The following is a 141820-nucleotide window of genomic DNA, read 5'->3' as shown; positions in this document are numbered from 1 at the left end:
ATCTTTTGTGGCTTGGAAAACCACCTGGAAACCATTAATTAGATGGACGAACACCAAAATTTTATGTCAAGCATATGGGTTCGTATTCTTCGGGCTTTAGATTTTTCGGACTTTTTTCTTGTGCCCCTATATCATGGTCTCCTTTATGACAGAAAAAGAAGAAAAAATAAATAAAAATGCAATTTTTTAATTAAGGAAACCCAGAAAGCTAAAAGGCCAGTATGTGTGGCCGCAATGCCTATGGGCTTTTGAAAAATCGCTAAGTTTGAAGACAGCTCGATCTAGATATCAAATTCATTGGTAAAAGTTGTAATTGCTCAAAGTTATTTTGAAATCCAAAACAATTCGTGTTTAATGAGAGCCGAAGCAATAATTCATATCAGCGCTCGACCAAGTCCTACGTCATAAGAATGATTGTGTGAGTCGGTCAGTTGTGTATATATATATATATATATATATATGCTTCTTAATAACCAACATTTATAAGAAAGGGCAGCATTTTGTGAGATTTGGAAAGCTTATTAAACTGATACGTGCCTCATTATTTTCAGCACATTTGGACATACGACCTTATGATATATACAAGTGCATGATTGATGCAAGTCTCTGAAGTACATGACTCATGATGATCAGAGTTTGCATATAATCAAACCGAGCAAGCTAACTTAGACAAAATGACGCATAGTATTGGAATGTCCGTGTTGATGCAAAGGTGTTTGATAGATCATAAGAAAGAAATGATGGACGGAAGGCTTCAAGGAGGAGGGGAAGACAACAGACACCAACAAATTAAAGGAAAGAAAATCCATAATAAGGGTAAAAGGGAAATAAAACCAGCAAAAGAAGAAGCCCACGATTGATCCAATCCAACATCTTCTCAGATGGGAAAGAGAAAGAGAAGAGAGAAAAGTTGGTCATAATATTTAGTACAGATTTTGGTCTTTGAAAAGCCAACATCAAAAATACAGAACCACAGAAAGCTGAAACAGAAGAAAATATGGGAAAGAGTGAGCGAGTGAGTGAATGAGTTATAAATGACGACTGTCTGACTTTCCCTTGGGAAATGAGACTCTCTATATGAGTAAGATAGTGTGTGTTAGATTAGATCATCCATCAAGTTTATATTCATTTTTCTTTTTTTTGAATATATATTTCTCTAATTGTATATATTCATGGAAAAAGGAGTTTTCTTCCAGTGAAAGCCTTTTAGTTTATCTTTTGTCGTTTCCGCACCAATGCATTTGATCTCCCAATTCATGTTGAAAGTTTGTGCTTCAAATTAACCCCCGCGAAACTATCACTTGTCTTCCTTAATTGTTCTCTATTGAGAGATTTGCGCAGTCTTTTTTAGTCGAATGGTATTTCATGAATCAGGTAACAAGCCAATGTGACAATTTATTTATAAAAAGAAATTGAAAAAGATGGCAAAAGATTGGTAGAAATTAGTATGTGTTTCGTCATGCTATGTATAACCTTATGGCTCTACGATTAGCATTCATACAAGAAATATGATAATTAACTAAAGTGGTGTTTGATAAATTAAGTGCTTAAAAATTAAGCACTTAACTAATTAAGTGAAGAAATATATAGGAAGAATAGATGAATAAATAAGGATGAGAAAAATTTTGATAAAGAGCACCAATAAGTGAAGAATAACTTATTTCATTAAGTCAAAATTTTCTACTTATTTCATTAAGATTTTTTTGCTTAATGATTAAACAGTTTAAATCTTTATCTCTCATTTTCCCCTCTTTCTTATGTTCGTTTTTTCTTATAACTAACTTTTGCACACTTATTTAATTAAGTTGAAACAAACACACCCTAAGTTCTCGACCCAAAAAAGAGAATAACAGATCATATATATATATATATAGGTGAATAATTAACTTTCAACTATCTTGAGGATGAGATGTCATATGCCATGACTACTTATAATATCGGCACAAATGTTTACGCACAGGGTATGCATACCATAATTACCAAACCTCATAACCATATGACGTTTCATATAGTATTCTAAAACCGGGAAGTGTTGCAATGTTTCTCACAATTTTTAATTAAGTGAATTTTCTTTGAGATTCTTATATTAGCGTGACTTCTGAACCCATCCTTAACTATAATTGCATTATCTTTGCCGGTTTGGAATGTAATAAGATTAATCTTTCAGAACAAACGATTTGTTGACATCTCAAAATTATCTTATACGGAATTTCACTTCCATCACAATTTGCACTTTTCCCATGAGTAAATAGGTTTGTTGTCTGTACGCACTGTACACCTTATCTTCAATGATGAGAAAATCACAATTTGGATGATAAATTGAGCTTTCAATGGGAGAACTTTACTTGAAGTGTAGGAGCTAGAAATCTATTGAAAGTACATCATAATTTAGGTTAAACTAATGCTTAAACGAGATTAGTTTCAGTCAATAGACTCAGAATACTGTGTAGTTTCATAAAAAAAGGGAAAGAACCAAAAAAGTCAACTAAGGGGAGGGAAGAGGGGCAAAAGGAAGGGCAAATGGCGGGTTACTTAAGAATCACGGTAGAGTATAGTGTCTGAAGCGTAAATGATGGAATGTGTATAAATTTTCTGTCTTATTTGTTTCATTGTTTGAGGAAAATATGGTTCCTTCGGCCTCTCTCTCACAATATCATATCCATACCTTTCCAATCTATCATCAATCCCATCTTTCTCTCTCTTTCTCTCTCTGTCTGTAAGTTTGATATGATATTCATGTTTTCCCCTCTGATTTTTGGCTAAATGTTTCCCCTCTGACGATCACTACAATAAGAGTGTGTTATTAGCCCTGCTTTTTGTCTAGTGGTTCTCAAATCCTAGTCAGTATTGATTTACGTTACTCTCATGGCATGAATGCCAATATCACAGCATCAATCTCTCCTATCTCTCCATCTCTACAACTACGTTCGTCAGAATAATTTCGCACCAAATTATATATACATGATGCACACATACATCCCGTATATGCTTATATATGTATACATAAGTCTCAAATCTAGTCAAGGGAATCATATTAGATCAGTCAGAATTGTGTTAATATATTATGCTATAGCTTTGGAAGACTTCACATAAGCTTTTGGGCGAGAAGTGGCACCCTTTTTACTCTATTGTTAACTTATCTTTTTTTTAAAAAAAATCTAAAATTATGATAGACATTGCTCTCGTAATTTCGAAAGATCGAGAATTAATAGTTATTCTCCCTTCCAACAAATGCGTTTATCGAGATTCGAACTTGCGTCATTCTTCTTACGGGAGTTGGGGTTACTTACCACTCAATCAACACTTTGTTCATTATTAAAAAGAATTATTATTTTGTCTCATAATTATTAGCTTGTCCCATTCTCTTATATCTTAATTTATTTGTCCGTAAGTATCAGTGCCATTTCCCTTTTTTCTTTTTCTTTTAATGGAATACAGTGTTTTCAACTTGTGTTAAGAACAAATTGGCATATTCTTTGTACTTATTGATCTTGTCAATACTCATAAAATATAAAAATTGACCTTGTCAAATTCAAATTCGATTTTTATCAATGAGACTATAAGACCTTGATATTATCCATTCGCTATCTATAATTACATTTTGAGCCCATAATTCTCCTTTAACCGAATGAAAAGGAGGGAAAAAAAAAGACGTGTAAACAGGTATGTCTCTTGAATTTCTTCGGCTCTAAATAATTAAATCATCCATGAAACTAAAGCTATTTTGCTGGGATCAATAAATTTGTTTCCCCATATTTTATCACAAATTTATGAGTCCCTTTTTGCTCGAAAGTTGTGATTTGTATCACAAACTTATCAGTCGTCTTCACATATTGCCTGTAGATGACATACACACATGATTGACAACGACAAATCTCGCAAATTTGGGATTGGGATTAATTAAGAAAGAAAAGAAACATGTCTTGAAACCAAGAAAGAAAATATGGTGCCCGAAAATGTGTCTGGGGGTAATTGAGGTTTTGGGGTTTTGCCCGAAAGCAAACAAAATCTGATGATTGACTGGAGAGAGACATTTTCTTTTGTAGAAAATGACTGGATGACGTCACTCTCCGTTAATACACCAGTTTTTTTTTAATCTTCTTATATTACAGGATATATCATATATTGCCAAGACTAGTGGAGATATGTTGTATCACATATATTTATAGCTAGTCTTATTAGTTACATGTATAATAGGCAATAGATATATATTTCCTTTTTTTCTTTGTACACCAGCATTATATGTACATGATCAATAATGAAAGAATTCAAGCTTCCAGTTTGACAAATTATCGTGGTATCAGTGTGGTGTAGTTATGTGTTCAAGCTATACCTTGTCTAGAGTTATTGTTGTTGTCTCTTAATGTTGGCAGAGATGGAGAAAGGCAAAGAAACGTCTGGAAAGGGTAGCATTGAGGCTGTCGGAGTTAACCAGACTTCTGTTTTTGCTGTTAATTCGTCAGATTACACAGGAGTGAATTTAATCAAGTACAAATTGAATGGCTCGAATTACCTTACATGGTCGAGAGCCATGATGACAGCCTTGACAGCCAATAACAAGGTTGGAATGGCGAATGGATCGGTGCCAAGACCACCAGAGGGCGACCCCAACCTGGCACGGTGGGATATGTGCAATGCCGCGGTAATATCGTGGATATTCAATACGCTAGATCCTGAGCTTCAATCCAGTAGTTGTCTTTCTGTTTCAATTAATCTACTGTGATTTGTGGGGGCCTTATAAGACGGCATCTATTTCCGGGGCTCATTATTTTTTGACAATTATGGACGATTACATTCGTGCAATTTGGTTATATTTATTACGGGAGAAGTCAGAAACACAACGTCATCTTATTAATTTCTGCAAATTGGTGAAGAATCAGTTTGATCGCACTGTGAAAATAGTGCTAAGTGATAATGAGAAGGAATTTATTTCGCGGGATCTACAAAATTATTTTTCTATCAAAGGAATCGTTCACCAAACATCGTGCATAGACACGCCCTAACAAAATGGATGTGTGGAGAGTAAGCATAGGCACATATTGAATGTTGCACGATCACTGCTTTTTCAGGTAGGACTTCCGACTGAGTTCTGAGGAGAATGTGTTACCACGGCGGCACATTTGATTAATCGAACTCCCACATCAATTTTGGGAAGTAAGAGTCCATACAAAATTTTGTTTGGAAGGTCACCGAGTTATTCTAATTTGAGGGTATTTGGATGCTTATGCTATGCTCATGATAGACCGAGGGACAAGGATAAATTCAAACCTTGTTCCCGTCGGTGCATGTTTGTCGGTTATCCGTATGGTAATAAGGGTTGGAAAGTTTATGACCCTGAGAAAAAAAGAGATTTTTGTGACTTGAGATGTTCGATTTTGTGATAAGGAATTTCCTTTTCTGCAAATGAATAATATAAGCAAGGAAGATACAGGTCAGGTTCGTTTCCTTACAGACACTGAGAGATATATCTGTCATATAAGGAGTCAAGGGGAGTCGAGACTTGAAAACTCGACTGGAGGAGGAGAAAATGGGCTTTCGAATCCTTTAGGCCCAATCGGTAGTCAAAGGGAAGTGAGTGACGAACTAGATCGTAGAAGAGACGATGAACCATTGACAGAAGAAGTGGAAGGCTCATATTTTCCTGATAGATCATGCGTTGAAGTGGAGATCGCGAAGCAAACGTTACGACGTTCTGATCGGGTTTAGTCTGCACCCAAGTATTTGAAAGATTTTGAAGTTCGCATTCACTCCGCCTTACACACCCCCCTAGTTCACCGACTCCATCAAAATCCTCAAGTATGGTTCATTATATTCAGCATTATTTATCATATTCTAGTGTATCTAATCGATATCTTGCGTACGTGAGTGCATTGGATTCGAAGGTGGAACCTACGTCTTATCGAGATGCAGCGGCTAATCCACGATGGAAGCAAGCTATGGTGGAAGAAATCAAGGCACTAGAGTCTAATGGGACATGGACTATCGAGAGTTTACCTCTAGAGAAGCGACTAATCGATTGCAAATAGGTGCATAAGATTAAACGTTGAGCCGATGGGAGCATAGAGAGATACAAGGCACGACTTGTTGTAAAGGGATTCACTCAGTTGAAGGAGTGGATTTTAATGAGACTTTCGCGCCCGTGGCAAAGTTGGTCACCGTCAGATGCCTATTAACAGTGGCAGTGGCAAAGGGATGGGAAATATACCAGATGGATGTCAACAATGCATTTTTGCATGGAGATCTTGACGAAAAAGTTTATATGCGCTTGCCATGTGGATATTCTCCTCGAGGGCAGGGAGCTGTTTGTCGACTCCGAAAATCACTCTATGGGTTTAGGCAAGATTCACGCAACTGGTACGTTAAACTTGTAGAATGTACGTGACATTATATATTTCGGCAATCTGGAGCGGACCATTCGCTCTTCATATTTAATCGCGGTAATATTTTTTTTGCTGCCTTGGTATATGTTGATGATATTCCCGTAATGGGCAACAACCATGAGCAATGCACATGCTTAAACGATATCTTGATAGATGTTTTTGCATCAAAGATCTGGGATCAATACGGTATTTTCTTGGGATTGAAGTAAGCAGAATGGAATCTGGGCTCTTTCTTAATCAAAGGAAGTATGTGCTCGATATACTCACAGAATGCAGGATGCTTGGTGCACGACCATCTCCCTTCCCAATGGAGCAACATCATCAGTTGTCAGCAGGATCAAGGGCTTTTATCAGTGATCCTAGCCAGTATAGGTAGCTAGTTGGTTGTTTGATTTATCTGACAATTACAGGACCAGAGCTTAGTTATTTTGTGCATATATTGTCTCAGTTTATGTAGGATTCATGTCAGGAACACTAGGATGCCGTGATGAGGGTACTTCGTTATTTAAAGTAGTCTCCAGGACAAGGAATTTTTCTAGGGCCAAGGTCATTGGAACTTGAAGTCTATTGTCATTCGGACTAGGCTAGTTGTCCCATGACGCGACGCTCGATCACATGATATTTTGTTACATTAAGAGGGTGTCCCATTTCCTAGAAGACAAAGAAATAGTCCACGGTGTCTCGTTCTTCAGCTGAAACGGAATATCGAGCCATGGCACGAGCAGTTAGTGAAGTCCTATGGCTCCGGAGTTTGCTCCACTCTCTTGGAATCAATTGTAGTGAACCTACTAAGCTATTTTGTGATAATCAGACTGCTCTACATATTGCAGCTAACCCGGTGTTTCACGAGCGGACGAAACATATAGAGATAGACTGTCATTTTGTTCGTGAACACATTCGGTCTCGCATGATTAAGACTTCACATGTTCCGACAACGCTACAGCTTGCAGATATCTTTACGAAGGCCTTAGGGCGAGACCGATTCCGCTTTCTTTTGGGCAAGTTGGCATTCGAGATCCTCATGCTCCAACTTGAGGGGAAATATTATAGGATATATCATATATTGTCAAGATTAGCGGAGATATGTTTTATCATATATATTTATAGCTAGCCTTATTAGTTACACGTATATTAGACAATAGATACATCTTTCCTCTTTTTCTTTGTACACCAGATCAGTAATAAAAGAATTCAAGCTTCCCGTTTGACAAATTATCATCTTACACGATTATATTGCTCTCTAACACTTTCTGCAAACCTTAATTAATTTAATCCCAAACACTCTGTTTTGTTCTGCAAAAGTATTTATGCTAAGATTTTTTCATATTTGATCAAACCAATGCCGAAGCAGAGACTATTAGCAGCTAATTGATTGGTTTATGTCACCTCATAATTTCACCGAAAAAAATATAAGTGAATGTTTTATATAATATCATACAGTCCACAATCTTACCGGACTGAGTCATGAAGAAAATGAGAGCCCTTAATATGGTCGAAGGCTTCTCGAAAAATAGTGGGCCTGAATTACAATCCATACATATGTATATATATAACGTCTTGGTTTTGATACTCTATGAACATGTTATATTGAAAATATCCTTTTTTCTTTTCTTTTATTTTTTCTTTGGGTAGGTTAAACAAGTGCTGTTTAAAATTTCTTAGGACAAAATGGGACGCAATATGCCAAATATAACACAGGATTAATATTGCTTAATTACAAATATTCACGTAAAAAGTAAAAACAAAAAGGCAATTGCTCATAAATAATCACAAGCATTACCTGTCTTATAATAATTCACACAGGAAAAGAAAAAAAAAATCACTGTAAATCTTATAGGAGTCTTCTAATTAAATAGCTAATAGAAGAGATGAATAAGCTCTACATTGTAGCACTGTATTGCTCCTTCTCATCTCCTCCGCCAAAGGTGTATAATTTGATCATGTAATTTACATATATATCTGAAATTCTTTCTCTATAATAATAAAATTTTTATTTCGCCTCCAGATGGTTTTCAATATATTTGGATCATATAAAGGGGAGGAGGTGGAGGCATCAAGCGAGATGTGCGTCGAGTCTAATCTGATGTCAAGCCAATGCAAGCCGCAGATGTGTGTGCCAAGTTCTGTGTCCGGATGTTTGGTAAAGGCTCCACGTTGAACTGCGCCGGAAAGTCTTTCTGCATCTGTGCCCACCGTTGCGACTCCACAGCCAGGAGTTCCCATGTGATTGATCATCCTCAGAATTAAACTCCTGACCTTAGCTTATATCGATCAACGAAAAAAAAAGAGACTAAACAAGGATTATAATCATGATTCCTTAATGATGATTTTGTTTTGGAATGGTCCGAAGAATACCAACATTGGTGAAAAGGACTGATCTTACCTTTATTACCTAAACAATAATCGAAATAAAACTGCAATATTATTCGTATATATGCGCTCTCATTATCCCTATGAAGAGTCGGCTTTATTTCGCCCAAAAAAAGGAAGCAGGAGAAAAGAAACAAAACAAAAGGAAAACAAAAAGTCACCCTAGCTATGGACTTTGGCTAATTTCGATAACACAAATTAAATATTGAAATTTCGGCAATAGAATTACCGTTGAAATTAAATTTTCAGCATTTAATTTCCTTCGACTTATTCGATAAACACAAAAGAAACTATTGAACTTAATAATAAATTTAAGTAAAAAAAGCATTTAATTATTAAGTGAGTAGGGACCTTGATGGTTAAGCACTAAATGTGAAATTGCCCTGCCAGGAGCTGTTTTTCTCATATCCTGTCCATCTGCGCAGCAAGGCATGGATATCATGGAGCCATCCTCCGGTAAAAACTAAGAAAATTCTTTGTGAGAAGATGTGATCGCTAGATATGATTGAAGATTAATAATCGCAGACAATGAATCTAAATTTTATATATATTCATGTACTTGAAAATGTATCAGCCCTTGCACAAACTCAGCATGAACCGCAGCTATGGAGCATGTCCGAGTACATGTGCATAACTTATACCGAGGCCACCGTATGCATTGGCCTAGTAATGAGTTTGGTTGACTCACAAATTTGCATTGGCAAATGTCAATCTCTTTTCAGTTACAAAGGAGGTTCATGGGCATGGTAAATGTCAATCTTTATCAGCACACTTCTTTTTTTTTTTTTGCTTCGGGAAGTTCCATTTCTGGCAAAATTGTCCCAACAGACCGTTAGTATATTAGCAAAAAGTTGTCAGGATAGGCCTTTTTTTTTTTTTTGTAGTGCAGATTGGAGGGTGCTCAAGAATAATGAGCTTATATGATGCTATTACTATATGTTCCTATCGAACTACTGCAAATACTGCTGCTGGATAGACTGCATTAAACTTGGCTTTTGGAAAGGATGCAGAGAGATACTCTTTGAAGTAGAGATGCATACCCGTCGGATCAAGAGAGCTCATGACGAAATTTGGACTTGCTTGGGGAGGTCAGAGCAGTAGCTTCACTGAAATGGCCCAGAGGTAGCAACGGGTGACTCAATATCATAAAGGTTTCGAAGCCGATAATTTCGGGTCGAATATCTTGTTCTATGAGAAGCCAAAGACACGTCAAAAAATCAATGACCCGAAAAACTGATGCTAAGTATTTTGATGTTTGGTAGTAAAAGATATGCTTAATCACACAAGCCAGTCCTATAAATTGTCGCTCCAGTTGTTGTATAGGTCAGACCATAGTCGATTCATTTTCACTAGCATAAGATAATTTCTCATGAAACTAAGATGAAGAGTATGTCTATCTTGGCCATTGTTGTTCTCGTCCTCTTCATGATCAGTTGTAAGTTGAAAAAACCCAAGTTCAATCTGTGCATTCTACCGATATATAATTCCGATAAACATATAACAATTTATATGTATATATATCTACTTTCAATTTTTTTTCCTTCTCCATATTGTAAATTCTAAAACATTTCGTTGCGATAGCAAATGAAGTGGCAACAGTCGAAGCAAAAACGTGCACGAAGGCGGAGGGTTGCAGGCATACAAAGCAGGTGCGATGCCTATTGCAAGAAGGCGTATGGTCCGAATGCAGTCAGACATTATTGTGGAGACGATCTCAACTGTCTCTGTTACTATCCTTGTTGAGATTTAGAGCTTGCTATTTTATCCACTCTTTGATTATATTCATTGACTTGAACTTACGGGCAATCCGTCAATAAAGAAATGAGAGCAAAATTTGCAGTGTATCATCTCTGTTCGATCTTCTTTTAGGGGGCGTTTGGAGAAAATCCCAACTTTCCCACCTCTTTTACATCGTTTGGTGGGAAAGTGATTCCCAGGAAAAATTTTCGTGGGTTAACATTTTCCGGAAAACATTTTTTACGGTCGAAACACTTGGTATTCTCATATTACAACCAGAGGTCCTACATCTTATCTCTATAGAAATAAATCATATATTATATTATTACTCACATTTTCCGTAATCTAATATATTTACCAAACACAACGATCTTACTTTTCAATCTTTACCCTACATAAAATGATTCCCTAATTAAATTTTCTTTGTAATTTTTACATTCCCCATAATCTAACCACCGGCGAACCAAACGGCCCCTTACTACAACATTTGTGCTTCACATATCAGAAATTGAATTAGTCCTTTTGGTCATTCTCAGACTTCCTGTCCTCGGAATAAGTTGTAATGGCGAAATATGCCAAATCTCAAAACGATTCATTTCCAAAAGTTTCCAGCTTGAATCCAGGCAGCTTCAAAAGAAGAAAAGTCTGATTTTTGAATCCTGCTTGTGAGGCTATTTTTGGTCGTTCATGCCGGCGACTGGACAACAAAAAACTTTTGGAGTAGTATTTTACTCCATTCTATTCCACCCGAGCTTCAACTGATCTAGTTCGATTTTTCAAAAGTAGGATTTTTACGTTGTCTTGGCATTTTGTTAGGGAGTAGAACAGAACCAAAATGAAAAATAGATGCAGAGAGATAAATCTTTGATCATTGTATTTATCAAATTAATGAATCATTATTGACCAAAAAGAAAACGAAGTGACTATCGAATATCTTTTTTATTGGGTCAGAATCTCGAAACTGCGTCATGTTTTTCATAGGAAAGATGAAGGAATTCTACAAACACAAACAGTCCCCAACCGAGAAAAACGAATAACTCATCTATTTGTCACTCGATATCCATCCAAAAAGACCGAAAAGAAGAACTAGTTTGCCCGTGTCTATATCATGAAGTGCTCTGTGGATAAAGGTTGTAAAGCGCCAATCTTTATACTAAAGATTCGACTCTCAGATAACCCATCCCATGACTCAGAGGAAGACGCCCTACACTTGTCCGAGTTCCCGACATGGGCCCCGCATTTGCGACAGAGAAGCTTGGTTCTCCTCCTCAGCAGGCCCCACGAGCGCTTGGAGGTGAAGTAGGGCCGGTACTTGACCTCTTCCATCTGAGTGAACCGGCTCTCATCGATCGAAAAGAAGGAGACGATCCCTCTCCTCACGAGCTTCCCGTACTCGGACCCAATAACCGATAACGTGTGCCGGTTACTTGAGCTGAGATTCAAGTTGTACCCGCAAGCACCGCAGCTGCAACACGAACAGGCCGAGTTCGTCATTTTTCAGTAACGGAATGTCAGTCAGTTTTGAAACTACTAGTGATTGTCGGGTATTAAGTACAAGAACAGCTATTGCAGAAAGAAGGTACCTGTAATAGACGAAGCCGAGGGAGGAGGATGTTGACAGTTGAAGATCGTGTTCATGTCGAGTTTGGGGAGGTAGATTGCCTTCTTCAGTCATCTCTGCAACTCTCTCTGTCTCTGTCTCTGTGTCTGTGTTCAAAGATGACAAGAGGAGAAAGAGGAGCGGATCCTGAAGAAAAGCCACCAACATTCCAACGGTCACAAAGCCAATCGATGATGGGTGCGTCCGAGGTGGGACCGATCATAGTGGTGGGCTGCTGGGCTTGGGCTGGGTTTTACCTTATAATAAATGGTGCTAACAAATAGTTAGATAATGACTTGACCTTATTGAATGAACCTTACAAATATACATCACTAATGATTTAAAAATAAATAAATAAAAAGATTACAAATATCCATCGTCCATGACTATTATGGGATTTAGCATATGCTTCTAGGCGCGTGTTTCCGATCATCATGGACAGTCGCTGACTGATGGATAGAGATTATTGCAATCCATAAAAGGTGCTTATGGAGCTTGGTAATGATACAATGTCGTTTTTTTTTTTTTATGAATTACTGTGTCATCCTGAAATAAGAGCTGATAATGGTACTTTGTGAATCGCTTTGGTTCATTTTTCATTTGCTAATATAATTGTTAATGTTATAAAGAGTATATTCAAGATGAGCTTTATGCCCCATGTCGTGGGTGTTCTTTTTGAATGCGGAGGATTTTTGGATCACGCAAGCAACAAAACAGTGAAGTCGAAATAAGTCGATTATGGATAAATTAAGGTCGGGATCTCGTCAAGTGGAAAGGAAAGATGAGAAGTCTAGACGATACGGAGGCAATAAGTTTTGTTCATGAGAAGCCCAATCTAATGAGGCCTGATTCGAAGCATTGAAGACCCAAATAAGTTGCTGATATTGATGGGGAAGAGAAGTCAAGTTTAATTAATGAAGTAGGTGAAATAATTATTGGCTCTTTAATTATGATATTGGAAGACTAAATTCTGATTAAGTTGGGTTGTTGAGTATATTTAGTTGATTTTCATTCTCAATGATGTAAGTAATACTTTTAGCTGGCTTTGGGTGGTAGTTGGAGTTAAGTGTTAGTCTATAAATGAGTTGTAATCTTCGACCTATCATATCATAATTAAATTACTCTTGCTCTTGAGGCATTTTCCATCGTCTAAATGAATATTTAAGCGTGTATACGTGAACCCCGCTGCATCAGTTCGAATCAGAGCAGGAATTCGCCTAAACTGGCCAACAAGGCGAGTCACAACCATCCTCTTATCGAAGAACGAAGGATGTTCTACATTCATGGAGCAGAGAGTTGAGAGGCTTGATGCACTCATGAAAGGCAGCAACTGGAATGAAGAAGACTGAGGCTTGATACAATGAGTTATTCCTCGTAAGTCACCTTTCACTCAACGCGTTTCTTATGAGTTCCAAAGACGGCAAGTATAATTGGATCGGCAGTTCTTATAGAAGAAGAGGATATCTATACAAGTTAAATGATTATTCTCCAAAAAAAATTTCAATTTTCAGTGGAAGCACGAGGGTTGAGGAGTTATTGGAATTGATGTCTGATGTAGACGAGTTCCTTCGACTACTAAGACATTCTCGATGACGGAAGATGACTTGATCGAGCAGTTTATCGTTTAAGGGGTAGAGCTTCTATTTGGTGGGAAAGGTTGCAAAGAGATTGTCTTTAAGATAATAAGGATCCGATATTCACATGGGGGCTTATGAAGCATTTGCTAAAGGCTAGATTCCTTCCTTTGGAATATGAGGAGCACCTATTTGAATCTCCAAATGATTTTGTGGAGTTAAGCCATTCTATTCAAACTGAAAATTCATAAACGAGTGATATTATGACCTTCGATGCTGTAATAAAGGAGGAAAAAGTGCAGATTGAAGAAGAAGACTCCAAGAACGACAAAATAGATGAAGAAGTTTCCGTGAAGGATGACAAATCAAAAGAGGAAGAAGAACTAGAGTCCCAAAACAAATCAACCTTAGAGCATAAAGATATTCAAGTTTTAATCGTGAAGGATTCATCTTTTGAAGAGAAAGTCATAAAGGTACCAGATTTAAGTTCTTCATACATGGAACTTGAAGACATTGCAATTGAAGATTCATCATATGAGTCATGTCCAATACGAGCACCTCCAAATCATCCTGAATGAAACGTTATATTTATCACGTCAGCTCGAGGACGAGCTTCTCACGAGTGTGGGAGAATAATGCGGAGGATTTTTGGATCATGCAAGCCACAAAACGGTGAAGTCCAAATAAGCCGATTATGGATAAATCGAGGCCGGATTCTCGTCAAGTGGAGAGGGAAGATGAAGAGTTTACACGATACAGAGGCAATAAGTTTTGTTCGTGAGAAGCCCAATCTAAAGAGGCCCGATTCGAAGCATTAAAGGCCAAAATAAGTTGTCAATATTGATGGGAGAAAAAGTCAAGTTTAATTAATGAAGTAGGTGGAATAGTTGTTGACTCTTTAATTATGATACTGAAAGACTAAATTCAGATTAAGGTGGATTGTTGAGTATAAGTAGTTGATTTTCACTCTCTATGATGTACTTAATGCTTTTAGTTAGGTGGTGTTTGGTTTCATAAAAGGATTTTAGAATTGTGATTTTAATTTTGATTTTGAGTGGTATAAATGGGGTCCACCCTTTGACTTTGTAAGAGTTATGTTGTTTTGTTGTGGAAAAAAGTAATATAAATGGGACCCACTCTTTGATTTTGTATGAGTTATTTTGTTTTGTAGTGGGTAGAATTAAGTTAGAATTGTGATTCTAAAATATAACTCTGAAACCAAACAGAGCAAGCTAGTAGTTGAAGTTAAGCGGTAGCTTTTAGAGGGAATGGAGATCTCATTCAAAGAGAAAGATATCAAATATCTGAAGTTTCTTTTGGTATATTATATGGATATGGATGATCCGATCTTCTAGTCTATAAATGAGTTGTAATCTTCAGTGTGAAGGAGACCTATCATAATCAAATTACTCTTGCTCTTGTGGCATTTTAATTCCATCATCTCGAGCTTGGTCCGAGTTATTTTTCTATCACTTCATCGTCTAAACGAAGATTTAGGCGTATATATGTGATCCACGTGGCGTCATTAGAAGAAAGTGAAGACGGGAAATTTTGAACTTTTGAATAGAACAAATGAAAGATATTTTCTTTGGCACGTAGACTGACCCCAAACTTGGCTCAATGAGCGAGGCTCGATAAGGCTACGAACATAGCATTGTAAACATCATAATCAATTACCCCGACCGCGCTGAGGAACGCACAAGAAGCACGGGAATGTTTTGACAGACAAAATTACTGCATATAACAAATTTTCGCTTAACATAAGGGCATGAGATATATTAATTAAGTCGCATACTTTGGAATATTCCAAACCAATTACATTACATTTAAATTCATGGGAAGAAAGAAACAGACTGCTCAAACTAGCCATATCTCGTAATTAAGGAGTACCGCACTTTCCAATAACTGATAAAGATCACAAATATGATTGTCATCGAGGAACATCCCTGTGTCCATGTGTCACAGAAACTTTTTTTTTTTTAACATGAATTTAATTTGCGCCGACAACAGTTGTACGACATTCCAATGCATTATTTATCAGGATAGTTTATCCTATCACGACTCACCATATGCGTTGGGTTGTTCTATCCTGACACAATCTGATGAACAAAACCCAATTGCTCCTGGAACCAGAACTCTAGTCAGTAATCTCCCTCAAAGGGTTGTCTTGTTATTGTTTACCTGTAGAGCTCCTTGAATCTCCTGCATGCTTCCAATACGTTCTCTCGGTGCCCAAACGCACTAACTCGGATAAAACCCTCACCCCCAGGACCGAAACCGCTGCCAGGTGTCGTCACCACATGGGTCTTCTCGAGAATCTCGGCGAAGACATCCCACGAGCTTCGGCCAGGGAAGTGTACCCGCACGTAAGGAGCATTCTTCCCTCCATAGACTTTAAACCCGAGAGAGTTGAATGTCTCCATAATTATCCGAGTGTTTTGTTTGTAGAAACCAATCACTTCATGCATTGCCTGCAAAAGATACTCAAGTCCATTGAGTTCCGATGAGTTTCCATGGAAAGTCCCAGGGGCTGGAGAAATCTTCCAGGATTCCATACTTAACAAATAGAGAAAACCAACGGAAAATTTTGTAGAACTGCACTTCACTAGAAGTTTATGATTTATACTACATGAAGAGAAATGTGAAAAGACTCAAAACCTCATTGATCCATCAGTCCCGATGCTGCCGAGAAACTTGAACGACGAGAAAGTCATACCTATGCATATTTCCAGTGTGCGTGCTTAAGAAAACAAGTTTCAGCTTTCAAATTCAGTTTCGTTTGGGAACTTGGAACTTTTTTTGGAAAAAGCACTTCTTAGGAACTTCTCGTCAGATGTGATCGTACTGAGAATGCGTTACCAATAAAGATTTCTAATGACTGCTTTTGCCTGAGAAAAAGGGACGCCTAAGTTAGATTTCCTTCAACCAATTGAATTAAGAAATGTCACCTTAAGGCCTTCAGGAGAAAGGCAGGCGAGACCACCAGCCTGAGAGATATTAGATGCGCCATTAAAGCATGTGCAAACAATTCTATTGAAATCCTTGGCAATGGGAGATCCATCAGAAAAAAGAAGCTGTTTTGGGACCCACTGTCCAACCAAGACGAACCCCAGTGAACCCCGCATACTTGCTGAATGATGCTGTCTCGATTGCAACCTGCATAGTTCATGCCAACATTGACAATTCATTCAAGTTACACAATCTACCCCCTGTGACTCTCTACACTACTATTCAGGTGAATGAAAGATTTGGCTTACATATCAAAACCCATTACAGTAAGCATTTTGTACTACCCTGTGCTTTTGAAAACACATTGTACAGCTCGGGGAAAGAGCTACATCCCATTTTTTATCTTCTTAGTAAAAGAGCAAAAGAAATTGAGGGAAAATATGTCAGGTTGTAGTTTACAGGAAGTTTTTGTGATTCATCCGCTCCAAACGTGCAATCAAATGTGTTGCTCCCCTAATTTTTTTGTTTTCCAATAAGAGAAGAATGAAAAATGGAGGAAAATTTTCTATTCTCCAAAATTGGTTCTGTCTCAGAAGTAAAAACCAAATAATGGAAATTCCTGCATCTCTCATATAACAAGCATCAAGCATGGAAATATTGACATAGAAAGAAAACATGACTCCAGAAATACCTCATTGGCTCCAGGAATATCATATATGCTCCGTGGGTTGTCATCGGACATGAAAATAGCATATGAAAAATCATAGATTAAGATCGAACCATTGTCCTTGGCAAACTGGACAAGTTAGGCCAGTTGCTCCCTTGTGGCAGCAGCTCCAGTGGGATTATTCGGCGAGCAGAAGAATATGATATCAGTGCGAGCCACAGTTGGCAAATCTGGGAAGAATCCATTCTCGTGGGTGCACTTCATGTACTCAATATTGGCGTACTTCTCATTGTCCTCTTTGTACTGCCCCGTCTGCCCCATTATGACGCTTGAGTCCACATAGGCCTGCAAATACGAAATTTTGGCGACAGGAGGGAAAGCTCAGTGAAGATAGGATAATCATAATAACTTAATACTTATCCAAAAAAAAAGAATCATAATATCCCTTTCTTATCAAATTCTCTCTCTAGATCCTAAATTCTACTCCTCAGCTAGTTATCAAGATTCATTACCGGGTATGATGGATCTTGAACTGCCATTGTAACATCAGACCCAAAAACAATCTGCAAGAAAAGCAAAGAGAAGTAAATTTCTTTCTTGGCCAATAAATAAGTAAATATTGATGAGCACTGATTTCTTAATAATCTTCACGTCATAATTAGAAACCAACGAAAAGCATGTATTTGTCATCCCGAGAAATGAAAATCATACAAAGGGGATGAGTAGATCAAAAGCCGCAGTCACATACGGAGAAACATGTAACTAAATATATAAATGAAAAAAAATATGCACCTGAAGACGAGAAATATCAGATTTGGCACCGTCGGACACAAATATATCATCTTCTTCAATGCCAAGGTCTTTGTAGAAAGTTCAGGCAATTGCAACTCTTAGCGGCTGCAAAGATTTGCAGGAGTTATTCATTTAGATATCATTAGATCAAGATATGGAAAACGAAAGGAATTTAAAAATCAATTAATAGTGAAAACTAGACAAACAACCAAGATCTTTAATGAAAATGGTCCAGTTCTAATTAAACCAAGGATACATATCTGCTACTGGATCTAAACATTTCCAACTGTAAAGAAGACCATGAGAGATCCTGCTCCAATGCAGGACAATTTCAAAAGAAGAAGAAGAAAATAGTTTCAGCTTCATGCTATCAATTCAAGATCTGAGAATTACCCTTTCGCCCTGTTCAGCACCATATCCACTGTAGCCCTCAAGAGTTAACAGTCCATACGATCTCTGCTCCAATAAAAAACAAGTTGAAAATAGCTTAACATCATGGCCAGCAGGAACAAAAATCAGGTGCAATCTATTTAAAGAGGAACTAAAGTAGAAGTAACTAAAACCTGCGCCATTGCAGAGGTTATCGCTTCAGGAATTGGTTCAGTAGTATCACCAATTCCGAGGCTTATCACCTTTGCATTAGGGTACTTAGCCAAGTGCGCTGTCCTCCTTCTAGCTACCTAAATTCCACAAAAACATTGATTTCAATACATATAGTAGATAATTCGTCCAAAAGAAAATAATCACAGATACAGAGATTCCGTAATTTATCGTGTGATTAGCAGAAGATTAAACAGGTAACAGACCTCCGGGAAGAGGTAACCAGCTTGGAGCTTGGCTATGTTCGCATTGCGGGAGACCTTTGTCTTGTAAGCTTCACAAAATAAAACAGGAGAGTTCATCAGCAAAATTCTCCTCCTTTTTTTTTTTTTTTGGTGACAAAACTTCAACTTGCATGTAATGCCGAAAGAACCCAGTAAGCATTAAAGGGATACTAAACAAGACAAGTACTAAGAAGTACACCAAAGAAGCTCAATCCTTTCCAAAAGTATCTAGCAGCAACAATCAGAGTTTATCGGAGGCAGAACCAAGTGGTTCCAACCCCGACTAAGCAGAGTTTATCTAGAAGCAACAAGCAGAGTCTTAAACCGCAAACTCCAGTAATGAATAATCCTCGAGATTCCTCCTATTTCAATTCGATTAGAAATGCCTAAATATACGCTTTACAGCAAAACTCCCTGCCACCAAATTCTTATATGAGCTTTAGAGATCACCGACAATGCCTACAACTGGAAAAACATCAATAGAAGGTTTTCATTCAACAACGAAGTTTCGGCAGAATGGCATGTAATCTCAAATAAATATGTTGCCTTTCCTGCTACACTGGGACGAGAAAAGAACAGAGAGAGGAGAGAGAGAGAGAGAGAGAGAGAGAGAGAGAGAGAGAGAGAGAGAGGGAGAGCTCACTCGTCGTTTCCTCGGTAGGGGTCGCAACGCATCTACATATTCCCAATCTCTTAGCTGGGACCGGAACATTTGCAGCCCTGCAATGCAACATCGTCCCAGAAAGAACAATACATAAAAAACCGATCATTGAGAAGCTCCGAACCCACAAAAAGGAACCGGGAACAAAACGAAGAGAATACCTTGAAGGGTTAAAGTTGGACAGAGCTAAGAATGCGGATGAGGAAGAAGAGATTGAAGCCGTCAGCTGACTCTGCAGCGACATTCTCGGTCCGGGCAGTCGTCTCCCTCCCCTGAGCACTGAGCAGCTCGGCACTAGCAGGAGGCAGAGTGTTTTGACTTTTCGGCTGTATAATTTCGGAACAATATATTTAATAAAACCCCGCATTATGAAGGATTTTTTCTCAATTATCTATAACTCATTTGTTGCCATGAAAATAATTTCATCAAGCCTTAGCAACTACTAATTCATCGAATGATAAATATTATTAATCTAAGCAACTATCCAATTTCGTAGCAATAGTACGTGATTTGCTATTTTAAAGAATAAAGAATAAATTAATATGATTTAATTTCATATACAGATTCATAAGATTTTATTAATTTAAATCGCTCTCAAAATAATTTTAGTGCATCTTATTAAACATTTTGTAAGTATTTTCAAAACTTTCAATATTTTATTTAAATCAGCACTCGTCCATAAGAGCATGTCCAATGAAGGGGGATAAGTTCCAAATTTGATAGCTCACTTTGGTAACACGGATACCAGCCACGTCACCTCGGATAAATTGGGATATAAAAGAATTAGGACTCACTACTCCGATGGATGAATGGAATTTGAGTCCCACTTTTGAAATTTCATGATTGCCATGTAAGATCCACTGTTTTCTTTTTTAATATAAAAAGTCATTGGCTGTGAGAGCAAATATCTTTTTATCAATTTCAGCATTGCCAACCACAGGACGTAATTTATTAAAAAAGAAAAAGAAAAGAAAAGAAAAATCACAACGCATGATTTTCATTTTATTAGCACATGTTTTATTCACAACCTATTCAATGCAAATTGAAAAAAAGAATTGACTAGGATAATCACGGGAGGGTCCTAAAACTATAGTTCCCTCGAAAGGCTTATCGATATTGAAGAAAGGGAAGACAAAGAGGCGGCTCAAAGGCCAATGTTGCGTTTGGTTTCATAGTAGAATTTTAAAATCAGATTTTGATTTTGATTTTGAGTGGTATAAATGAGGCCCACCTTTGACTTTGTATGTGTTATGTTGTTTTGTTGTGGAAAAAAGTGGTATAAATGAGGTCCACTCTTTGACTTTGTATGAGTTATTTTGTTTTGTAGTGGATAGAATTAAGTTAGAATTGTGATTTTAAAATACCATCTTGAAACCAAACAGGCCCCAAAACTGCGGGAGCTTGTCAATGAATTACTAATGTTGCGTTTGATTTCATAGAAGAATTTTAAAATCAAATTTTGATTTTGAAAAAGAGTGAGGCCCACCCTTTGACTTTGTATGAGTTATGTTGTTTTGTTGTGAAAAAAGTGGTATAAATGGGGTCCACTCTTTGACTTTGTATAAGTTATTTTGTTTTGTAGTGAGTAGAGTTAAGTTAGAATTGTGATTTTAAAATAACACTATGAAACCAAACAAGACCATGCTCTTCAAAGTAACATTTTAAAATTAGATTTTGATTTTTAAAAAAAAATGGTATAAATGAAGCTCACTCTTTGACTTTGTATGAGTTATTTTATTTTGTTGTGAAAAAAAGTGATATAAATGGGGCTCACTCTTTGACTTTGTATGAGTTTTTTTATTTTATTGTGGATAAAATTAAATTAAAATTGTAATTTTAAATCACATTTACAAACCAGACAAACCATAAAAATGTACCAGTTCGGAGCACGGATTCTTTATTTGAGGGTGTCTCTTGAATGCTGTGGAAAGACCCCATACACGCCCTCGCTGATAAAATTTTTCATAGAGTCCGACACTTGTTGAGAGTTGATCCATATAGAAAAGTCAACAAGAAAATCTTAAATATATACAAGATGATGTGTTTGTTTTCGAAAAAATGTTCAACTCAACTCAACTCAACTCAACTTCACTTATTTTCAATTCAACATCACAATCATTACTTTTTTTATTTTTTAAATTTTTTTAACCATTCAATTCAATTTTTAATATTAAATTCTCTCAACTATTTATTACTTTTTCACAATTCAACAACACAATCATTACTTAATCATTATTTTTTCTCAATTATTTATTACTTTTTCACACTTTTTCTCATAATTCAACCATACAATCATTACAAATCAATTAAAATCAAAACTCAACTCAACTCAACTCTCAATCCAAACACACTTAGTACCCTATTCTATAGACTCAGAAAGTATAAATATATGGCGAAATATTAGAGATGTGCGAGTCCGAATATCTTCTCTTTTTTTTCACGATATCCGAATCTTACCTTATTTGGATATATTTCAAGATTTTGAAACCGGACCCTATTATGTTCAGTCATGGAATCGAAACATGTATTATACTACAGGTTCCGGATACCTTACCTGTAAAAAAAAATTTCGCTAAATAAAACAGAAAATGTTTCATCCTTAATCAGTAATCACACAAAACAGAATGTCGACGTAGATTTAGATTTTTTTAAAATTAGTGACTATATTTTAAATATAGGAATATCTGAATATATATATATATAATAGAGAAAATTATTATCCGGATCCGAGTATCGGTTCCGATTTCGATTCTAGATATTCAATATGCAAGAATCGAGATCGAATCGATTTTTACTGGTTTTGTATTTTAATACTCGGACCCCACCTTATTTTAAATACGAACTATCCAGACTATATCCTAACGTGTAGGTTCCGATAGACTCCAGATATACCCGATATCAATGCACACTCCTATGAAATATACTGTTGGACTGCACCTGATTTGATCTAATTGGGTTTCTTGCGATTAGGATTATATTGTTATCCCTTTTCACTATTTCTCTCGTTGTTTTGAGATGCGACGTCAACATCTCCTGTTAGAAATTTACCTAATAAGGTCTCGATATTAAAGGTAAGATCCATTTAACATGACAAGGAGTTATGGTCACGCATTTATAACTTTTAATTAAAATATCTATGCTCCGTTTGTTATCAAAGTCGTGATTTAAGATTTTAACTTTAACTTTAACTCAAAACACTACACAACAAAACACACATTTCAAAAGTCAAATTGGTGGGCCCCATATATTATTAAAATACAATCCCATTATAATTAATTATCTCTACCTTCCATTCATTTTATATTTCAAAAGTCAAACTGGTGGGCCCCATATATTTTTGTCTTCTTCTACAATCACAATCACAAATTCGTGACTTTAACTCCGAAAACAAACGCATTGCTAGTGTTTTTTGTACTCGTGATTAGTGAAAGTATTTTTTACTTCTACTTTCAATTCAAATGTTTTGTCTTTAATTTAAGTATTTTATATTTTGTATAATCTATCACAAATACGATGTATATATCATTTTCAATAATGCGGTGACCATCTCAAAATTTTATATGGTATCACTTTTCAGATCTATGCATGTGCCTTCCATTAATTATTAGTTCTTCATGACGGGCCTTCAAAATTATTCAAGTTCATATCTAAGGGGGGAACATTACTGAACAAATAGAATAATCCTGCCATATCTTAAAAGATTTAAACCTTTTAAAGCACATTGTTATCATCCTCAAAATTGTATAAATAGTAACTTGTGTTATATATTAATAGCAAACACATGCATGGCTGCATAAGAGGCCGATGGTTTTGAGCAAGAGGCAACATGTTTTGAGAAAAATTCTGCCTACACATTATAAAACTTAACATCTGCGGCTAATCAAATATATATATATATAGGGTAAATTATTCTAAAATCATGAAAATTCACATTTGTCTCAAATATATTAGAATTTTTTTTTTGGCTGTAAAACATCAACTTTTAATCTTGTTTCAAATCTATTACAACATCTATCTTTTATAATTTTTGTACCACATCATCAAAATAATTCAAAATATAAAAGGAGGAAATATTAAAGTTAAAAAACAATGGACATGCTAACTTCAAGGAAAAACTACTGCCACCCGCCAAAGTTGGAGGGCCCGCCCACGGCCCCTACCCCAAGGGATGAGGTCGTAAGTGGCCCCACCTCAAGGCCATCCCAAGCGATGAGGTCACAAGTAGCCCCCACCAAAGGGGATGAGGTCACTAGTGACATCAAAATTGCTCGGTCACCTCGTTCCTTGTGGTCAGGGCTGCCGGTGAAGCCTCCATTACTTGGATCTAATGGGGTGGTTGGTATGCACAAATCTATCCATAGTCTCAGGAATGGGAGTTTAAAATCTCATAACACACAAGGTTAACATGTTTGGTTGGGTCGTGGGAATCCACGTTTCCACCCAAGTGGTTTGTAGATTACCACCAAGGTAGTGGAAAGTGAATTCTCACCTTGGTAATTGGTGATGTATTGTAAAATTAAATATTAAACAAGGGGTTAGTTGCTTAGAAAAGTATGACTTTTGTACTTTTTTTCTAAATATAACATGACATTTAGAAAATAACACAAAAATACACGACGTTTTTCTTCTTTTTTTTTTTTTTTCTAAATGTAGCACGACCTTTAAAAAGTATTATTTTTATACTTTTTTCCTAAATATAGCACGATCTTAAAAAAAACACGAAAAGACACGTCCTTCAAGTTTAACTATGATTCTAGCAAGTTAAAAAAAAATATCGTCCTTGAATATTGTGCTTTTATGTGCTATTTTTTAAAGTCATGTTATAATTAGGAAAAAAATGAAAATGTCTTGCTTTTTTGTGCTACTCTCCACGAATCGTATTATATTTAGAAAAAAAATGCAAAGATCATGTTTTTCTGTATCATTTTTCAAAGATCACGTTATATTTAATAAAAAGTGCAAATGTCATTATTTTCTAAGTGATTAACTCATTTTTTACCAGCAATGTCATAAAAACACTATATATGAGAATGTAAATTACCAGTAATTTATTTTATGGGAATTTATCTTCAAGTAATATACATTACTAGTAATACGATTATTGAAAAAGTGTCAAACACCACCTAAGTCCGTGGCTAAATTGCAGGGGTAGAGGCCCATTGCAATTTAGCCCGAGATTTAGATCTAAATCCAGGCAAAATCACAGGAATGGAGGCCTCGTTAGCAACCCCCACCCCACAAGTCTAGTCTTCGGTACCTTTTGAGGTCATTGGCGGATCTTGTCCCCAGGGGTGGGGTCCACCTGGCAAAGCCCTAGTCAGTTGTTGTTTCCTTTTTCCAATTTTTTTTTTTACTTTTTACTTATATTCATTTAATATTTTGACGATGTGGGGATGCCACCGTAGTTAGAAAGACACAAAATATAGATGCCACATTAGCCAAGAATCATAGAAATATATGATATGATATGATATATCTGAGACAGATTTAAAAGCTCATGCTTTTCATGAAAAAATACAATGGGCGTTTGGTTTCATAGTAGAGTTATATAACTTCACTCCACTCCATCAAATTGAGATAAAATAGTTGAAAATTTGTATTATTAAAAAATTAGTTATAATAATTATTAAAAAAAGTATGCGAAAGAATTTATTATAAAATTGGAGAAAAAGATAAAAAAATAATGAATAGTTAAAAGAATTTAATATTAATAAATTAATTCATGAAAAAATATAATGGGTGTTTGGTTTTATAGTAGAGTTATATAACTCCACTCCACTCCATCAAATTGAGATAAAATAGTTGGAAATTTGTATTATTAAAAAATTAGTTATAATAATTATTAAAAAAAGTATGCGAAAGAATTTATTATAAAATTGGAGGAAAAGATAAAAAATAATGAATAGTTAAAAGAATTTAATATTAATAAATTAATTATAATAATGATTAAGAAAAAATACGTGAGAGAATTTATTATTAAATTAGATAAAAAGATAAAAAAAAAGTAATGATTGTGTGTTGAATTGAGGGAATAATAGAATAGAGTGCAGTTGAGGATAATTTTATTTTTAAACCAAACAAAGCGATGTTTTGTGATATATTCAAAGTGATGTTTTGTGATATATTTAAAGTGATTACAAAAATTCATCATTTTAATTTTTAGGTGTAATTTGTCCACATATATATGCATATTATTTTTCGGTTACATAGATCCATGGGACTAATATAATGAAATATAAATCCTAATAGCTAATACAATGGCACAGGTGGTCTTCAACGAATATTGAACTTGCAACATCTTAATTGTCAGACGAAAACATGTGTCACTGTGCTACCCTGTGATTTATATATATTATTTGAGGTTGTCGAACTATTGATAGAAAATGCCTCTCGTTTGAATCTTTACAAATGTGGTACGAATTGTAAGAATTGCCCGCGTATTTTTTTTTCGATGTGAACCATGATATCCGAAAACCTAATTGGGTTCTGACAGATACAGTCAAGCCAAATCGGCTCAGTAAGGGGTAAAACTCTTTCAGCATGAATTTTATGCATCCACAAGAACTCGAACCCTAGACATTATTTAAGCGGAACAAACGCCGAACCACTTGAATCAACCCACGTTGGTATTGCCCGCATAGTTTTCAAAAAAAAAAACACCGATGACAATATATAAATTGTTTTCATTCCAAATATAAAAACTCAAATTATTTGTGAAATCAATTCTAATTAATCACATTAATTACTCAGCAGAGAAAGGTTAAAATGTAATCACAATGAAATCACAATGAAATCACAATCATATGATATCTGGAAGTACACTAAAAACATGAAGCAGCCACCTGGTGGCCCGATTAGTATGTCCTTAATAGCAATATCATATAATAGGTAGAAAGTAATTAAATTAATCTTTGGTAGTAAATTAAAAGATTAGCTTGATTGCACTAGTATTAGTCCTATAAATTACTGCTACATTTGTGGTATTGGTCATAACATAGTCAATCCGTTTTGACGTGCAATCAAGAAGATAATTTTCTCATACAATCTATCTAGATGAAGAATCGGTCCGCCTTGGCCATCTTTGCCCTCATCCTCTTCGTGATCAGCTGTATGTCGAAAATAATCTAAATTCCCAGTTCTTTACTAATACTATTTCGATCATTTCTATTCTGTATGAACATATAACAATTTAATTTCTTTTATTCTCTATTCTGTAAATGCTAAAATGTCTTCGTTGTTACAGCGAACGAAGTGGCAACAGTCGAAGCAAAAACATGCATGAAGCCGGAAGGTGGTAGTCAGGACTGCATTAAAGCTAGGTGTGATGCCTATTGTAAGAGGACATACGGTCCGAGTGCGGCCGGACATTGTGGAGACGATCTCAACTGCCTCTGTTACTACCCTTGCTGAGTTTTAGTGCTTGCTATTTCATCTGTACTCTTTCATCAATAAAAAAAAATGAAATAAGAACAAAATTTGCAGTATCCTGACTGTTGATTTTCTTTTCGCTCTGCATACAATTATCTACCGCAGTTGTGTGACCATGATGTTTGTGCTTCAGAGATCATAAAATGAATTAGTCATTTTACTTATTCTCAGACTTCCTGTCTCTAGAATAAGTTCTAATGGTAAACTAGCTATTAACAGTGTTGAATTTCAAAATCAAAATGATTCGTTTTCATAAGTTTCCATGTTCGATTCTAAGCAGCTTCAAAGTGATATTGCCTCGAGAAGTCGGAAAGTGAAACAATGCTATACCTGGAGAAACCAACAGAAGAATCGTCTAGTTTTCCTATCCGGTCTACCTGATTTGTGGCCATTTTGAATGTTGCTTTTGGGATTGGACACCAGACAACTTCTATGTTTCAACTGATCTAGTTTGATTTTCATAAGGGCTGCACTTTTACATTGTCACGGCATTCTGTTGGGGACAAGAACAGAATCGAATTGATAAACAGAAGCTGAGAGATCAATCCTTGATCATTATCAAATGAAATGAATGTTCACTCCCTGAAGTGAAAGCAAAATGATTGTCAAATATCTTTTCTATCGGTCTGTATCTCGACTCAATCATGTTTTTCATAGCAAAAGATCAAGAAATCCTACAACTGCAGCCAATCCATAACAGAAAAACAACTAATTGATTTATTGACTCGTATCCATTCAGAAAGACTAGAAAGAAGAACAAGTTACCGCCGTCTGTACCACAAACTGCGGATTCTGAAGGGAAGCCCAATCCACTCCAACAGTCACAAAGCCTAAGGATGGGGGCGTCCAAGGTGGGTCCGCTTCTTCTTCTTCTTCTTCTTCTTTATTTTTTTTTTCTGATTATACGCGAGGTACATGGACCTAATATAAGATAAATAAATGGCCCGGTAATCTTACAGGAGAGAATGAAATGCGGGAACATTTTGGTTATCAGGCGAGAACACATGTCATATATCCCCTTCCTCTCGGGTCGTATTTTAACTTACATTATGACATCGTGGACCTTAATTTCTAAATGTTGATATTACACTAAAGTAATCATTCGATACAATGATTACATCATACATTTTCCGAATCGATACTAACTGGACTTAATTTTTTTTCGGTAATAAGGGAGGCACATAGACCTAGTATAATAAAAGGAAATAAAGGTAAATAAAATGGCACAAAAGTCTCACTGGTGAAGATCGAATTTAAGACATCTTAATTCCGAATAGCGTCTTGTGACATTGCACCAAGACTCCTTCTTCAACTGGGCTTAGTTTGATAATGACTGACTTTGCTGAATGAACGTGACAAATATACAACAACCATGAGTTTTATGTAATTTATCGTATTCCTCTAGGCACTTGTTTTCGATCATGTATGACTGGTGACAGAAGGATGGAGGTTGCACTCCATCGATGGTTATTAAAGAATAGTCTCCCATATGGTTATTATTATTAGGAATAATTGCGCCATATAGCCTAACGTTTGAAGGAATTCTTAGTTCTAGCCTAAACTTGATTTTTTACCCGAGATATCCCAACGTTGACGTGTTGGTTTCACATCTATCCCGACGCTAATTTCTCGTCCAAAATTGACGGAATTGCATACGTGGCACGTTAATTTTGTAACAAGTATCGGGATAAATGTGAAATTAACGTGCCACGTGTGCAATTTCGTCAATTTTGGACGGAAAATTAACATCGGGATAGATGTGAAACCAACACGTCAACGTTGGGATATCTCAGGTAAAAAATCAAGTTTGGACTAGAACTAAAAATTCCTTCAAACGTTAGGTCATATGGCGCAATTAACTAAGGGTTTTTACCCATATCGCATAGTTTCACCTTTATTTCAAATCTATTCTATGCTTTTAAAATCCAAAATATTCAATGGTTATATTTTTTTTCAAATCTATCCCGGCATTATATTTTTCGCTAATGAAACGTAAGTAGGCTCTAAATTTATTTCATGATTTTAATTTTTTCTCAAATTTATCACATGGTTTTAATTTTTTCTCAAATCTATCTCATAGTTTTATTTTCTTTCTCAAATCTATCTTGAGTAAAAGGGCCACAGGAGCAAGATCGTTAAATGTTAACGGAGATATAACGGCTGGATAGATCTGGAAAAATATATAAATCATGGGATATTTAGATCATTTTAAAAGTATATGATAGATTTGAAGGGAAGGTGAAACTATGAGATATATGGGGTAATTTGCTCTTATTATTACTACACCAATATACCCGCGTTACGTGCAGTGACGAACATAAAAGGACTGAAAATATAATATAAATGGTGACATGAATAATTGAATTTAAGTAATTAAATAACAAATTAAACTAGTAGGAAATATAACTTGAGAGGTAATTTGGGATACTAATGCTGCGTTTGGTTTCAAAGTAGGATTTTAAAATCAGATTTTGATTTTGAAAAAGAGTGGTATAAATGAGGCACATCATTTGACTTTGAATGAGTTATTTTGTTTTGTTGTGAAAAAAAAAAGTATAAATGAGATCCATTTTTTGACTTTGTATGAGTTATTTTATTTTGTTATGGGCATAATTAGGTTAAAATTGTGATTTTAAAATCATATTTGTAAATCAAACAAGCCATTATCTGACTAAGCGAATTTGAAATATTATTTAAAAGAAAAAATTCAGGGAAAGAAACGATGGATGTCCGAAAGAGGAGAAAGGTGGGGAGGGGAAGAGAGAGGTTGTGTGGGTGAGAGAAATGGGGGAAGTTGAGCAGTTATATTTTAGTAAAATTACAATTATAACTTTAATTTAATTTAGTAGTTGTTATTGATTAAATTTATTTCCTAAGGTTACATTTTGGAAATGAAAGTGAAACAAAAATTTTCTTCGACTTTCATAATCGTAGAGATATCGAAGTGACGGGAGGTAGTTAAATAAAATGCGAATTTACATATTTATATTTAACTACCTTATGATATTTTATAATATGTTATCTGTTATTTTACTTTATTTTATAGAGGATACATTTAGGGAAAGCACAGACTTGCTTTTTTCCATGTAAGTAGCTAGAGTATCATTTATCTTTTACTTGACATGGTTTTTACAATATAATTTTTATTTTATTGTTTCATGCCTATGAGCCTCATTGTAACCGAAAGTATATGTGTTATAGATATTTTGGAACTAAAAGTTGGACGAGAAGGAGCTCTCCTTTTATATACTCATATAGATTTTTTCTGGGAGGAATACCTTTTTGGTCTTATAAATTTGACATTCAGTCAATTTTGATTCAAGTTTTAACAGTGTTGAATCAGTCATATACTTTTGCTCTGTAAAAGATTTTTGGTCCATTCTATGTCTAGGTGGTAATCGGTACTGACATGGATACTAACATCGTTAAATAAATTTCACCTGTAATTAAATAACACAAAAATTCATAAAAAAATTAAAAAAATAGAAAATTAAAAAAATCCATAAAAGGGAAAACCACCTTGCCATTGTCGGGCTAGGTGGTTGCTAGGTGTAGCCCCTCCCTCGGATGCGGTCGCCAGCGTCGTCATCCGACAAGGGCTGGGTCTTTTTTTTTTAATTCTATTTTCAAAATAATATTTTATTAATTTTTCATTATTTAATTTTTAATTTTTCTTTTAATTTTTAAAAATTTCAATTAATAAGAAACTTCCATGTGATCTTATTTAACTGTGTTAGTATCCACGTCAGCATCCGTCATCGATCGGTCATGGAATGAATCAAAAGTGCCATAAGTGCCTTATGGCACAAACATATATGACTGATTCGACACTTTTAAAATTTATAGGATCAAAACTGATTGAATGCCAAATTTATAGGATAAAAATATATTTTTCTCCCATTTTTTCATTTGTAGATTGAGTGTAACCGTCACCATATCCCCTTTGACCATTGTTCACTGCTAATTGTTAAAGTCACCATATCCCCATGATGAGCTTTAGGCCCCTACATCGCGGGGTTCTTATTGAAACACCGTGTGAAGGATGGCAAATTTCGAACGTTCAAATAGAATAAAACGAAGGACAGGTCCTTTGGCACATAAATTGGCACCCATAATTAGGTCTTGAAATATATGGTATCTCTCTTGCAATAATGTCTCGGTTCTAATGAGGGCAGTTTTATGAAAGCATAGAGAGCATGGGAATGTTTCTATGGATAGAGTTAGGAGCAAGTCAATGGCTGAATATATCAATCTTTAACTCAACAAAAGTGTAGGAGATAAATCAATTATAAACCTGTATCTCTTAAGATATCACATTCAACTGAAGGGACAAAGGGGAACAAATCATAATCCTAATACTTGTACCTATAACATCCACGACATCGTAGCGAGAGAAGGATAAAGCCTACCAATTTCTCATGGGGTTTAATCCGGAGTTTAGCATGGTGTGCTCTAACATCCTGAGTCTCGATCCATTTCCTTCTCTCAACAAAATCTATTACATGGTGATTCATGAGTTGGGACCGGAGGCAGCGGTCTATTATGTCGAGGAGGGACCTGGGGCAAATCAACCTGACACAGGCTCGGGAGGTAGGCCCTACTGTTACCATTGTGATCGGATGGGCCATACTCGTAGCACATGCTGGAAGCTCCGTGGAAAGCCTGCTGATTGGGAGCCCAAGAACAAAGGAAAGAATGGGGCGAAGCAGCTGAAGAAGCGGGGGTCCGTTGGAGCGACTGTGCTGGGCATCTCACAGGTTTGATCCAATACAGTGCAGACCAGTTCTGGTCCGAAGCCCAGCAGAATTTCAGAGCTCTCCTCTGTTTAATTTGAGAAGCTCCTTGACATGGTCCGAAGAGATGATCACCTAGCTGAGCCTCTTGTTGGTAATAAGCTAATTTCCATTAATCTAGATGTTCAATGGATTATTGACACGGGTGCTTCACGTCACATGACGGGAAAGTTTGACTTATTTAATTCTAGTCAACAATTTCAGGGTTCATTTTTCTAATGGCAATTCCATTCTAGCCACTAAGGAAGGAAGTATACATATTGTTGGAGATCTCAATTTGTCAAATGTCGTCCTGGTTCCATCCTTCGAGTGCAATTTAATATTAGTTGCCCAATTATCTACTAATTCTAACTGTCAGGTGATATTTCATGGTCACATGTGCTTATTACAGGACCTCACCACGAGAAAGACGTTTGGAGTGGGTGAATATAGATCAAAGCAAACTCGTTCTCCATTTCCAAGTCTCAATAAAGCAAACTATTTATTCTAATGAGTTCTTAAAGATTTATGATGGCCATACAAAATTAAATCACTTTATGGGGCTTATTATTTCATGACGGTTGTTGATGATTATAGTCGAGCTATTTGGATATACTCGTTACGTGATAAGCTGAGGCTAAACATAACCTAATTGGATTCATCAACCTAGTACGGAACTAGTTTGAAATATTAGTGAAAATTCTTCGGACTAATAATGGGTCAGAATTCCTTTCCAAAGAAATACAAGCTTTCTTCTCTCAACGTTGCATCATATACCACACTTTTTGCCCTGATACTCCACAGGAAAATGGGTGAGTAGAGAGCAAATGTGCATGCGTGCGAAAATTGAACAATTCTGGTGGTAGCAATAATTTTTTTAAGGCGAATTGGTCACGGTTTATGTGTAATACCTCCCATATTTAAAACATATCATACATAACATAATATAATGAGAAAAAAACACATGGATATATAGTAATATAGATATAGATAGAGAGCTTTTCCATTGTTGGATTGAGCATAAACTTTGCCACTTCGCTTTGGATAACTGTTAATTGCTAGTTGTTAAAGTTATACGATAGTATTATCAAGACAAGCTTTAGCCCCTGCACGGCGGGCTTCTTATTGAAAAACTGTGTGCAGGATGGCAAATTTCGAAATGAAGGATAGGTCCTTCGGCACGTAAATGGGCACTCATAATCAAGTCTTGAAATATAATATCTCGCGTTCAAAAATTCTCGGCCCGAATCAACACTTTGTTTAAAGAGGCTTGATGAGGTAAAGAATATACCATGCCAAACGTAAAGAGTCAAATTATCCTTACCGCGACGAGGGTAGTTTTATGAACGCATAAGAAATATGGGAATCTTTTGATGGACAGCTTAGTAGTGACTGAATATATCAAATTTTCACTAAAGAAAAGTGCAGGACATAAATCAATCAAACTTTAACACTACATAAATTGCGTGTAAGTTCAAGAGCAGGTAGAAATAGACTGCTCCAATTAGCCATAAATTGTGGTTGAGGAGTATCTCGATTTCGAATAACCAATAAGATCACAAATCTGATTGTATTTTGAAAATTATATCTTCAAGTTAAATTGAACTAACTAGAATCCCTTTTGATATCTAAATAAATCCAAATTTTATGTGTAGATAAGATTTTATGAATCTAATCAATAAAGCCGATTAGGATTCTTTCAGGGATCTATAAATAGGAGCACCCTAACGTCAAACAATACACACATTGTCAAGCTAAGATCTTTGAGAATCCATCAGCCTTCCCTATGGCATCTCCCAGCGCAACCATCACGATTATCATCGCTTCCGTCCTCCACCTGCTCGTCGGCGCATGGGCCTCGCAGCATGGCGTGACCGCCATCTTTGCGTTTGGAGACTCTACTCTGGACCCAGGCAACAACAACCACATTGGCACTCTGTTCGTGAGCAACCATCTCCCGTACGGCCGGGATTTCCCTGGGCACATTCCCACTGGAAGGTTCACAAATGGGAGGCTGGTTACTGACATCCTAATCTCCCAGTTGGGACTTAAGCAGTTCCTCCCAGCATACCTCGACCCGGCCCTGAAGGACGAGGACCTCTTGACTGGCGCCAGCTTTGCATCTGCAGGATCTGGCATCGATGATGAGACTGCGGTGCTGGGGCACCTGTTGACCTTGGAATCGCAAGTGCATAACTTCAAGATTGCCCTGAGGAGGATTGAGCGACAAGTCGGGCCTCAGGAAGCCCATCGGATCATCAACAACGCCCTGTTTGTTATCAGCTCTGGGACCAACGACATGTTGAACAACTTCTACTGGCTACCGGTTTCGCACAGGAAGCTGCAGTTCTCGCTCCCGCAGTACCACGACTTCTTGCTCGAGAGACTCGAACTTATTATTCAGGTTAGCAATTGTGCGAAGTATGTTACTTTTTGAGCGACTATATATTTAGTTATTATCATCAATTCTCAACTCCATACTGATTTCTAAATTGATCGGTTTGGACTTGACAGGATCTATACAGCTTGGGAGCACGCAAGTTTTTAGTCGCAGGGATGCCTCCAACTGGATGCTTGCCGTTGCAGATGACAGCGGACAGCATATTCCCGTTATTTGGTCCTCACACACTCCAGCGCAGGTGTGTCGAGCAACAGAACAGGGACTCGCAGGCCTACAACAGGAAGCTTCAAATCCTGATCTCGAAGTTGAGTTCCCAAATGAAGGAAGCCAGATTCGCCTATGCTGACACCTACAAGCCCCTGATGGACATGATCCAAAACCCATACAGAGAAGGTAATTATGAAGAATCTGATTTTTTTTTTTAGGTATATAAGAAGATCGATATTGACTATGTATCTAATCTAATATATATTATTGCAGGTTTTGGTGTATCGGCCGAGGGATGCTGTGGGACCGGGCTGGTTGAGACTGGTCCGCTGTGCCTTGTGTTGACCCCGAAGTGCATTGACCCGTCTCGCTATGTGTTTTGGGATTCCATCCACCCAACTGAAGCTGCATACTCTCGAATCGCCGCAGAAATCATCAAGACCACGCTGCCAAAGCTCGTTTCCTAGAAGAACATTTGAATAGTCATAAGGACAGAATGAGATTGATTCAGCTGCATAATACATAGATATATATTAGCTATATGACTCTTCATTTGATGCTCACACCAAGCACTTTCAGATTTTCCTTTGTTTAAATTTATCGGTGGAGCTTTGGCTCTGCTGGTTTTTCTCTCATTATGGGTCTGGTACGTGAGAAAGTGAATGTAACTTCAGCCCAAGTCATCCTCTTTGGCTAGTTTTAAGTAAATATCTGCTTTGAATATTTCTTAAGTATATCCAGCGGAATTGGATGACAAGATCCTTATAATTTCAGCGAGAAGAAGCCGACTTACCTTCCTTATTGTATCAGTTTTCGTGAATATTTCTGATGTACAATAACTTCGTGGAATATCTATCCAGTTGGCTGGATATCGGAAGTGGATCACCTAACCGGAAATCCATTCGGGATTAATTTGGAACATAATCCCCTAGTCAGAACACGGTATTACAGTTCCAGCAGTTGCTCTGCCCAGGAGTTCAATGTATCGATCTTCTGTTACTGACTCTGCTTCCTCGATTTCTCACATGCTTGATTAATTTTTTGTTAGGTTTATTCAGTTCCTTCAATCTTATTGGCTCACTTATCATGCAATCGGTGAGTGATTGATGGAGTACAACGGTGCACAGTGACATCTTAGCTCGGAAAGTTCAAACTGCAAAGAACTTTAGATTACGACTATCCTATATCTCATGAAATTGAATCCTATGGAATGTGTCACGGTTTGAGGATAATTGTTGGGGTTCCATGGCGCTTTAGGAATTGAATTTCTATTTTCAGGTAGTTTTCCGCTTGCGTTTTTAAGAAACCTTTTAGGTCTGTGTAAAATGTGTGATCTTGATGCAAAGGTTCCTCCTCTCCAAAGAATTACGTCCAAGTTCCTCGGAAGGTTGGAATCTCATCACAACAGCATCGGATTGCATCTTCTGGAAGTCACTGGCCTGTCATGTCGGGTTCTATCTAGCACAGGCTCAACGCTCCGACAGGGTGTATATACACGATTTGGGATAGGCTCGCCGTTCTCTGCGTGATAACTTCATGATTCCGAGTATTAGGGCTCTATGTAAGTGCACTAAAATAGAAGATTATCGAATGGTAAAGATTGGTAGGTGGGCCCGCAAAACTAAAAACCATTGCCAATTAACATTTGCCTTGCACAGCCTCGTCAAACTGAACCAAGCTCGGGGCAGTGCCTTGTAACACAAGAAAAGATTATGCAGCGGCATTCTCGTCTGACTTATATATAAACGGCATGATATCTCTAACATTTTCGGTAATATAATGAAATAGAAATCTTAATAGCTAATAATGGAGTACGGTAGTCCCACAACGAGAATCTAACTTGGAATCTCTTAGTTATCAGGCGGGGACGTGATCGTCCTCTTTTTCCGATATTTCTAGTTTTAAATTGGACACTAGCACCTAATGTTCTAGAAATACAAGCTATGTAGTTTTTATTTGTTACTAGTTGTGGAGCCCATGCACTGCACGGGTAGGACATGATCAATTTTTCCTTTTCGCCAATTCTATTATATATCATAATTCATATGCATGATTTAAAATGTTATAAATTATAATTTATAACCAATCAAAATTTAATATATTAGATATATATGACTGTTGTTAATTAAAATTTTATTAATAAAATAAGTAAAAACTATATTAAGATCGCCAACACAGTCAGATACTATAGGAAGAAATATATATATTTTTGTTAATCTTAATATATTTATATCATATGTATTAAATATATATTTATTTTTATGTTAATATTGATATGATTATAGATTAATAATTTATCTTGGACAAAAATTCGAGATTATTAAATATGTTTTAGATAATAAAATCTTTTCAAAAAAGTTTCAAAAATATTTTGTTATAATGATATAGAAAGCAATCGTGCGATGCTGCAGGGAGGATATGGAAATTTTTATTGCAAATGTTATAATCTATTCTAGGCACATTAAATTTTATATATGTCATAAGTCTATGACGTAAAAAAATTTCATTAGATATCACAAAATATATAGTCTTTTCAATACATTACCATCGATGTATTTGATATATATACATATATATATATATGTACATTTCATTTGCGATACTATATTATAAACTATCATCATATCAAGAGTATGTAAAAAGGATACCGGGAAGAAATAAGAAATTTTTTAAAAAATATAAGTTATAAAAGTAGAAAAAGGGAAGTTTTAAATTGTAAAGATATTTAAAAAGTTAAAAGAATGAGGTGCCAGTGGAAAAAGCTTCTAAGCATCTTGTAATGACAATGAAGGTAATATCTAGTCAATAATTAACCTCAGTCAACATACTAGTGTAACCTTGAGTTTCACCAAAAAATAAAAACACTTTTAACATCACAAATAAAAAATACTATTTAAGCTGGTAAAATATAGGCCTTTTATCAACATGAGTTTATTTTAGATATCCAGCAGTTGTTCCTCTAAAGTAAGGTCATAAGTGCAAGTCTCGTGAAAATAAAAAGCTCAATAATTGTTTCCCCAACATTGCCGAAGTACAGATTTATCATAATCGTTAAAATTCCAAATATCAGGTGGCACACTGGGGCAACTTGGCCCGAACGTAGATTGATCGAACTCGTTGAATTTCGAAATACCAGGAAGTCGGACGGACAAAAAAACTCACATAATTAAATTATGAATTGAATAATATTAAATTTTTTAAAAATAAAATAAAAGAGCAGGGTGGGTTCCCCGCGAGTGGGAAACCCCCCCTACTCTCTTTATGGGCAAGATGGACCTGCTTTCATTTCTTGTGTTATCTATCTATATCTATATATATAATCTATAACATATATAAAAGTGTGAAACTCACAAAAGTGTTTCTCAAGTTTTTGAAATTCTACTTTTGCCCTTTCAATGTACATGGATATATTTTAAAATGTCTATTTTGTCCATTCAACGTATTTGGACAAATTTTAGTTTTTGTCGCACCTTGATCATTATAACCGAAATACCTCTTCAAATGGTATCTCTTGGTAACTATAATTTTTAGGCATCTTCCTAATTCAATAGTTTAGTACTTGGACAAATTTTAGCTTTTGTCACACTTTGATTATTATAACTGAAATATCTCTTCGAATGGTATCTCTTAGTAATTATAATTTTTAGCCCTTTTCCCAATTCAATAGTTTGATTCTATTATCATCATTATTTTTATGATGATGATGATATCATCTGTAATAATAAAAAGCTCAATAATTGTTTCCCCACATTTCTTAATTCTAATTTTGTGAAGCTCACAAAAGTGTTTCTCAATTTTTTTAAATTTCAGTTTTTCCCTTCAATGTACATGGACATATTTAAAATGTCTATTTTGTCCATTCAACATATTTGGATAAATTTTAGTTTTTGTCGCACCTTGATTATTATAACTGAAATACCTCTTCAAATGGTATCTCTTGGTAACTATAATTTTTAGGCCTCTTACTAATTCAATAGTTTAGTATTTTGACATATTTAGGTTTTTGTCGCACCGAGGTTATTATAATTGAAATACTTCTTCAAATGGTATCTTTTGGTAACTATAATTTTTAGTCCTCTTCCCAATTCAATAGTTTAATTTTGTGATTGTTATTCTTATCATCATCATCATCGTTATTATCATCTGTAAAAATAAAAAACTCAATAATTGTTTCCCCACATTTCTTAATTCTAATTTTCCCTTATGTATATATTTCTAGACACATTGTTCCTCCATTGTAACATTCCTTGTATGTAAACGTGACCATTGATTCTATTGGCATCCTTTTCTCCCCATTGTAACATTCATTGTATGTAGACGTGGCTATTGGTTCTAATAGTATTCTTTGATTAAGCATAAAAAATACATACCTCTCCACGATACCCTTTCTAAGCATATTAGCATGCATGCCTATATATCATATCATCTTCCATATTACTGCGCAATATACAAATATGAAGCGCGAATGCATTGAAATATTTATTTACAATTAAAAAATATAATTTTCTATTAATTAATTAATACTATACAAATTTTAAAAAATTAAGAATTATTAAATGTTAACTAGATAATAATTTATTAAAAAATAATTATAAAAATTAAGAAAGTTAAAAAATCGAGAAAAAATCATTGAGTGATCTAGGCATTTTGAGGCCTTGAAGTCGAGCATATCTCAACTCCGTTTTCATATATATACATATACACACATACATATTATCTGTATTTACTAAGTAATAACATTATAATTAATAAGTTAATAATTAATAATAATAAAATAATATTATTTGCATACAAGTGTCACCGTGTACCCCAAAAAAAAAAGGTGTCACCACAATTCGTAAACGTTCAGGCTTAAGGCACTAAATGTTTTGCCACAAATTAACTTTTTTTTCTTTGAAAAGACTTTAATTTCTCCAATTAAAAACGGTTAATAGTGGTAACTTTTTTTTTTTTTTGCTCGAAGGTTAATATGGTACCTTTTCGCTTGTATTCCTCCTCCATGTAATTTCAGATGTCAATGGTGCTCTCTCACTTCATATAATAATCCAAAATTAACGATGAAACCTAAAGGGTGTCTCTTTACTCGCCAAAGTTGCAAGCTTTTCCTCCCGTTTATCCAACAACCCTAAAACCAAAGTTACAATGGTCCTCTCTTCACTCTTTCTCTGCGCCTTCTTTCCTCCTTGTTATTGTCTTCTCCAAACTCTCGATAGTGCAACTGATGAATGCGCTCGGACATCGCTTCTGCTGCTTTCAAACCAGTCACATAAATGTTGGTGCTTGCTTCCACCATGCATATTCTTTAGACGTTCATTCTGGTAATTTTAACCCCTCTCCTTGTCCTTTTTATCATTAACCCCGATTTTTCTATGTCGTCATCATCATTCATATTTGTCAATTGCCAATGGGCAGCATTAGTTTATGCTAATATGCCTTTTCTCGATTGCAACTTCATATATTTGATGATATGTTGTTCTTTATTCCGCATGTCATTGTCCTTGCACTTGTATACATAGTTAAATAGAAATGGCATATTAAATGTGCATCAATTATCGCTTATTTTATTATTAAATAAAATAAAGTAAAAAATATAAATGTGTATAATATGCATATTTAGTTAAGTATTTTAAGTATCCGCACTCAAATATCATGAAAAATGAAAAATGAAATTTATGGCCCTAACAATATATTATTTATAAATTGATTAATTAAAAAAAGTTAATGTAGTCACTTATATGATTAACATTTGGAATATTCAAAGCATTTGATGAAAAATGCATGCAATATTTACAATGAGTTATATTTAAATAACTAAATCGATAAATTATAAAAGTTGCAATTTGTGGCCTCAAAATTATACTTTTGACAAATTAACTTATTTAAAAAGCAAAATATTGTTTCTAACTGATTTAAAATACAAATACTCAAGTACTTGACTCTAAAAATATTTAAAATATGCTAACTAATTTAATGAATTATATGGTTTATTATATGCATGTATATCAAATGTATTATAAAGCGGTGATCTAGGTAAAATATGTACGCGATACATAAATATATATCTATGTTACATTTATATCAGGTGAATCATATTAGAATAGTTTCTTTTTATATGTTGAAAAGATACTACTGAGGTAATTATCCAAAAAATTTATATTAATTAAGATCAATATTTTTCTCTATTTTATTTTATTTATATAGTTATAAATGAAGTCAAGTTAATCATACATTGGGATATTAAAAAAGCTATTAAAAAATCATGTCAAAAAATTAGAAGAAACTCAAGAGAATACCAATCTTATTAAAACCTTGTGCAAAACATTCACTTAAGTTTCAAAATAAGGAACGTTGCACTTATATTACATAATTAAGGTGTTACATTTGATTATGTTACATGCAATACCAATATACAAACATGATGTATTTTTAATTGAAAAATGTTCGTGTAATCGTGTGTCTCTTCCTTGCTAATATATAAAGAAAATGATGCTAAAAAAGGGCATAAATAGAATTATGAGACATATAATCAAGCATAGAAATTATATATGGATATTAAAAGTACAATTAGTTTTACTAATTTTGATTAATAACTAATTTAAAAATCTCGTGCAACGCACAGGTAGAACACTAGATGTTAATCAATTATGAAAATTTACATAGAAAATGCCCAATTTTTTCTTTTTTAATAGGAGAAAAGTATTAAAATAATATATGAAAAAAATTAAGAGAAATGATTTATTCAAGTGAAGCCCAATTATGAAAAACCAATATCTTCTCGACTTAAAAGAAAATTTTCAATTCAAAAAATAAATGACAATTAAGTTACTAACAAAAAAATATTTAATTAGATGTTAACCTAATTTCTATTATTATAAGAGTAAAGTTATTATATTAAATATTTAAAATAAGAATGTCATTAAAATTTATATTAAAAAAAGTAACCAATCTTATGTGAATATCTATTAAAATTTTATCTTTTATGCAATGATTACATAAATATATAATGCATTGAGACCACTATTTAAGAACTATTCATCGAACCATTCAAGATTAGTAGATATGATTAATTAATTAATGAATAAATGATATCTCTATTATAACGAACATATATACAGTAAAAATGATATAAACACTACAAAAAGAATAATTCATCCTATATAGACTTTCTAAAAAACATCACGACCTATAAAAGAAAAGATTTATAACATAACGCTATTAACTGCAAAAAATATAATTAAAACTTAAAATAAAGATGTTATAACAATGGTTTATGCGATAAACCTATATTAACAATGAATTTAAAATATTAATTGAAATAATTAGTTTAAAATTATTATTGTAATAATTAAATATTATTATTATTTGGGTTAATAGCCCAAAAAAGCACGACTTTTACACTTTTTTTTTATTCTAGCATGACCTTTCGAAAATTACCAAGAAAAACACGATATTTCATTTTAGTTTCAAATCTAGCATAACATTAAATTTTTTGTCAATTTTAACGGTAGTGCCATGTGTCATCACGTTATGGATGAGTGGGTTCCACTTATTTTTATTTAATAAAAAATTTCTGAAAATTAAATTAAAAAGGGAGGGGTCGTCTAAGGTCGAAGGAGGAGGGGGCCAACGATGGTATGATTGCAGCCACCATCGCCCCAATCGGAGTCGGCGACGACCATCATCGTTGCCGACCCCAATTAGGGTGGTGGTGGCCTCAATCAAGGCCACCACCGGCGGCCTCCTCCTCTTTTGGCCCTGAGCCCATCAGCCGACCCTTTGTTTTAAAAAAAAATTAGAAATTTTTTTATTAAATAAAAATAAGTGGGACTTACTCATCCAATAGCGTGATGACATGTGTCACTACCGTTTAAAATTGATGAAAATTTAAGCGTCATGCTTGATTTGAGACTAAAATGAAAGGTAGTGTTTTTCTGGGTAATTTTCGAAAGGTCGTGCTAGAATTAGAAAAAAATGTAAATGTCGTGTTTTTTTTTAGCTATTAACCCTTATTATTTTGTATAAGAAAATTGGTGTTTCAAAATGTAAATAATTATTATCAAAATAATATAGAAATATATGAATACGAATCCATGCAACGCACGAGCAAAAAAATTAGTATCATTAAAAGAGTACTCTTCTACTCTAAAAATTCAAAATTCTTGATTCAATAAATAGGGTGAATAACAAAAATACCCTAATTTTAAAAAAATTCCCATCTCTGTCCTCAATTTGTTTTGTAATAAAAAATATATGTTTTATAAATTGTCTCAAAAATTGACCACCCGTTATAAATTCTACAATTTACATACACGAACTGTTAACTTTGGCTCTGTGTTACAAACCCAGCCCCAAATTCTATCGTTTATTTTGATTGGCTGTGCAATCTTCCTCCAGAGTTCCTCGTCCTTCTCGTCATCGCAGTTCCAGAGTTCCTCATCCTTCTCATCATCATCGTCTCGATTCTCTCTTGGTCCATCAATTTTGAGACCGAGAATCCTCTTCTCAGTTGTGCCGGTCCCAAATTTGTCACGAAGGTTGAGTGGACATTTTTTAGAATACCATTGATTGATGTTGAAAATTTTATCAGTCGTGATGGTACATTCTTTCTTCTTCTGGCAACTTGGAAGTCATGGAGAGCTCTTCATTTGCCGATTGAGCACTTCTTCCGCTCTTACGATCAATTTGCTTGGGCAGTAGTGTGAGATGAAAAAAAAAAAAGAACCAAGAATTATAAGAGAAAGCTTGAGAGGATGAGTTTCGGTGAATTGGGATTCTGATTTTGGGTAGAAAATTTGGGTCGTTGAAATTTGATGAGGGTAGAGACACTGAGGGGGTGATGTGTAAATCTGGTGGATTCCATATCGTTCATGCGTAAATGGACGGAAATTATAAAGGAATTTGTAATGAGAGACCATTTCTGACGCATTTAAAAAACATTGATTTGTTATTACCAAAACCAAATCTAGGACACAATTATTAATTTCCTGAAAACTTGGGTTTTTTTTTTACCCTAATAAATGTCATGTGACTAATAGTTTCTTATCAAAAAATTCTAAAAATATTATATTTTATTTATCATAAAGTATCTCATAAAAAGTTAAAACATAATTTTTATATCATAATTATTATAAACTTAAGAAAATCCAAACCAAGAAAAATCAAATCTTATCAATAGATATCTTTCAAAAACTAAAAAAAAATCATTTTTAAAATTTATTATAAAAATAAAACTCAAAATTCCAAGAAAATTCTATCAACAATCCGGGCATTATAAATCTATCTAGTCGAGCTCACCAGTACTCCGCTTTATATTTTTACAAGTCGTGGAGCCCGTGGATTGCACGGGATAGAACGTGATATTAAATAGAATTCGAGAATTCAAAAATTTTACCTAGGTTTATGTTTGAAATATAAAAAGCAAAAGATTGGAGAACCCAAAAATTATGCAAAAGTTTATATGTGAGAAAAAGACGTAAAAGGTTGAAGATTCACCTTCAATCTAATTATAGGCGTTATAAAGTAAACTCGTGTGCATGCATGCGAAAATTGAAGAATTTTGGTAGTTGCAATATTTTTTCAAGGAGAATTAGTCACACTTTATGTTTAGTACCTCCCATATTTATAACATATCATACATAAGATAATATAAATAATACAACTATATCTATAAAAAAAATGATATGATTTGGTTTTGAAATAAAAATATATAACACATCATATCAATAAAAATATGATCTAATTTATTTCTTAAAAAGTAAATTACAAGATTTATTTTATCTGGACTAGATCTTCTCGTGAAATATTTATAATTTTAAAAACTCAAAAAATAAATAAAAAACAGCCTCTCCAATAAATCTATATTTATATGTTTTAAAAAATTTAAAAATTTGTTTTCTGAAATGAACTTAATAACCCAAGAAAATAACGATTGGTCCCACAATCCATATTTATATATTAAAAATTTAAAAATTAAACAATAAATTTTAAAGTAACGAGGAAAAAAAAAGACATGGATATATAGTAATATAGAGCATAAACTTTGCCACATCGCTTTGGATAATTGCTGATTGCTAGTTGTTAAAGTTATATGATAGTATTATCAAGACAAGCTTTATGCCCCTGCACGGTGTGTTTCTTATTGAAAAACTGTGTGAAATATGGCAAATTTCGAAATGAAGGATAGGTCCTTTGGCACGTAAATGGGCACTCATAATCAAGCCTTGAAATATAATATCTCGAGTTCAGAAATTCTCGGCCCAAATCAACACTTGCTTTAAAGAGGCTTGATGAGGTCATGAATATACCATAGTAAACGTAAAGAGTCAAATTATCTTCATCGCGATGAGGGTAGTTTTATGAACGCATAAGAAGTATGAGAATGTTTTGATGGACATACATAGTAGTGATTGAATATATTAAATTTTCACTTAAAAAAAGTGTAGGAGATAAATCAATCAAACTTTATCACTACATTAATCGCGTGTACTTTCAAGAGTAGGAAGAAATAGACTGCTCCAATTAGCCATAAATTGTGGTTGAGGAGTAGGTCGATTTCGAATAACCAATAAGATCACAAATACGATTGTATTTTGCAAATTATATCTTCAAGTTTAATTGAACTAACTAGAATCTCTTTCGATATCTAAATAAATCTAAATTTTATGTGTAGATAAGATTTTATGAATCTAATCAATAGAGCCGATTAGGATTCTTTCAGGGATCTATAAATAGGCGCACCCTAACGTCAAACGATACACACATTGTCAAGCTAAGATCTTTGAGAATCCATCAGCCTTCCCTATGGCATCTCCCAGCGCAACCATCACGATTATCATCGCTTCCGTCCTCCACCTGCTCATCGGCGCATGGGCCTCGCAGCATGGCGTGACCGCCATCTTTGCGTTTGGAGACTCTACTCTGGACCCAGGCAACAACAACCACATTGGCACTCTGTTCGTGAGCAACCATCTCCCGTACGGCCGGGATTTCCCTGGGCACATTCCCACTGGAAGGTTCACAAATGGGAGGCTGGTTACTGACATCCTAATCTCCCAGTTGGGACTGAAGCAGTTCCTCCCAGCATACCTCGACCCAACCCTGAAGGACGAGGACCTCTTGACTGGCGCCAGCTTTGCATCTGCAGGATCCGGCATCGATGATGAGACTGCGGTGCTGGGGCACCTGTTGACCTTGGAATCGCAAGTGCATAACTTCAAGATAGCCCTGAGGAGGATCGAGCGACAAGTCGGGCCCCGGGAAGCCCAGCGGATCGTCAACAACGCCCTGTTTGTTATCAGCTCTGGGACCAACGACATGTTGAACAACTTCTACTGGCTACCGGTTTCGCACAGGAAGCTGCATTTCTCGCTCCCGCAGTACCACGACTTCTTGCTCGAGAGACTCGCACTTATTATTCAGGTTAGCAATTGTGCGAAGTATGTTACTTTTTGAGCGACTATACATGTAGTTATTATCATCAATTCTCGACTCTATACTGATTTCTAAATCGATTGGTTTGATCTTGACAGGATCTATACAGCTTGGGAGCACGCAAGTTTTTAGTCGCAGGGATGCCTCCAACTGGATGCTTGCCGTTGCAGATGACGGCAGGCAGCATATTCCCGTTATTTGGTCCTCACACACTCCAGCGCAGGTGTGTCGAGCAACAGAACAGGGACTCGCAGGCCTACAACGGGAAGCTTCAAATCCTGATCTCGAAGTTGAGTTCCCAAATGGAGGAAGCCAGATTCGCCTATGCTGACATCTACAAGCCCCTGATGGACATTATCCAAAACCCATACGGAGAAGGTAATTGTGAAGAATTTGATTGTTTTTTCTAGGTTTATAAGATGATTGATATTGACTATGTACCTAATCTAACATATATTAATGCAGGTTTTGATGTATCGGCCGAGGGATGCTGTGGGACCGGGCTGGTCGAGACTGGTCCGCTGTGCCTTGTGTTGACCCCGAAGTGCATTGACCCGTCTCGCTATGTGTTTTGGGATTCCATCCACCCAACTGAAGCTGCATACTCTCGAATCGCCGCAGAAATCATCAAGACCACGCTGCCAAAGCTCGTTTCCTAGAAGAACATTTGAATAGTCATGAGGACAGAATGAGATTGATTCAGCTGCATAATACATAGATATACATTAGCTATATGAACATTTGATGCTCATACTAAGCACCTTCAGATTTTCCTTTGTTTAAATTTTTTGGTTGAGCTTTGGCTCTGCTGGTTTTTCTTTCCTTATGGGTCTGGTACGTGAGAAAGTGGATTCAGTGCAAGTCATCCCCTTTGGCTAGTTTTACGTAAATATCTGCTTTGAATATAGAGATGGTTTGCTTATGTAGATACAATGGAATTAAATGAAAGATCTTTATAATTTCAAGGGGAAGAAGTCGACCTACGTTCCTTACTGTACCAGTTTTGGTGAAAATTTCTGATGTATAACTGCATGGAATCAGCTTGGTATCCATAATGGATCACCTTATTGGAAATCCATTCAGGACTAATTTGGAACATAATCCCCTATGATATTAGACAAAATGCGGCATTACAGTCCCAGCAGTTTCTTTGCCTTGATCACAATTTACATGAGATCGATGTATCTTCTGCTACTGGCTGTGCTTCATTGGTTTCTCACACACTTGATTAAATTTTCCTGTGAACATTCTGCGACACTTCATGTCCATTACGTTTATTCAGTTCCTTCAATCTCACTTGCTCACTTCTCATCCAAATCCAAAGAAGATACAATGGATGGTAATTGATGGAAGACAAGGCTGCACATTAACATCTTAGCCTGGAAAGTTCAAACTGCAAGGTTCTTTAGATTAAGATTATCTTTTAACTAATCAAAACGAATCATATGGAATATCTCATGGTTTTAGGAAACTTAGCCATCTGTTCCAGATAACCATTGGGGTTGCTCGGCTCTTTTGGAATTGGATTTCTATTTTCAGGTATTTTTCTGTTTGCATTTTGTGTAACTTCTTAGGTGTGTATAGTATTAGCTACAATTGAAAGGTTGGAATCTCATCTCAACAGCGTTGGATTGCATCTTCTGGAAGTCACTGGCCTGTCATGCCAGGTATCGACTAGGACAAGCTCAACGCTCGTGCAGCATGTATGAGCGCGATTAGGAACAGCTCACTGTTGTGTGCAGATAACTTCATGAGTCTTAGGGCGCTATGTAATTAAATTAAAAGATTGAATGGTAAAGATTGGTTGGTGGGCCCACAAAGCTTAAGAACCATTGCCTACTACATTTGGCTTGGGCGGCCTCGTCAAATTGAATTGGGCTCAGAACAATGCCTTGGGACACAAGAAAAGATTATGCGTAACTTACATATAAACAGCATGACATCTCTAGTTTTAAATTGGATACTAGCACATAGTGTTCTAGACATACAAGCAATGATGAGGTTTCTATTCATTATTTACCATTGTTGGATTGAGCATAACCTATGCCATATCGCCTTGGATCATTGTTCATTGCTAATTGTTAAAGTTATGAGAGTATTTTGAAGACAAGCTTTATGCCCCTGCATCGGGGGTTTTATTGGAAAACTGTGTGAAAAATGGAAAATTCTGAACTTGGAAATGGAATATGCGAAGGATAGGTTCTTTGGCACGTAAATGTGCATCCAATTAGGATTGACCACCTTTTTGTGAAGCTGCTGTTCTCTTGTTTTGTTTGTTAAACCTTACGAGCTAATGATGTTTAAGAGAGTTGTTCCACTTGTAAGATCTCTAAAGATTCAAAGTTGAATTGCACATCAAGAAACAAATGCTGCAAACAGACAAGCTGAAAGTGCACATATATGTCTAAAGACATCCAAGGTACTTCAGTGAGAACATTTGAATAACCCATCTATTCAGTGCTTCAAGCTATGGCATTGGCCGTTTGTTGGGTAACTTTAGCTTGGGTCGCCGTCCTCCTTTAGGGAGCTTCACTCCACCTCGACGCCTCATCATCTGCCACCAAGGCAATTTCTTCTTTTTCTTCTTCTTGCTATTCCTCCTTAAGCCATTCGGATCAGGGGCTCGTAATTTCTTCTTCTTCTTGTGTCCAACGTGCCTCAGGAGTCCCTCTACAAGTGCATGAAAGTGCCCTCCTTGGCTTCTTTTGCCCAATGACTTCTTCGACTTTTGTACTATCTCTCTCCCTCTTGGACCGTGAAGAACGTTCTTCTTCATGTTCGTCCACTTGGACTTGTTGTGAACTCTATCTTCTTCGTTTTCATGGTGATGGTGATGGTGGTGATGGTGGTGATGATGGAATATAAGCCCCAACTTGTTTTTGATCTTTCTGAGCTTCCCAATCTCTTTCCTGGGATTCGGCGATTGGAATTTCCTCCTGGGGCTGACCTCCTTAAGCCGAGGTTGCATGTGCCCTTGTAAGCTTGGAACCGAATCCGAAGAAAATGAGCTGCTATCCTCTGATTCACTTTCACTTCCTTTAGAGGAATCTGTATACGATCGCAAGTAATCCTCACCAGTGTAACTGCTGCTCGGGCTGGTCCGCTGACTGCTTATCCAGCTAGTACTGTATGAAGAGGAATCCTGAGAACGTAAGCTGCTTTCCTCTGATTCAATCTGACATGGCCGATCTCTTTTTGTTGGCATAGGACGACTGATCTTGCGGCCACTATTCCCTTCTGAAGACCTCCTCTTATCAACCCTTTGTTCTATTAGAGCTGGTCCATGATTATTCACACGACCAATTAAGTTATTCCCTATCATCAATTTTCGGTTACTGGAACCAGCAGTAGTCGCATAGTATTGGTTACTAGAACCAGAAGTAGTTGCGGAGTGTATCACATCATGAGTTGGAGCAAACTGCCTCGGTTGCACTACCCCCTCGACTGACTCCTCGTTGTCTGTCTGATTAGGACTCATCTCCATCTCAGCCACGCCCTGTGGGACACGAAACCCATGCCCAAAGTCGCTAGTCTGGCTGGAAGTCCCAGTGGTTAGTTTCGGAACCTGACTCATGCTCCGAAGGGGAGTCTCAGTTCTTCGTGCCATCCTAGCGGTAGATTTGTTATTCTCCCTCTGAGGACTTGGGAAGTTTGCCGGCTTTCTTGTAACTTGCTTGCCTGTCTTAGAAGGATCTGCCATATGTCTTCCAGCAAGTCGCGAGAGATGCTGCAGAACCAAAATCTGGGCCTCAATCCGCTTGATTGCATAAGCTATATCTCTGCGTGGGGAGATCTCTTCTTTCGTGCTATGTGCTTTAACTGATGTAGAGTTTTTGGGCTGAATCTTCTGCTTTGGTGGCTTCTCATTACTCTTTGATGCAGTGCGAAAGAGATTTGAATCTTCAACGGGAACATTTGATTTGTAAAGATGATTGTCTTGTTGGGTCTCTTTCTCTGTCAAAGGTCTTGCATTTGCAACCTCTGGTGAGACCTGCTGCATCGTTCTGTGTTGGAGGCAGATACTGCAGCGTCTGTTCAAGATTCCAGGTTTGTTCGAAGAGACTCCAAGAAACTGAGACGCTTCTCTGGCGGTGGTTATATCATCCTTGTTTGAGATGGTTTTCTGGAAGCTCGACTCACTTTCTATATTTGGGGTAACAAGAGAATTTCTCGCTGCCTGAGTTGAATCGGCAGGCTGCTTTGAAGAGGAAGCAGAAGATGCCACTCGTGTACTTAATTGGTCAGTTAGAATCTGTGCAGCAACAGATCAAATGCTTCATGTCAGAAGAGAATAGTTGCCATAAAACATGACAATATATCACGACTCAAAGAAGAAGCCGTCTTCTCATCCGCAGAGTCCCCAGTCGTTAGAAGTTTCAAGCTACAGCAGTTAACAGGGAAACTAACACGTACAGAATCAAACCTGCGAATATGTTTTAAGAAGTCTTTCTGATGCCTGATCAAGTAGATCCTTTAGCAATGATCGTGCACTGTCATCTAACTGAAAACCGCCATAACAAGAATTAATAACTCGCAGATAAACTACGAACATTTGCTATATGTTAAGAATCAATAACTGCAAATTAGTGTACTGCCAAAAGTACGCTCACTGACATTCATTTCGAGAAAAACTAAAAGAAGATGGCAGATAACCCAAGGAACATGATGAAGAAGCATCCGAACTGAAATTCAGCAATGCAAATGCAGAGCAAAATAAAGAGGAACGGATGGTATCTTTACGCCACACATCACCAAAAGACAGAAAGAATCTCATATTAGGATTCTGAGTTTTTCTATTTCTTTTGTGCAAAAGTTATGATCAAGTCAGTTTTCCTTACAATCAATTAAGGGGGAAAGGAAAAGCATGATACTGTCCTTCTGTCAAAAAATGCATCTTTTAAAGGGAACAAAACAGGAAAATAGGACAACTTCCGATGAATAACCAGACACTCATGGCTAAAGGTTACGCAACATGAATACTAAACGTACATGTCCTGCAACAGAATCAAGTTCTCCATCTTCACTTGTTTGGAGAAGCTCATATAACCGTCTCAGTGCAAGAAGTTCAGAAGCGACCGCCTCAAGCTCCATCACACCAGCCCTATCACCATGAAAATCACCCGGCAAGCAACAATGAATCAGACACCATAAGGCAACTCATATAATCGAGAACGAAGAGCAGAGCAAGAGCACGGGTCCAAACTTAATGGCCCAGAATTCTCTAAAATCAGAATATGGAACCTGTGATTGACGTAACCGGCGGAGGGTGATGACAGTTGAAGATGATGTTCATGTCGAGATTTGTGAGGGAGATTGCCTCCTGTAGTCATCTCTGCTTCTCTCGTTGTCAAATGCTGAGTGACTGTGGCAGTCTTTTTAGAGAATAAGAGTACGCACTGGAGCCTTTTTTTTTTTTTTTTTGGGCCGGGAAGAAGTGTCAACCAACTGTCGCAACGGTGCGTCCCGGAACCGTCTTGTCCTTTTTTTTTTTTTTTTAATCGGCTAGGGACCGTCTCGTCCATTGCAGCCATGAAAGTTGCTTTTCTACTGCACGTAAAGATGGAAAGAGTGAAAAGTAGTCCCCACCTTTTAGTTGTTCTTTCACTTCCGTCTTAAATCCTTTTTCTTTTTCGATTTTGTCCTCACCGTGACTTGTTATGTTCATTTTCGTCCTACTGTTTACTTTTTTGTCAAAACTAATGAATTTCCAATTTTCCTTAAATAAAATTAATGTCTTAAAATAAAAATAATAAAGAAAAAAAAAGAGTGACCGACGAAGGAGAGGTCGTGGGTACCGGCAAACCCCCGAATCAACAAAGATCTTGAGGACTCCGAGATCCCGGCATCGTTGTCCTTTCTTTTCTTTAATTTTTACAAATTAGTTTTATTTACTGAAGATTTAAAACTCATTAATTGGCAGGATAGAAGTGAACAAAACGAGTAACATAGAGAACAAAATCGAACAAGGAAAAGGTTAAAGAAGAAAGTGAAAAAGCAACTAACTAAAGGTTGGAAACTAAAATGGCCTTTGCTCAAAATAAAAATGTCTTCAAATTAAACTCTACAAACTATATTTTATTTTATTTTTTTAATGACCGGAGAACCGGTGTTCAAGATTCGTCCTACCAATCCTCGGATGTCATGCACCCCCTGCGACACATAGACGAGTAAATTGCACGGTTAAACCTAGCAGGTGGCCTCAAGGAGAACATATTCTTTTGACCACTAGGTCAATCCCTTCAGGTTCTAAAATTTAATTTATTAATATAATATACTAGCTTACCATCATGTTGATTCTTCCCAAATCGTGCTGTTAAAATAGATAACACTATTATTATTTTTATTTATTTTCCGATTTGACCATTACTTGGAGATCATTGTTTCAGGTAGTATTGTACTCTGAGGGATTAAAGCTTACTTCCGCATTAAGCGTGACCAATATGTAAATCAAAATTATATTAAAATTCACCCAAAAATATATTAAAATCTTTTAAAAAAGGAAATTTATATTAAAATGAAACTATGACAAAAAATAAAAAAAAAGACGAAGAACATCGAAAGCAAAAGGAAGGTGAGTGTTTAAAGAAATGGAAGTGGGAAAGGAGAGGAAAAAGGGAATTGAGTCTTGCGGTGTAAGGAAATGAGAGGGAAGAAGGTCGTGTAGAATGACAGTTTTGACCCTATATTTGATATAATATTTTTTTCTTTACAATATAATATGAGTTATTTAGGACAATTTAGTAAAATCACTGTTATAATTACAATCAGGGATATTAAGGGTCTCTTTTATATAATAGTTTAGATAGTTGCTAAATTTTATGAGGAGGAATTTTTTTTTTCATTTTTTGGTTCTTAAGAAATTAGAAGCTGACCCGTGCTACGCATGGGAATCATCGATAATTTTACTTGGTGAAAGTGAAAATTGATGTAATAATATATATATAGTTGTTTTCATGAATAATAATATATATACTTAACATAATAAATTGTCATTTCTATAATAAACTTCCGTATCCCGTGATACGCCCCCCTATTATAATTTTTTTAATCTTTGAAAACTCCAAAGAAAATTATAATTATTTTTTTCCCTCCTTTTCGAATATATACAGATTTTTCACAGAGATAAAGATGGAAATTTATTAGCCAAAATTTTGATTAATAAAACTAATGATAGAAAGAAATTAATAGATGGGAGAGAGGAGAGAATGAAGGAAGAAGTAATGGCAAGGGAGAGAGTGAGAAAAGAATTCATTAAATTGAAAAGTGAGTAGTTAATAAAAAAAATTAAATTGCTATTCTATCTTTAATTTAATAGTTATTAACTAATTTTATTATTTTTTAAAGGGTATAATTGAGAGAAGAAAAGTTAGACAAACTAACTTCCTTCTCACATATAGTAATAATGGATGACGGGAATTTTAACAGTAAATAGATCTTTGTTTCATAATAATAAGTTAGAGCATAGAATTATTACAAAACAAACAAATAACAAAAACTAATTATATGTTCTTTCTAAGACTAAGCTAACAAATTGATCACAAATATATCGCACGAGAAATTAGCCCTGAAAGATTTGACTAGATTAATCGGTCTCGTCATCCAAAAGATTTACACAAGTTAGATCTCCCCATCTTATTTTTCATCTCGTTCCTGATTGAAAAAATCGGCAGCCAGCTCCCCCAATGCGGGAGATGGCTGGCCAAGGGACCCTAACTTTTATAAATACTCAAGAAACCAATTGCTTCTGCTGAAAATCTTTCATAAACTAATTATTCAAGCGTGATATCTTTTAGGACCAAATTTTCAATTTAGCCTTCTCTTTAATGATATTATTATAGGAGCAACTTATGATTTTTATTTTGTCCCATTTGGAACGCAGGAATGGAATAGATTGAAATAGAATGTTCATTTCTTCATTGCACTTCATTTTCTTATTAGTGTCTCTTACATCAGTTGAAAATGACATTCCATCATTATCATTTTCTTTATTTATTTATTTTGATGAAATGAACATTTCCTCAATTAAGAAAAAAAATGATCATTCTTTCATTTCATGCGATATATTGTGAACTATCATATATATATATATATATATATTTAAGAATATATATAACATGATATCTTGATAAATCAATCTAATATTATAATTATATTCCTTCATTTTGTGATAATCATTAAAAAAAATTACATTTTTTGATTCAATACTATTACATTTCCCTATATAAAATCTATTATTTTCATTCCATTTCGATCGGACGTACAGAACGGAACCCAAAGGAAATGCAACTGTCAATAAATAAAAAGTGCATATAGCAACTCGCATCGCAGCGATCAGGATTTTGCCTAAAAAAGAATATAAATATATAAACATTTAAGAAAAGGCCAAAATGCATTGATTCAACGAGGAAGAAGAAAAGCCACAAAAGCACTGCTCATGAGCAAAGAGCAGCTTCAGCCTTGTCAACAAAAATAAAGGGGGAGAGATGCATCCAACCCTCCATTCAAAAAGCCTGTCTCCAAGGGCCTTGTTGCCCTTTTCCCCGTTTTCTTCTTTACTATAATATAATACTTACACCTCTATCGGTTAAGTAATTCGTATCGAGGTGACTTATTTCAAACTTTGCCCTCGTCGTGACGTCAAAAAACCGTAACTCGGGATCGGGAACCCCAAAAAAAATTTACAACTTTGTGCGCTTCAAGTAGACCAGTACCCCGATGCCTGCCACCACGACTGCCCCTGCCAGAAGACCTGCCCCCAGGGTACTCCCAGATTTTTCGACTGCCATATCAGCTTGGGAATTCGAACTTGGTTGCTTGCTGCCATCCGAGAAGTCAAGATGCAACTTTAAGACCTACGACCACCGAAAACGACAGAATCCAAAGTTACCACTTATCTACGAAGAGTAATAGAAGCAAAGTAATGATGTGGGCACTTGAAATTGACAACTATACGAACCAGAAAAATAATGTGTACTATTTTACAATTTGAACAATATAACCAATCACCTGAAAGATCTTGCCGCATAAGGGGTAAAAATTAAAGTACACAGCTGGTGGCCAAGATCGTACCTTCATTCCCATTGATCTTGCATAGCTTACAGCAGCCACAAGGTCGCCATCGGTGGCCAACAAAACTTTGTCCCCTTCTTCATCTTCATACTACCAAAAAGAAATTCGAGGATTTAAAACGGATATTGACACACACAAATATCAGCCTTGAAGCCATAAGAACAAAGGAAACGAATGCCCAAAATCCAATCTCACCAGGAGATGTGGCCGCTGATCATCACCAGCCCCAACCCTTTGCACGACAGCGGACAAAAGTTCTTCCAAATGCTCCGTGCCTGATAAAGTAAGCAACCACAACCAAATCAATCTATTTTGTGTTGAACCACATAGTTCTCTAAGAGCTTCCCACAGTGCAAATCTTCATACCACTCAATAACAACCCACTTACCACTATTTACCCTGTGAACGCGACCTTTAAGGTCCTCAAACTTAAAAGCGAAGGAAGTCCCGAGACCGAGAGGAGGATAATTGGATTTCCCACTTTCTGGGAGGTCTGATGGCATAACTGCAGACATTTCACTGACAAAATCTTGCAGGATCAGCAGCAGAAATAACCTGCAGAGAAAAGGAGACAAGAACATAGACTAGGGTGGCACCTCTGAGTGTCATAATCATCTACTGGCTCCAAAGCAAGTGCTGAGTCCCAGAACTTTTGCATCATTGTGTTTGCCATATCATTAACAGCTCCAGAGCTGCTTTCAACCTTTATAAGGGGAGAAGAAAAGCAATTACATGTACAGATACAAAGGACATAGTATATCCTAGAATTTACTGGAATTACCATAGAATTGTTTGATAAAAACATATCGAAGATTCAATATGTGGGACCTATACAGTATTTTACTTGGAAGGCATCACTTATGTACCTTTGCAGTGTCTTGTACCTCATATATCACTCTAATATTAGTAGATCAATAGCATCAGTTCTACAAGAATGGATAAAAGTAAGAGAAATGTTCTCATATGCAGTCACAATTGAAACTGTTCTGGCTTTTTTACAAGCATTAAACTTCTATTGCTACTCTTATCATAATATTTGAGAGGATTAAGAGTATATTGGTTCTTCCACTTTGATGATACCAGTTACCAAGATTCAAATCCAACATAGATTGCACCTCAACAGACTTCCCACCTTAACCTTAACTAGGACCATGCCGTTTCTCTTATGAAAAGATCTTTACAGCCATATCAAAGTCAAAAAGATGCTCAAATTATAAGAGCAGGCATTTTGCTCTATTTAGGTTTCTCACCCATCTAACATGTTCCATAAGGCATAACATCCTAGAGTTCGGGACATTCTCTCCTGCTGGATAATTAAAAGCATATAAAGTTGCCAAATGGAAGTAAAGTTTACCATGGAGATTGCTGCATGAGTTATCTGCAAAACATCAACACAAGCAGCAATGCAGCCATCTGCAGAAAAGAAGCTATTCAATGGTATTTCCACTTAAGACGTGACTCTTTTGTCCCGTCAACATAATTAGACACTCACCTTTGTCAACTACTGGAAGGTGCAAGAACTTCCCATCATGCATTATATGCAATGCATCAAGGATAGTCGTGTCTAATGTAGCACATTCTGGGTTCGGCGTCATTACCTAGAGATTTCAAGATGACATCAAAGTTGAGAGAGCTTCAACAACAATAAGAAAACCAAGAATAGGCAGAGCTGAAACCAAATTTCTACTTAGCCATAGATCCAAAAAAGAATAACATAAATTATCTATTGCATCTTCCATTTGAAAACATCCTAACTTCAATGCCAACTCTCCATAAAGTAGGTGAAGTTGCAGTGCAAGAAAACCTTTTTTTGCTTAATTTAACAATTCAGAGGCTCTTATGGATGACAGTATAATAGCATATAAATTTCTACTATGCCTCCTCACAGCATCCACAGAATAGAAAATAATCACGCTCCACAAACCAATATATAGAGCAACCATGTCATGAATCAACTCAAAGTGAATTTTTGTTCAGGCTAAATATTAATTTCCATGAAAAAGAGATGGATATAAGATTTTGGATTCAGATGTTTACTGGGACCAACCTTTTCAACCAGAGTCAACTCAGGTGAAAGATTTTGTGCCACCACCCGCATAAGGATATCCTTCGAACTACAATTCAGCAAATTGCAAGCAAGGGTAAAAAATGTACTAAATGGGACGTCAAAAAGGGAAATCACAAAGCACAATAAAAGAGAGCCAAATCTCGAGTGACGTAATTTACGTTAATATTCCTTGAATCTTGCTCCCTGTCGAAACAATTACTGAATTCACCCGGAACTCCCGCATCTTCTTAGCAGCAACATAAACTGGATCGGAGAGAGAGACTATTGCAACCCTGACATCATATCAAGGATATAACACTTGATAATGGTGACACAACCTTAAAACCTCTAACTTAAAGTCACAATAAAACAATGCCATAAGTGAAAGTGAAAGATTATTACTTTGTATTCTCGGAGATGATACTTGACAAAGAAGGCTTGAACATCCGCTCCCTCAAACTTTCTATGAATGCATAAGGAGCTGAAATGAATTCAAACACAGAATATTTTGACTTAGTGCAAAGTGATATATGCTCAAAAAGTGGGGTAAGAATCAGACAGAAACTGGTAAGTAACCAAAAGATAACAATTTAGTCTACAATACATCTCTGCATTGCTCATCCATTGCCATCCAGGCGGGTGGTTCAAAAAGTATACAACACATATAGTCCAGCAGAGAATCACTGTGACTTGTCAATCAAGTTGGGAATCATAAAAATTGCTTATAAATAAAGGAGAGCCAAAGCAAAAGCAGAGACAAAACTTTATAAAATCGTTGTCTCTAAGCTCTTGTCATGCAAAAGTTCTAACATTCCTTGCATGCTCCAAGTTTTAAGTAGTTTCTAAGCTAAAGTACGGCCCTTTTTAACTTATCCTTTTCTTCCAATGAAGCAACTTGGATAGACGATAAAATATTCGCAGTAATATCATAATTTCAAGAAATGTTATTGACCAACCAGAAAAATTGTTTCCCCATTGGCGCTCAACTCCTTCAACAGCAGCAGCAATTGCACTTCCCTGTTCAGCGGCCTTCTCCATTCTTGAAATAGCATCATAGAGGCACTTTGTGATATCCAACAAGGCAATAACTTCACCATTCTCCACAACTGGAAGGTGCCTAAATTTACCTGCCACAGAAAATGGAAAAATCTTCTTATGAAAAAGAACCAGGAGGGAGTGAATATAACATTAAGCACATTAGTAATAGAGGTTCACTATTTCTATAGGGCCATCAGAAGCCTTTTTCATAAAAGATAACATGTACCCTGAACCATCTTCTGAAGAGCTTCAATGGCCAATGTATCAGAGGTAACAAATATAGGGTTCCTTGTCATGATCTTGGACACAATAGTCTGCTCCGGTCTCAACCCCTCAGCTATAACTCTAGTAGCAATATCCTGACAACATGATTCATATAACAGTAAAAAAAACATAAACAAGAAAATAAAATCCCAAAGAGATTTAAAAGCATCACATCAGCATCCAAACCTTATCAGTAACAATTCCCGAAAGCAAAGCACTGGAATCAGTCAACAGAACGGCATCAACCCTACGAGCAGCCATGCGCCTACATGCATCTGATACTGTTGTTCCCTCAGGAATCGTGAGTGCTTTCGACAACCTCAGCTTCTTGACTGTCCTCTCTCCACTAACAGAACTGCACCAATTTGATAGGCAAGTGGGCATAATTAACCACCAAGAACCTCCCAAAAAAGAATTTCAAGTTTTTATTTGAGATGCAACTTTCAGCTAAAAAGTAATTAGAGGCATCAGAAATGATAGTCGCCAAAAAATTCAAAATTTTATCTGAGCAGTAACTTCCAGCTAAAAAGTAATCTCAGAGAGGCATCAACAATGATCCTCGAACTCAGCGGCAGCACCTGTTTCACAGAACCGCAAAAACCGAAACATATTCTCAGCTCTATACTTGGTCTAGGATAGCTGACCTATGATCAAAAAATACCTTTCCCAAACTAAATGGTACCAGAACAAAAATGGGACACGAGTCTACCACCCAATCACTTCAAACAAACGTCTTCGATAGATTGAAATTAACTTTGGAAGCTGTCCGACTATCTCAATTAAGACCAAATCTTACCGAAATATGAGAGTCAAACATCCAAACGACAATGAAAACTGCATATGAACAGAATAAACGAAACCTTCCCACAAAAAAAAAACAATTAATTTCCTAAAGAAGATGCAGAGGATTAGAGGAGCACTCACGATGGAGCAGGCGGCGAGGAAGGCTTAGAGGTATTCCCATTCGTGGCAGTGCCGTTCACGTTCTCCGATTGGGACGATTTCTTGGGGGCGGCGGGCGCAGGCGCCTTCTTCTGCTGGAAGCTGGTCCTCCTGGGCCCCGGCGGAGCCCCCACCTGGCCGCTCATCTTCCAAGGACGAAATCGAAGCTAGGGTTTAAGAATTTGACGACGAGGGTACCAATCAAATGAAAGAAGCCCTAGGATAATCGAGCTCAGAGAGAGGACCCACGCGAGAGAGAGAGATAGAAAGAGAGGCGAGGGTTCTTCCGCCCTTCGGATGGATGGGTCTCAGAACCCCCGTCTTCTCCTTCTTCTGCTGATTGTTGCTTCTTCTTCTTCTTCTTCTGCTTCTTCTCTTCCTCGTCCCCTCTCTCTCTCTCTCTTCCCCTCCGGTCGGACTCGGAGGGCTCTTTTATTTTGTAAATCCCAGGTGGGAAATGAGTGTATTCAAATGACAGTTATATTAAAGACAAAAATGATATTTTTGTTCTTTTATTTTTTCCATTTCTATTATTTTTTTCTCATTTATTTTAGGGGATTTTTAGTTTTTCAAACAAAAAAAAAATCACAAATTTCCTGTGGTCTCAGGTCTGTCTGTGGATTCGGCTGGGGTTTGCCGGTTTATGTGTCGCCCAGGTTGTGGTGCTCTCACTCAAGGATTTTTCGACAAATAATAATATGCAATAGCAAATCCATTTTGAGCATCACAAAAAAAAAATAAAAATTGTCTTTTTCAGTGCTTACTACAGTACTCGGAATACTAATGAGCCCCTACTAATTCATTTTGAGCTTTGATTGATCGATTAAGAGATAAATCTCTCAATCTGGATTTTTACCACTCATAAGATTCGAATTCGAGATCAAAAAATTATTTTCGATAATACTTGTGTTCAACAATACGCTTCAAGGCAAGGACACGAGCACTTTTTTGCAACGGTGGTTTATCGGCTACAAGAAAAAGAGGAAACCGATTTATTTATTCTTCCCTTTTCATAAAAAGAGGACATAGTATAATCACCAAAAAAAAAAGTATATAGCGTAACGACGCACGCTCTCTCATCGTAATCAATAAGTTTTAAGTTTGATATTACGTGGACTATCATTACCCTTTAATTAGCTATTAAGTTTTTATGTCATTATATTAAGTCCATAATCCTCTTTGTAACAAAAAAGGGGAAAAAATCAGGATTGATCGATCTACGTATGTATTATATATACTTCTTAGGTGGTGTTCGGTTGGGGGAAAAAGTTCTGATTTCCCATGTTTGGTTGCTTCATATAGGTCGGATTTGTTATTCAAATTCCCCCTTTCATTCTGCCTTGACCTTGATTTGCAACTGCCTTTCCAAGGTCAAGTTCATCATTTCTGTACTCATTAGGAGCTGAGCCCAAGGTGTAAAATACCCAAAAAAAAAAGCCTCATCTCAGCTCCCTCCAAATATTATTGACGCTACCAGTGTATCTCCATTGTAGCACCTCCGACCTTCCCTCATTGGGCCAGTCTTGGCACGACAAGGCCAAAGCTGACCTCGCCGTGGATAGATCTCCCGGGTAAGATTTGGCAATTGTGAATTTTCGCAACAAAAAACCCTAGCTCACGATCCTCCACCGACTAAGCCTCCACTTCAACTGACGGGGCTCATCCTGAGCTTTATGAGCTAAAAGGCAATCTCCCACCGAGGTCAATGAGGCCAACAACAAGGCTTGCCGCCTCAGCAACCGCGCGGAGGCATGGGAAGAATAGCAAGCTAGGGTTTGTCACAAGCCTCCTAAAGGCCAAATCTCACAACACCAATGAGATCTGCCATTGCGAGGCCAAATTTTGCACTTGTCGTACCAAGATCGACCTGATGAGGTAGGCTGGAGGTCATGCAAAGGGAGGTTAACGGATGGCAGCGACAACGGGAGCAGCATTGTAGCATAGTCACCCGGGGGGGGGGGGGGGGGGGGGGGGGGGGGGGGGGGCGCGCGGTGGTGCGCTGGTGAGGAAGAGCTGAGATTATATTTTAAATTCTTATAATTTGATTATTATTTATATTTAGGTGCATTTTTGTCTTTTTGTATTCTTTATTATCCTATTCTTCATTAATTCCACGGTTCGACGAACAAAGAAATTAAATCAATATCTCAATTTTTGTCCTCCTTAATTCCCATTTTTTTGTCAATTTGAATTCCAATTTCTGTTCCGCAAATCAAACGCCACGTTAAGGGAAGTAAATTGTGGACTCATTTGCAAAGAAAATTATCAATTAATTTTTCACCAAAAAAAAAATCAATTAATTTAAGTAAGGAGCATTCCTAGTGACCCGATATAAGATTAAGAAAACTATCAAAATATATATAAGAATAAGAAAATTCAGCAAAAAAAGATATATGAATAAGAAAGGAAATTATTAGGAAATCATATTGAGCCCAAAGCCCACAGCTTTAAATAGAAAAGAATAGACACTGTTTTTTTTAATGACTAAGATAGGACACTTTTATTTTGTAATAAACTTTCCAACATAATATCTCTTTATCTTAACCTGCATGTATCACTCTGCCCGAAAATGAACGAAGACTTACAAGATGGAATGAGTCATTTATGATTTCTTTAAAAATTTTAAGTAAAAAAAGAAAACATACTCAAGGAAATGAAAAAGAAAAATGGAAGAGAACGGGAGGTGGGGTGGAAGAAACGAAAGAGGAAAGGAGAGGGAAAGGGAAAATGGAACGTAGCACAAGGACATGAGAGGAGAAAATTGTGGAGAGCTTTAACAATAATGATTTTTTCAGTTCTATCCATACATTTGACGTGATATTTGTCTTCATTTTAATATAATTGTAGTTGTTTAGGGCAGTTTGGCAAAATCACAGCTAAAATAATTATGAGGGACAAAAAAGGTTTCCATTATTATATAGTACTAGGTATAGTCCCGCGCGTTGCACATGTATATGATGAAATTAACAAAATCTAATTTATTCTAAGTTTATGGAGCTTTTGAGAGATTTTTTCTTTTTTAAGACTGTCCTTTCCATCGAATTCTCGAATTATATGCACGTACATACCTCATAGTCGAGGAATGTGGCGACGATGTTTGGGATGGGGACCGAGAGCTCGAGCTAAGCAAGTTGTAAAGGAGAAGTCGCTTTTCCAACCGTGTATCTTGCGATTGCTTCTACATTACATATGATCCTCTCTTTCTCGTTACCTTCTTTTGATTCTTGTTCTATTCCATTATTGATAATCTTCACTTCACCTCTTTTTTGTTTATCGCCCTGATTGCACGATCTTGTGATGATGATTTGTCCTCCAAATATCCAAATACGCTCCATTCACGCCATCTAAAGCATTGACGATATCTCTTCTCTAATTTGAATATATCTAGACTTAAATTTCCATTAAACCCTAATTCTCTTTCTAAAGCAAGAATTGTGGATTATGTGTTTGTATATATACATTATACATACATGCGCGGTACAAAGTTGTAGTTGTGAAAATTAATAAGCACAAGAAACGATGAGATATGCATGTATATATGCATGAAATTCATGAACTTCTAGATCGAGAATTAATTTGTTTGAGCAATTCAAAAGACGAATACATGAATCTCTTGTTATGAATTAAATTATTCTAGTAGTTCAACGGCCGATAAAAGCACGAGCTAAGGGTTTAAAAAAAAGTCCTGGGAAAATTTATTTAGAAAAGGACATATTAATTCAGACCAGTTGAATTGCATTTTCTGTGGACATGATCTTGAGTCTGGATCTCATCTCTTCTTGCACTGCTCACCGTATTGGAATATTTGGAGCTTTTTCTATCTTGGTGAGGCTGCTCAAGGGCTATTACAGATGATTTTCCCGCCCAATTTCTCCGATGGTCGTAGTGTGTTGTTGGCAAATTTCAGAGAAAGGTATGAATCGTGCTATCTTTTACCATCGTTTAATCCATCTAGCTTGCAAGAAATGAGGTTGTTTTCAATGCTAAGGATACCACACTCGACGATCTGATCCATATGGTATTTAATCGACTTGCTATGTTGGTAAAATCCATCCGGGATGATTTTCCTTATTTTGTTGCTGATATTTATCGCTTTTCGGAGGGTATTCATAGCTTTTCCAATAAGAGGAAGAGTTGTCCTCAAATCTCATGGTCAGCCCCACCTGTTGGCCTGTTTAAGTGGAACATCGACGGATCTTCTCTTGGCAAACCTGATCCCGCGGGTATCGAAGGTGTTCTCAGAGATTCAAATGGTATTATTATTCGTCTATTCTCATGTTCTTCTAGCATTATAGATTGAAATTTTGCTGAGTTGCTTGCAATTAGACGTGCCTTGCAGATCTCTGCTTCGAACTTCATTTTCCTTGGTTTCTCTCTCATCATCTAGTCAGATTCCAAGATTGTTTTATCTTGGATTACTAAGCTATCGACTCGCCATGGATGTGGACATTCAGTTGTCTGCTATGCACTTCACTTTGGTTCGGTACCAACATTCTCATAGAGATTCCAATGTTTAGCTGAATTGGGCGTTGATGTGCCCTCGAATTTTATTGCATGATTCTATGAGTTGTCTTGTATCTCTTTTGTAAGTATTTCCTTGGGCTTCTGGTTGTTTGTGGTTGTAAGAGTTACTTCTGATCCTTTTATAAACCTCTTGTGATTTTCGCCTTCTAAGATCACCTATATTAATGAAATTTAAATGAGTTATACAAAAAAAGTTTTAAAAAAGGTGGAGTTGTGGCACTTTCTCATAAATGCACCTCGTGTTTATATATTATATTGATTGTAGATAGTAGACAATATAGATATTGCCATTAAAAAAGAATAAAATAGTAATGCCAATAACGGTTTGATGATTTACTAGTCATGAAACCGATGCGTTGCACGGGATAGTTCTACTAATTTGAAAAAAAAATATGATTAAAAGTTAAAAAGAAAAATTGCTTGGAGAATCAAAAGTGCAATAAAAATAATAAAATAAATAAATAACATTCGCGTTTAGTGGTAAAAGAACTTACTTTCTGAGATCTTGTTTATAGGGATAACAATACCTTTGGAGAGATGAAACTCATATCACCAATCTTGAAATAGAATATGAAAAAAGCAAAAAATTAGAGAAAAATAAAAGAATGAAAAATTTCAATAAAATGAGTGGAAAAATCAAAGCATAATTTTAATCAACTCACATACTTCTAGTTGAGAGCTGAATAGATTCCTATTTATGTGTGTGATAATTCATATTTATAACTATCATACACAATATAGATAAACTATAATTTGATTTATTATATTTTTTTCGGTGAACAAATCTATTTTTTTTGGAAAGAAATATAATTGATATAAATCTACAAATATTATCTAATCTATTTTTAAAAATAGATATCTCTAAAACAATATAATTCATATATACTTTTTCTTATTATGTATACTAAAAGTTGTCCACATTATATTATATCTATATTATGTATGTATATATAATAATATATACTTATTTTGATGTTAATATTTATGTGATGAAATATTAATTTTTATATTAAAAAATTGAAGATTATTAAATAATGTATACATTATAAAATTAGAAAAAAAATCAGGAAATCGTTTTTTTTTTGCGATGAGATATCTTTTAAAAAATATTTATTAATAAAATAATTTCAAAAATTCAAAATTATAAGAAACCTAGAAGTTCTATTTAGAAAATTCATATTACATCCAACGGAGATTGCTGTATTATTCAAAAGATTTTATGATTTTTTAGTTTCATTAAATGAAATATTATTTCATAAGATTTTATTGCTAATTTTATAATTGAGTATAGTTAAAATTTTAAAAAATGTCAAAAAATAAAGAAAATTTCACTCAAAAACGAAGCATCTAAGGCCATCTTGGATGAAATATTAACTTTCATATTAAAAATTCAAGATTATTAAATAATAGATAAATTATAAAAATTAAATTAATCATATTTTATGATGAGATATCTTTTTTAAAAAATTTATTAAAAAATCAATTCGTAAATAAAAAAAATTTAAAACCTAGAAAGTCCATTTAGAAAGTTCATATTGCCTTCAATTGGAGATTATTGTAATATCCAAAAGATTTTACAGTATTTTTGATTTTTTAAATGGAATATTATTTCATAAGATTTTGTTGCTAATTTTATAATCAAAGATAATTTAACTTTTAAAAACTCAAAATACCGAGAAAATCCATTCATAAATGAAGCTTTCTGAGCCCATCTGGCTGAGTCCACCTCCTATCTTGCTTTTATATAATATATATATATATATATATATATATATTGAATTAGAACATAATTATCTTAAATTGTATGAAATTCTTGTGCATTTTTAGAGGTAGGATTTATATATCCTTTCAAAATATTAAATATTTAAAAAATTTAGTGCTTTCATGTACAAATTTTAAATAGTAAATAATTGAAATTTTAGTATTCTAAGAACAAATATATGGTATTCCCAAGATCTTGATTTGAATTTTAAAATTTTATTTCAATCTTAAAAAATAATTAATTTTGTATTACATTTAAAATCTTTTTGGTGGCCACATTTTATTTTATGTTTTAGTTAAGTTGTCTTCCAATGGATATAATTTCTTTGTTGGCGATTTCCAACAAATTTAAATGTAACTAAAATTTACTTGAGTATATAATAAATGAGATTGAGTACACAATACTTAGAATAAAATTTTTAAAATATGGAAAAAAGATAATAAAAAAGATAATAATTAAATATTTTTAGAAAATGCAATTAATGTATCGAAATCTCTAGCTCAATATATAATAGAAAATTAAATGAATATGGAAAAAAATTAAAAAAACAAAGATAATAATTAAAAGTATTAATAAATGCAATTTTTAGCACGAATATTTTTTTTCTATTTTTTGTATTGGATGTTCTACTTGAATTGTGAAGAATGAGGATTATTAAAATAACAAACAAATTGGGAGAAAGAACTAATAAGGGCTATGTAATACCTAAATTTATAAATGTAGTCTAGGTACGAAATTGACAAAAGATTAAAAAAAGGAATGGAGACTTGATAGATTAATTTGAGTTCTAACCATATTTACTTGTGTCATAAATATGGGATTGAGGGCAATATGGTACTACAAACAATAAAAGGGGTGTATTAGCCAAATTAGGGATGGAAATAGCCTTAGTCAAATTTAAAATGATAGGCGATTTGTATTCCAATATTCTAAAAATGCATCGAACATTGTAGTACGTTTATAGTTGTATAGTTAACCTATTACTTGGAAATTAATTTTATACAAATAAAATTTTATAAATTAAGAACAAAAATACCTATATAAATTAATTCCAGTAAAGTTTATGCAGATCCAAAGTACAAATAATTGCAGCTTTATGAACATAAAATAATTAATTTTTTATATATGATATAATTTTTATTTGCCATAATAAAATTTTGAATATAAATTTAAAACGATAGGAGATTTATTTTGTAATAATCTAATAATATATTGAACTTTGTACTTATAAGTTTTAGTTCATTTGTAGATTGTACAACTAATCTATCAATTAAAAATTAATTTTTTACAAATAATATTTTCTAGAATCAGGGCAAAAGTATCTAAATAAATTAATTCAAGTAAAATTTCATTTCTAATGTTATTATTTTAAATTAAATTTTACATAAATTAGATATAGAAGTAATTATAATTTATATACTGGCCTTTCTAACACTATTTTAATTACTATTTACCTTCTTAACCTATTTATTTAATAGATATTGACTTTTCTACCATTTACCTATAAACATTTACCTCTCTAATTATATTTATTGTACGTGATATTATAACGTTATATCACGTGCAATAAATATAATTAGATAGATGACTATTTAATTTCTTAACCGTAAATAATTGGCTTACTTTTTCTCTCCCTTTTCAATGCTCAATGACAATAATAGATATAAATTCTCGTACAATCAAGAATGAGGTTTTCATTCTCATAAGTTATATCATAACAATCATCCTATCTCCGGTAGAATTTCAATTGCTCTTTTTTTATATTTGGAATGGAATATGTACTATATTCCTCCGACAAACAGGGTTAGACCTTATTCTATGATATTTAATAATTTAGATTCCTCTTTTATATTCTTTAGCAAGCCTCCAACATATATATATATATATATATATATATAACTAAATGGAACTATTATTTATATCTCATCTGTCATTTCTTTTTAGTTATTGTTTCGAGAAATACATCAATCAATTCCTATTCTTTCTTTCTGTATATTTATGCGCTTCTTCAACATTTTCCTACAATGAAAGAGGGATATTGATTAACTGCACATAATTTTGACGAACATAGCTTTGAAGGCGTTGTTATCTTTCTAGGACCTATTCTAGGTGGCACTAACTTCTAATTGATGAACGCAGGTCATTCTTAGGGATCATGGACCCCGAAAAATTTTAAAGTTCGCCCTCCTCTTCCCGAATCCTGTATTCATCGATCCCCCATTATTCAAGCTGCTGGATGGAATATCAAAAGATTGATGGATCGATATTCGATTTAAAAGGAGTAATTTTTGTTATTACGTAACACATGTTACTTTGGGAGCAACTACTTTGAGATCTATTCTAGTAATTAAAACAAACTGTTAAGATTCGTTTTAACAAAAAAAACAGATGATTGTGTCCCTCAATAATGAACTTTGATTGGCACATGGTATCCCAACATTATTATGATAGTGTCCCATGTAATGGTCATTCTCTGCACGGCATAACCCTCTTGAAAAATGCGATCCAATCATGTGCCCTAAACTATCACCACACACAAGAGAATCCGCTTTTTGAAATGTCCCTTCCATATAAATTTAGAGATATATATTCTCAGTAGAATATGATATGATATGACTGATTCAGTAAATAAAGTCAATCGCGTTTAAAATTTGCATCCGTTGATATCTTTTGTCAGATTTATTAGTACATTGCATGCACCCACGAAACGGTGTGATAATTGAGTTGCTGGTATTCATTTAGTTAAGAACCGAAGACATACAATATAATAATCTCTAATGAGTTGTCTGATTTCCTTAATTTGAGCATTGATAAGAAATCTTTCAATGGTAGGGTGGGGCCCACCGTAGGGACATGTATATTATAGTAGATCGGGATTGGGTGGGGTTGGAACATACATGCAATGCACGTCATGATCATTGACGTTTGGGACACAATAATACTAATAAGATTAATAATTGTCACCCCTTCCCCCTCCTTTTGAGTTGTTTTATTTTGTTGCCATTCTATTTTCATGTCAAATAACAAAAATACCTTCATTTTATTTTTATTTTTTAAAAAAAGAGAATAAAATGATCTCAAGCAGACGTACTTTGTCGAAAAATCTCTATTTTTCCTTTGCTTAGCTAAGTCTGCTCCATCATCTTCTTCTTGCTATTACGTGCGTCTAAGACAAAAGCGATTGATATGATTCTTATTTAGTTAGCAATGTCTTAAACATGGCTCTGTTTTCATTTTCCTTTCGAGAATCAAAGAAGATTACGACTTGATTGCTTGTTTCCTCAGGCCATTTGTGGAATGGCTTTCTCTTTGCCTTTGCCAATCAATATTAGAGAAGGATAAGACTTGATCTCAAGCAAATCTAATGGTCATACCTCATTAGTACGTGAGAAGAACTAGCAAAGTTATTATAATTAACAATAGTTCTGACAATCACTCAAATGATTAATACCTATTTTTCGAGAAAATATTAGATGAGACTAACATATACACTATGATGTGCAACTCTCTACTCAGCATATGGCACACTATCATGTGAAGCCACAACATTTATTTTTTAATAATTTATTGACTTTAACCAATAGCCACCACATTGGTACGTTAGTATCATCCAATATTATCTCTCAATTTCTTATTTATTGCAATTTGATAGATATTTCCTTACATCATGTGACATGGTTGTATCACTAAAGAATTTTCCGTGGACCCCAGTGTCTGCACTTGAGATTCCTAAGATGTTCCTATGCTTTTGAAAGAGATGCGATGAGTTTTGCTAAATCTTCTAATATATATATATAAATATATATAATATGTGTGTGTATTTTGGTGAAAGCTAAATCTTTCTAATTATCCTCCCAAGTAATTAGAGTAGCATAAGATCTAATCTTGCCAAAATTCAGTGGCATTTTATTAAATATGATAATTAAAAAGATAATTAGGCATACTTTTTAAGGGGATTTAATATTTTTTTGTAATTATTCAATTGGTTTGATAAGTACTTCTAATCATACTTACCATATGTCACAGTCACATTAAAAACTTTCCGTTTGTCCTCTTTTTTCCATTAATATTTTTTTTCTTTTACGCTCATTATGGTATTATTTCCTTTTAAATTGTGGCGAAATTATGGTATTATTTGTGATTTTCTTGCCAAATGATTATTCCTTTATCAAACTTGTAAGATAAGAACACGTTTCAAAAGTAGAAATAGTGTAATTTGATTCACATTATCAGCACATTTCCATTTTTAAGAAAATTAGCAAAGATTTTATAGAATTATTTTTTTCGGTGTTAACCTCTCATACGAAAGCCCAATCGGGCTCTGACTAATCCAATCGAGCTGGGCCGGCCCAGTAAAGTTCTTCCAACGTGGATTTTTCTCATTCACAAGACTCGAAACTCGAGACCTCACTTAATGGGAACAAGCGCCGAACTATTTGAACCAATCCACGTTAGTTTTTGCAGAATTATTTACTACTATGAGACAGCTGATTAATGTCGAAAGAACAAAAAGAAAGCAAAAAAGAAAAAAGAAAAAAAAGCATGCAAACTCTTGCTCAATGTAAAAGCTGAAATAAGGATTGAGACTCTGGCCAAAATTTCGGTGCAGCTGTATATGTAGATTGACAATTCAGCTTTTTTCATGATTGTTGTCGACAACATCCGACTCGACTCATAGGCAACAATCATAAATTTTCTAAACTAGATTGTGACCGCAGTCCGGGGCCTCGTCTTAAAAAAAAAAAAAAAAGCAGCTTGTTTCAATACATCGAGAACACCTTGGAGACGTAAAAATTTTGCACTTTCTGAGCTTCATGTTCGAGGGCTGCAATGGTTTATTCGGCCCGACTTCCGAAACAAGAAGATCTTGGAGGAGGAGGAGAAGGACAGTGTGGTGACCAAGATTCGTGTCAGACAGACAGAGGCCAATGGGAAAGGGCGGGAATGACGCTGGTACTGGGTTCGAAGAAAAACACGAAAACGGGGACAAGACAGACCAATCCTTGTGACGACAATTAATCATTCAACCAATAAATTATATCTATAAAGAAAGAAAGCTCCACCCATTTCAAACCACTGCCTGCCTCTCCCATCATCACTACTTCACACTGTGGAACATCGTGATGTTTATTTATTGAATAGACACACAGAGATAGGAAGACACAGAGAGAGAGAGAGAGAGAGAGAGAGAGAGGATGGAGGAATAATCAATCAGCTCTGAAGCAAAATCGCCCACCAAGGCAGTGCAGAATTCCTCTCTGACATGCTCTGTTCTGTTCCTCTTGGGATCCACATGGAATGGAAATCATTTTTCAAAAAGGTGGGACTTCTGGGATCCATTAGTTTAATTTAATTTGCAATGAGGGAGGGGAGGGGAGGGGAGGGGGGGAAGACTCCATTGTTGGAGATCTTGTGGATCTTCTTTAAGCTTTTGGCCTTGATGGGTCTCTGGCTTTCGGGTTCTTGATGAAGGGGTCAATTCCAAAATAATTTTTGGAGGGGGCGATATTTGTTTCTTGATGATGGGGGGAAGTGGGTCTTCTTTCTTCTTCCTCCCGTCACTTTATGAAGCCTCTACAGATATTTTTCTGTAATGGGTTTCGGCTGTTTCCACTGCCCCCATATCGCATTCTTCTTGTGGTCCTCTTCCTTCTCTCTCTCTCTCCACCCTCTCTCTGTCTGTCTGTCTGTCACTCTCTGTCTGGGTCTGTCAAGGGTATGGCGTGAACTTGGGGGGACTGGTTAGGTGACAATTGTACATACAAAGTAGCTCAAGGTTTGTTCTCCAAGTAATTTCGCAGTTTCAATTGCTTTCTACTCTGCAAGGAGTAAGCTTCAATTTCTGCAATGGTATTCAATTGGGAAGGTGGATAGATTGGTCAAGAAGGGAAGTGCAGTCTAAGCAAGAAGTTGGAATTACCTCGAAAATCCCATCTTTTTTATGGTTGAAACAGCTTTGTCTGATGATTTTGCCCTTTTGTCTAGCTTACATTTGTCAATTTGATTTTTGGGTGTTTCCAGAGGAGATGCGGGTAGTAGTTGAGAAGAGGAAGGGGGAGACAGGTACTGGCAGAAGTGCTTGAAGTCGAACATGGACCGGAGAAGCTGGCTGTGGCGGCGGAAGTCCTCTGAGAAAAGTCTCGGAGAGACCGAGAGTTCCGGTTCCATTTCTTCTCACTCGGAAAGGTTCTCCGATGAACAGGTCAGAAGATTTATCTCAGTACGAGGAATGGACACTTTCACCTTGTTCTCTGAGCGAAAAACTTCAATATTAGTTTCGATTGCAACATATTTCTTTCGTGTTATTTTTTGCTCAATTGGATTCGATTTCTTCAGCATTGTCATTCGAAAAGAATTGCAGTTCGATATAGTGTCTGATGTTTCTTAGCTTGTTACTGAAGGCATTTGCAGCCCATAGCTCTCAATCCCTCGAAGTCACATCTAAAGTTGTTGTTGCCGAGGAAGATGTGAACGACCGGGTGGAGACTTTGTCGGAGAGATTATCTGCTGCTCTTCTCAACATCAATGCCAAGGAAGAATTAGTAAAGCAGCACGCAAAGGTTGCAGAAGAAGCAGTCACAGGTATTATCAGCAACCCGCTCTCTCATCACCAATGCTTTCTGGAATTTCTGCCCTTGATTCTCCTTCAAAAGCTGGACATTATTTTCCATTTGATTCCATTCCTAGTTCGTGATTAATCCCAGGATGGGAGAAGGCAGAGAACGAGGTCTCGGTCTTAAAGAAGCAGCTAGAGTCTGCAACAGAGAGGAACTCATCGCTTGAGAATCGGGTAACTCATCTTGATGGAGCACTCAAGGAATGCCTGAGGCAGCTCCGTCAATCAAGAGAAGAGCAAGAGGTGAGGATCAATGAAGTAATCGCGGAGAAGACTCGTGAGTGGGAATTGATCAACTCTGATCTCCGTCCGAAGCTTGATGCCGCTGAGAGACAGAACTCGGCCCTCAAATCTGAGCTCCTTTCCCGAGTTGCGGAGTTAGAGGTCAGAACCATCGAGCTGGACCTGAGCACTAAGGCTGCTGAAACGGCAAGCAAGCAAAACTTGGAGAGCATAAAGAAGGTGGCTAAGCTTGAAGCAGAGATCCGCAGGCTAAAAGCTGAGGCTCGCAAAGCAGCGTCTGCTTCATCATTCTGTATTGAGTCGTTCACAGATAGCCAATCGGATGCCGGGGAGCAGACTCTAGCAGTTGAAAATAGCGCTCGAAATGAATTTGATCCAGTCCTGACCCGTAGGGAGTCCCGCACATTTAACCTTGTCAAGGGACTCAATAATTGGAGGAACGGGAAGACTCTCGGAAAGAACCTCATGGTCCCTTCATTGGAGGCTGATCTGATGGATGATTTTCTTGAAATGGAAAGGCTCGCAGGTTTGCCGGATGCAGAAGCTGGAAGCTCCAGGATTGGGGCCAGAGCTATGTCTGATCAATTTAGAGAAAACCAGCTGAGATCGGAGCTTGATGCCATGATTAATAGAACTTCTGAATTGGAGGAAGAGATTGAGAAGAAGGATGCAGAGAAGGCAGAACTGGAGGCGGCTCTGACGCAGTTCCAAGAACAGCTTGGTAAGTCGGGAAGTTGCCTGAAGGTGACAGAGGTGAGACTAAAAGAGATAGAGTCTCGGACAACTGAACTGGAGGAACAGATTGAGAAGAAGGAAGCGGAGAAGGCAGAACTGCAGGTGTCAGCAAGGCAGTTCCATGAACAGCTCGATAAGTCGGAGAATTGCCTGAAGGAGGCAGAAAAGAGACTAACAGAGCTAGAAACTCGGCTATCAGTGGTGGAAAAATTAAAGGGAGGTGCCGAGGAGAAAATGAAAGCGACCGAGTCACAACTAAGAGATGCCGCAGCCAAGATGGAAAGCTTACGTGATAAAGTTAAATCATTAGAGGAAGAGCTCGGGTTGGAACGGGCTGATAAGCTGGAGAAGGAGGAGAAATGTAGAACTTTGGAGGAAGAGATTTCGAGAATGAGGAAAGAAGTCGAGCTACAACAAAATGCTGAACTTCTGCAGGTGGCTCCTTCCAGTGATGAACTAAAACTGAAGCAGGTTCATTTTCTGTCACCAAGTGCCTGCTTTGCTTATTCATATCATTTTCACCAGTGCGTTGAGTTTCGGTTGTATATTCTGTCTAAGATGGTGCTGATTGTTTGTCATCCACGGAACAGGTGCAGGAGCTAGCAGCTGCTGCCAGCAAATTTGCCGAGTGCCAAAAAACGATCACATCTCTTGGTCAGAAACTGAAGTCGCTTGCATCTTTGGAGGATTTCTTGGTTGAATCTGATGAGATTCCGGGACTTATGAATGAGGAAGATTCGGAGCATCCTCAAAACACAGATGGCCCAAATGAATCAGATCCCTCTGATTCGAATTTACTGAATAGAGAATCCGATTACACAGGAGGCAACTCCACTCCAGAAAAGGCAAGGGAAAGGGGAGGAACAAATCCTTCCCAGAACAGGAATGTCCCTTCCGAGAAGAGTCGACATGGGATCGGGAAGTTCCCTAGCCGAGGTAGAAAGATAGGAAGCTGAACAAAAAATGGTTGAGCAGTTATACCAGTTTCATTTTTGTCTCTGTAGATATATTCTGTTATCAGTAAAAGAAATCGGCGGGAGAGAGATAAAAAAACCCACCTGACCAGGGTCTAGCCATAAGAGCTAAGTGCCTCGCTTGGCAGCTTACCAGGCTGCTTTAACAGATGCATTAGTGAGTTTTGAGCCGTTTCGGACTGATATATTCCTATCGACCATGCTTTAGTCGTACTTGCGCCTGGAATAAGTGGATCTTGTTACAAGTCCCTAAACATCTCCAAACCAACTTTTCTCAAGAACAATACAGACTTTCACACAGTGAATTGTGGTTCGATATCGACCGTCTGCATACTGCATGGAGAAACCTTCACGGTTCGATGAACTATCCAGCTTTGCAAGTATTGCTGCTAATTGCCATTTTACTCCCGAAAACAACAATATGATGTTCTATATGGAACAAGAATTCATCATATTGACCAAAACAACGAACAATTGTCATTTCCATAGAATAGTATGATACTAAGTACTATGAAGAATGTGGTTGCAAGACAGTTTCACGAGCTTGAAAGAACTTTGGTTAGGGTACTCTGAAGTGATGCAACTGTATCTACAGCAGACTTAGCGAGCCAACTGACGCCAACCTTAAGCCGGTGCTCATCGGTCGGTAATCTGATTAGGTATGCGAGTTTCCTTGCTGCAAAAGGAACAATATCCCCCCAGTCAATATAATTCACAAAGACAAATATAACATAAATGAGAGTCAAAGAACAGCAATTTGTGAATGCAGAAGGTAAGAAAAGATGATTAACCTGCATGACCAACAGGGCCCTCTAAAGTTAGCCCCTCGATGAAACTCGGGGTGATTGCAGCGTCATTTCTTCCCAGTGTCATCATTTCACCTAAGTTTTGAAATCTGAAAACCCATTCAAGTAAATCAAAGGTGAGAATTTGGGGAGGGAATATACATCTCAGTTCTGTTTCAAAGAAATGCAAATTGGCGTTTCTTGTGTGAGTTGAACTTCAAGCAAATGTCAAACGTCAAATAGACGCATTGAACCTGAATGGAAGAAGAGGACGGTCATTGATTGCAGCCCAAATATTCCAACCAGCAAAGTCTGCTTGCTGAAAGGCAACCTGATTCAGGAAGAGAAAAATTTGAAGCATAGGAGATCAGTATTCCCATTACTCTTTTATATAAAGAGCATCAGTTCAAGTCCGGAAAGTGAAACATGTAAATGCGTTATCACTTCATTAATAAAACTTCCAGAGTAATTTGAAGAATCAGCTAAAGCAAGGAAGATCTTGATTGATTCATTCTGTACCTTTTACTCTACAAAAGGACTGAAACAAAAGCCTAACTAAACATACTTATAGTACCTGTGCAGTCGCTGGAAGAAGCCTTCCATCTGAATCCCTTAAAGCCGAAGAATCTCCTACTGCAAAAATCCGTGGATGCCCCTTCACACGGAGGTTTTCATCTGTTTCTGCTTGTCCACGAGAATTCAGTGGAAGCTCATAGGGCCTGTCATCAGGCTCCAATTCAGGAAGTGGAGGCTTTGAACCAACAGTCCATAAGACTATGTCTGCCTCAAGGATTTGATTCTGTAAACCCCTTTGAGAAGGTTGAAGTTCCAATATGAATGTCTCCAACTCATTTACCGGAGATACCAAGCTTTCTGACCTCCTTATGCAGCGGACAAAGTAACCTAGCAGAAGCTCCACTTTCCTGGAGGAAAGAACCTGGCATCATGGCAAAAAAAATCACATACCCATTCTTTCATCCCTTTCAAATGTTCTAGAAGAAAGAATGGAATTTGATGCAAGCAACAGAAAATTTCAATAGTTAAATATAGGAAAACCCCTAGTTTTCAAAAATACTTTCAATATTCTTTTTTCTTAAGGAGGGAGCAGAAGCAACCTGAGCCCACACACCCCAAAAGTCTAAGGAACAAGATAAGCCTACGTTTCTTAACGAAGTCATGCGGGTAGCTACAGCACATTCAATGAGGGTATGGACTCAAACCCAACTCACAGGGGTAGGATGAACACAACCATGCAATCTTGCGGTTCAACCCATTTGGTGCCTGACTTGTGCTCAGTAGTTACAAAGGTAGCCAGTGATTGATGGTAAGTAGACTTGATGAAATGAATAAATCTCCTTCATATTTGTTATCTTTCTCTCACCTTTCATTCCATAAGATTTCCCTTTTTCAGTCCCTTTGTATTCATCTGTTAGTTTTACACTAACCATTTCCATGGAAGGAAAGAAATGAGTAGCACAGACCATCAATTTGTTTTCTTCTCCTAAAGGACTTCTCTAAGAATCAAGATCCTGATCAATAAACTTGAAATTCTTACTTTCATAGCAGCCTCCCTGTTTCCAGGTGGGGCAGTAGGACAAATTGTTGTCTCCACATTGATTGCTTGGACTTTTCCTTTCTCTTGGAGTCTTTCCGATATTGTCGCAGCTAATTCAACACCCGAATAACCACACCCCACAACAGCCACACGAATTAGGTTATCCTTCCCAAAGTTCTGCCTCTCCAGATTCTTTAACTTATTCTCAACCTTCTGCATGAAAGGGAAGGTGCATGTGAGGAGAACCCAGAGAGATGCGACAAAATTGACAGAGTGAATTATTTGAAGATAATGTCCTCCAAGGCCAAGAACTCCTCTAAAAGAAGCTTACACATGCATCTTCAAACGTGGAGAAGGGCAATGCAAATTCTGCAGCGCCAGGGACTATATCCAGTTTGGCTTGAGCCCCCAAAGCAAGAACCAACCTAGCTGCCCAGGATAAAGCACATCAAATCAGCAGATCTATTTCCTACCAGAGAAGGAGACTGTCCATCATCTTTTGCAGCAGTAGAATTGTCTTGAGCAAAATTATTATACATGGGGAATGTCCAATCCTTTTGTAGCCTATATATGCTCATAAGTCGATCCTTCCATGATAACACAACTTGTGGAAGCAAATTATGCAAGCAAACCATCAAAAAAAAAATGTAAATTTCAAGCTCACGGAGAAGTACAGAAAAATTTCCTCTTATGCAAGCATCACAAAAGACAGAGAAGTCAACATTATGCTAAAGCAAAGATTGCCATTCGGTACTTTTAAGGGATAATTAATTAGCGCAGAGAGTACCAGCTTCGTTTTTTGGTGGATGTAGATATTTAGAATGTTGGTTAATTCCTAAAAAAATGTGCTGAAAACAACAATATTTTAAAAATGGAAATTTACCATGAAAAAAAATCATTGCCAATACTATTTCTATCAAGAGCTTCCCTACAAGTGGCTTAGGCACTCTTATCCTAACCCAAAAGAAATCAAGAAGCAAATTGACAGATAGCTATCGGTTTAACCAAGTCTTCGATCTAAACAAATACAGGTTCTCGGGAATGTAAATATGCATTGCATACCAGTCATATTCAATGATAAGGCCACTTTCAAGTTGCACAGTCCCTCCAGAACCAGATCCTGTGGGCCCAGTTACTCCCAAATGATCCAAAGGACTTAAGACCTTCACTCTATCTTGGAAAAACTGAATGCCAGTATTGGCAATGAGATCAGAAAAACGAGGAGCTATTTCCCATGCCTCTACTTCTGCATAAAAAAGTAAAAGTAGTCTCAGAATCCAATTCCATTTTATTTCTTGGTTCCTGCTTTCTGTGAAGCAGGTTGTCAGCAAAAAGAGAATCATGATCAAAATTCAGGAGCGCCCGAAATATTGATCAATATGTACCTCCAGATAGTAGCTCATATAGCATTGGCTTGAAAACAAAACGCTCGGATTGGTCCACAAGAAGCACCTGGTACGGTAATCGATCAAACTAAGCCCATCTCATTTGAACTAAGAAGGAATGTTTAAACATAAAATTTGAACTGCGGCAAGTCTCCCGGAGCACGTCGAACCGTTCAAACTAGCTATAGGTCAGCAAGTAATACAGGATTGTGTTGCAGCCGTCATCATCATCCAATTAGCATTGTGTGCGACGTACACAAGTGGAAAAGATCCCACGAAGAAAATCACAGTTCTGCATTAAGAGTGCATGCCACAATATTTGCAGCAGAAGGGAGTAATTTACCTGAGGCTTCTTGTCGTCGGGCCATACGAGCGACTCTAATCTCAGAGCTGTATACAAACCCCCGAACCCACCACCGAGTATACAGACCCTCGGCTTCTGCACATGACAGTTGAGAGCATTCCATCAATCAGACACATCCTGAAGCAACATTTCAGAAATTAACAGACCTCACAATCGACGGAAAAGCACGGACCTTTTTATCCAGCCACGCGTACATATTCGGTGCCTTATTACTCTCTGCTATCTCCGCAGTGCCGCCACCATTTCCCACAGCACCCGAAGCAACAAATCGTAATCCTTTCCTCTGGCAGCTCTGACTATGAACCGAGAAGAAACGGGTCCCGAATTTCCTCCAGGAAGAACCGGGAACTAGGCTGCTCCATTGCTTCCCGCCCCGTGAAATCCCAGCTGAATCAATACGAAGACATTGTCAAGAACCCCATTTTAAAGGACACAAGATACTGCCCATCCGACATCGCCATTGAGCCGTAGATTGAAGTTTGACAGATTGGTCAGTTGAATAGAACCGGACGTGAGGAAGGAGCTTACCCTTGAAAGGAAGAGCTGCGGCTGAAGCAGAAAGCGCGAACTGCGCCATGAAGAAGAAGTTGAGAGAGGAGCAGTCTCTCTCTGTGTGAAGTCCCTGCAGAGCCGATGCTGCAGCAATAGCGACGACGGAGGACGATGATCTTCTTACCCAATGGTCCCGGTTCTGAGGTGGCAAATACGCCCGGGTGCATCAGATCAAAGTGATAGATTTGTGGGACCCACGTCTCATTCTCCGGGGCTTATATACACCCTGGTGTTTGTATCAGCTGCACTTTAACCGGTACGTGGCGAGCACTCCATCAGATGTGACGAGCTCGTGATTGGGCCGAGTTTGAATTTGGGCTTTCCGTGGTTTGAGCCTGAATTCGGGCCCATTAAGGAATAGCTATTCCATTCCATTCCCGGACTTTAACGCGCAGAATTGCAGATTCCGGAGTTTGGTTTGGTATCTCTTGGAAGAGCTGTGAATAAGAAGCCATGGGAGACGGGAACGGCAGAGGCATGGCGAACCCCAACAGCAGCAAGCACGGGAACCGGCCGGAGTGGCTGCAGCAGTATGATCTGATCGGGAAGATCGGCGAGGGCACCTACGGCCTCGTCTTCCTCGCCCGTATCAAGGCCCCCTCCCCCAACCGCGGCAAGTTCATCGCCATCAAGAAATTCAAGCAGTCCAAGGACGGCGACGGCGTCTCCCCCACCGCCATTCGCGAAATTATGGTCATTTCCCTTCCCCCTCCGCCCTTCTTCCTTCCATTTCTCCCTCAATCACCCACTTCGTATCTCAGTCTCATCGATACCTTCGTCTGGTGTGGGAATTTGAGAAGGGAAGTGCTTTAGCGCTGCCATGGCAGCTCTTTTGCTTTAGCATTTCCGTCTGTGGAAGCAGAATCATTTTGAATTGCCTCCCTTTAGGCTGCGTTGGTTCTGGTGGTTTTACTTGAGTTTTGCATTGGTGTGACTGAGTCACTGAGTGCTCACAAAGGAATCCTCTGCTGTTTTGACTTGCAGCTGCTTCGGGAAATTTCGCACGAGAACGTAGTAAAGCTTGTGAATGTGCACATTAACCATGCCGACATGTCATTGTACCTCGCTTTCGATTATGCCGAGCACGATCTTTACGTAAGTCGCAGCTCCTCGTCACCGTCCATTTCAATCCTGCCAACTGATTGATTAAATATTACAGTACATTGAGTTATTTTAGTTGTGTTAGATAGACTGACGCCATAATCGATAACTTGTTTAGTGTAAACAATGTGAGAGCTTTCCTGTCGTTATTTTAGGAAATTATCAGACATCATCGAGACAAGGCTGGCGGGCAACCTATTAATCCCTATACGGTAAAATCATTGCTCTGGCAGCTGCTCAATGGGCTGAATTACCTGCACAGGTAGGTTTATCATGCACCGGCATATTTCTTGAGCGAAAATTATTCATCTTATCGGAAAATGAAGGATGAAACTTATTGATGAATTAACGATCTTGCACATGTGGGTCTTTGCTGCAGCAACTGGATCATACACCGAGATCTTAAGCCGTCAAACATCTTGGTATGCTTGTGAGGCAATTCTAATTGTCATCATGCAATAGCTTGTATTATCATTGTAATGTTGTCAAGTTGTCGATGTGTTATATTGTTCTCATAATGTTGTTTTGAGTTTTAGAAGACGCTTAAGCACTTTTGGTTTTTTCCATTTTCTGTTGTATCAACCAGGTCATGGGTGAGGGAGAGGAGCAAGGTGTGGTGAAAATTGCTGATTTTGGACTTGCCAGGATATATCAGGCTCCTTTGAAGCCATTGTATGAAAATGGGGTGAGGTGCATGATTCCACTTCTTAAATCTTATTTCTTCCTTTTAGGAGTATTTCTTTGCTAGAAGAGCTCGCACTTCCCTTTTCTTTTCTTTCTTTAGATATGTTTGATGGGATTATTGCTTTCAGGTTGTGGTAACTATTTGGTATCGTGCACCAGAGTTGCTCCTGGGAGCAAAGCACTACACAAGTGCTGTTGGTATCCTTTGAAACTGACTACTTGACTGCTTCATCTTCAAACAAGCATGGAGCGATAGACTTATTATCTTTATGTATATGCTTATTGAAAGACACCAATCAGAATTAGTCCTTAATGCATCATCAGACATGTGGGCAGTTGGATGCATATTTGCTGAACTTATAACATTGAAGCCACTGTTCCAGGGTCAAGAAGTCAAAGCTACCCAAAATCCTTTTCAAGTGTGTCACTTATTCGATGTACACTATAGGTCATTTATCTTTAGACATTACATCTCCATATCAAATTAATATGATTGGCCTCTCGTGCAGCTTGATCAGCTTGACAAGATCTTTAAGGTCTTAGGTAATTATGCATGTCCATATTTATTTTAGTATGGTTTCCTAAATTATTTAAGCCTCAAAGTGAGATTTTTTTTTTTTTTTTGCACTAGGCCATCCCACGCTGGATAAGTGGCCTACATTGGTGAACCTTCCACATTGGCAACAGGACGTACAGCACATTCAAAGACGGAAATAGTCTGTACTTTTTTTATTTCCTTTAAAGTTGATGTTCAGTTTGACGATTTTGAATTCTGTACTTCCAGATTGTTTACTGCCATATTTGTATATATGAGAGGCCTTACTACTTCAAACTCTTGACAGTGAAACCAATGGAATTGGCAGCGTTGTGCCTCTGCCACCCAAAAGTCCTGCCTTCGACCTCCTGTCCAGGATGCTTGAGTATGTGTTCCATTTTTTATCATATTAAAAATGATTCTTGATTAGTTTTCCTGAATTTCAAGATGATTGGATTGCTCCTCTCTTTTCCTTTTACAGATATGATCCTCGAAAACGTGTAACAGCAGCACAAGCCTTGGAGCATGAGTATGAATAATCCTTCCCTTTTCGTCTCTTTTGTTTATGAATGATCCCTCCCTTTCGTCTCTATGTTTTTTTCTTTTTCCTTTTTCCTCCCTTTGCTGTTTAGTATCTCTATTAGGTTGCATCTGGTGTTGGAACTCTTTGCTCAACTCCACTCATCTCACTCTCAAAATTTAAAAAAATTAAAAAACAAACCCTAGTTTTTTTAACTTTTCAAAAGTGCCCCAACTCCCTCTCTCTCTTCTGCTCTCTCTCTCTCTCTCTCTCCGCTTCTCCATCTCCCTCACTTCCCTCACCTCAGTCCCCGCATTCCTCAGCCTCCTCCACCGAATGATCTTATTCAGGCTGCCCGCAGCCCTCTCCTCCACCCAAGTTTTAGAATGATCTTATTCCTCTCGACCATCCTATCTCCTTCACCTTCTCTCTCCCTCTCTCTATTTGCAGAGATGAACATAATAAACTCTGGCGGGAACTTGATTTGAGCAATGATATATTAATTTGAGGGAAAAACAGGTGATTAACGAACCTGAGCATTAAGGTTTGGAGAGGAAACACAGTACAGTACAAAAACCTGAGCTTTAAGGCTGGGAGATTTGGTGGCTGATATAAAGTTCATATAATTTGTATCCAGAGCAGAGAGAGAGGGAGAGGGAGAGTGGAACAGCTTTCATGGAGGTGGCAGGTTGAAGATTTGGGGTATGAGTTGAGGGGAGAGGGGAGAGAGAGAGAGAGAGAGAGAGAGAGAGAGAGAGAGAGCAGAGGAGAGAGGAGGAGGTGGGGCACTTTTTAAAAGTGAAAAAAACTTGGGTCTGTTTTAAAATAAGAAAGAGATGAGTGGATTATAATAGAGTTCCACAACCAAATGCAACCTTAGTTGTCCCTTTTCCTTTGCATTCCTGGAACTCTGTTTTACCTTCTGTTTTTGGTGACCGACCTGCTGTGCGTTTAAGTAGGTGTTTGAATATTGTATCAATTTAGAAACTTCCATAATCCATGTTTTCTCTACCACAAACATGTGCCCCGCTATAATCTTAATCAGGAATAGATACTAGTGTTAATACTATAATTTTGAACTCCTCATGAAATCTGAAGATAACTTGAAGAGATATTATTTTGCCCTTACCATGCTCTTTTCTTCTTAAGATGAGACTAGTTTTTAAATCTTGTGCCGTTTGCTCTATGAAGTTTCTTGCACTGAAGTGAGTATGGCTTTTCATAGCATGTTCTGTCATTTAATTGCTCTTATTGAAGCAGATAGCAAAAATGGGAAGGGTGTGAATGGGATCTCCTTTAGGACAATTTGAATGGAGGGCAGGATTGTATATGCTAGATATTGAGATTGCTTAGAGAAGAGTTTTTTTTTTTTTTGAATGTATGCTTATGTAGCTATTATAGTCTTCATTGAGATTTTGAGAGTGCTTGGAGAGAAATTTTGGCTTGGGATAATGTGCTAGGAATTGAACTTTTGATAGTGTTGAACTTTAGGAGCAAGATAGTGCTTTCTAATAATTTTTGACATTGTCCTTGTCAGTATCTAATGTTCTATTCTTATTTTCTTGTTAGGTACTTCCGTAATGAACCTCTACCAGGGCGCAAGTATGAACTCCTTCCTATAAGATTCACTTTCTATTTCTTTCTTTGATGATGATGCGTGGAGCATGAGCAGTTCTAGATCTCTCTTTATTTGCTTTAATACCATTCGAGATGCATCCAGGTGTGTTCACCTCTGTTTCTATTGTGTTATGGCTCAGTGCACTTGTGCCCAACACGGGAGACAGAGTCAACTATCCCACACGTCCTGTGGACACAAGTACAGATATCGAAGGAACAACTAGTCTTCAACCTTCCCAACCGGTAGGTCTTATTTATTACTCTTACCACAGTATGTACACCACATTGCATTGCTCTATTGACCATTTCTTCAGCAAGCCTTTTTATTTCTCTGTGCAGCCATCAGGAAATGCTGTTGCAGGGAATATGCAAGGCGCTCATCATCCTATGGGGAACAGAGGCGTTCCTCGTATGCCTGTGGTAGGAATGCCTAGGATGCCAGGCCCTGGAATCGCTGCTTATGGCCTCGCATCACAGGCTGGGATGGGCGGTGGGATGAACCCTAGCGGCATCCCAATGCAGCGAGGCATGTCAGCCCAGGCACAGCAGCAGCAGGTTTGTTCACTCTACTAATAAAAAACCAGGCTAGACTGGACTATATAACCAAACAAGGAAATCTCTGGACCGGGACAGTTTCCAGTCCGGTGGTATTCTCGAAACCTTTCTGGATTTCGAGTCACTTTGGACTGATGTGGTCTGGTGTGCGGAGCAGTTAAAGCAAATTTGCTAAAAAATTGTTCTGGCCCGTTCTGACTTGACAAGGGTTGAACCAGTTACCTGTCTAACTGAATATATATATATTTGGTCTGGGCCGCTCTGTCTAACCGTATATATTTTTTCCTGTTCTTGTATTTCCCTCTTTTGGTAATTACCTGGTAACATCATTGGTTTGAGGAACAGTCGGTGTTGAAACATAGCTGGTACCAAGCTTTGCTGGTTCTAATTCTGACACTGCTGTCGAGATATATCTGAACGACACCCTTTTCTTTCTTGTCAACAGTCGAGAAGAAAAGACCCGGGACTACTGCCTGCATACCCTACACAACAGAAATCAAGGCGCTTCTAAGGTAATTGTGGATCGATCTTATAGACACATACAAGATTCTCCTTGCTTAAATATGAGGAGATTTTTTTGCGGCTAGAAACGCATGATTGTGATTGGTATGAGGATATTTTTGGACTTTCCAGGTGGCTCATATTTGCGCTGTCGATGTGTGAGAAGCGTGTGGATTTTGGCCCCTCAGAAGGATTACGGTACATTCACTAGAAACAGCTGAAGAGGGAAGAGCTGACATCAAGGAACATGGATCATTCGATCGACTCCATTGGTGCCGCCTGCTCAATTCTGAGTCGGCTTCCAATCCACATTAGAGAACCGCCCTGCTTCATTCCAGGAAATTACAATAGCCAGGGGGGCTGAATTCAGCCTGTTTTGGGTATTCATGCCGTGGAATTAGTATATTCCTTCGGTTTTAGTGATGTAATAGCAGAGAGTCCTTGTATGTGGTGTAAGATATGGATGTGCCTGTGAAATCTGTAATATGATCAAGGGCTTTAACGTGCCTTGTTATGATTATTATAACTTATCTCCTCAGGTCCGGTCATTGGTCTCGGGTAATAAAGCCGACTGCGGACTTTATGCATTTATTTTCGATCAAACACGGAAAGAAAGGCGAGGAGCGCCGCACCTTTGCGTAAGCCAAACCTATATGACAAAGGTGATCCATGTCTTTCTCCCATTTCATAAAATAATGGCAATAACGCCAACAAGATGAGTCAAGCGCTTCCTAAACAAGTTTGACACTAGCATTGAATACCCCCGATTAACGGTGCACGTACTTCCTAGAGATCGATGATGCGAAATATCTGTTACCGTGAGAACCTGAATCTTGACTCAAAAAAGAGAACGTTCCGTGGTACGTCTAGTCTTAAGCCCACGAGCTATGAACAAGACCGACCGACATCTTATGCCGAAATTATTGTTCAATCCCATCAAACCTCAACAAAACTAGGCAACAAAATTATGAATGGAGCGCAGGCCGCAATTTACTAGCAAAAGTAGAACTAACTAATTTGTAGCTAACTCTAGGAAAAACTCGAACCGTATCAGCAACGCTATTTATAATTTTTCTTAAACAAAGCAAAAATCGGTGCAGCTGCCTCCTTGAAAATTCGCGAGTTCCTCTCTTGCCGTATCCAAAGTCCATAAAAGATTAAGATAAATTTCCTCCAACTCGAAGAGCAATTCCCGGCGATCTTTAATGACCAAAAACATCTATTCTTGATCAGATAAGCGCGCATACGGCCCTGCATTCATCAACAAAAGCCATATGTGCTTAAGCATGCCCACCTATGCTCCAACTCTCTAAATCTCTAATTCCTAATCCCCCATCACAACTTAGGAAGACATATAGTACTCTCCATTTCACCTTTGCTCTTGCCTCTTAACTTCTCCTTTCCAGCCCCATAAGAAAGCCCTACGTCGTTGATTGCACCATTTTGATCACCTTCTTTGGCAATATAAACATAAGAACATCGATAGCAAACGACACATAGTTGATTAATTGCACCCTCCGCTTAGACAAAGTGCTTCGGAAGCTGCCCTTTTATTGAAACCAAATATGCCCAAAATAAAAGAGAGATCTGATCTGGCTTGAGGCCTCCTCCACTGAACTCGATCCTCTGGGGATTTAAGACTAAGCTAGATCTTTGGATTGAGGATCAAGCAAAGATGGAAATGACAATAGTTAACTTAATCTAAACTTTATAAAAAAAAAAAAAAGGATAAATAAATTAATATGGATTAATTTTAGTGGTTCGGCATCTGTTCTCTTTAATTAAGATTTTGAGTTTCAGTTTTACGAATAAAAAAAAATCATGTAAAGAGAGTTTTACATCTCGGTGAATTGACTTCGCTTGAACCGAAATTAATCGGATCGTACATATTCCGGATACAATTGAGGCAATTCAAAAAAAGAAGGAAAAATTACACCATACAGCATGATATTTCGACATTTTTCACCACATCGCATATATCGTGATTACAAGATATTTTGAAAAAAAAATTTAACCAGAGACGTAGCTTTTCCCACTTCTTCTCATTTCCCTCTCTGTGGTTCCCTCTCCTCTATTTCCATCCTCTCTCCATATTCCCTCTTGTCCCCAGCTCCACTGTATAACCCTAGATTAAAAATCGAACTGCATGACTCTGGAAAAGCTTCCGATCGTTGAAGGGAGTGAATTGTTGGAGCCAAAGGGAGCATTGGGAGTCCATAGTGCGGCAGTTTGGAGAATCGGGAAAAGCTTATCAGTCCAGAGGTGGTCCATATTTATTTTTTCCATGTTTTGTACTATGTTAGAGTTGAGAATCTGCATAAAAGAAATTGTTGCTTTGGGAGGCATGCAGGTGGGACAACCTCGGAGAAAGCTTGTAAAGGAGTGTTCCCCTGCTCGGGAAAGGGAGAAAGGCTGGTCCCTTGTTCGAGAAAGAATATAAGCTCGAGAGACATTGGATGATGTCGCACAAGCTTCCCCCATTTCAATCGACCCACTCGATGTCATTTCTCCAACACAAATCCAACTCTGCAAAAAAAAAAAAAAAAAAAATCTCTATGCCAAATGAACCTTCCACTTCAGCACAATTACACAGAAGAATGAATTGGGATAACTACGTACCAGTTGCAGAAGAAGAGGAGCAAAACACTTAACCCATTACCCTCTGTTTTTTCTTTGATGCAGGGGAAGAATGGAATGGGGGAGGATATAAACCCTGAAGCCGTTTATTAGTGGAGGGATGGAGGTGGGAGAGATGGGAATGGGTCCCACATTTGATCAGGTATGCACGAGAGGGCCAAAAATCGAGTCACGTCATGCTGTGTGGTTGAAAAGTTCGTAAAATTTCGTGCTATGCTGTACAATGATCGCGATATATAATATAAATGTCAAAATATGGAGCCGTAATGTGTAATTTTTCCGTAAAAATAAAATAAAATAAAGAAACTTCTGATAGAAGTTTTCCTGGCCGTGGTACGTTCTTTCTCATCCGAGAAAAGACAAAAACACAACCTCGGAAACAATCTAATCTATCTATTCCATTTATCATCCTGGCCAGAAAACAAAACAAATTTTTTATTAATAATTCTACATAAATAAACGAATAACGTGCGGCGGAGAGGGGAAGGTGCAATGCACGCAGGCCGACAAAGACGCAAGGATTCTGTCAGCTCAGCTGTACATAGGCAGGCGTCTGGTTTTCTTCTTTTCTGGATCGGAAGAGGAAAACCTTGTTCATGTTCATGTTCATGTTCGATCTTGCAGTATAAACGAATCTATCATACATACGTATACATATACGTATATATAATTGCCTGTTGGTGTACATACATTTTTCCAGCTAATACTTATGTCAAGCCCATGCAACATACAGGTAGCTTTCGTTTGAGAAATGGAATGTAATGCGCGACTTGTGCTCTCATTCAATGAATCGAAAGAATTTTTAATTCGCCTTTTATTAGCTCATGAGACTATTCTTTACTCTTTTATTTTTCATTTTCTTTTTTCATTTGCTAGACTTATGAGCTTTTTCCGTAATCGAAGGAAAAAAAATTATGCCAAGTGGCAGCATCGCAAAAAAATTATGCCAAGTGGCAGCATCGCGGGGCAGCCACAAGGGCATGTTGTTTTGGAGAATCGTCCATGTGAGACCCCTTTGGTTCCCTCTGCATGTATATGTATATTCAAGCATGCAGAGCCAAAGAAACTTCACATGTCAATTTGATCTTATTATTTTAGAAATTACATGCAAAACATGTCAAAAAAATTTGTCCATTTGTTCTGACATTTGGATTTACGTACTATGATGAGAAATCTTGGAAGAATCTTTACGATGGGTATGTATGGGTCAGTGTCAAGTGCGTCCATCCGAAATAATAAGGGATGATTTGTATAATAATTATTATGCATATAACGCTTGTAAAATATATAATTACCTAATTTATGCTATTGTTGCACTTTTTCATGATATATAAGTTTATTGTAATTATAATTCCAAGCGGTTTAGCTTAATGTTTAAAGAGGAACTCATGTATCCACCTAATCTCGGGTTCGAAATCCCTTAGAGCCACCGGAGTGTCTTTGATCACATATGCATGAGAAGGCCAAAAATCGAGCAACACTAGCTTTCCGTCCACCATTTGAAAGTTAACGTTGTGCTGTGTGGTGAAAAATTTTCAAAATATAGTGTTATATTGTGAAATGGCCACAATATATGCTATGCTGTGAAAAATATCAAAATATCGTATTGTACGATGCAAATTTGCCTAATTTAAATAGTTCAATGATAATTTGTTACAAATCGCTTTAATTAATATGCATCACGTTAAGTTAATTATTTATATACACTTATCTTTTATATATAATTTAGAAATTACAACATAATTTTTTTGTCCTTTTAAATAATATTTATAAAATCCTTATTTTAAGTATTTTTTTTATTCTATTTAAGACCATAAGTTTATAGCATCGACTGTTGTGTGTACGAAATTTTTATTTATTATTATAAGTCAATATGACGCATTTTTTTTAGGAATTAGCATGGTCAGTTTTGCTAAATACCAAAGGTAGATTTTTTTGTTCCAATTGTAGTTTGAAACTCGGTTCTCATTTAATGTTTTATGTCATTTTTTTTATTCTATGCTTTTAATTTTATTTTTTAATTTTTTAAATTTTATTTTAATTGTAGTTAGTAAGAGATTCAAGTACATTTTATTGCATTTATTATGCATCCAAACTAATTTATTATGTAGCCAAGTTAATTTTACTTATATATAGATAGATATATATACTAAAAAACTACATTTTTGCATTAAATAGGGTTATATTAAGTAAGGTTAAAATTGTCCATCCATATGTAAACATATATTAATAAACTAATTATGCATAAAATTAATTCCCCTAATAAATACTATTATTATTTTTAAAATAATGTATTTGTATATTATTATATTTACAAATAATTACTATTGGAGGATCATAAGATTAAAATTTTTACATTTTATGAACCTATGTAGTGTAAAATGTAAAAATGGAAATTTTAAAATGCGAATGTCTTAAAATTTTATATTTTAAAATGTAAAATCAAGGTTTGTCTGAATATTTATAAAACATCCATTTAATAGACATAATAATTGAGATTATTAGCTAAACTATTTATGCGTTTCAAAAATTTGAATGATTGCTATTAGAAATGATACATAAATGAATTAAAACAAACATATCCAGCTCAAAGGATAAAAACACCATAAAAAATAAATTAATAACATATAAAACTTCTAAAAAGAAAAATATTATAGGCAACTAATTATATCAACTTATGATTCCCTAAAAGAAAAAATTTGCAACACACCACTGTGAACTTATGATCATAATTCAATAAAAATAATATTTAAAAATAGGGTTAATTACATTGGTGATCCAAAAAATTTTAATAATGTATCAGGTTGGTCCGAAAAGTTTTTTTTGTTACTTGATGGTACAAAATGTTTCAAAGTTATAACATGATAGTACAAACCGTCATCTCGCCATTGACGCCGTCAAACCGTCATTTACAAGACTGTAAATTTTACACTATTATGTAACTTACGTAAAACATTTTATACTATTAAGTTACAACTTCAAAACATTTTGCATCATCATGTAACGTCCCACAAAAATCGATTTTGCACCATCAGCGTCGGCTTGACGGCATCAATGGCGAGATGACGGTTTGAATTATTATGCTACAACTTTGAAACATTTTGTACCATCAAGTAGCAAAAAAAAACTTTTTGGACCAATCTGATACATTATTAAAATTTTTTGGACCACCAGTGTAATTTTCCCTTAAAAATAAGTATGTCATGAGCAACTTTCCTTGTTAAGATTAAAACAAGTTTATATTGTAATTTAAATTAAATGAATGTGAAAATGTGTATCATAATTAAGATAAGATGCATATTAATTAAGACAATTATTTGCAAATTTTTATTTGACTATTTAACATCCTCTAATATTAATAAAAATATTGAAGATTATTATTTGAAATTAATAATTACAAAAATATTATTATTTTATAAAAAATTGGTATTTCAAAATATAAACAATTACATTTAGGAAATGATCAAGAGATATATAGAATGAATTCGTGCAACGCACGGGACAAAAAGCTAATAAGATTCTCAATCCTTGACTGAACATTGGTGTATGCTATTTTAATTAGTAATCTTTTCCATCATAATAATATTGAAAATATTTCTTAATATAAATGTATCTTCAAGTGATCTAGATAATATAAAGTTATCAAAATGACAATAAACTAGAGAAATAAGTTAAACTTATAATGCAAATGGATAGTTCGTTAAGATTGACCGCTTATATATGTAAGTGTAAAAATTTCCTAAGATAAAAGATATTTTGGAATAGTAAATAAATAGCACGTGAATCATTGAGCGAGCAATAGAGTCCTCGAGAAGAATATATATATAATAAAGTTAATATGACTAAACCAAGTTGATGTTATAGCATGAATGATCAACAATGAGAAGCAACCCACTCGTCGAAGATACAAATCCAATGAGATGCTATCATAAATAATAATATAATAACCACGTACCATATATGTCGTAAGTTAATTATGTATTTATCATTTACTATTTCCATCTATATGCACCTAAATAATAATATGATATTGGTTATCATCTTTTTATCATAAAACAAGAGGAAATATAAATATAATTCTTTTAATTTTTTTTATTTGACTATAAAGAAGCTGCTCTTTTCGATGTGCATCACCTGGTACGAAAGCCAATAAGACCCGACTAATCCATATTCGTGACAGATCAATCCACTAAAAGGGTATAGCCAATGAGACCTTAAAATTGTCCTTTTTTTTTGGTAAAATGCAAGATGACTTCAGTCGATTGTATAAACTAACGCAATCATATCATAAACATGAACAGTTGTAGTAAACATAAGTTTAATTTTTTTAAACTTAATAATATTTATATAAATTATAAGGAGAAATTTGAAAAATAATTGATAAGTAGAAGAAAAAGGTGTTGGACTTTCGGATACTATCTGATCCACACTAAAAAAAAAATAATGAAAGACCCAATGTGACAAAATTCAAAAGTTTTTTTTACAAAAGCAGTTAGAAACTTAAAGTGAGATAATTGAGAGAAAATAAATAGAGTTTGTACCATATAGATGCGGTACTCGAAATTATTATTTAATTTAATATTTATTTAATGACATTTTATAATTAATATATGTATTATTTACGACACAATTTTTTGAGCCGCACCGAGGCTTGACAACATTACCAAGTATAAATACAATAGATGTGCGTCGATTGCGGCTGGGCTTCAATGAAGTTGACGCCAGCAATTCAGTGCTGCTTTTGTTTTTATTCCCCAACCTCATTGTGTCTTTGCCTCAACTGTTATTAAATTTTATCTTCAATGCATTCACAATTATATATTTTCCTTTATTTTCTCGGGCACCGGACAACTTCGCAGCACATAATAATGAAGATTATCCGTTTGATTTTCACCACTTAATAAGTTAATACTTCTTTCTTTTTATCCTGTGTGGGTAACTAGAGATGATCATGGGACTAGTTTAGAATGATACAACTATTTTTATTGGATTGATCTATAAATCAATCAGCTGTTTCTAAATTTTGCCTCGTAAATGGCATCCGGAATATTCTGGAGAGATGACTCTGAGCAATAGAAAACAATCTATTTTTCCCATTGGTGCAAAGAGAGAAGCATACAATGGATGAATCATGAATCTCCTTTTCTTGTCGCCGCCTTCTTTACTTCTAGAAAGGGAAACCCAAACACTTGACTAATCTAAGCGAAAATATCTCTGCACGTAAGGAAATTTTACGTCATAATAACCAAAAGGGGTTATATAGTTACAACCGATAAAAGTGAAAAAATATCAACATGTTTTTATTTGATAATTAAGATATTTCAAATTTGATACTTGTTATAAAATTATCATTGTCTATTTATTAGATGTTAGGATTTATGTTTTATTATAATAAGCTCATGAGGATCTTATGTAAATTAAAAGGTAATGATATAATTACTAAAATATTTTATTAAGAATACGATAAGTTCACATAATTTATTATTATAAAAAAATTCGAAATCCGTGTAATCTGTTTCAAATTTAAATAATTTATCCTAATTAATTTCTTAACCATGTGTAATTTATTAAAAATATGTGTAGTTTACTACTTTATGTATTTTACTTAGATACAAAGTGCAATATCACTTTACCTTCAACTTTTCACACGCTCTTTAAATATGTCATGTATTTCTTATTTATAAACTGATGAGTAACACGCCTTAAATATTTTTTTCCTATCAAGCTACAAGAAATTGTTGTGCGATGTATGCAATCGCGCCGCAACGAGGCATAACAATGTTAATCTCTTCGTTCCAAAAAGGAAGAAAACTATTGATCAATGACACCACGTGACATATATTGCATGAAATGCTTCCTTTCTCTCTAAGCATACACATACACTGCATCTATATATGCCAATTCCAGCCCAACCCTTCTGAGAAAGCGTGCCCACTTGTCCACCGCACTTCCCCATAAAAATCCCCACCCACAAGTTCCCTCGACCCCCGACAAAAAAATCAAACACAAACCTGATAAAGATGGAATCCAAAATTTATTTGGTATCAAGTTGAGAGCGATATCACAATCATTTAATAAGTAGTAAACCTCCACCTTAGAAATGTATAAAATCTCGAGATATCATAACCATTTGCCAATAAGTAAGCATCCACTTGTCTTGGATATACAGTACTTTCAATAGATTTAAAATTCTTAAAATGAAGATAATGTATATCCACTTAATGCATACCCAATGTAGATTATGAGTAAATATTCGACGACTATTACTCAACTACTTGACTGTGTAACACCAATCAGAATGCCTAAAAGTGAAAAACGAACCCCACAACGGCCCTACAATTTCACTTATAAGCATTTTAATTTATTGTTACTCATTCAAAGTGGATGAATAATACTAAACTAATATTTTCCGTAGATTCTTTTATTTTGCATGCACCACCTAACACTCAAAAGCCTAATGGACCTAATTTAGGTTTGATCCGAGTCGATTCACTGAAGAATAAATCTCTCTCAATCGTAATTTTTGTTTTTATTCACAAACCAAGAACTTGAGACTCTTGCAATGCGTTTGTTTTCGGAGTTAAAGTCACGAATTTGTGATTGTGATTGTGATTGTAGAAGAAGACAAAAATATATGGGGCCCACCAGTTTGACTTTTGAAATATGAAATGAATGGAAGGTATAGATAATTAATTATAATGGGATTGTATTTTAATAATATATGGGGCCCACCAATTTGACTTTTGAAATGTGTGTTTTGTTGTGTAGTGTTTTGAGTTAAAGTTAAAGTTAAAATCTTAAATCACGACTTTGAAAACAAACGGAGCATTGGAATCCTCAAGATGACGTAGGTATTGTAGACAACTTTCGCTAAATCCTCATAACTATCCTTTTAATTACTTTTTTTTCTCGGTAGAGTATCTTTTTAATTACTTAGAGCAGCATCTACATATTATATAAAGTTGAGTACAATGTAATAAATAGTGGCATGATTGTAAATATGTATACGGTTAGGATTAAATTAATAAATGTATATAAATTAAGAGTGTATAAATAAATAATAATAATTTTTTGATATAACATAAATATATTTAGACGTGAAATGTCTTAACTTTAATATATCCTTAAAATTTATAATATTTTTTTGATATAACATAAACATATTTGGACGTGAAATTCTTAACTTTAATATATCCTTAAAATTTATAATAATTACAAAATCATCATCAAAATTTATGGCATACTATTTTTTATTGGAAAAATGATAATTTTGAAAAAGTTACACCGCTACTCTTTCTCCAATATAGTAGTAATATATGAATTAATCAAAATTTCTTAAGATATTTGGTATATTTATTAGATATAATATACAATAGAAAAAAGAAAAATTCTTTATGAAAATTTTGAAATTTAGTTAAAAATAATTAAAATTTGAATTAGGTAAATGCAATTATATTTTTAGTAAAAATTCAATGTAACGCACGGGCTAAAAGACCTAGTGAATTGTAATATTGATATGCAGGGGAAATTTAATGCATGTGATATTAGGATGACAATTAAGCATACCTTTTACGAGGATCTAGTATTTCTAATTTTAGACCATTAATTAATACAACACTAAGAAATTTGTCCCATCATCTAAGCTTGAGGGAGTGAGTAGGGTAGATTTTTCCACCGCGAGAATCCATTTTTAAAAATTATATATTTTTTAACATATTAATTTGCTATAATTCTTATTTAAGTATAAAAAAGCTATTTCAATTGGTCACCAATTTAAGATGTCTGTACAAATTCTTTTAGCTTAAGATTGTGTCAGCCTATTGATTGAGACTAGTTTTCACTTAAGCATTGATTTGGCCATAGTCGCTAGATGCTTTTAACGACTTTGAATCTTTCATTGCAAGTAAAGTTCGTCCACTTAAAATTAGCATAGCCACTTAGGTCTTATTTATTGGAAATTTAAATTAAGATTGGCAGAGAAAAAATACATGTGACATTTAAATTAGTATAATCCTTGTTTGGCTTTCAACTAAAAAATTTTACTTTACTCAACTTAATTATATTTTCTCCCAAATTTAACATTGCAATCATTACTGATTTGTTTTTTTCTTCATTTAATAACAATTTTCTATTGATATTTTTTCCTAACCATTTTTATAATCAATTTTTTAATAATAAAATTCTCATATACTTTTGCATCTATATATACATACATGTAGATATTCTCATCCATCCATGTATTTGTCAACACTTACAGTCATTATACAAAATCAAGTTAAGTTAGATCATGATCCAACTCAAAAACCAAATGCAAGCTTAAAATTTTAGATTATTTACTAACAATCAATAGTTTATAATTTTTGCACATAAGTAATTAATTTTGCCATTAGGTTCAATTATATCTATATCAATTATTTCAAATAGTAATTATACTCAACTCAATTCAACTCTATTATTCATCAAATTCAATAATATAATCATTATTGTTTTGTCTTTTGCTATCATTTAATAACAATTTCTCACTCAACCAACGTGGATTGATTCAAACAGTTTGATACTTGTTTCGCTTAAGCAAAGTCTGGGGTTCAAGTCCTTGTGAATACATAAAATTCATTATGGTAGAGCTTTACCGCTTAGTGAGCTGATCCGGCTCGACTGGATTAGTTGGGACACAATTGGACTTCCGGATATCACGATTCACACCGAAAAAAAAATTCTCGCTCATATTTTTTCCTATCATTTTTTATAATTAATTTTTTTGTAATAAATTTATCATCTACTTTTTATAATCAATTTAATAACTTGTCCATCTAGTTTCACATTTATATATACATACATATATATACTCTTTCACATCAATATATTTATCAACATTTATCATTGTACAAAATTAAATTGAGTTGGATCACTCATCCAAACCAAAACATTGTCGGAGAAAGTTTTTCCGCATGTGGGATGGCGCGGGTTGAGTCCTCCTGTTATCATAAATCCTCGTGTGATAGCCCATTCAATATCCAGGTGTTTGCCATCCCAGAATTGGAAGGAACTGGGTACAATGAATTTACAGCAAAACTACAAAGACGGCAACTACTTCTTCTTCTTTTTTTTTTCAATGCGAATCTTGGAATCCGTAAGCTTAATTAGACCTCAATTAATTTAATTGAGTTGGGTCAACCCACTAAGAGGTAAACCTCTTACAACGTGAATTTTTTACATTAACAGAAACTCGAATCTGAACAAGCGTCGAGCTGTTTGAATCAACTCATGTTGTTATATGGCAACTACTTATGTTTGTCCATCCAAACCTTGAAAAATCATAAAACCATTTCCATCCATAGTATTATTGTTATTTATCATTAATATGATTATTTTATTTCTCGGTGAACTGTTATTATTATTTTATTTAAACTAACGAAGAAAAAAAAAATCAATAGTAAATTAATTTATTTTGGGCTCAATCCTGAAACTTTATAAAAGGAAGTCATATACCTTCTAGCGCGGTTGTCTCCTGTGTGCAAACCAATGCACAGGCCATGTCCATGCCCCCCAGCAGCCATATACTAATGGCCTCCGCTATTCGGAATGGCTCTTCCGCCCGCGAGACCTTCCACAAATTCTTCGAGTGCTGGCTCATCGAGCAGAACCAGTACCTCCAGGAGCTTATCTCCGCCTCCTCCGCCGCCGCCGCTTCGACAAATGCCGATCATCCCAATCACGATGCCATCCTGCAGCCCCTCATTGACCGGGTAGTCCGGCACTACGACCACTACTACCGCGCCAAGTCCCAGTGCAGGGAGCAGGACGTGCTCTCCATGTTCTCCCCGTCGTGGAGGAGCTCCCTCGAGGATGCATTCCTCTGGGTTGGGGGGTGGCGCCCGAGCATGGCCTTCCACCTGCTCTATTCCAAGTCGGGCCTGCAGGTCGAGGCCCAGCTAGCAGATCTGATTCGGGGGCTGAGCACGCGCGACCTCGCTGACCTCTCCCCGAACCAGCTCTCCCAGGTGGACGAGCTGCACCGAAGGACCATATCCAAGGAGAAGGAGATCACGGAGAAGCTCGCCAAGCAACAGGAGACAGTCGCCGACTCGTCCATGGTGGAGCTATCCCATGTTGTGACTGAGATGCTGCAGAGCCGAGACATCCCAGGGACAACCGAGAATGACGACAGGGTCGACCAGCAGGTCAAGAGCGCGCTCGTGTCCAAGGAGGAAGGGCTAGAGGAGATCCTGAAGAGGGCCGACAACCTAAGGCTGAGGACGATCAAGGACATCCTAAACATCCTCAGCCCAACGCAGGGAGTTCATTTCCTGATAGCTGCCGCCGAGTTACACCTGAGATTTCATGACTGGGGCAAGAAGCACGACGCCGACGCCCAGGTCCATTCCAGAAGATGACAGACTTGCCGCGCTATAACTGGATCGATCCAGGTGGAGAGTATCATTGGATATTAATATTATTAGCTTATGGTAAGCATGAAATTGTCTAATTATATACTGTTGTGTGGGTTTCTTTTTTCTTGTTTTTTCAGTTACAAATGAGGTCAATGGGCCTAATATATTGAAATAAAAATCACAATTATCTAATAAAAGGACACGAATTGTCCCACTGAATATCGAACCTGGATCTCTTGATCACCGGGCGAGAGGTGTATCACTGCGCTAAACCCTCCCTTGATTCTTTTTTCCTTCTTTCGGTTGGAGGATTCTGAAATTGCCGAAGGTGCTGAAGACATATTTCCTCTTCAATTTGTCACACAAGAACAGAATTATATATGTGTGTCTTAGCTTGTTACTCGCGTGTGGGAGAGATCAGACTTGATAACGCATTGTATAAGTCGATATTGGTAATAGAGACTATGACCATATTTAAACTAGATCACGTCTGCGAATTTTTTCTATACATATATATTCGTGATTCTCATACGTACAGTAATTCCTCTACCAACCAGTCAGTGCAAAGGAAATATGTCGATAATGTTTCCGTTTATTAGCGTCTTTAGTGGATTTTGAATCCACGTACTGTAAGTAAAGTTTGCCCATTATATGCTCACCCGAAAATAAAATTAAAAAAAAAAGTTCGTCTATTATAAGCACGTTTATAAATTGCAACACATGCACGCTGTGATTACATGATTTATTATTTATTCATTAATACTCCCTTTACGCTAGGCCTATAGCAAACGGCTGTGACAATTCAAAATCATACATGGTATTTAACTGCAAGTTCGATACATTGTGCCGCATTCCCGTCATTTAATTAGTTTCACTCTGTCTTAAAAAGTAAAAACTATACCAGCCAATAGGTTGTTGAGTATAAATAAATCAGCCACGTGTATCTAATAATATAAAAAATACAAAGAGAATTTTGAGATTATAAGAAAATTATGTACCATCCGCTTAAGTTTTTTGGTTGTACACGAACTCATCTACTTTAGGTTTATTAGAAATTTAAGATGATATAAGAGAAAGGTAGTGTATCGTAATAGAGAAGAAGTTGCATGTTCGATTCTTATTGTAGGATTATTTCGTACTTTTTCATTAGTTATTAAGATTTATATTTTTTTATTATTAAGATTTATATTTTATTGCTCTAACTCATGAAACTCTTTTGTAGAGAAAACAAAAACGAAATTTAAGATGATATTAAGCTCATCATTTTTGACCTCACAAGCCCAATGAAGCATGCTGCTTCTGTGCCCAGTCTGCCAATCGTATCCATACCAGCCCAATCCAGCCTGCTGTTGGATTTAAGGATGACAACTTTGCCGACGCATACGGATACTATGAGAATCACATTGTCATCTAAAATCACACCATACCTGCTGATGCCACATCATTTTTCCCGGGCCACGTGTCTCTACGTGACGGGCTCTACTCGTCGCAATACCAAGGGTCCCAAGGATGTCCGCTTGTGGATCCCTTATTCTTTTCCACCCAATACATCGTCCATCAAATGTCGACCTCCAGTCCTGCTTGGGCTTTTGGATACTCAAATCTTCGACCTCAGGTCCTCCTTGGATCCTCAACCTCAAGTATTCCTTGGGTCCTCGACCTCAAGCCTCCCGTCAATCTCAGGTCCTCCGTTGACCTCCTTCCCATCGGTCCCCTTGACCTACAGCACCTCAGATAAGACACTCCGACGCTCAAGTTAGAGATAAAGAGAGAAGTTCTCAAAGTGAAAGAGGGGGAGAATGGACTTACCTTTTCCTTTAGTGCCTCCGATTTATAGAGAAATTAACTTGAGGCGTTAGAGTGCCTGAAGTGTATTTAATGACTTGTATCACTTATGATTGTACACAGTGGATATTAAGATAAATTGTAGAGGTGGGGTAAATATGTTTTTTAGACTTATCGGTGTTTGTTGTATCCCTCGCGATGCGATGATTTTAGAAAGCGATAATCATATCGTTGTGACAGTTAAAAAAAGGAATGCAGTCTTTCAAACCGAACTACGCCATAAAACTATGTATATTAAATGAATATTAGAAAAATATAACCAATTAATTACAAGAATCAAGTGGGCTGGCTTTGTCTAGTTTTGAAATAATAATTTGATTATATTCTACTTCATTCTATTCTTCTCTCAATTCAATGACATAATAATAATTTTTTCCATATATTTTTTTAACCATTATTATAACTAATTTTTTAATAGTAAATTATCTCAATTTTTTTTAATTTTTTCTTCAATTTTATAATAAATTCTCTCACATACATTTACTTAACAATTATTACAGCCAATTTTTCAATAATAAATTTCTCGAACTATTTTGCCTTCATCTCATGAAATAGAGTAGAGTAATAATTCTACTCTGAAACCAGTCACAAACTAAGCAATCAAACAATTTCTTTATTTCTTTTTAAATCTAATAGTGTCTCTCTAATTTATTTATTATTTGATGGGCTAAGAAATCAAGTGAGATTCTCATTGAGCTTGGGGCAATTACTTCGGAAATGAACCAAAAATAAGTATATAGATAGAAGATAGATAAATGGATAGATACATAGATACATAGATATATATCCCACCGAAAAATATAGAGATACATAAAGAATGCGGTATGATTTTCATTCGTGATTTTTTTTTATCAAATTTATATGTGCACTGCATCGTGACGGTTTTTAAAAATTTAAAGATTACATCCATATCATAACTATGATGCGATTATACCGTGTAAAATGTGGTGTGGTTGTCCATAGATATGATTTATTATATTCATCACTGCTATTCCTAATTGAACATATTTTATTTCGTGCTCACTCTGTGCGTCTTTCTACACGCCTTACTTCTCGCATCTATGTTAGTATGCTAACATAGAGTCTTCTTTGGTTTCGTGTCCCCACCATGTGAGAGAGAAGAGCTAGGAATCCTATATCGAAAAAATAAAAAGAGAAATATGGTAATATAATAATGTGATAAGATTGAACGTGGTCACACTCACTTTTAAGCTATTAGGATTAGATATGACCCGATCACTTGTACCTCAGTATATGCGAAAAAGAAAGTACATGCTACAACGATGGTTGCGTGACGTGTATTGCACGGGTATATAATGAGACAATATGACACTTAGCGTAGGACAAAATCAGAATCCTACTTCCTCGGAGTTGAAAATAATACGCTTACAAGGGAGGTTATGAACTTATCAAGGGAATTCATGAATGCGAATTAAAAACGTATGGAAGACTCACTAGAGAGAGGATCAAAGCCAAAACATATCAATTTCTGAGTCAGGGACTAGTAGTACTAAATCCTTTTCCTCGAAATTGGAAGAAACTAGGTACGCTGGATTTGTAGCAAAAGTACAAAGACAGCAAATTTAATGTTGTCCAAACCTAAAAACCATGAACCGCCTCATATGCTTCCCACAGAACCCATAGCTGCTTTGGGTTTAGCCCTGAAACCTTATAACAGAGATCTCCCGATTCTTCCAGTGTCACTTTTCTGCTTCTATGCAGACTAATATAGAGGCCATGGCCATGCCCCAAAACAGCCACAGCATACTAATGGCACCTATCATTAGCAACGGTGGCTCTCCAGCCCGCGAGAGCTTTCGCAGGTTCTTCGAGTGCTGGCTCGTCGAGCAGAACCAGCAACTCCAGGAGCTCATCTCCGCCTCCTCCTCAGTCGCTTTCGCCAACTCAAACCATCCCGATGCCGATGCCATCCTGCAGCCGCTCATCGACCGCGTAGTCCGGCACTATGAGCATTACTACCAAGCCAAGTCCCGGTGCGCCGAACAGGATGTTCTCTCTATGTTCTCCCCGTCGTGGAGGAGCTCCCTTGAGGACGCGTTCCTCTGGATCGGGGGTTGGCGCCCCAGCATGGCCTTCCACCTGCTCTACTCCAAGTCGGGCCACCAGCTTGAGGCCCAGCTCGCGGAGCTGATCCGGGGGCTGAGCACCGGCGACCTCGCCGACCTCTCCCCTGACCAGCTCTCCCGGGTGGACAAGCTGCACCAGAGGACCATAACCGAGGAGAAGAAAATCTCTGAAAAGCTCGGGAAGCACCAGGAGACAGTCGCGGACTCGTCCACGGTGGAGCTGTCCCACGTTATGTCTGATATGCTGCAGAACAGGGACGTCCCGGGGAACAGGAGCCTTGACAATATCGAGGAGCAGATCGAGAACACGCTCGTGTCCAAGGAGGAAGGGCTCCAGAAGATCCTGAAGAAGGCCGATGAGCTGAGGCTGCGTACGCTCAAGGATATCCTTAACATTCTCGGCCTGACGCAGGCAGTCCATTTCCTGATTGCTGCTGCCGAGCTGCACCTGAGATTTCACGACTGGGGCAAGAAGCGCGACGACGAGGTCCCTTTCCAGTAGGTGAGTCGCTCGACATGCTAGGACCGGATCCCCAGAATGAAGAGTAGCACTGAGTAATGATAATTATTAGCATATTAAGCTTGAAGTTGTCTTGCTAGCTGTTTTTGGATTCCTGATCTTGCTGAACGTGCCAACGACATATTTCCTTATCTGCCTCGCAATACCAAAAACCTATATGTGCAAGTTTTGCTAGCCGTGTGTGGGAATTGGGCTTGGTAATGCATTGTATAAGTCGATTTGGTTTTAGAGTTGAGATGAGTTGCGTTTTGATTTTAATTTGGTTGTAATGATTGTTTTGTTGAATTATGAGAAAAAATGTGAAAAAGTAATGAATATCTGAGAGAATTTAGTATTAAAAATTGAATTGAGTATAACGGAGGTGTATGTGGATTTATGTATGGGTCCCACCTTTTTTACTTTAAAGAGTTGATTTTTGTTGTGTAGTGAGTAGAGTTAAAGTTATAATTAAAATTTTAAAATTCGATTGCGAAACCAAACGGAGTATAAACTTTTAGATTGTCTGGCATAGACAGTCTGTCTCAAGATCAAGACTAGTGACTCGGATGTGCGAGTTCGGGTACCATATTTTTTCACAGTAACCGGATCCTACCTTGTAGTGAATACGTTTTAAGATTTTGGATTCGAACCCTACCATGTGAAACCTGGAACCAAAAGCTACCATGAACCTGAATTATACTATAGGTTATAGTTGGAATATGTAATTTTTTTTTCTCTTCAAGCACAATAAATGAAATAAATAACTAAAATCGAAAAGATTTTATTCACAATCACGCAAAATAAATAAATGTTGACATAGATTAATCGGATCGCATTCATGCATAAAACTAAAGGATTATATAATAGATAAAGCAAATATGCAATCAAAAGATTATATAGCTATTTAGTAAAAAAAAGATGACGTAACTCTTCTTAGTAGACAAAGCAAATAAGCTCTCATTAGGATTATGTACCTATTACATTGCACATAGAGAATTATGTCAATATAAAATAATTTTTCAAAAAAAATATAAGTCTCAGGTATTTGTTCAGTGAGTAGTCTATACGAAATCGAAACCTATTTTCACCGGTTTCTTAAATTATTACCCGCATCCTACCCGATTTTCAATTGAAGTTACACGGACCATATCCTCAATGGGTAGGTTCCAATCGGTTCCGGATATATCCGGTATTCATGCACACCCCAACTAGTGACGACTAATCTCGCTAAGCCCCATCTTTCTTTGTGAATGTTTTATGTTTGATTCACATGCAGCTACGACTTTTCATACGTATCCGGGATTCAGGAGGAGAAGATGCATATAGGCTGCAGCATTTGACGCTCATTTCCTGTACCAACTAATCAAAGCAAGAATAATGCCGATAATGTTTCCATTTATCAGGGCCTTCAACAGCCTCTGCTTCTTCGGCGTGTATGGAGGGTACCTCACGGATGAGTCTCCCTCGAAACTTCTGTACATAACTCCCTTCTTGTGGCTAAACGCATCGAATGAAAATTTACCATGGTATGCACCAATCCCGCTCTCACCGATCCCACCAAAAGGCAATCCTGGAACAGTAACCTGCATCATGAGCAACTCCAACTTCAGCATGTAATTTATTTGGATTTACTTCTTTTGCGCGAAATAACAGAGTGCAGAGGGAAGATTACATGTAGGATTGCATCATTAACAAGCATTCCTCCAGCAGATACATTCTGAACAAATTCCTTCTTCAGCTGTTCATTGTTGGTGAAGAGATACGCTGCTAGAGGCTTCGGTTTCGAGTTTACGACCTCAAAACCTTCCTCTAAATTTTCAACCTGTTAAAACCAAAATCTGATGTCATAAATGAAGAGAGAACTGAAGAAATGTAAGGGAAACAATGCTGAGCTGGTCCGAATGCCTCACCGTGAGAATGGGCAGCATTGGCCCGAATATTTCCTCCTGCATTATCTGCGAATCCTCGGGAACATCCAACAGGACAGTCGGAGCAATCTTTCTACAACAATGAAATTAGTCAGTACTGGACAGTTTGTATTGCACCTACAGGACAAATCAGAAAAAATAACACCAGCCTTACAGTAGCTTCTCCTCTCTTTGTCCCCCGAGGACAATCTTGTGATAGACCCGTTCCTCGTCCAAGAGGTTTACCAAACGTTTGAAGTGAAATGCGTTCACTATACGAGACATGTCCGGCGATTCAATCGGCTTCTCACCGAAGGATTCCTCGATCCCTTTTTTGAGAGCATCAATCTGGGTAAAATATATGTGCGTCAGCTTTGATTCTCAGAAACTCTTTTAACTGATCAATCCGTTTGGTTAAATGGGAATCTGCAAGAAGTTTCCATTATTTACAGTTTCCTTCTTCCTTGAAAGTAAGAAAAACCAGGAATATGAAAAAGTCTCTCAAGACCCTCTCCAGGAATACATGCAGTGGATTAAAGACACGCCTGATCGATCATATAACGGTTTCCAAACTAAGTCCTATCTGGTACATCTTCTTGTATATTCTTGATTTATGATGTAGAAAAATCTAACCGGGAAATGAAAAAAAAAGACAGACTGAGGACATATCTTTCGGGTGTGAAAACGACTTACCAATTTGGGAGCGAATTGTTTCGTCGTAATGATGTAGTCAATACTGATGCAAGCTTGCCCGCTATTAGCAGCCCATTTTCCTGCTATTATCCTCCTCACACAGACCTTCACCCCAAAGGTGTATGATTTTAATTAGGACAAAAATAATCGAATGCAAAGTTTGGTTTCGAGATTGTTATGGTCTGCATCTTACCTCTAACTTGACATTTGAATCAACGATGGCTGGGCATTTTCCTCCGAGTTCGAGAATTACCGGAGTGAGGTGCCTCGCAGCAGCAGCCATAACTATTCGACCCACTCTACCACTGCCTGAGTAAAAAATACACTTCTTTAGCTAAATTAGACTTCAGACCTCAGTCAGGATGCCTATGCCCTCCGTCATCCTCGATCATTCCCTGTAATAGATAACAGACCTGTGTACATTATCTTGTCCCACTTCTGGTCCAGTAGAGCGGTTGTCTCAGGAACTGCTCCTTCGACGACTCTGATAGCGCTCTTGTCCAAATACTCCTCCAGTAGTCTTGCCAGAAGCGACGAAGTGGCTGGAGCAATTTCCGATGGTTTTAATACGACAGCATTGCCCGCAGCTATAGCTCCTATAACTGGGTCTAGCGATAACACTGAACAACAGAAGGGTAGAAGATCGGTACTCCATCAAGCTAAAGGGAAACAGCAGTAGTAACTAATATGAAACCGAAGTAGGTGTATTCTATAACATCGATTTACATTCACTTACAGAAAGGATAGTTCCATGCCGAAATGACCAGAACAACCCCGAGTGGTTCCGACACTATTTCTGCTGAAGAAGGGTAAGTCGTCATCGAAGTTTTGACCTGAAAACTCGGGTCAGTTCCATATTAAAGCTTACGACTACTTGTTATAAGTATTAGAATGATAACAAAGGTCTCCAGAGATAGGACTGTTCACCTTCTCCGGCATCATCCATTTCTTTAACTCCTTGAGGGCCTTCTTACATGATGACTTCGATGTGGAAATCTGCAGAATATTTGAAAAGGTACCAAAAGCGGCAATTTTTCAATGACTTACATCCTTTATTTTCAATGCTCTATCTGAATCTGGAGAATGGTTGCAATGTTCGGTTTTCTTCGCCAGAAAACTGCTCAGGAATCTTTACTATCAATTTATCTTTTCCAAGAAAACCATAGCAAATTCATGTTTTTCCCAAGACACATACCCTAAACTCGCGTCTGGACATGCTGAAGAGCAAGCACAATGATAGATCATAAGACTTCAGGAGTCACTAAAAAAGGCGACGAACCTCGGAGAAGAATGATTCGAGCTCAGGCTTCGAGAGGTCCATGTAAAGAGCTTGGATAATGTCCTTCTCCCTCTCCTCGATCATCTTCTCGATGCCTCTGAGCTGGGAAACCCTCCAGTCGTAGCTCTTCGTCCTGCCTGACTTGAAGCTGTCCCTGAGCTCCCGAATCAACAGTGAGGCCTCGCTCGCGCCGAACACTCTGTTCTCCTCCTCAGCCATCACCGGAAACGTCCCAGATGCAGAGGCAGAGCGACTTACCAGAGGCAGGGCAAATATATACGTGTTACAACGACAGGTCGATGACTCCGTCGGCAAAGCCCAATATGTAGAGACAGACACAGAGAGGAGAAAAGGAAGGAGAAGGAGAGAGTCATTACCAAAGAAGGGAGATGGCGGGACAAGAGCTAAGGACAGGAAGAAGCGGCAGATCGGATTTAGCTGTAAAATGGTATCCAAATACGAGAGTCCGGCCGCATCCACCAGCTGCCCTGTTCCATCAGTAAAACAAAATCCTGAATGAAGAACCTCTCTCAGCCATTGTGCCGAAGAATCTCTTTAAACTATATAGATAAATCACAAGCATTATTGTGCAAATAAACGTCCAATAGCTTATCACAAAGTTTGAACATACGGTCCTAGACATGTCGCCTTGATTGACAGATGCTTTCGTCACCGAAAAAATATGCAGAATATCGAACGATTGCTTACTGTCTTCTATCTATCTATCGATATATTTCATATCGAGGCAGTTCACTATACACTGTGGAATGGAGACTGAACTACGAGGACCAAATAATATGGTGAGCCAACTCTCGAGCTGGAAATTTCCCATGAATGTAACTACAACTTCTAAAAGGGAGAGAGGCAGTTCACTATACATTGTGGAATTGAGACTGAACTACGAGGACCAAATATTACGGTGAGCCAACTCTCGAGCCGGAATTTTCCCATGAATGTAACTACAACTTCTAAAAGGGGAGGGGGGGGGGGGGGGGGGGGGGGGGGGGGGGGGTGGTGGTGGATTACGACTCAGCTAACAAGTTTGGCTACTAATGGTAAATTTATGGGAAAAGGAAAAATAAAAAAATTTCTTTATAAAACTCAACAGCCAAATTGACTATGTTCTGTTTCTGTCTAGACCAAATGGCTAAGCCCGTCCTTCTTCATCTCCATTTTGGCCTCTCCTCCCCATCCTTCTCCTCGAAGAAACACAAGCGACCCGGGAGCAAACGGTGGGAGCTTCGTCCCTCCGTAGGACCCATAAGCACATCTTCCCTGACAATAACTAGATGGCGATAGCAGATGTGTTCAATTGAAGTGTTAAATATGATACTCGAACTTTAAGCAAGGCTTGCAGCAATCTCGCTCGTGCGAAATGCGTGCTGGAGGAGAATATTATATATATGTGCGATTCTTAATCATATATATACATATGTGCACTTATAGCAAAGAGGGCAAAGAAACAGACCAGAGCATAAAATAGTGCCAGAAAAGGTTGAACACAGAGAGAGAGAGAGAGAGAGAGGCAACCTTAAAACTTGGAAAGTATTAGCGGAGAGGCAGGCCATGATAACACCAGATTTTAAAGGGGTAACCCAACAGATATGTCTGCAGGATCTCCACTCGTCGCCATTGTCTGGAGTTGAAGAAGAACTTGGAATTGGGGCCGTGTTGGAGACTTTTGAGCCATTGAAACGACCAGAGGTGGAGGAGGAGGAGGAAGAAAAAGAACAGGACAAAGTGCTTTTTGGCTCAATTTGGTTCTGTGGAATGTGACACTGCCCCTGAGAAGGACCTGACCCTGACTTACGTGACATTATTAGTGTGCACCGCTTTGTCGTTCAGCGGACTTAAATCATATTTTCTCGCAAAACACGTGAAAGTTAATTTGTGATATCAGTCCTTTCAGGGTCGGTCTAAACAGGGCATATTTTTTTTTCCGCCCTTTATGGGATTTGTTCAATACAGTTAACTGGTGGGTTCACAACATCAATTTAATCTGATCCGGTTATTACGATTGCAACGTACCAATGTCTAGTTACGAGATTTTACATCGATATATCAATTCATTCGGAAAGGTAACTTATGTTGTTCCTTTCATCTATCTCTTTACAATCTTTAAGGACGGTAAGTATGGGCACCTTCCATTGGAGCTCCTGGTGGCTTTTGTCTATACGGTCTAAGTTCAATCTCCTTTTTCTCTCTTCTGGTGGCCTTTCCTGGTTCCAACTCCTCTTCCCTAACCCGATCTGGTGTACGGCTGTGAATCGCGCTTCCACTCCTTCTAATCGAGGCCCCTAATTACGAACCGACCTCTTCAAGACCGGTGTTTCAGGCCACGTCTCTGCCACCGCGTTGAGTGAGAGAGGTTGAGTTCCTTTATCGATATTTTAGGTAAAGAGTTCCTTTATCTGTATATCTATCTATCTATCTATATTGCAAATGGGAGAACCAAAGTAGTTGAGTAACTTCCATATTGCTAATGCTCATGAGAAAATAATACAATTAATTAAGAACCGCTAGATTTGAAAGAAGTTAAGGGCGATTTAGTAATTTCTACGTTACCTTTAACCAACAAGTCAAGTGCTTGCACAATTTGTTCCTCCACTCCCTCCTCTCTTCGTCTCTCATTTGTCATTTCACACGGTAACTACATCAGCTTCTTTTTTCTTTTAAATTTCTTTATTAAATTTATTTCATTATCTTTTATTTACACTTTAAAATGACTCTACCATAAAATATAGAAAATTAATCATACAACGCCACGCCACGCGTAGTCCGGGTATAGACTTTTGTATCAGTATAAAAAAAAAAAAATTCATGGTCAATCGAAATTGGAGCCGGATTTTCATGTTTCCGAGGCCCTTTCTTTATCATACAGCCCCTGTCATTGAAGATCAGTAAAAGGCCGTTTCTTTACTGAGATCCGCTTGCACCTCCGAAGATGTTCGACCACTCTTAATCCCACCCACCCTTTCGTTATTGCCCGAATAGGATTTTATGAACTTGAGGATCCTCCTTTCCGGGTTTACATTCGATATTCTTGTGGTCAGCACGAGGTCCAGATCAAACTAGATGCCTTTCAACTAGGGGTGTAAGTCAAATCGAATCAACTCGAGAATCGAGCCAATCCGACATAACCGAAAATTTTCAATTTCGGGTGATTCAAACCCCGTTATTGGTTCTTGGATCAACCATTGAACCAACCCGACAAATCCGATGGGAAACCGAATTGGCCCAAAAAACTTTAAATAGTAATAATAATAATAATAGGGCCCAGAAGGTTCTTTGTTTTCTTCTTTTTCCCACTTAGCTTCTTATCTCTATAGTTTGACTTTTGAGAAAACTGAAGCAAATGTAGCACATTCGGTCCATCATATGCTGTAATGGTGTAAATTGAAGTTTGGCTGCATGGTTGACGTTTTGAATTTTAATGAATTGGTGACTAGTGTGTGCTACTATGCATGGATATTGGAACATATAACGTGTTGAGTTATGTTGTCCCATGCGAAAAATATTGAGAAAAAAACCACAAGTTTATATGAGTTTTAGATCCAACAACATATTAACTTAACCTTTTAGGTTTTAAATGGACTCAAGTCCGTGTAAGTTCAAGTGAGAATTTTACACATCGCATAAAATCTTTTTAATGAGACACGTCGACGCTTGTCTCAGATTGGTGCTGTCTCTAAGGAATGAGTCTTCCTTTTCTTTTATTTTGTTTTGTTTTTGTTTTCTAATTAGTATCGGGTTAATCGCGAACCCGACCCAAATAACTCAAACCGCTAGTGCTCGGGTTTTCTAAGTATATTTTATTATTATAAGAGAGTATTTGTTTCTATGTAAAGCTCAAATTTTACGTAGTATTTTACGGCGTTTGTTTGTAGAGGTCATAAAAGTTAACCATTATAATCATTTGCTTGAGTTGAAATTTTACAGCCGTGGTCGGTAAAGATTTTACATTCAAAATAGGTAGAATTGTTAGATTACAACGGAGACTACGGTCGTGAGATCCATAATCATCTCTATAAAAATAAGTTATATAGTATATTATTACCCACATTACTTATAATCCAATATAATTTACCAAATACAACAATTTTACATTTCAACTTTTAACTCAAGAAAAAAATTCCATAGTTAAACTTCCCCTTCAATTTTCACATTCCACGTAATTGAACAATACTCAAACCAAATGCCCTATCAATGTAATATAAGACTATGTCCAGTGGGGGTTTTCCCCCCCCGGGAGAGACGTCGCGTGGCATCTCTGTCTCCTGGGGGAAGAAACCCCGTACTAACACGTCTCTCGTCAGAGACACGAGTGAGAAACTGTTGCGTGGCGGCAGCGGGCCCACGCGACAGCTTCTCTGCCCTTTTATTTATTTATTTATTTATTTTTAAATTTGACTGTTGGGTTTAACGGCCATATTTTCTTAATTTTTTTATAAATTTATATTTAAAAAATTACTTATAGAAATACATTACTTCCCATTTCAATTTCACATTCAATTTTTCATTCCTGCTTCAACTTCACACTCAATTTTCCACTCCTACTCTAATTTCACCACAATTTTTTTCCTTTCTTCTATGATAAAAAAAATACCGATCCAAATCAATTTAATCATTTCGGATACTATATGTCAAATCCAAACTTCCCCAAAATCCAAATTCCCGTCTTCTGACTCCTCCAACAACCAAAACCATAATTAGTAGTTTCTTAATCAGCCACATTATTCACACATGTATTATCCCTGAACATTTTTTTCCCTTCAATTTTCACATACCATATAATCTAACAATACTCTAACCAAACGCCCCTTCCATGTAATCTAAGACTATGTTCAGTGGGGGTTTCTCCCCGCCGGGAGAGACGCCACGTGTCTCTCTCTCGCGCGGGGGGGAGGGGGGAAGGAGAAACTGTTAAGTTATGGAGCCTGAAGTACTGTGAATCCGGGTCGAGATTGGCGATCCAACTAAAAAAAAATTAGGGTTTGTTCCCTTTAAAACAGCTGTTTATATCTCTTGTAACCCTAACTAAAAAAAAATAGTCGATATACCTGGCTTGGCGGCGCCCCCAGACGTAGTCAGAATTACTGACGAACTGGGTAATCAATTCCGTGTGTCACTTTTATTTTTTCGTTCATATTGTCTTCTACTATCGTACATCAGACGCAACAGAAACCTCCTGCCGATGCGTCTCTCGTCAGAGACACACATGAGAAGCTGCCGCATGGCAGCAATGGACCCTACATAACAGCTTCTCTACCCTTTTTATTTATTTTTTTTAAAATCTGGCCGTTGGGTTCAACGGCCAAATTTAAGGTTGTTAGACCCCTAACAGCCTTAATTTTTTTTATATAAATTTATATTTAAAAAAAATTACCTATATAAATACCCCATTACCCACTTCAATTTCACATCTAATTTTTCACTCTTACTTCAACTTCACACTCAATTATCCACTTCTACTCCAATTTCACCGCACATTATCTCCTTTCTTCTTTGATAAAAAAATGGCCGATCCAAACCAATTTAATCGTTTCGGATACTATATGCCGAATCCGAACTTCCCCCAAAATCTAAATTCCCGACTTTTGACTCCTCTAACAACCAAGCCATAATTATCAGTTTCCCAATCAGACACATTATTCACACATGTATTATCCCTAACCATAACCCCTCCCATTGACTAAAATATTGGATTTGTGGGTTCATCCTCCTAATTTATAGGTGGAAGGAGTTCGAGATCTAGAAGTGCCAATGTGGACTCCAGTTAATCTCCATAGAAAAATTCTCCTCCGCCATTCACTCCACCTTCCAGCGGTGGCCCCGGTGACATTGACTCGGACGTTGAAGAAGTTATACCTCAAAATAGAAGTAGCCGCACCAGTAAAAGATGACAATAGGAAGACAATGAGTCGTTAATCAGTGCATGGCTAAATGTGGGCAAGATCCCGTAGTCATGGATGATTAACCTGGCGCTACATCCTGGGAGATGATCCACCAGTATTGCCTGGAGGTCGACTGCAAGCGCTTCTCCATGAAGAAGTCTAACTCGTTGAAGCAACGCTCCACAAGATTTGCATGATTGTAGCGACCTTATGTGGTTTCCACGTACAAGCCGATCGTCATAGAGCAAGCGGAGCAAACGATGATAATGTGCTGGAGGTGGCTTATCATTTATACTACGAGACGTATGGCGTAAAATTTAATATGGTGTTCAATGGAATATTCTCCTCCATGAACCAAAATTTTTAAATCTTATCGACTCTTTTGGTGAAGGTTCAAAGCGGACGATGACAAATGCTTTCGGTGAATACACAACCTCCTCCATCGGCTATGTGGATATTGATTCTCAGGTGCGTCCAGAAGGCAGATATGAAACTAAGAGAAAAATTGTTAAAGGAAAATCATCTAAAGGGAAGAAGGCAGTTGCTACCAAGCGAGACAAAGCGACAAACACTGTAAAGTCTCTGCCTATTAGTATAGAGAGTCAATATGGTGAATTGCAGAAAATGAAGGAAAAATAGTTCGAGATCATGCAGGAAGAAGTTAAGGCAATGCATATAGAATCTGTCTTGAGACTGTGGCAATTGAGTCTCTTTTTAAGAGATTTGAAATTAAAGATTGTGACTGTATTAATGAATTTTTCTTTTTGTGAGTTTGTCTTTATCTAACGTGACGTTTATGTAGAAGTGTGAGTCCAGTTTAGAGACTCAATTAGAGGCTAGGGATGGACATAGTCTAACAATGCTCGAACCAAACGCCCCTAAGTGTGTTTTCCCAACCCAGACTGATCATCGGCCCGAATTTGAAAAACCCGACTCAACTCGAACCATTTCATCCCTGCTTTCAACTTGTTTCGCAAGTCGAACTGTATCAAATGAATAAAATCCTCGGTGAGAGACTGAGAGTGGGACCCTCCCCCGGTCTTCGACAAGGAAAAGGGCATGAAAGGAAAGGAAACAGACGGTTGAATTCTTTAACCCGTCGAATCATCTTCCATTGGAGCACGCAACTCTGCTCCTCCGACCAGTACAACCAAGCTCGTCTCTCCTCTCCCTTGTCAAAAAGCAAACCCCCCATCAAAGGAAAAGGTTCAGAACCAGACAACACTACTCATCTTCTCTCTGGACTGTCCCCTTCAACTGCCACTGTGATTTGAGACGGACAGACCGACCAAGGGAGAGAGATCCAACGACAGCACAAAGATGCTGCCTTTGAAGCTCGTCCGCTCTCTGGTACTGAAGGAGTCCCTCCACGCCCCTCTCCCCCACGACCCTTCACATTCCTCCGACGACGACAGCGACGGCGCTGCCGCCACCTCAGGAACCCCGATCCTCGTCTTCCTCCCCACCAGAGAGCTCGTCACTGACACCTACAGGCTGGCCACCATCGCCAGGGACATGGGCATGGACCTCCACCCCACCCCTTCCCTCTCCCACATCATCTTCACCTACCCATCTTCCCCTTCCTCCCCCTCCCCGTCATCCTCTTCCTCGTCGGCTTCGCCATTATCCTCCTTCCCTTCCTCCTCGTCCTCCCTGCTGCTCCTCAGCGACGCCGTCCCCCTCCCCTTCCCTTCTCTCTCCCCCGCCTCGATCTCCGCCCTCCGGCATTTCGCCTCCCTCTCCAGGGGCCTCTTCAAGCTCGTCCTCGTCAAGCACTTCCGGGATTTCGGGGAGCTCGATGGCTCCGCCTTCAGGAACTGGAACTGCTGCTCCGTCTCTCTCTTCTCGCGGCTGAGCCGCGAGAGGATTGGGACGATGGACGGGTTCTCTCGGGCTCTGGCTGGGAATGGGTGGACCCTTTTCAAGACCTGGAAGGACCCCAGCGTGGGGCCCGCAGATCCCGGCCATGCCCGCGGAGGCAATGCGGTGTACCTCTTCAGGAAGGTGGACTCGAACCGGGTTCGGGTCCGTCGGGATAATGGGGAGTGCAGGATTAGGGAGTTGAGGCTGCCAGCATTGGATTTCAGGAATGCCCCACTGAGGATTTTGCAGTATGTTGTGCTGATGACCGATGATGTCTTCTATCTAGCATGAGACAGAGGCAAGTCTTGTGCTTCTTCATTCTTGTCTCCTCAGTAAAGTTTCCTCCTTTAGCTTAGCCACTGCTGGTACCCAGTTCGGTTTCTCGAGCCGAAGCTTTTTCTTGCTATGCATTTGTTGCCTGATGGTCAAATATGTGGGTTGGTATGGTGAAGTTAATGGTTTCAAGCAAACTGTTCAGAACAGAAGATGATACAAGTATATGTAGAAATTAGCTTCTGGATGAGTTCTCATAGGAACCCATAAAAATGTTTAGTTCTTTCGATTTGGTGCGGTATATCTGTGTTCCGGAAGCAATGCGCAAATTCTCAGGGCATCTTCCCTCTTCTGGAGGGACAGGGGTGCGCTGATAAATCTTGGTCCATGTATCGAGTCGTTTTGCTGGTCATCAGATATTGGTTGCACCGGTGTCATTAGATGCTGCGGCTAGGCCAAACATGCTTAGGTCCTGAATTTATGTGGCCCGGTTGGGCATGCTATAAGGAAATGGAATAGAACTCCATCATTTTACAATTCGTATGCTATATCATTCTATCTCGTTGTATGGTACTGATAAGTGAAAATAAGAGTTCCTATAGCGATCACCACCAGCCATTCACATATCATCTCACAGAAAAGCTTCATTTGCAGGTTCTCACCGGTGGTTCCTTTTGCTAGGGTAAGCATAACAAATCCATTCTCCCCAATGAGCACTTTTCTGGATGTGCAAGCTCGAGTGGGCAGAGAGGGGCTTCTCCTACCATGTCTAAAATCAACCATCACATGATACTACCTGTCCACGTATTGGTGGTGACTGCTGGTTTTGGTAATTGCTAGAATTTTGCTTTCACATGGTCAATCGATACAATACATTGAGAGAGATGCAGAAAAGGGCTAGTGAAACCCGACCCATGATATCTGGTCTCATGCTAGCTACTTTATCTTAGAACCGCACACTCCTCAACTTTAAATGGCTCGTCAAGGCTTCATCAGTTAAGTAGACCTTTCTCGGACATATGATACCCTCAATATCAGATGCTGAATTGCTGGACAGTCTCACCATTGTCGTTGCTTAGACTGATGAATAAGATAAGTACAGTTTGCTACCTTGCGAGCCACTGATATACTTGACGTCTTAATAGCAGTTGTTGCTTCAGAAGCTGCTGATATACTTGCATCTCAATGACTCAGTTGTACTTGTTTACTTTGTAAATAACCTCAGTAAAGTACAAAGGAGACCTATGCAATGGTCTTTCGTCAGTCCTACTGTTTTCTATTTCATTTCCTAGGACTCCTCTTCGTAATGCCATTGAAGTTTTAAGATTGCGATATTCTATCATCAATCGAAAGTGAATCTCTTTCTCGTCGTATGGACTAACCAAATTGAGGCATCTGCAATAATTATATTTAGGCGGTAGATAAGTCTACTTCGATGATTCCAAGTAAAGGCGGAGAAATGGAGATTCAGTTTGAAATAGATATCCATGAATGGATCTCTTGTTGCTCGAACATAAATGGATCTAAATATCAACCTGGCATTGACTCCCAAAGAACACCTACCATTAGGCGAACCGAGAGGGATTCTTCCACAGGCAAGCTCGATTCAGGACGAGCCGGTATGAAGAAGATTACCTCGAACATTGTAATTGTTGAAAGTAGCGAATTTACCTCCACCAGGCAGCTCCTTGACAGGATTGTTAATAGTGAGACTGGAAATTCCATCAAGCCACGGAGATTCTACAGCGGAGCAGGAATCCCATTCAACCACCCGAATGTTGTTGTAAAGAGACCAACGTACACGGTTCAGGAAGTGGCTTGCAGAAGTAGTTCATTCAGCCTCAGGTCTAGCACTAGCAGTGACTTTTCGCTCAGCCAATATTGCAAGGCACTTCGAGGATGGAAAAGGCCGACTCAAGATTGGACCGGGAAGGCGATTTTTTGAGGAGTCTTAAGTAGGGGACAGAGTGAGCCTTAAGTAGGGGACAGAGTGAGCCAAACCGGTCCCTCAAGAGTTGTTACTTACGATTGAGGCTTTTGAAGGGTGTTGACAGATGCCATTTTCATGTTACACACGACACCGTCGTGGAGACATCATCATCTAAAGAGTGTGTCGGTGGTGAGAGCTCAACAAACAAATGAACACAGAGCATCGTAACCAAGCCGAACAGCAGCAGGGTATTTGTCTACTTATATTTCAGCTGCTTCTTCCCCCAAACAACTTATTTCCTAGGCCAGGCGGTCCCATTCCCCACTAGAACCCGTGCAATGTAAATATTTCCTATGCTTTGTAACTAGTTCCAGGAAAGGAAAATACAGCAATTCCCGCAAACTTTGCCTCGATCCTCAATACAAACACGAGAATAGCAATTGACAATATCAACATACACTAGATATGGACGACTCGTACTAAAGTTCATTGATCTTATGTGCATGACAGTGCCCTGGGGGTTGAATCATGAATGGCCTAAATAATCCTTTACAACAGCTGAAGCAATACTGATTATGTATAACAACACATTTTGCGGATACAACCTGTTTGGCACCACTATCATACGAATGACATCATGCTCCATGAGCCCCATGTGTCCTTGAAGCCCAGATTCCGAACACAAGAAACCAGAAAACAAAGAGGATTGCCCAATACCGTGCAGGTCCATACTTGATCCTGGTAAGCACAAACTGCAAGAATCACGCCACCACAAACATTACCATCAATAACAAAATCCACCTACTCTGGTACAAGTTTCATACTATGCCGACTTCAACTTATGTGAACAGATTCAGAAAAATTGTGATTTCAATTGGAATCTGATCATTTCCACTATTTCTGCAAAGCAAAATCACTACCTTGTATATAAATACCTTAACATCTGTTTTGTAAAGCTATCTGGGAACCTATGATACCAGTATATTATATGATCACGCACCATAGAAGGTCAGGTCTAAGCAAATGAAAGTACTACAGAAAACCTGAAGCAAATCTTCAATTACAAATAGCCGAAAAAATAATTGGGAAGTGATATATCTTTGCAAAACTAGTCTCCCAGTATTAAAATTAGAAAAAAAAAAATCTCTGCTGGATATATTTTTCTCAAAGTGAAAAGCGTTAAATATGCATGCAATACAGGCATATGATAAACACTTACAAATCGGAAGAAGACCACAACTGTCAAAGCACAAACGCCACCGAGCAGAATATGAAGACCACTTTGAGCCGTTTTCTGCACGTCATATCAAACAAACTATTTATAGAAGAACACGAGAGTGAAGAGCTTCAGTAAAGCAGCACAATCGAAGCAATACTACATGTGACTACTAGATTTGCTTCTACAATATAATCTATGGGGATTTTTATTTAATAAAATTATGCGAGCAATATTCCCACCTTTCCCACTCGTGGAGCTATGAGCCAGGCCAGGGTAACAGTCAGCAATCCAGTAGCAAGCAAAATGCCGGTGCCTTCAACAGCCCATTTTGTTGCAGGATTTTCAGCAGGGGCATTATCTTCAGGGACAGTAGCCGAAGGCGGTTCAGAAGCAGCTTGTGAAGCTGCAGCACTATTTTGTACAGCATGAACATTATTGCTGTAATGATTGGGATTAAACCACAATGAAATCTCACTGAGCCGTTGCCTTCGGACTGCAGCAACAGCATCAGGATCCACGCCTGTGGATGCATGCACCTGTACAGGATTAGGTTCCCCACTAGCTGTCCTTTCCCTCAACACTTCATAATCCTTCAAAGAGCTAACAACTTTTTTGAAGTCAGCAAGTCTAATATTTTTGGCTACATGCCCACATATTTCGCACACGGTCGATCCATGGTTAATAAACCATTTGAGTGCACAAGCATAATGTACAAGTGCTAAATCGCTTTTACAAGAACAGCCAAGCTCCAACAGAGAGTCTCCTTGATGACCCATTTCCAAATCAGTGCTACAAATATAGATCTCCCCTTCTGGGCTGATTATCTCGATAAATCCAGAATCTCTCCTATCATTCCTTGAACTTTCAAGCTTGGAATCAGCCTTTGGATCCCCATTGCTTTTATTTGATTCCTGTACAGGAGGAGTAATGCCCAAAAACTCCAATGCAATGTCCCCACGCTTGTCGGATTCGACGCACTGGCAGACACGGCAAATTGGAAGACCTGCCTCCTTTTCTAAACTGTTACGTGATAAGGTTCCCGATTCATTACTCTCACTAGATGAGCAACCCTCGTTGATGGCTTCACCGTTGGTGGTTTGTGAAAGTTTGTCTTTACCCATTACACTAGGCAATGCAGTGTATCTTCAAAATGCATTTCATTGCTTTACACCTACTGAGACCCTTACCTCAATATCTCTACTTAGTGAGATCTACATACGAACTTCCGTGCTGCACACACAGATGAGGGAGAGCAGAAACTTCGATTCCCAAGCAAGGCAGGCAGGTCACAGATACTTGTACTTGAACTGCTCAATCTGAAGGATTTAGGCTTAATCAGGGTCTTGATTATTCCCTGCGACATGGAAACAGAAAGGTGGGAAAAAAGATTTAACACTTGATTGAGTACAGCATCAGATGGATAGCAGTTTGAATATAGAGATGTTAGCAGGTGAAAGGCATACACGAGACCATGTTAGCGCAAAGAAAGTGAGCCATTTAACACAAGTCATTCGGATAAACAGCAGAATTCGCAGTATAAATACCAATACTGACAACAACTGCTCCCAAACGTCAATGCAGTAATTGTGCATAGGTCAGCAAATGCTGTAATCAGCCGCAGCTCATCCGCCCCTAACCTAAGAGCCTCCGTGCTGCAGATGAGGCGCATCTTATTCGACTCGCTAACGTTTGTCAATGACAAGTGGGAACTCATTTCGACTGGAATGGACTGACGCTAACATAGCAATTCAAAGCCGGAGAACTCCCCCAAAGAATTCATTTCAAACACCCAATTCAGGTTCCATTTCACAGTGATTCCCGACACGCGGGATGCAAATCGCGTCTGAAACCCCCCCCCCCCCCCCCCCCCCCCCCCCCCCCCCCCCCCCCCCCCCCCGGGGAACTGAATTTTCACAGCTGAACTGCAAACTGAACAGTAAATCTCTACTGGAAAAAGAAGCAGCAGCAATAAGCGTATAATACGCGGATTGGAGGCAGAAAAGGCTGCAATTCAGGATCCGGAAAGCGGAGGCAGGAATCCAGGAGGGGGGGGGGGGGGGGGGGAGATCGATCGAACCTCAGCCAATACAAGCAATGCCCGCAATGAACAGATAAGAAGTACGGAGCCGAGAATGAGTGTGAGGCAGAGAGAGAGAGAGAGAGAGGGGGGGATGGAATCGAACCTTTACTTCCGTTACCGACAAACTGCTCCGTTGCTTGAGGAGAGCAACAAAGGTATCAGATACTCTTCCTTCATCACTCGAGGAGAGAGAGAGAGAGAGAGAGAGAGAAGAGATGGATTTGGTTGCAGAGAAGAAGGGAAGAGAAGAGATGAGGGGAGTGTATGTGAATCTTCACTCTCTACATTCTCTCTCTACTTTCTCTCTCCTGTGAGAGTATTTATAGGGTCTTGTCTTTGATGATGATGATGATGGTGGCTGGAGTCTTCGAGCTTGTCCGCTCATAGTCTTCTGCTCTTTTCCGTCATGTGCCATTAGTTAATCCTTTTTTTTTTCATAAGTTTTATTAATTTATTTAATAGTTTGATTTAATTTTTTATTTTGCAATTTTAAATTATTGAGAGATAAATGCTCCCAATCAATTAAAGCACTAAATATGCAGGAATTTCTTGTGGTCCGTAATATGTAAGTCCATAAATTACTTTCCTCTATTTTCTTTTAATGGATAGAATATCCTAAGTTTACGTGTAACATAATCCCTTCACGAAAATACATATCATTTAGCCGAAACACCTTGGTGTCTCCTCAAGTTAGTCCGAGCAAGGCGGTTTTGCCCGACCCAATGCATTAATTAGGATTTACTTTCTTCGATCTCCCAACAAAATTTTAAGTGCATACCTCAAGGAGAGAGACAAACTTATTTGTCATATCACTTATATGTATTGACCTTTTCTTGGTTATTTTCCTTTTTTAAAAAAAAAGAGGAAAAAAAGTTGGATTTAGGCTACCTGGGGCTGAAGGCCCCGTCTCTTCATTACTAGATGGCAACGAGAGAGACGCAGCGGGCGTTTCTCTTTGTTGCGGAGAGAGAGACGCGCGAGCGCCTTTGCACAGAGACGCCAGGCGACCAATGGCGGTTCATCCCTCTCACAGCGGCTTTTACAATTTTTTTTTCAAAAGGGGGCAAAGCTCTTTCAATGAAAGAGCTGGTCCCTCTTTCTTCTATGGGCACGCTGCTCCGGCCCACGTGACATGCAGCGAGTCACACTTAAATTTCTTTTTTTCAATTTATATTTTAAATATGGGGCTTTTTAATTATTAAAAAAAGCGTGGGTTCACAATAAAGACCCGATTTAGAGATGACCATTAGAGTTTGAGTCTTTCATTTTTTTTTGGGGTGTCTCTCATCTTTGTAGCGCCTATATGGCAGCATGAAACTCAGTTCAGATATACGAAAAAAAAAAGACCCATTGAAAATAGTTTTACTTCTCAATCTTTGGGTTTCCTTTTTATTTTCCTCCTAATTCCCCCCCTAAATGATGTCCTAAACTTTTTCTAGTTAACTCAATTTTGATTCTGCCATTACTTTTTCATCTAGAAACGCTCATGGGGCATTAATTCAAATGAAAAATAATTTTAAAGTTTTTAAAATAAAAAAAAATGAAAAGGGAAAGAAAAACAAATAACAAGATTGCAAATGAAAGTGGAAGTGGCCTCGCTGATGGCTACCCCGACCGAGATTGCTGACAACCTCTGGTGGTCAAGGCAAAGTCTCTCCCCATCTAATGCGGAGATCTCATTTAGATTTGGAGGGAGAGTTTCTCTGGTTTGGGAGATTTATTTGAGGGAGAGTGAATGGAGAATGAGAGATTTGAAGGGAAATATTCTCCCTCCATTTCTCTTCATTATTAAGAATTTTCTAATCGTCCAAATTGGAAGAATTTGGAGGAACTCAAGTGTTATTTGACACTACTATCTTCTCTATACAACTCTTTTTATAATAATTTTATTATTATATACTACCCTTATTTACTAGTGTTTATATATATAACAGTAATAGTGTATGTATATACTACTGTTATAATATATACATGTATATATATATATATATATGAAGTTGCATCCCAATAATAAATAGGGGTGAAATGGTAATTTTTGACCTAGTATGAGGTCATAAATATAAATGTTTAAATAATATTTAAAATAAAAAATACTATTTAAAAGAAAATAAGTACTATCTTAACGATATATGTATTTGAATTAAATGCAAATAAATAAAGACGCAATTATAAATATATATTAATTCATTTTAATTAAATAAATATCAAAAAATAAAGTATCGTCTATAGATCTATATATTTATAAATAACATATATTTATATAAGTACTTGACTTTCACTCCATTAAATTATATTAAATGGAAAATTTATATTGATTAAGAGTTTTTTTCTCAAAATGTTTAATAATTTTAATCGATATACATATATATATATATAGTATTAAAGAAAATAATATTTGATATTATAATTGTCACTTTGAATGTCTTTAATTTGTTTTTACTAACATTTGAAAAGTTTTACTTTAGAAAGATATCTCTTAGTAAACATATTAATCAAGATGCCAAAATTTTAAAATTATCATTAAAAATAAGCACTCTAGCTAAAATCTGTGCATTGCACGAGCATAAAGCTAGTTATTATATATAGGAAAAATAGCTCCATGTAACACAATTTTTACCTTATTTTCAATTTCTAGCACGTTTTTAAAAATTGTCACAATCTAATACGAATCACTATTTTATTCATGAATCTAGCACACCGTTATAACGCCTTCAAACTTAATTGACGATGGGTCCTTTCTTCTTCTTCTTCTTCCTCCTCCTCCTCCTCCACGACTCTACTACCCATAGTCGTGCATTATGGGTAGGTTTCTGTATTTATCCTTCTAGTCTATTTGTTAAACATATTGCAAAGTCTCTATCGCTTCCTCAAAATTTAGTCAATCTGTCCTTTTTCATCTTCTAGCTTCATCAAAGGAAGTAAACCTGGCTGTGGAAGAGGATTCGACATTGATGATTCTGACCTTCTCGAGATGGAGCAATGCAATGGAGTTGCTATAGCATCTGCAATTTCGGTATTTCTCCACTTTATTCCTTATTAATCCTCAGCCTTTAAAACTACCATTGGTTTCTTACTATGTTGAGCTGTTTCTTCATCAGCAAACTTCGATGAGTTGCAACAGCCCAAGAATATTAGTGAACATGCCAAAAGGACTATATGCTTCTTCATGATTGTGGATGAGGAGACTCAATCATATTTGAGGAATTCAAGTGTGTTGGACAACAATAAAAGGAGCGGACTATGGAGAGTCGTTGTTGTTCGTAATCTTCCCTATAAAGATGCTCGGCGCATTGGCAAGGTAATACACAGGGCAAGATTCATCGAGAACTGGTCCAGTTTTCTATTTCGCTTCCCCCAGGATGCACATAATGTGGAAAATGTCAGGACTGCACTGTCTAATAGCATGAAATTGAGTTATTTCCAGATTTTGCATTTTTTTCATTTTATTTATTTTCCTCATCTTTTTCAGATGAGAAAATTGAAATCTAGAAATTATGTTTGAGAACGTGATTCCTGTGGGTAGCAGAGTCGTGAAGGAGGAGGAGCTGTGGGTAGGAGAGTCATGAAGGAGGAGAAAGAGTAGGAGGAAGAAGAACGTTGAGTTTGACGGCGTTATAACGTTGTGCTAGATCTAGGAATAAAATGGTGATTCATGCTAGATTGTTACAACTTTTAAAAACGTGCTAAAAAGTGAAAATAAAGTAAAAACTGTGCTATATGAGGCTATTTTCCTTTATATATATAACAATAACTTTATACTATTGTTAAATGTAAAGTGGCCTTTGATATAATTAAATTATAAGTAAATAATGTAACTTAAAATTAATGAAGGTATAATTGTGTTATAATATACTTTTGTTTCATTAACTCTCTTCTCCATTCTTCTCCCTCCATAAAATCTTCTAAACAAGATATGCATTCTCCCTCCTTTTCAGCTCCGCTCCCTCCCTCCCCTCTCCTCTCCTCCCCTCTCCTCTCCCTCCCCTAAAGACTTCCAAACACAGTGTAAGAGAACTGGGTTGTTTAACGAGAAATTTAATATAATCTTTTAATTCATTTATTAGAATCAACATAATTTTATTTGAAAGGCATTTTTTTGGTATTTAGAGACACAAAATTACTAACCCAAATTTTCAGACTAGGGAATTTAATTCTCGCGAAAAAGGCATATTATATGTACGTATTAACTATAATTTTAAAAATAATATAAATTATTTCATTGTTTAAGGTAATTTTATTGTTGGCATGTTTCTGAAAAAATAATATTATAATTTTGCCTTCTTTTTTGTTGGCAATGGAAAAGAAAGAAAGAGTCATAATAATTACAAGCATTTATTTTGTCAATAAAAGAAAAAAAATGTTATGGACGAAATGAGAATTAAAGAGGATTAGAAACTAGGAGAAAAAATTTAGCCATTATGGAGGAAAATTGGAAATGAGAAGGATGATGGGCAAGGGGAAAAATAAAAAGTTGGGAGGGAATAGTGAGAAATAAATTGGAACCGTTGATAGATTACAAAATAGAAATGTGGATAAGTGAGCATAATTTACGAAATTTAATATTTGGAGCCTTTATTTATAATGATTTAAGGAATAATAATATAATAACTACATTTCTATCTTCATGCGTTGCACGGATCTGTTTCAAATCATTGCTTATAATAAGTTGAAATCTCTAACTATAAATATCACAAAATGAAAGGATAATAACGACATTCTTAATTTGAAATGAGTGTTATTATATATTATTAATAATCAACATAAAAATTCTTTTGAATATACATTGATTAAATAGAACGACTCAACAAATATCATAGAGAATGCGTCTATTTATAGGTCAAAAGGAATCTATAAATAAATATGAAAGATACTGAATAATATCAAAATTAGATATAGAAAATCCTTATAATATTTTCTAAGAATATTAACTGCCTAATTGATTGATACGATCTTATTTTTAAATTATTTTATTTCCTCAATAACCTAATATCTCTAACACTCCCCTTCAAGATGAGCATGTAGAACAGAGAAATGTTTGTCTTGCATATAGAGGCGAGTTTTGCGACGACATGAGCTTCTTGGCACTGTAGATAACAAGTATGGATTGACTTGGGTTCTTTGCCCAACAATCATCGAGAAATCGACTTGAACTCCTTGGCTTTAGAGGTCAAGGAATAAAGTACAATCAACTTGAGACTTTTGCCTTCACAAGTCGAGTAAAATGGCTTGAGCATCTTGGCTTTAGAGGCCGGAAAATATTGACTTGACCTTTTTGCATTCAAAGGTCCATTGTTGTCCTCTTCGTCATCTCATCATCATCAAGTTCCATCATCTTGCTCTGATACCATGACAAATTTCATATAATTTATAGGAGAGAGTAAAGATAAAAAAAAATACATGGTTGCCATAAGGTCAAAACTACTGGAATAAAATATATATTGATTAAATAGAGCGACTCAAAAAATATCATAAATGATGCGCCTATTTATAGGTCACAGGGAATCTAGAAATAAATATCAAAGATAATGAATAATATCGAAATCAGATCTAGAAAATCCTAAGAATATTTCTAAGAATTTTAACTACCCAATTGACCGATACGATCTTATTTTGAAAATATTATATTTCCTTAATAACCTAATAATATCTCTAATAGCTATAAAGGAGAAAGTTTTACATGTAACGGGTATACCACGTGCTAATGTCGCATATCAATAGGATTCCTCAATTTCTCTTGATTTTTTGGTGCTACCGCTAAAAAAATAAGAGGGAAATGAGAACATTATAGTCAAAATTCAGAAATTGTTGTGGAATTAGTAAGTTTGATTGTGAAAATTGCCCCGGCTATAAATCCTATTAAGGTACACTAGATTATAAAGCAGAGGTGCAACTTAAAATTTAATGTACTTCCTTAGGAGTTTTATGACATCAAATTTTACCATTCGCAAGTTGATTAAAAATATATAGAAAATTCGACTTTGGTTAGTAAATATGTACATTTAAAAAAAAAAAATTCACTGCACATATTGGAAATGACGAGATTAAGGATGGAACTTAAAGTGACCAACCACCAGCCACTTTCAACCAGGATGAGTTCGCCAGCGATTATTGAGGACTCCGGTGAACTTAGCCAGGGTACTGGCCCATGATGAGACCCTAATAAATTTAGAAAGAGATGTGTATTCTGTCTTCCTTTTTTCGAGTTTTGGGAGGCGACCGCCACCGTTGGTCGATATCTCCTTACTTCAGTCCTCAAATATCATTGCTGATTTCGACTGGGAGGTGGTGGGTGGAATTGATAGTTCATATTTCCTGAATCTGCAAACTCTTGTATGCTCAAATTCTCCGTACACACTTAATTATCCAAAAATAAAGGGAAAAGAACTCTCCATACACTTAGCTGCAAGCACTGGATTGAGGCTTGAAGGGATTTTCTTCATTCCTTCAATCTAAGACGACCATCTTTTCCAAGTATTTGTAAAAGACCTTTTGATATACCCGTTATCTAACAAGATTAAAATTTTTAGTGCATACGATTGCCCTAGTCTTAAATCCTCAGGGATAATTTTCATTTATGGAAATCAAGAAGTTTGTAATCAGAAGAAACAACTTTTTTTTAATAAAAAAATTACGGGAGATATTGCTATCGTAATTATGGTAAATCGAGTATTAAATGTTATTCCTCCTCCTAATGGATGCGCTTCCTGGGGCAACATGTATTCTCTTCCTTACGTGGATTGAAACTGCTTAACATTCGATCAATACTTTTTTGGTAGCAACAAAATCTATTTTGTTACGTATCGAAAAATAAAATTTTTTATTATAAAGGTTTTACCATTTTTGTTCCCGTTTCATGCACTGCATGCACATGGATGCAGCGTCTCCTCTCCATTAGGGATGCAAGTGATCATCATCAAGGTTACAAGTCGAGATCTCCTTCTTTCTATGATCATCATCAAGCTTACGAATCGAGATTATATCCTTAATTTCAATATGGCTTTATCATCTTTTGGGACTTCTTCCATGAAATTATCTATTTCCAAATGGATCATTATGTCTAACATGAATTGTCAAGAAGTATTTGTTTGCTCTAAAATTTCTTTGGATTACCATGGTGACTCTAATCCCGTGAAACTCGATGCCGTTTGTTCCCCAAATGGAGTGTCCGAGGCATTTATACTATTATACAAAGTTCGTGTGCACATATGTTGGTACGTATTTAATGGTCAATGGCGAGACATAATTTGAAAGTCAGCTAAAAAAAAGGACTGTTAGATGGCCTAATTGAATAACTCGTGCAGCCCACGCAACTAATAAACCAATCTTAGCATGATTTTTATGCTGCGTTTGGTTTCAAAGTATGATTTTAAAATCAGATTTTGATTTTGAAAAAGAATGGTATAAATAGGGCCCACCCTTTGACTTTGTATGAGTTATTTTGTTTTGTTGAAAAAGAATGATATAAATGGGGCTCACTCTTTGACTTTGTATGAGTTATTTTATTTTGTTATGGGTATAATTAGGTTAAAGTTATGATTTTAAAATCACATTTCCAAACCAAATAAGCCATTAATTTTTTCTCGCATTTCAAGCAGCACCTAGATGGGCCTCCTGTGGGCTTAATAGAAGCCTTAATCTACGTAAGCCCATTCAGATATTGGCCCATTGGGATCATCCTGTGCAGTTCGTCACAATCCTCCACGAATGGGACCCCGGCTCCATTGACCCTAAAAGTTCTTTTGTTATATTGACCATCTTCTTACCAATGACTATGTAACACCCAATTAGAATACTTGAAAGTGGGAGGGTCCATGTATTTCCACTTGCAAATATTTTGATTGGTTATTACTCAACTAATATTTTTCCTTCCAACACTGACCTCCTGTGACGAGGAAGATCTAACCTTTGTTGGGGTCGGAATCTAACGGATGTAAGGGGCTTTTGCAACTTAATAGGAGTGCTGCTGCGCCGATTCCCTTATTCAGAGTGTACAGTCATTCTTGGGCTCTTATGGTACTTTACTTTTACGAATTAAGATATCGTAATGTATAATCTTGAATTTCTTTCATACACAACGGAACCCGGCCTAACCTCAGCCTCGAAAGGGTTGCTCCTCAAGGAGAGAGAATGGCGAGCACGCACTTCTTCCTCGAAACCTTTGTATGATACGAGTAGAAGAGTCTCCGGAAATCCATCATTAACACATGGTTGGACAGTTTTTTTAGGCTTGTAATCTCGGGATAAGTTTTAAGGTTCCGCCACAGATGTTAAGTACCATTGACAATCATCGGATGGGTCCGGTGTAAAGCGCGGGTTCCATCCGATAGAATTGACGGGGACTTAACAGCTCCATAACGTGGAGAAATTCCAAACCTGGTGGCTTTTGTGACTCTGAAGAAGAGTAGTCCATTGACAGTCTCTTCAAAGAAGCTTCCAGGAAGCTACCATGTCTTATAATATGATTCTTCCTCAGCTCTGATAGATTTAGCTGGATGCCTTTTCCATCTCAACCTAATTCAGGCGGTTCGGCGCTTATTCCTATTAAATAAAGTTTGAAGTTCGAATTTTATGAATATAAAAAATTTAATTTGACCAACAAAAGTGTTAACTGAGTGGTAAGCAACTCACCCCGTAAGGAAGAGAACACAAGTTCGAATCCCAGAAGAGCACTTATTGGGAGGGAGAATAACTTTTAATGCTCGATCTCCCGACTGAATTAGTTAGACCCCATTGGGCTTTTGGACACCAGGGTATACACCGATTTTTTTTTTTTTTTTTTTTTATGATTGGAAGAGCTTAAGGCTGACCGGGTCAAATTCAAAAATCGTTGGGTTCCTCGATATCGTGGTGCATTGCGAAAAAGACTTAGGATGCTTTTCTTCTGCAATTCTTGCTATCACCAACTTTAAAAAAAAAAAACCAAAGAATCAAAGGAAGATTTTTACGGGCATAAAATTCCCAATCGAATTCAATGGCAGAGGAGGGAGGCAAGGAAAGGAATAAACAAACAATTAAGCAAAGAACCTCTGGCACTTCATCCCTCAGAAGAAGAAATACCATTTTCATCTGCCCCCGATTTATCCCAATTGCCCCCATCGCCAAGGCAAAGCCAATTGAACAGATCTTCATGCCTAGCAAGCAATACCCAATGAATCCTTGCTACTCAAGTTAAGGACAGGACAGGACAGGGGCAGACCCCAACAGATTAATATTCCCCAACCTCATTCGACATGGTTTATAGTAGTCAACCTCAGGATCAGCAGAAGACGTATTTTAGAAAGGCCATTTCCAGACAATTTGACCGCTTCTCTCAACTTCTTTGTCCAATCAGCAGAAACAGAGGAAAGAAAGCTTCAAACTTTTGAGTGTCTGTCAGTGAGGGGATGAAGAAGGGGGAGGTGGGTCTCGTGCTGTTGCTGATCACAGTGGGTTTGGGATTGGCACTCTCGTCCTCGTCCTCATCCTCTTCGAGGGGTTACAATGAGTATGATCGGGACAGGTGGAACCCTCCGCCATCGTATCGAACGGCATCGTCTTCATCCATGGTGCTCAATCGGGTCGGGTCCTCCATCGTCCTCCCAGTCGACGGGAATGTCTATCCCACTGGGTATGATTGCCTAAACACAGAAATGTATTCGGAATTGCATTCTTGAAAATGATCGAAAGAGTTCATCACGATTCTTGATCCTGCTTGTGTAATTTTGACTGCTCTGCTTTTGAGCGGAAGGAGTTAGTTGGATAAGGATAACAGAAGACGAACAAGAAAGAGGGGGAAAGGCCCCTTTCTGTCTATTTCTTTTTATTTTTTTCCTAAAAAAGAAAAAAAAACGAAATGGAAATAGAATGAAATGGACTGAGAGACGCTTCTTTTAACCAACTATTCATTGATTTGTGCTAAAGTTTGGGCGTTGTCATCGACCTTTTGCATTCATTACGTTCGACCGGTAATTTGATTTTCAATTAATAGGGGCCCCTCTTCTTATTTCAGTTATCTGCAAGTCTTGATGTAAATCCTTGAGTATTGACTAAGCTGCACTGTTGCAGGTCATATAATGTGACTCTTCTGGTAGGGAATCCTCCGAAACCATACTTCCTCGATCCCGATACTGGCAGTGACCTCACATGGCTCCAATGCGACGCCCCTTGTGTACAATGCACTGAGGTACGTCATACTCGAGACACTTTAGATGACTTACACATTCTTTGGCGTCATTGATGTGAATGTGAGTTCCTTAGGCCTAAATTAATGTTCATCTGCTTGAAATGCAGACTCCTCACCCACTCTATCGACCCACCAGTGAATTAGTGATATGCAAGGATCCGATCTGTGCATCTTTGCAGCCTGGTGACTACAGGTGCGAGAGCCCGCAGCAGTGTGACTACGAGGTTGAGTATGCAGATGGAGGCTCGTCTCTCGGGGTCCTTGTCAAGGATGTCTTCCCCCTCAAATTATCAAGTGGCGGTCAGCTTAGTCCCCGCATAGCCCTCGGGTCGGTAACTTTGCTTGGTCTTGCAGATCTGATATTTATTTCAGCTGTCTAAGCTGAAACAAATCTATTTGCATTTTTCTTAATGTACTACGAGGCCCATGGGCCTCACTTATAATCGAAAAGAAAGAAAGAAAATAAAATCCTAGCAATAATTTTTTCTTCACGGATTTAAATACCATGGAGTTACCCCACGTATTCTCATTGGTGCAGATGTGGATACGATCAGCTTCCTGGTTCATCTCATTCTTTCATAGATGGAGTTCTCGGTCTCGGGAGAGGGAAATCAAGCCTCACATCACAGCTCAGTGCTCAGGGTCTAGTCAGAAACATTGTGGGCCACTGCTTAAGCTCGAAAGGAGGAGGGTACCTCTTCTTTGGAGATGACCTTTACGACCCTTCTCGTGTAACATGGGCATCGATGCCCCGTGACTCGTAATTACTCCATCTGGATCCCAGTTTTCTTGATCTTTCACTTCCATTGCTATCTGATTCTGGATTGTCTTTTCTTTCCTTATATGTGCAGAAAACATTATTCTCCTGGGATTGCAGAGCTGACTTTCGCCGGAAAACCCACTAGGTCCAGAAATTTGCTCATACTTTTTGATAGCGGAAGCTCTTACACGTACCTCAGTTCTCAGGCTTATGAAGATTTGGCCTCTCGGGTGAGTTGATAAAAAGTAAAGTTGTTTCCCCTGTCCTTAAACTTCAGCATTTCTATTGTTTTACTCGTACATCGGATTATTTCAGGTAATAAGGGAATTAAAGGAATTAAAGGGAAAACCATTCAAGGAAGCAATTGATGATCCGACTCTTCCACTCTGTTGGAAAGGCCGAAGGCCATACAAGAACATCCGGGATGTGAAGAAATACTTCAAGCCCTTCGCTCTAGGCTTTCCGGGCACTGGACAATCTAAGACCGAGTTTGAAATTCCTCCCGAATCTTATCTCATAATATCGGTAAGCTCCAGCTTTGAAACGCGATCCTCCAAACGAAGTAATGCTCGTTGCGCTTGAATAACAGTGAGGTTTGTTCATGATTTGCTCCAGTCCAAAGGAAATGTCTGCTTGGGAGTCCTCAATGGAACCGAAGCAGGGCTGCAGAATTATAACGTTGTTGGAGGTAAGAGCATTCTCTACGAACTAAGCTGATCCAGACCCTCTGAGCTTATCTGTCTAACAGCAGTTTGAGCCGTTGATCTGACAAGGATTAACAAGATCGTTTTCAACAGTAATCAGACTGCTATAAACAACACATAATGTGGTTGGCGCCACTCAGTTTTTCCTGGATTGCTTAATATGAAATACTCAGCTTGATCATTAACTCGTCGAGATTTGATAAAAATAAACTGCAGATGATCTTTTCTGTAAGTTAGGCTTACGTATCATCACAATATAGGTCATAAGCCCGGTTGCTTGTGGCTCATTACTTTGTTGCAATTTTGCAGACATATCGATGCAGGACAAGATGGTGATCTACGAGAATGAGAGGCAGATGATCGGTTGGGCCCCAGCAAGTTGCAACAAAGTCCCAAAGTCCAAAGCTTTCCGATCATGAGGAGCAACATAGCATGTAGGGATTACTTTCATGTTAGTACATATTCGAGACAAAGTGATATTCTTCTGTTTAACCCCGATTTAGTCATAAATGGCTCGAGCCCCATCCGATTGTACAAGGGGATATCCCCCAAATACTGATTCAATAAATGTTTGATATCCTTGAATGAGTAGTTAATCGAGTTTGGGGGGTGACAAAACGAATTTCCTAGGGAATATGGAAGCTGATCAATTCCTCTGTTTCTGCTTTTCTTAGTCCTTGTGATCCATCACTGTATTGTAGCAGCAACTCATTTCTTTTTCACCTCACTACTTTATTTGCCGGCATACGACGACTTTTCGAATGGCAGACTCTTTGCCCACGACTAATTAGCATCGGCCAAGCATTTCAACTGAGAACTGTTATGAGGCTTTCAATTCATGTTGGAAAAACTGCACCCACGCTGATGCAAGAGGCTAGCGTTGGCCTAGATATGCAGGGATCATCAGGGCAATACGAGAGAATATTTGATTCGAAAATATTAAAATCACAAACCTGGGCCAATATCATTGTCGTGTCGTGGTAAATAAATGGTCCAGGACAACTCTTTGAGCGTGTGTCGGCTAAAATAGTCACGGACTTCTGGGTCGACATGTACAATGTTGGCCCAGGTCGAGAAATATGAAAAACAGTCACAATTAAGAGCCAGGACAAGTCGAGGTCAGGGATGGCAACAAGTTCATGTAAATGGGTGTTTCATCCGTCCTGAACCCTGATAGGTGCTTAATGAGTTTTACCTGTTGGATCATGGGAAATGTTTAGCAATTTTGAGGTCAAAACCCTCTAGGGTTTGGTAAGGATTTAGGATTTTACCTCAAAACTTATCCCAAACCCGTTAAGCATAAATTTACTAAATTACACTCTATATTACTCATATTTTCAAAATAAAATTTATTGTTTTCTTTTGTTTCTCTTTATTATAATCCCAATTTCTAGTATTTTTAACACTTGTTTAGTGTTATGAACTTGAAAGTGTTGTGGTTTATTATTTTTAAACATATTATAAACTTATAAGTGCCGTGGTTCGTTTTTCTCGAACATTTTATGGTTTATTTTCTTTCATATAATTATTTGTCTAGAATTTATATTTTGTATTTAAATACTTTTTGTTATATCAAATTATTTTCTATAAATAAGATGTTATGATAAGTTCATACAAACTTTTCTTGCAAACTTATTAACGGGCGAAAAATGGATTCCCAGTGGATTTTCGTTAAATTAGTGGGATGAGTTTGAGAATTTTTCTTAAAAATCTTAATGGGTATGGAAAGAATTTAAGATTAACTTTTCTTAATGGGTATGGGTATAGGATGAATATAGCTGTCCCAAACCCTCCTCGATGCCATCCCTAGTCGAGGCCAAGATAAGGGATGCTGACTCAAATAGTGTAGATAAATCCAAAAGAAAATTCAGACTAGGACATGGAAAATAGTTTAGATTGAACCTTGGTAACGCATCTTCCTACGTAGACATAGGCTGAACAATGACTGCTGTTGGCCATGTCGAAATTATTAAAAACATTAAAAGCAGAATTAATATTAGCTCTTCATTTGAATAACAAATTTGAAATGCTGTAACTTTTTTTTTTTTGGTTATAAGCATTAGGCATTCTTAATCGATTGGTTGAGACCAATTTCCATTTTAATGTGGCTATGATTTTTTTTTTGTTGATTCCCGTCCATTAATTTCTATTGTCTCTTGGTGGTACCATGCCTCCCATGTGGTTCGACCTCCAATGATGAACAAGAATTGGGAAAACTGCAGGGTTCTTCTATTTCACTATCAATGCATGACTCTTTCACTATCATCAGCTAAACCAATAAAAAACATGGCTTCTAAGAGATTTCACATGAATTTTAACTTCGTTATTTATTTTTCCTTTTATTGACCACTAGATTTCCTCATTGTGTCCGTTCCATTGCTGGTCCTCATATCGATTTTCTTATGGTGTTCTACACACATGAAGAGTCCCTCCTCCCTTCGTTGTCCCTGTCGTCTATAAACTGTATTCTGATTCTCCATTTTTTTTTTCACCGTCTCTAAAATGTTCGACCAAATGCCTGTCGCAATCATCCAACGCTCCATAGTGCCAGGCTATCGATCTTCGGACCAAACAGGTGAGCTATTTCTTGTTCATGTAGTCTACTATCTATTTTGAGTCTGCCGTGCACTTTCTGGTGATTAGTTTGTGTGGTTCAAGTAATTGTCCTTTATCCTCATGCATATCAAGTGCTTGCCAATATGGTTGTTCCTCCTGTAGGCTATTTGACATTAGCCTTTTCGTTTCTTCCGTAGTTCAATAAGAGAGAAATACGTACATATGGCACTCCACAGAAGAGTAATATTCGGCAGAACCTATAGGAATAGGTTCGTTTTCCATCTGTTTTGCTTATGTTCTGATGATTCCTTTTGGAATGCTTATGTGAAGACTTTTATTGAGCTTGCAACAATGGTAGGAAATTCTCACATTTCAACAATCAAATGTTTCCTGTGCTCTTGATAAATCACATGAAGTTTTTGTACATCGAGGCCGTGTTTATCTTTAGATATCTGCCAATGTTTAGAAAACTGCCACATAGAACTAAAAAATCAAAGCCACTCCATATAACTGGAGTTGCTTTCTCTAGCAGTTCAGATAACCCATTCAGTTATTAACTTGCCATTGTTCTATACAGAATCCTTCCAGTAATCTTCATTTGTGATTCAAATTTATATGTTCTAAAATTTTATTTTTGTTCAACTTCATCCTCAATGTTGCACCATTTGTTCACTTCAGTCCTACTGTCTACTTTTCCATTAAAAATCACTTTACATCCCAAAATTATTTTAAAAGTTATAATTTTAATAAAAAATATTTTGAAAATAAAAAAAATTTAAAAAAAGAAAAAGGAGAGAAATGCGGCAAAGAGAAGAAAGAGTGAGGTGAACATACGGTGCAAAGTTGAGCGAAACCAAAGATTTAGGTCTAATGAGAACTAAAAGTGACTTTTTCCCAATATGTTCTATCAAGCATTGGCTTTTGATATTAGCATGTGCATCTTCACTAGTAAAAATAAGAAAAGGAAAAAGAAAAGGAAAATGAAAGGGAGATAAAGATAAGGATAGAAAACGTGGAGGTTGGAGAATTATATTTTATTATATTATAGTAAAAAATGAACACCGGTCCGTCATAATCGCAGGGCGAGTGGTTGGGTTTTCCCCACCCTCAGCCCCCAACATTTCTAAGAAGAAAAATCTATTATTATATATATTTTTTCAATTTCTTCCATGAATTGTCCTACATTTTTCTTAGTTATTAAATACGAGATACATAGTAGCATGCAATTTGCTGAGACTATGTTATGCTTTTAATGAATTTTGAACCTACATTTTAAGTAAATGGATTATGTGATGCTTTTAACGAATTTCAAACCTACACTTCAAGGAAAGTTTGTGCTGTGACTATGTGATGCTTTTAATGAATTTCTTCCATGAATTGTCCTACATTTTTTCTCGATTAAACACAAGATACAATAGTAGCCTATAATTTTGCCAGAACTACATGTGATACTTTTAATGAATTTCGAACATACACTCCAAGTAAAGTTCTCGGGACTATGTGGTGCTTTTAACAAATTCCGAACTTACACTTCAATTAAAGATCATGCCGCGACTATGTGATGCTATTAACAAATTTCAAACTTACACTTCAAGTAAAGTTTGTTACATCACATTAGCTGGCCATTCAATATCTATTATATTATGATCAAGTCTGCAACTACCACCATCAGAAAAAAAAGATTTATTTTTAATTTCTTCATTTCAGCACAAATGTTAGTAATTGAAAATGTCATTTTTTTAGTGAAATGCAAGAGTACACTATAGCCTACGATTTGGTTGTAAAATACGTGATGCTTTAACGAATTTCAAATTTTATATTTTAAGTAAAGTTCGTTATTTCAAATTAACAATGCCACTTAAAGTCTATTATATATTGTGATGATGTTTTTTTTAAAAATATTGAAAATTTAAATTTAAATTGACAGGTGAAATATAAGTTCAATACTGTGTTATATATTAATTATTATGACCTTTTAGATAATTTGGATCATTCACTAACAATTAAGAGTTCATAGTTTACACACATAAGTGATTTTATATTAGTTTTAGTTATATTTTATGTTGATTATCACATAAATTAATATGATAAATCAAAAGATTTGATGAAAAATTTTTTGCCCGCCACATCGCGTGGTGCACCCTATTTGAGAGGAAAGAGAGAAAGTACATAAAAGGTGGACACGGGTCTTCTAAGTAAAAAAAGAGCAGGTGATTTCAATTTTCAGATGGACAATTTTATCCATCACACTTTTTAAATATTTTTTGTTTAACTAAAATTAAGGGACATTTAGACTTGTCATACATTGTAGCTGCAAGATAATATCAAATTAACCCTTATAATTTTTTTAATAAATAATTCTCCCTTTATATAGTAGTATAGATATAGATATTGGTTAAGTTTATGTTAGTGAATGGACTTAAATTTTGAAAAAGATAATTGGAAATTATTTTTTAGTCCTACTAAATTGAACCGCATTTTTAAGCTAGCACTTGGAGTATCACGAACTTATTCTTTTTTTTGGAAAAATAACATGAGGCATCCTGAAGTATTCCGTTTATGTTAAATCTATCCCAAAAAAAAAAATTTGCCACACCCCGAACTTTCATTTTACTACCCCATCTATTGTGACGTGACATTCTCCGTTAATACTTGATGGAAATGCTGATATGCCGTCGTTTAGTGAGTGACGGCGCTATGTCAACCAATAAAACGACGACATGTGTTCCCTTGGCCCGCTCGCTATTTAAAAATGCTCCTATATTTCACGGCTCCATCAACATCATCCTCTGCCACCTCTATAACCACCAGCCCTTCATCACTCCATCACCTTCCATCTCTTTCAAGCCTCCTCATCTCCATCTTCCCCTATTTTCCATCCACCACTAGCACACACCATTACCTTCCATAGCCTTCTTTAGCCTATCCACAGCCTCCTTCATCCATCACCATAGCCTTCTTTGATCACCATCATCTCCATCATCATTTGATCCTCCTCATCATCACCAACTCTCGGCCTCTTCTCCTACAACAGCTCATTCCTCAGCTCCATCTATGCTTTCCACCTCAGCTCTTCTTCATTTGTCTGCAGGTACTGTCGGCCCGGACCCTCGTCAGTGGCTGCACTCCTCCCTGAATCAAGGGTTTCATTATGATCAGCTAAACCCAATCGTGATATTACTTTCAGATAGTCCAACAGGCATTAGAAACATTCATGGCGGCAATAGAAATTAGTGTGCACAGAGAGGGGAGAGAGTAGACACAAGGAGAGAGATAAGATCGAAGATGGTCTCAGTGCAATCTGAGATCAAAGCATCGACTATCTTCACATCATGGCACGAGTTGAGGCAGAGCTGCTTCCTGATAGAGAGTTAGGAGCAGCAACTCGTGGAGCCGTGGACAACAGCAGCTTCAAGGAGCAGAAATGTTTTCTACCAATTATGCAATTGTCCCTGATACATGCAATCGGGAAAATAATTAGAAAGTGCTAACTGTCTTCCTTGATAGATGTTTCAGTCCTTTTCATGAGATTTGGGGTGGCAGCCAATAAATGCAAATAGGGAAAAATATATTTTTGGTCCTAAAAATTTAGCTTTCAGTCAATTTTGATTTTTTAAGTTTTAAAAATAATGAAATAGTTCTATACGTTTGCTTTGTAAGGTAATTTTGGTCCATTTCGTGACTTATAAGACCAAAATTGTCTTTCTTTTTCATAACATATAGAGTCACATTTTAATTGAAAGTCAACTTATAGGATCAAAAATATCTTTTTCAAAATTTACAAGACCGAAATTGTCTTACGGAATAAACGTATATGATTGATTAGGTAGTTTTAAATCTTATATGATCAAAATTGACTAAATGACAAACTTATAGGACAAAAAATATCTATTTTTGAAGGGGAAAGTCTGCGAACATTACTTATAAATGGAATTCCTCTTGTAACCACTGAAAAAAAAAACTTATAGATGGAATTTTTCTCTTTTCTATTTTGTAGATGACCATGTCATTTCGGAAATGGAAGGAATGTGGATTGTCATGTTTTAGGAAACTTCTTCTCTTTATAATACGATATTTTCGTTTATTCTTAACTTTTTGGGAAAAATACATTTTTTTTTCCAAAAAATCTAAATATATAAAAACAAAATTGCAGCCATAACAACTATAGCATCCCAAAAGAAATTTTGACTAAGATTAGAGGACTCACAAAAATTATCAGCCTCGATTTCTCCAATAATAGCGTCATTGGAAAATACTATCGAAAATCGAAAACTAAATAGTCTGACTGGATCAAACGGAAAGTAAACACCAGTAGTTTTATTTATTTATTTTCCTTATTTTTCCCCTTTTCCACTCATTTTGCTGGGAATTCCTCAAGGTCGTCGATTGCTTTAAAGCGATCGTGGAAATTTCAGGAGGCTTGGGTAAACATGCATAAGAGTGTACACAGAGAACACTCAAAATTTATTTGATGAAAATAATACTTGACTGAGTAATCATGATCTTCTTATCCTTCACCGTAATCCGATGGTGAGAAGAGAAGCAATTTCTTGCCCTAATTCGATTGCAACTTCCCAGGAAAAGAAGCAATTGTGATCGCTCTTCCTCTTGTCCTATTCCAATCGCAATTCTGGAAGGAGGTGTGCTTGCTCGTTCCCTCCGAAAATGATTTCTCCCTCTTTGTATCAGTTCAGGTTTGGTGGCGCAAGTCCTAGCAATGCGAGTAAAAAAGGAAAAAAAAGTAAAAGATAAATAAACAAAACAAATGGTGTTTACTCTTCGTTTGGTAAAAAAAGAGCATATTTTGCCAACAAATGGGAGAGTGTGTGTTTTCAAAAACTTCCGAGGAGGTTTCTGCATTTTACCCCTGCATAAATTATATATATATATTTTTCTATGTCTACCATATTATTTGGAAGTCCAATAAGTCTCGATTAATCTTGTTCGGGCTGGATTGACATAGGAGTAAAGCTTTCCAATATGAATTTTTTAATATGTTCAAAAAACTGATACTCGAAATTTTACTTAAGGGGAATATGGCCGAATTGTTTAAATTAATGCATGTTGGTAGTTATGCTATTCTTTTTTGAAGCAACACTGTAAATCACACGTTAGAGATCCTTGTAAATATGAAATACTGTATGTACATACTTTATACTTGTCTACCTTTATTAACCAAGTGTATATAGGTTATTCAGCAAAAAAAGTGTATATAGGTTGCTTCCTCATAGCCAAGAAAAGAAAAAGTATGTAAATGATGTAAGGATAACAATTTTATGTAGAGATTAAGCTGATGATACCATTAACTATAATGTCATTAACAGTACAATTACAACAATGAATAAGCTAAAACTGGATATTTTTTGTTAGTTCCCAAGGTAGTAATATAAGCATCTGCATTAGATCAATTTCATAACATGCATCTCTTTCATCATAACGCTGTGTCTGCATTATGTTACTTTCCCAACATGTGTCACTTTCACCATAATGTCTGATAATTTCTGGGCATGACGGACCGGAAAGAACTCCTGATGAGTCTTGAAGATCCCGTCAATATCTTTCTGTCGTGCCTCTTTCATGTACCTGCCATGTTATGTTTCTCTTCCTATTATTGGGGTGCAAATAACGCAGAAATTTTAGTACGTACTTTATTAATTTTGGACATTGGCCCAAGGAGACATTTCATAAACTTGTAGGCACCTCCTTGTACACCCACGTTTTAGAATTTTAGAATAACTGATTGGGTGAACCTTAATCCGTGCAACAAATATGTTTTTTCAGGGCTGAAGCCCTAATGCATTAGCCACTCAAATCAGACAGCACAAAATGGAGGCATGCTGACCCCGTAGACATCCCCAATCTGATACCTGTGATAACTAAACCTCGATCTTCTATATTGATAACACCTATTTCCAACACGAATGGACAATAAGAGGCAAGACTCATCAAGTAGTCCAATTATTCAGGAGACTGTAGCAAAAGAGAAAAAAAAAAATGAAGCCATCCAGGAAAGTAGTCTGTTCTTTCTAAGAAACAAAGCAGCTTGTCTCATATGATATCCAGCAAAAGACTAAATATCAGGAGCCAAAAGAGTACAATAAATATAACAGCCGTCCACTGATATTGACAGATATACATGCAAACTCTGTTCACTTTCACAAACTTCAATTCAGTATCTTTGTTCCACATAGTTTTGATGGCACCCAAGAGTTATGGTTTACAAAGACCCCGAATTTATGCCCGGATAATACGAAATCAAACAAGCAGTTGATCATTACACGGATGACGGATATTCTATCTATAATCTTGAAATTAAAGAAAAGGAATTAGAAAGAGAAGGTTCGCTGAAATTTAGCCTGGATTGAATCGTGGAAAGCAATTAACGTTGCACCCCTCCCACTAAGACAGCCCAGCCCCTTTATCATTACAATATTCCTATTGGCCTTTTCTTGTGATTGAGACTAATGAATTGAAGTAGGACGAATTTTATGTACCATCCGCAGACGTCCATTATTCATGAACTCACAAAGCTTCATGGAAATTTTCATTCCGATGACAAGCTTGTGTAGACTTCCTTGATTCTAATAATCCCCCAATATCTTCCTGGCTAGCATGTTCATTTAGATTAGCTTTCGGTCAATTGTCATGGAATTTTCATACTCCTGGCTGAACATTGAACACATGCAATTTTATCCCTGGTGTCTATGAACTTGTGGAGAAAAAATGTGCTATGTTCATATCTATCTCGATCTCTCGGATAAATCTGTATTCGTGACTTTGCTAAACCTTTCTGCAGCAAAAGAAGGTTTTGGGGAAACTGAAACTGCTATCATTTTTATTTTTACTTTCTATTGGTTTTTCCAATTATATTTGCTGTCGTCGCTTCACCCTTAACAATGGACAGAGTAAAAATAGATTTCATCAATTTAAGTAGACTCCCAGTGTCCTACAGTATAAGCCTGTTTACAGTACTCTAATCTCTATTCCAATGCATAGAGACTATAATCGGGACCGTTTTGCATTTATTCGATTGACCCCTTATTCTCAAAAAGTATCTATTACACACAGCATTGGCCAAAGCGATACCCAACATCAACGCAGATAAAGCAGAGTGCATAAGTAAAAGCATCGATGCTTACCCAACAGTGAGGATATGTGATGACCCAAGGGCGTTGGGAGCAGCGAAACAACTTTCATATGCATTTTCACGAGCAATCTCAAATTCTATCGAGCTTACATGGGCTTGGACTCAACTTTCAACTTAAAGCTCGAGCTGATAAGTTGTGAGATCCAATTCCATATAAACCACTCTATTTTCTTTTATGCTTTCGATGTGGGAGTAACTTTTCCCAATTGATTTTTATATTCCCAACAAGCAGTTTGTTGGGGGCGTGAACTACAAGAAATGAGAGCCGGTAAGGCACGACCATAGGAGAGGAAGGGAGAGCGGGAGCGATCCATAACAGATATGTAAGACAAAAACGCCGATCGGGAAAAAGGCATGAAGTGAAGTTCCAGTGGCCGAAAGGATACGAAAGCATACTGAGAGAGGTGGCAACGAGGGGCAACCATTATCTCAATGGGCCTGGTAGGTCGACCGGCGGCCGAGAGGGCAGCGGCTCTTGATAGGAGACACTGACAGGTGGGCAGTGAGGAAGTGGAGCGGCTGCGCAGACTCTGGTGGCGACGGTAGAATGAGGGCGAATGATGAGGAGCCCAGGCACACGGACGTTGCTACCGCAAGTCAGCCTGTGGAGGGCGGTGGGTAGTGCAGTGGTCGGTGATGGCTGGTAAGGTAGGCAGCGGTGGGACGACTTGTTTGGCGACTTGCACAAGGAGTGGAGAGCGAGGAAGGAGGCTGGCCTGGGAAAAATGGCAATGCATTAGCGGGGGAGGAGGAGGAAGAGCGCTGAAGCGCACGGAAGCGCCAAATCGAGAAGGAGCATGAGGCAGAACAACGCGAGAGCGGAGAGAGCACAAGAAGAGTGAGGATACTGACCGATGAATGATGATGATCGTAAGAGGGCGCGAGCGAGGAAGATAAAGCGTAAAGAACGGTTACTGTAAAGGGCTGGGGGTAGTTTAGAAATTTCAAAAGTATGGGATAGCCTCACATTTTTTATCGTAGGGATATATGTAAGAGAGAGAGAGAGAGAGAGAGAGAGAGAGGATAGAAAATGTACAATTGATGTCCCCCAGCGTGAACACACCTTTTAGTGTGAAAACACTCGTAGGAGCTTCTCCTTTTTTACATAGAGTATAGATTATAATATGGCAGACGATCACTGTCACCCTTCACGTATTAAATTGCCATTACTTTTGTCATTGACATATTTTTGCCATCAATGAGCACTAAACGTTTCCATTCCGTCTTAACATTTATACCCCTCTGTTAATCTTCGTGACGGAAAAGTGACATGTCATCCAAAGTGAAGATAACGCCGTCCATGATATTTTTTGTCACATGGGTTAACGGAAAAGTATAAATGTTAGACGGAATGGAAACATTTAGGCCTACTTGGTAGCAAAAATATATCAGTGGCAAAAGTGGTGGCAATTTAATAAATGTTTAGGGCTAATTGGTGGCAAAATATGTCAGTGGCAAATGTGGTGACAAGTCAACAGGGAAAAATAAAATAAAATTAGTGGTAAGAAAAGTATTGGAGAAAAATCAATAAGCTATCGAAGATTTCGCCTGGTAATGGTGAGAGAAGTGTTGAGAATGGACCTGGATGGGAGGCCAATCAAGTCAATGATAATTTTTATGATCAACATCGGTGGGTGATTTGGTTCTGAGTCTTCCATTTTCTTGAACTTCCGGTGCTGGATTGATGATTTTGCATCTTCATCTTCTCTTTTCTCTTCTTCAATTCCCGAACAC

The 141820-nt window shown here is 37.2% G+C and overlaps 14 protein-coding genes, 2 long non-coding RNA genes and 1 pseudogene across 21 annotated transcripts; 9 read left to right on the top strand and 8 right to left on the bottom strand.

Annotated features, from left to right (window-relative positions):
* Positions 1–11407: 11407 nt before the first annotated feature.
* On the bottom strand, positions 11408–12271 carry LOC116201129 (uncharacterized protein At4g08330, chloroplastic-like). Its single transcript, XM_031532249.1, has 2 exons — positions 12071–12271; positions 11408–11952 (listed from the first exon to the last, which is right to left on the bottom strand). Exons 1-2 carry the CDS (start codon positions 12253–12255, stop codon positions 11589–11591), a joined length of 549 nt encoding a protein of 182 aa, XP_031388109.1. The 5' UTR covers positions 12256–12271; the 3' UTR covers positions 11408–11588.
* Positions 12272–12558: 287 nt separating this feature from the next.
* Positions 12559–14750, top strand: LOC116198697. The gene is made up of 2 exons (XR_004155365.1): positions 12559–13461; positions 13599–14750. It is a non-coding gene; the product is annotated as an uncharacterized LOC116198697 (long non-coding RNA).
* A 687-nt stretch (positions 14751–15437) lies between these two features.
* On the bottom strand, positions 15438–19895 carry LOC116198664 (annotated as a pseudogene).
* A 13645-nt stretch (positions 19896–33540) lies between these two features.
* LOC116200388 (GDSL esterase/lipase At2g40250-like) lies at positions 33541–34829 on the top strand. The gene is made up of 3 exons (XM_031531235.1): positions 33541–33909; positions 34269–34548; positions 34636–34829. The coding sequence occupies exons 1-3, from the start codon at positions 33541–33543 to the stop codon at positions 34827–34829; spliced, it is 843 nt and encodes a 280-aa protein (XP_031387095.1).
* Positions 34830–45136: 10307 nt separating this feature from the next.
* Positions 45137–46747, top strand: LOC116201526 (GDSL esterase/lipase At2g40250-like). The gene is made up of 3 exons (XM_031532789.1): positions 45137–45780; positions 45891–46170; positions 46258–46747. Exons 1-3 carry the CDS (start codon positions 45163–45165, stop codon positions 46449–46451), a joined length of 1092 nt encoding a protein of 363 aa, XP_031388649.1. The 5' UTR covers positions 45137–45162; the 3' UTR covers positions 46452–46747.
* A 1338-nt stretch (positions 46748–48085) lies between these two features.
* Positions 48086–51462, bottom strand: LOC116199052. Its single transcript, XM_031529342.1, has 4 exons — positions 51034–51462; positions 50782–50893; positions 50216–50293; positions 48086–50044 (listed from the first exon to the last, which is right to left on the bottom strand). Exons 1-4 carry the CDS (start codon positions 51321–51323, stop codon positions 48260–48262), a joined length of 2265 nt encoding a protein of 754 aa, XP_031385202.1. The 5' UTR covers positions 51324–51462; the 3' UTR covers positions 48086–48259.
* Positions 51463–54129: 2667 nt separating this feature from the next.
* Positions 54130–59607, bottom strand: LOC116200882 (CBS domain-containing protein CBSCBSPB3-like). 2 transcript variants are annotated; one of them, XM_031531837.1, is made up of 15 exons: positions 59135–59275; positions 58727–58788; positions 58397–58565; positions 58173–58305; positions 57865–58035; positions 57311–57389; positions 57088–57201; positions 56909–56975; positions 56354–56459; positions 56216–56274; positions 55458–55564; positions 55250–55380; positions 55057–55136; positions 54862–54951; positions 54130–54644 (listed from the first exon to the last, which is right to left on the bottom strand). In XM_031531837.1, exons 3-15 carry the CDS (start codon positions 58469–58471, stop codon positions 54471–54473), a joined length of 1386 nt encoding a protein of 461 aa, XP_031387697.1. In that variant the 5' UTR covers positions 58472–58565; positions 58727–58788; positions 59135–59275; the 3' UTR covers positions 54130–54470. The 2 variants fall into 2 exon arrangements, with proteins under 2 accessions (XP_031387697.1, XP_031387696.1); XM_031531836.1 differs by lacking the exon at positions 58727–58788 and having other exon boundaries at positions 59135–59607.
* Positions 59608–70172: 10565 nt separating this feature from the next.
* On the top strand, positions 70173–74219 carry LOC116201402 (filament-like plant protein 3). Of its 3 annotated transcripts, none has more exons than XM_031532628.1 (5): positions 70173–70758; positions 71460–71640; positions 71840–72020; positions 72143–73503; positions 73623–74219. In XM_031532628.1, exons 2-5 carry the CDS (start codon positions 71530–71532, stop codon positions 73986–73988), a joined length of 2019 nt encoding a protein of 672 aa, XP_031388488.1. In that variant the 5' UTR covers positions 70173–70758; positions 71460–71529; the 3' UTR covers positions 73989–74219. The 3 variants fall into 3 exon arrangements, with proteins under 3 accessions (XP_031388488.1, XP_031388489.1, XP_031388491.1); XM_031532629.1 differs by lacking the exon at positions 70173–70758 and adding an exon at positions 70810–71214; XM_031532631.1 differs by lacking the exon at positions 70173–70758 and adding an exon at positions 71238–71347.
* Positions 74220–74379: 160 nt separating this feature from the next.
* Positions 74380–78779, bottom strand: LOC116201403 (alternative NAD(P)H-ubiquinone oxidoreductase C1, chloroplastic/mitochondrial). The gene is made up of 11 exons (XM_031532632.1): positions 78624–78779; positions 78268–78482; positions 78075–78170; positions 77732–77798; positions 77409–77592; positions 76678–76771; positions 76347–76559; positions 75366–75728; positions 75046–75122; positions 74798–74901; positions 74380–74682 (listed from the first exon to the last, which is right to left on the bottom strand). Exons 1-11 carry the CDS (start codon positions 78670–78672, stop codon positions 74543–74545), a joined length of 1602 nt encoding a protein of 533 aa, XP_031388492.1. The 5' UTR covers positions 78673–78779; the 3' UTR covers positions 74380–74542.
* Positions 78780–79048: 269 nt separating this feature from the next.
* LOC116201404 (cyclin-dependent kinase E-1) lies at positions 79049–84747 on the top strand. The gene is made up of 16 exons (XM_031532633.1): positions 79049–79340; positions 79632–79742; positions 79904–80010; positions 80128–80170; positions 80335–80433; positions 80561–80630; positions 80757–80851; positions 80942–80975; positions 81064–81148; positions 81275–81352; positions 81449–81496; positions 83057–83089; positions 83245–83347; positions 83444–83659; positions 84105–84171; positions 84293–84747. Exons 1-15 carry the CDS (start codon positions 79101–79103, stop codon positions 84168–84170), a joined length of 1428 nt encoding a protein of 475 aa, XP_031388493.1. The 5' UTR covers positions 79049–79100; the 3' UTR covers position 84171; positions 84293–84747.
* A 1232-nt stretch (positions 84748–85979) lies between these two features.
* LOC116198977 lies at positions 85980–86977 on the bottom strand. The gene is made up of 2 exons (XR_004155450.1): positions 86780–86977; positions 85980–86686 (listed from the first exon to the last, which is right to left on the bottom strand). It is a non-coding gene; the product is annotated as an uncharacterized LOC116198977 (long non-coding RNA).
* A 9331-nt stretch (positions 86978–96308) lies between these two features.
* LOC116201199 (protein DELAY OF GERMINATION 1-like) lies at positions 96309–97404 on the top strand. Its single transcript, XM_031532336.1, has one exon. The coding sequence runs from the start codon at positions 96331–96333 to the stop codon at positions 97189–97191; it is 861 nt and encodes a 286-aa protein (XP_031388196.1). The 5' UTR covers positions 96309–96330; the 3' UTR covers positions 97192–97404.
* A 3069-nt stretch (positions 97405–100473) lies between these two features.
* Positions 100474–102020, top strand: LOC116198696 (protein DOG1-like 3). The gene has a single exon (XM_031528920.1). It carries the CDS (start codon positions 100750–100752, stop codon positions 101620–101622), a length of 873 nt encoding a protein of 290 aa, XP_031384780.1. The 5' UTR covers positions 100474–100749; the 3' UTR covers positions 101623–102020.
* A 536-nt stretch (positions 102021–102556) lies between these two features.
* Positions 102557–107204, bottom strand: LOC116201989 (aldehyde dehydrogenase family 3 member H1-like). Of its 2 annotated transcripts, none has more exons than XM_031533487.1 (12): positions 107029–107204; positions 105876–105986; positions 105499–105751; positions 105147–105215; positions 104956–105052; positions 104633–104839; positions 104413–104528; positions 104220–104324; positions 103702–103874; positions 103530–103620; positions 103292–103441; positions 102557–103202 (listed from the first exon to the last, which is right to left on the bottom strand). In XM_031533487.1, exons 1-12 carry the CDS (start codon positions 107064–107066, stop codon positions 102963–102965), a joined length of 1650 nt encoding a protein of 549 aa, XP_031389347.1. In that variant the 5' UTR covers positions 107067–107204; the 3' UTR covers positions 102557–102962. The 2 variants fall into 2 exon arrangements, with proteins under 2 accessions (XP_031389347.1, XP_031389348.1); XM_031533488.1 differs by lacking the exon at positions 107029–107204 and adding an exon at positions 106967–106989.
* A 5120-nt stretch (positions 107205–112324) lies between these two features.
* Positions 112325–114885, top strand: LOC116200082. The gene is made up of 2 exons (XM_031530759.1): positions 112325–113553; positions 114183–114885. The coding sequence occupies exon 1, from the start codon at positions 112713–112715 to the stop codon at positions 113544–113546; it is 834 nt and encodes a 277-aa protein (XP_031386619.1). The 5' UTR covers positions 112325–112712; the 3' UTR covers positions 113547–113553; positions 114183–114885.
* Positions 114886–115833: 948 nt separating this feature from the next.
* On the bottom strand, positions 115834–119067 carry LOC116200080. Of its 2 annotated transcripts, none has more exons than XM_031530757.1 (4): positions 118861–119067; positions 116917–118031; positions 116678–116752; positions 115834–116210 (listed from the first exon to the last, which is right to left on the bottom strand). In XM_031530757.1, the coding sequence occupies exons 2-4, from the start codon at positions 117796–117798 to the stop codon at positions 116094–116096; spliced, it is 1074 nt and encodes a 357-aa protein (XP_031386617.1). In that variant the 5' UTR covers positions 117799–118031; positions 118861–119067; the 3' UTR covers positions 115834–116093. The 2 variants fall into 2 exon arrangements, with proteins under 2 accessions (XP_031386617.1, XP_031386618.1); XM_031530758.1 differs by lacking the exon at positions 118861–119067 and adding an exon at positions 118222–118468.
* Positions 119068–127803: 8736 nt separating this feature from the next.
* On the top strand, positions 127804–130974 carry LOC116198803 (aspartic proteinase Asp1-like). Its single transcript, XM_031529043.1, has 8 exons — positions 127804–128364; positions 128802–128919; positions 129027–129247; positions 129458–129679; positions 129771–129909; positions 129995–130204; positions 130295–130367; positions 130693–130974. The coding sequence occupies exons 1-8, from the start codon at positions 128141–128143 to the stop codon at positions 130800–130802; spliced, it is 1317 nt and encodes a 438-aa protein (XP_031384903.1). The 5' UTR covers positions 127804–128140; the 3' UTR covers positions 130803–130974.
* Positions 130975–141820: the final 10846 nt, after the last annotated feature.

Source organism: Punica granatum, chromosome 3 (genome assembly GCF_007655135.1).
Source record: "Punica granatum isolate Tunisia-2019 chromosome 3, ASM765513v2, whole genome shotgun sequence".
Classification (NCBI taxonomy): Eukaryota; Viridiplantae; Streptophyta; class Magnoliopsida; order Myrtales; family Lythraceae; genus Punica; species Punica granatum.
The sequence above is the reverse complement of the archived record's forward strand: the minus strand, read 5'-3'. Positions and strand labels throughout refer to the sequence as shown.

Excerpts from the sequence above, each read along its gene's own strand:
- LOC116201129 (XM_031532249.1), bottom strand. The coding sequence starts at position 12,255 with ATGTTGGTGGCTTTTCTTCAGGATCCGCTCCTCTTTCTCCTCTTGTCA. Across the intron at positions 11,953-12,070 it reads CTCGGCTTCGTCTATTACAG|CTGCGGTGCTTGCGGGTACA; the intron begins GTACCTTCTTTC and ends TTCGTGTTGCAG.
- LOC116201404 (XM_031532633.1), top strand. The coding sequence starts at position 79,101 with ATGGGAGACGGGAACGGCAGAGGCATGGCGAACCCCAACAGCAGCAAG. Across the intron at positions 79,341-79,631 it reads CCGCCATTCGCGAAATTATG|CTGCTTCGGGAAATTTCGCA; the intron begins GTCATTTCCCTT and ends TTTGACTTGCAG. Across the intron at positions 79,743-79,903 it reads ATGCCGAGCACGATCTTTAC|GAAATTATCAGACATCATCG; the intron begins GTAAGTCGCAGC and ends TCGTTATTTTAG.
- LOC116199052 (XM_031529342.1), bottom strand. The coding sequence starts at position 51,323 with ATGGCTGCAATGGACGAGACGGTCCCTAGCCGATTAAAAAAAAAAAAA. Across the intron at positions 50,894-51,033 it reads GCCGGTTACGTCAATCACAG|GGCTGGTGTGATGGAGCTTG; the intron begins GTTCCATATTCT and ends TCATGGTGATAG. Across the intron at positions 50,294-50,781 it reads TTGATTCTGTTGCAGGACAT|TTAGATGACAGTGCACGATC; the intron begins GTACGTTTAGTA and ends GGCGGTTTTCAG.
- LOC116201989 (XM_031533487.1), bottom strand. The coding sequence starts at position 107,066 with ATGGCCTGCCTCTCCGCTAATACTTTCCAAGTTTTAAG. Across the intron at positions 105,053-105,146 it reads AATGGATGATGCCGGAGAAG|GTCAAAACTTCGATGACGAC; the intron begins GTGAACAGTCCT and ends CCGAGTTTTCAG. Across the intron at positions 103,203-103,291 it reads TTAATGATGCAATCCTACAT|GTTACTGTTCCAGGATTGCC; the intron begins GTAATCTTCCCT and ends CTCATGATGCAG.
- LOC116200882 (XM_031531836.1), bottom strand. The coding sequence starts at position 59,298 with ATGAGCGGCCAGGTGGGGGCTCCGCCGGGGCCCAGGAGGACCAGCTTC. Across the intron at positions 56,976-57,087 it reads AAGATTCAAGGAATATTAAC|TTCGAAGGATATCCTTATGC; the intron begins GTAAATTACGTC and ends GCTGAATTGTAG. Across the intron at positions 56,460-56,908 it reads AGTTGACTCTGGTTGAAAAG|GTAATGACGCCGAACCCAGA; the intron begins GTTGGTCCCAGT and ends TGAAATCTCTAG.
- LOC116201403 (XM_031532632.1), bottom strand. The coding sequence starts at position 78,672 with ATGGCGCAGTTCGCGCTTTCTGCTTCAGCCGCAGCTCTTCCTTTCAAG. Across the intron at positions 76,560-76,677 it reads CCACGTTTGAAGATGCATGT|AAGGTTGAGAATAAGTTAAA; the intron begins GTAAGCTTCTTT and ends CCTTTCATGCAG. Across the intron at positions 75,729-76,346 it reads ACAGGGAGGCTGCTATGAAA|GTTCTTTCCTCCAGGAAAGT; the intron begins GTAAGAATTTCA and ends CCATGATGCCAG.
- LOC116200080 (XM_031530757.1), bottom strand. The coding sequence starts at position 117,798 with ATGGGTAAAGACAAACTTTCACAAACCACCAACGGTGAAGCCATCAAC. Across the intron at positions 116,753-116,916 it reads TAGCTCCACGAGTGGGAAAG|AAAACGGCTCAAAGTGGTCT; the intron begins GTGGGAATATTG and ends TATGACGTGCAG. Across the intron at positions 116,211-116,677 it reads TTGTGGTCTTCTTCCGATTT|TTTGTGCTTACCAGGATCAA; the intron begins GTAAGTGTTTAT and ends TGATTCTTGCAG.
- LOC116201402 (XM_031532628.1), top strand. The coding sequence starts at position 71,530 with ATGGACCGGAGAAGCTGGCTGTGGCGGCGGAAGTCCTCTGAGAAAAGT. Across the intron at positions 72,021-72,142 it reads TGCAGAAGAAGCAGTCACAG|GATGGGAGAAGGCAGAGAAC; the intron begins GTATTATCAGCA and ends GATTAATCCCAG. Across the intron at positions 73,504-73,622 it reads ATGAACTAAAACTGAAGCAG|GTGCAGGAGCTAGCAGCTGC; the intron begins GTTCATTTTCTG and ends TCCACGGAACAG.
- LOC116198803 (XM_031529043.1), top strand. The coding sequence starts at position 128,141 with ATGAAGAAGGGGGAGGTGGGTCTCGTGCTGTTGCTGATCACAGTGGGT. Across the intron at positions 130,205-130,294 it reads AATCTTATCTCATAATATCG|TCCAAAGGAAATGTCTGCTT; the intron begins GTAAGCTCCAGC and ends GATTTGCTCCAG. Across the intron at positions 130,368-130,692 it reads GAATTATAACGTTGTTGGAG|ACATATCGATGCAGGACAAG; the intron begins GTAAGAGCATTC and ends GCAATTTTGCAG.
- LOC116201526 (XM_031532789.1), top strand. The coding sequence starts at position 45,163 with ATGGCATCTCCCAGCGCAACCATCACGATTATCATCGCTTCCGTCCTC. Across the intron at positions 45,781-45,890 it reads GACTCGCACTTATTATTCAG|GATCTATACAGCTTGGGAGC; the intron begins GTTAGCAATTGT and ends TGATCTTGACAG. Across the intron at positions 46,171-46,257 it reads CCAAAACCCATACGGAGAAG|GTTTTGATGTATCGGCCGAG; the intron begins GTAATTGTGAAG and ends ATATTAATGCAG.
- LOC116200388 (XM_031531235.1), top strand. The coding sequence starts at position 33,541 with ATGGCATCTCCCAGCGCAACCATCACGATTATCATCGCTTCCGTCCTC. Across the intron at positions 33,910-34,268 it reads GCATCGATGATGAGACTGCG|GATCTATACAGCTTGGGAGC; the intron begins GTGCTGGGGCAC and ends TGGACTTGACAG. Across the intron at positions 34,549-34,635 it reads CCAAAACCCATACAGAGAAG|GTTTTGGTGTATCGGCCGAG; the intron begins GTAATTATGAAG and ends ATATTATTGCAG.
- LOC116200082 (XM_031530759.1), top strand. The coding sequence starts at position 112,713 with ATGCTGCCTTTGAAGCTCGTCCGCTCTCTGGTACTGAAGGAGTCCCTC.
- LOC116198696 (XM_031528920.1), top strand. The coding sequence starts at position 100,750 with ATGCAGACTAATATAGAGGCCATGGCCATGCCCCAAAACAGCCACAGC.
- LOC116201199 (XM_031532336.1), top strand. The coding sequence starts at position 96,331 with ATGTCCATGCCCCCCAGCAGCCATATACTAATGGCCTCCGCTATTCGG.